This window comes from Centroberyx gerrardi, chromosome 4 (assembly GCF_048128805.1).
Source record: "Centroberyx gerrardi isolate f3 chromosome 4, fCenGer3.hap1.cur.20231027, whole genome shotgun sequence".
In the NCBI taxonomy this organism is placed as follows: Eukaryota; Metazoa; Chordata; class Actinopteri; order Beryciformes; family Berycidae; genus Centroberyx; species Centroberyx gerrardi.
The window spans coordinates 26,454,479-26,573,954 of NC_136000.1; the positions used below are offsets into that span (position 1 = coordinate 26,454,479).

The 119,476-nt window shown below is 42.5% G+C and overlaps 3 protein-coding genes across 4 annotated transcripts; 1 reads left to right on the forward strand and 2 right to left on the reverse strand.

The window, feature by feature from the left end:
• Positions 1 to 3,764: 3,764 nt before the first annotated feature.
• Positions 3,765 to 13,897, reverse strand: LOC139910544 (purine nucleoside phosphorylase). The gene is made up of 7 exons (XM_078283008.1): positions 13,843 to 13,897; positions 12,193 to 12,342; positions 9,645 to 9,845; positions 9,402 to 9,505; positions 6,750 to 6,925; positions 6,000 to 6,190; positions 3,765 to 4,438 (listed from the first exon to the last, which is right to left on the reverse strand). Exons 1-7 carry the CDS (start codon positions 13,895 to 13,897, stop codon positions 4,242 to 4,244), a joined length of 1,074 nt encoding a protein of 357 aa, XP_078139134.1. The 3' UTR covers positions 3,765 to 4,241.
• A 2,605-nt stretch (positions 13,898 to 16,502) lies between these two features.
• hydin (HYDIN axonemal central pair apparatus protein) lies at positions 16,503 to 102,584 on the forward strand. The gene is made up of 93 exons (XM_078283009.1): positions 16,503 to 16,604; positions 18,646 to 18,771; positions 21,373 to 21,492; positions 21,997 to 22,131; positions 23,178 to 23,377; positions 23,707 to 23,831; positions 33,194 to 33,395; positions 33,727 to 33,913; positions 35,489 to 35,588; positions 37,856 to 37,974; positions 38,654 to 38,877; positions 41,998 to 42,065; positions 43,629 to 43,870; positions 44,681 to 44,781; positions 45,642 to 45,777; positions 46,070 to 46,234; positions 46,434 to 46,586; positions 50,381 to 50,619; positions 50,862 to 51,000; positions 51,046 to 51,183; positions 51,982 to 52,125; positions 52,259 to 52,402; positions 54,021 to 54,113; positions 54,359 to 54,633; positions 58,048 to 58,213; positions 59,069 to 59,278; positions 62,985 to 63,083; positions 63,189 to 63,224; positions 63,343 to 63,517; positions 63,954 to 64,066; positions 65,018 to 65,145; positions 65,478 to 65,614; positions 65,933 to 66,060; positions 66,245 to 66,358; positions 67,231 to 67,311; positions 67,755 to 67,904; positions 68,671 to 68,910; positions 70,116 to 70,245; positions 70,386 to 70,529; positions 70,854 to 71,015; positions 71,203 to 71,408; positions 71,563 to 71,763; positions 72,490 to 72,600; positions 72,880 to 73,063; positions 73,443 to 73,581; positions 74,110 to 74,253; positions 74,390 to 74,499; positions 74,666 to 74,769; positions 74,923 to 75,243; positions 75,894 to 76,151; positions 76,631 to 76,843; positions 77,056 to 77,282; positions 77,456 to 77,638; positions 78,145 to 78,264; positions 78,353 to 78,512; positions 78,675 to 78,847; positions 79,229 to 79,427; positions 80,294 to 80,393; positions 80,591 to 80,690; positions 81,090 to 81,258; positions 81,476 to 81,558; positions 81,864 to 82,025; positions 82,668 to 82,779; positions 83,986 to 84,190; positions 85,016 to 85,248; positions 85,345 to 85,493; positions 85,705 to 85,900; positions 86,215 to 86,323; positions 87,046 to 87,285; positions 87,595 to 87,737; positions 87,905 to 88,132; positions 88,230 to 88,390; positions 88,911 to 89,005; positions 89,210 to 89,438; positions 89,680 to 89,880; positions 90,215 to 90,341; positions 90,591 to 90,756; positions 93,529 to 93,676; positions 93,982 to 94,189; positions 94,309 to 94,530; positions 94,832 to 95,001; positions 95,188 to 95,386; positions 95,766 to 95,918; positions 96,037 to 96,207; positions 96,526 to 96,635; positions 97,004 to 97,226; positions 97,497 to 97,706; positions 98,343 to 98,506; positions 99,631 to 99,781; positions 100,020 to 100,250; positions 100,348 to 100,572; positions 100,682 to 100,963; positions 101,828 to 102,584. The coding sequence occupies exons 1-93, from the start codon at positions 16,503 to 16,505 to the stop codon at positions 102,053 to 102,055; spliced, it is 15,246 nt and encodes a 5,081-aa protein (XP_078139135.1). The 3' UTR covers positions 102,056 to 102,584.
• Positions 102,585 to 108,479: 5,895 nt separating this feature from the next.
• Positions 108,480 to 118,683, reverse strand: LOC139910543 (purine nucleoside phosphorylase-like). Of its 2 annotated transcripts, none has more exons than XM_071897857.2 (6): positions 118,559 to 118,683; positions 117,203 to 117,372; positions 116,959 to 117,062; positions 115,117 to 115,292; positions 110,067 to 110,257; positions 108,480 to 109,103 (listed from the first exon to the last, which is right to left on the reverse strand). In XM_071897857.2, exons 1-6 carry the CDS (start codon positions 118,588 to 118,590, stop codon positions 108,907 to 108,909), a joined length of 870 nt encoding a protein of 289 aa, XP_071753958.2. In that variant the 5' UTR covers positions 118,591 to 118,683; the 3' UTR covers positions 108,480 to 108,906. The 2 variants fall into 2 exon arrangements, with proteins under 2 accessions (XP_071753958.2, XP_071753959.2); XM_071897858.2 differs by having other exon boundaries at positions 117,203 to 117,366; positions 118,559 to 118,590.
• Between the last annotated feature and the right edge of the window lie 793 nt (positions 118,684 to 119,476).

Consider the following 119,476-nt stretch of genomic DNA (forward strand, 5'->3'; position numbering starts at 1 on the left):
CTTGGCTGATAGAGGAAACAGGTTGAGTGCAGCCATATCACTGAGGATAATCCAGATTACCAAGAGAGGCATCATGTCCCATCATAGATGTTTTGTTGAATGAGACCTACCACACCTCCAGGAGGTGGAGCAGTACTTTTCCAGATCTTCCCTACATCCTGTTTCAGAGCTGACAGCCTGTTAGCAGTCGACTCCCTTTGGAGGCAGCGTGTGACTTTCCCTCACCGATAATATTTCTTACGCTGTTAAAGTCACATTCACTAACAGCGACTCCGCTGTCTCTGTGACAGAGTGAGAGAAGGTACATGAGAAGAGTGCATGAGAAGAGTTGGTGTGTGTGTGTGTGACAGCGTGTGACAGTGTTTAAGAGTGTAAACTCAGCAGAGCTGTCCCGGTCTATTTCCTCAGCCTCTCTTTTCACCCCATAATAATCAATAGCGGGCCCTGGGCTCGGTTTGGCACAGCAACAATAGATAGATCATCATTACATTACAGATGAGGGCTGTCGCCAGCCTGCAGGGACTGTGGAGTCACACACACACACACACACACACACACACACACACATGTACGCACTCTCTCATCCAAACACACACACACACACACACACACACACACACACACACACTTGTGATACCAGTCTTGACCTCAAAGAACTCATGAAAGCAGGGCAATGATTGCACAGCTTCCCTCCTTTTTCAAGTCTCTTTTTCTCCTTTGTCTTATATTCTATCTCCTCTATCTCTGTCGCTGTTTTATTCCTTTATCCCGCTTCTCTTACCTCCTCAATCCATCCCTCTACTCTCCATCACCCTATCTTCATTTCTCCCATCTCACTCTATTCACTCCTATCTTCTGTCTTTATCTGCCTGTCCCCCCCCCCCCCCCCCCCCCCCCCCATTCAAAGCAGATAGGCTGCTATTTGCATCCTACATGAATATCTTGCTTTTTGCAGTGAGGCTGAACTGCACTGCATCAGCGTGAATGTGTGTAGTAGCGCAGATAATACAATCCGGTAATAAATAGGCCTACAATCCGGTTTGCTGTTTCTGTTGTCAGGCTGCCTGGTTCAGTATTATTAATATTTCAACTCTGCTCCACCTCCACGTGCTGTATGAATTATGTAATGGACAGGAGCAGGGCACGAGAACAGCCACTTCCACTCAGCTTAATCTCACAGCATCTCCGTCTGTTTGAGGGGTTCTCACTGTTTACCGTGTGTGTATGTGTCTGATGGGGGAGTGAAATCGAAGAGAGAGAGAGAGAGAGTGTTGATGAGGTGTGTGTGTGTGTGTGTGTGGGTGAGAGAGAGAGGAGTGTGCCCTCTCCTTTATCTTCCTGCTTTTCACAGATTCTGCTCTGTTCATTGATCATCATTATTGATGGTAGTGAAAGTAACTCCTTTTCTCCTTGGAACAAACCTTAACATCCATATTGATTGATTCTGTGTAGGATGTAACCCCCCCACTCCCCACCCCACCACACACACACACACACACACACACACATACACACACACACACACACAAACACAGACTCATCCGTGACAGAAAATACTAGTGTACAATTGTCGTCTGTAGGTTTTATTTAAGAGTTGTAGTATCTTTTACGAAAATACATTCTGTGTTAAGACATAGGAGGGTTATAGTATCTTCTATATATATGCATTAGGTTCCAACCTGAGACCTTAAAGGGGAATAGCATCTAATTTAAGAATAAAAAGAGGCCATTAGTCTCTTGCAGTCCAATCAATGTGAACATAAGCAACTCTCCAAAAGTAAGACAACAGGAATAATACAGTGATGACTTCAAGATGTAAAATCTGCAGTTGCCCCGTACAGAATGAATTGGAAAAACATGGCAGAAAAACATGGCTTTTCTGGAGATGATGGTGCATTTTATGTTTCAGAACTGATAAAACCACTATAGAATAAAGCAATCATGGGTCTATGGAATTCCCCTTTAAGACTTGCATTAGCACCTTAATCTAAGGCCTGGCACAAAGTGCCTCAGAGGTGGACTGCTGATCTGGGATCACTCTGGCCTCTCCGCCTCTAATGAATGAGACGGTCAAAGGAACCTGGCAGGAGGTCCCAGATCAGCGCAGAGAAGATTGAAAACTGCAGACCCTGGTATTATAGCCCTGCTTGATATTACAGTTCCAGTCTTTTGGTGTGCAAATAACTTTGATCCAAATGCCATCCACCACAGCAAAACCTTCATACATCACTGCTACTGCTTGACCAGACTAGCACTTGACTTAAACTATTACTTTCAGATTATATTGTGCACATCATGTATTATAACTATTTTATAATTATTCATTAGATTTCTATTAAATCTAGTGATCCACCAGATTTCTAAGACAGAGAGCTCTCTATCATACTGAACAGGCTTTTCAGACACTGATTCAGCTAAAACCCTGGACTCCTTTTCCAGTGGAGTTCCCCCAAGGATTAAGATCGATCTGCATTCAATACACCAGGCCCAATGACTCATTTTGTCATTTTGTCACATACTCTCATCAATAAATATATTAGATTTGTTAAGTTAATTGATTGGTCTGCTTCAAAAAATAAACAACTCTGTCAATTTTTAAAATAGTGGAAAGTATTGAAAATGTAGCCACTTTGAATTACGGCTAAGAATAATTTGACATTATTAATAACAAGCAACAACAAAAAAAAAAACGTTAATTAGGTCCCAGTGGATCCTGTTGATCCTGACAACAGGATTTATGTTTGATCACAAGAATCATTCTATATTCTATTACTATCATGTGGACTCATTTCCCAGACATGGATTAACCCTACAGGAGTAATGGAGTGTAGTTTAACCAATGGAGTATCTCTAGTAGATGTTACTTCTAGCACTGGACTAATATGTCAAGACCAGGCCAAAAGTGCACACAGTCTTCTGAGTAGCTATAGACGATACACTATGGCTCTGCTACATTTATAGGTGGTAACAGTGTACACTGCTCTCACACAAGACATATGTGTTAAAATAACAGATGGTCGAGTTCACAGGTTGTCAGTAATATCTTGTAACCCTAGGTGTGCTTGACTGTAGAGACTAATGATAGCCGATCATCTAGAGAGTCAAATAAAACAGAAGTAGTAAAAAGACCGAGACAAATACCACAGTCCAGCTGAGTCTCCGTAAACAAAGACCAGGGATTTGGATGCTACCCTGTAATAAAAACAGCTTGTAATCATACATCTTCTAATCATCACACAATTGTCTCAGTGAATGCCCTGTAGAGCTTGCTACTCTATAACATGAGCCAGAAGATCAACCATAAGCATAAAGTAAGGACATTATTTAGATACTGTACATTAAAATATCCAGGTGCCGCCATCAAACAAGTCCCACTCTTTTACATGCTTGCTGTGCTGTCACTCCAGCTCTAACAGGAATGACTGAGAAAATCCCAACAACACAGTACTAAGGCAGGATAGATGCACAGTGATGGGAGTTCTACAATGGCAAGCACTGTATTCCTCTAACATCTCTTCATTGATACATGATCTTGGATATATGGATATATGGCCATTTTAAATAAGGGAATGGTATAAGTATAAGTCAAGATCTTAGCCAGCAGACCACACTACCCCAGACGAGGGCTGAGATTCAAGCAAATATGCAGCAAAAGTCAATTCGTCACCCATATATTTCTAAACACATTTTGGAGACACCCGTCATCTCATGTGTGGACTTTCAAATTGATTAAAGTCTTCTTTTCCCCACATTTTCTTGTTTGTGAAAGCCATCTTGTAATAGCACTGGAGAGTGGTGGTAAAAGAGTCGCTGATCAAATGCTATTATGAGTGTCTCCAAATATTGCTTTCATTTTGCAAAGATGCACATGTACGTTCATTGCGTATTGACATTACAATACATGCACGTTGCCTTTGCTCTGCTCTCTACTTACTACTCACTCTTACCTGGAAAGCATCTTAGTCTTACAGGTGGGTGATTTGAGGGGGGAGAAGGGGGGACATTATTGAATTCATCCCCTTGCTAACTATAGATTTTAGCCACAAAGTAAAGAGAAAATAAGCATTTACCCGTCCACCCCAGCTTGAACAACTCACCATCTGCCCTAATTTTTATCCTAGACTTTACCATGAAGCTGTAAATCGCCTTTCTTTGATTGACTTGATCACTGAATAAATAGCTTTGGTTGAATCCCATCCCATTTATTTCCCCAGCGGATCTTAGATGAAGACCGGAAGCTGCTAGATCTTGGCTATGAGGTGGCTGACGAGCTTCTGGAGGTCCTGGGTTCGGCGGCGGGTGGTCTCCAGCACCTCTTCGTGGTTTGCCTTCTCCACGCTGGCATAATCTGTCACCACCTTGTTGGTGATAAGGGACAGGCCCACAACACGCAGGCCACAGTGACGAGCCACGACCACCTCCGGGACTGTACTCATACCTAGACAGAGGGAAGAAAGACGCACAGACACACACACACATACAAAATGACTCAAAGTGGTAAGTCACTGTTAAAACCCTTTCATTTATCATCACTAAGAGATGGTTTTATTTATTTATCTATTTTTTTGGCATTTCTGCTTTATTGGACAGTCACAGTAGAGAGAGACAGGAAAGACGGGGCAGAGAAAGGGGATGACATGCAGCAAAGGGCACAGACCAGATTCAAGCCCATGCTGCTGCGATCAGGACTTAGCCTTAATGGTACGTGCTCTACTGGTCGAGCCACCAGCGCGCGCCCTGATACAGATGTTTTTAAACTAGGTCGACACATGTAAACGTCATAACTCATTTAAAGGGTAAGCTCACACTCTGATTATGGGAAACCTGGTTAAGATGCCTGATTACTCCCAGATTAACAAGACTAAGAGTCTAACAGCCCCGCGACAGTGAATTTTGTGGATGCAGGGAATCGAACTCAGGTCTCCCGATTGAGAGTCTGCAGTCTAACTGTAGTAACTAAGTGGTGAACAGAACGACCGACCGACCAACTGACAAAGCGATCCATAGAGCCCCTGCTGTCGCGGGGCTAAAAAGGTTACTGTGGCATGGAGACATCTTACTCTTTTCACTTCTGGTTTTCGCTTTCTGTGCAAACTCAGACTTGCGCAGCATTATTGGTACATTTTGATGTCAACAAAACATGGCGGTGAGCAGTATTTACTATTACTGTTACATCATGTCTTTCCCCCACCCTAGCGCGCAATGTGAGAACGCTGCTGCTGATGAACCTCACTGGACTCTACCAAGAGGGCTGAATTGGGAGGGAGGTTGGAATGGGTTTGCTTTATGTAGTTTCCTTTCTTTTGTGAGCAGTTGAGTTCTCTGCTGCCTGTGAATTAATTGTTGAATTTCAGTGAAGTAATCTTGATGTTAGGACAGTACATGTGAAATGACCATGTGGCTATTAATTGATACTCCCCAGCAGCTAAAGTTAATGGAACAGTCCAGAGAGGGGTAAGGGGAACCCTAACATCTTGATTTGTCAATCTTGTTCCTGTTTATTTTTCCTGGTTGTTTGATTTTTTTCTTTTTGCTGTATGGAACTGTTGCCTGTTCACCTGAAGACTACAGTAAATCAAAGCGCTTTGAAATCTGAACATTGCTTAATCCTGTTTATTTCTATACTCCACCACCTCTTAGAAAGCGGGTGTCATCCTAGATAGTGGGATTTACCCTCCATTCTTACACCCCTGTATCAGAATTGCTCATTAGAGGTAGGTTAGAGCTGGCAGCTGCATCTTTTTATACTCTTTTGCTGGCAGACTGGCATCTGTTCTGTCTGTTCTATCCACACCACAGGTGGACAGGAATATTTTACTATTTGATTTATTTATGGCAACAGGGATACTCAGTTGCAGGGTATCAAAGGTGCATGTAAACAGCTTCACCTGAATAAGACCTTAACTGTATGGCATGCAAACGTGGCCATTATGCTGTGCACTTGTGATTTGTCTATATAAAGTATGACTGCTGTATTGCTGAAGCTGCCCCATACTAACCCACAGCGTCAGCTCCCAGAAGCTGCAGCACTCTGCACTCTGCAATGGTCTCGAATGTTGGTCCAGCCAGCATGCAGTAAACCCCTTGCTGTAGGAAGTTGCTGCAGCCCTGCTCCTCTGCTGTGTGCTTGGCCAGAGCAATCAGATCACGGTCATATGCATCCGACATACAAGGGAAACGCACTCCAAACCTGAGGAGACATACAGTGAAGGAACGGTACATAATAGTCTATAAGATACAGGTGTGGCAACGGTTCAAGTCCCACTTTCCACATGCTTGCTGCATGGATACTGACATGGGGCTGGCATCACGTAAAGGTATTCCTGTTTTGTGTCCATGAGGTCCACTGATAAAGAGCAAAGCACTGGCACAATGCTATTTGATGAGGCTAAAATAATCTCTAATGACAAGCACTCAAAGTTGAGTGCTTGTACTTGGACAGCAACAGTGGTATTGGTGCAACTAAACTCTATGCACGAAAGGAATTATCTGGAAAATACTGTAGCACTGTTCCCAGAAAGGCAAAAGGTGAATGACTTGTACAATGGCTGTCACAGTTAAGAAATGCTATCGCAAACATACAATATGGTATGCTCGGATATAGAAAACACGGTAGTATCTTTGAAAAGGTTTATATGTAAAGATTCTGTTGATCTTGTTGGAATTCAGTTGATGCTCTTAAACTGTATTTTATATGACTACTGAAAGCAGTCTTATAAAAGATAATGCAAAATTCCTGTGTGCTCTACCTCTCATCATTGTGCCCACACAGCGGGTTCTGCCCGGCGAAGCCTGGCATGTTGATGTGGTCTTTAATGAGCATGATGTCGCCCACATTGAAGCTGCCATTGAGCCCTCCAGCTGCGTTCGTCACGATCAGAGTTTCCACACCCAGCAGGAAGAACACTCGCACCGGGTACGTCACCTGGAGAAAGAAACGCGTCACTCTTGAGAGACAGACACCATCATCTTTTTTTGAAGTTATTATACAGTTGAGAGTGACAAGATATGGGTCACCTGTGGTCACTGGAGGGAGGAATGCATCACACTTGGAGAGGAATCAACTTGTAATGCAAAGTTGGTATTGGTTTTTATTCTATGGCTCGTTACTCGTATATTCATAACTTCTGAAAATAAATTCTCAAACTTTATCATTAGTCCTTTATGAATCGACAGCGCAAAAACTGCCTGGCTAACTTCGCTCACTTCCTGTCATTGAAGTGTATTCTTTTTGTTGAATGCCATGTCTATTTTACCGATCCCCTAAACAAGCCTGGAAGGTTTAGACACGGGTCATTAAAATGATCTAACCATCAAGCCTTAGAGCTGCTACAGGTTCTCATTTTCTCACTTTTAGGATTATGCTAATCGCCAACGATTACTTAACATACTGCATGCTTGGTATGTGCACCTGACACAGAGATGATTTTAGTGCCAATCCTCTCATCACATACCGTGTAAGAGACAAAAGCGATAGAAACTATCAACTGAATTTTACTGAGGCCTTTCTGTTTCATTATACCAAGGAGAGCAAAAGTATGACATGAGACAAAGTTCATGAGCCAGGTTCAAACCCTCAGTGTCGCAAACACATAGCGTGCACTTTAACCCTCGGATCTACCACAACTCCCCAGAAAAGCTTAATTCATCATTTTGTAACACACATCACTTCGTCTGGCGAAAGTGTATCTCATTTGGCTTGAATGGAGTTGGGTCTTTATGAGTTGAATTGAGTTCAGTATACCTTAAATTAACCATAGCAATGATTTCATTTGATGTAGTTAACTGAGGATGATACAACCAAAGGCATTTAATATGTCACCTGGAGAGCTGGATTTTATTGATTCAGATGAGTTATATGGACTATTTTATGTGGTCACAGCTCATCACAGCTGGTAATAAAATAAAAACAGTATCTAGTATCTACAATGGGCCAAAGGCCAGACCTGTGCTGACAATGAGATACACAGTGTGGTTTTCTTATTAAAGACGATCCCTGTTACTCAGCTGATCACACATAGTAAAATTTTAGCCAAAGCTGTGAGTTATGCTACAGCCTGTGACGCACCAGGGGTCAAAAGCCGACTAAAGACAACTCATTGTCGTTACAACCTGATATGAACTTGTTATAAAATTGTGGAATCATGAGGATGGAGTAAAATCTAACCAAGGAAAAGTGTCCCTGAGAACAGTTTTCCTCAAAGGGGCCCTACTGTGTAAATTCCAAATTTCCTATATAGCCTATATAGTATGATATCAAGGATTAAGGAAGACAGTTAAATTTGAGCCTGTGCTACATTTTCAGAAAGAAAAACATCAATTTTTACAGGCAGTTTGACATTAGCTATTATTATGTAACTAGAGATAATGTATTATTGGACCTTTAAACTCAGGGCCGGGGCACAAAATGGATCATGTGTCTATGTGTAGCGACCCTCCATGATGAGAATAACAAATATGTTTTTGTACACCTGAGTCCATGTGTTAGAGATTACATTTCTCATTTGGATCTGAAGCTGAAAAACTACGGAGGAGTTGTGAAACTACAAAGAGACTGTGAATGCTTTCCCCAATGTGATTGACAAATCCAATCTCAAACTCCCAGTTTTTGTTCTATTATCCTGCCTAGTCTGTCTTTAACTCCAACAAGGTGTCAAAATACATCAGCACGGTGGTTTGTGACAGAAATCCACTTTAAAAAGCAGCTCACAACAAGGTGGCTTAGAGCACTAACTGAAACCTCTTAAGAGAAATAAATTATATATTCTGTATGTTACTATATGTGTGAAACTCAGTAATTCATTTGAAATCCAATTTACTATTTCAGGCATCTGTTCCCCCATTCTTTTCCAGAGTTACTTGCAATACATGGCACAACTGAAAAAGTCGAGATCTCTGCAGTACCCAATTTCCGCACAGGGATCATTAAAGTTTAATCTAATCTAATGTAATCCCAACATAGCAAGTAGCACGGTAAAGAAGAAGTCTAAGAGACAAATAATGCAATGGTAAGATCCAGCAAAGGATAGAGGATTGTTTTCACTTTTCTAAGTCATAATGTGCAACACTAGTTAATTCCTAACGATCTGTATCTCTTAATTCCAGCTATGCGTTGTGGCAGGTTGCTTCCCGCTCACCATTAGCCAGGATAAAGCAATCTGCCAGTGGCCAAGACCACAAAAAAGGTTAGACAGGGAGACCATGTTGTACATAAGGGGTTACTGGTTTGAATCCTAATAGCAACAGTATTGCCTGATACTGACCGTGTGCTGACAGTAATTTCCATGTACATACATGAACTAACCTCGTCTGAGGGTATGAGAATGATAAGTAAGATTAGTGGAGGTACTGTGATAATGTAAAATGTAACGTCATCACTCGTCAGGACTAAACTAGCTCACCGTGTGTATGTTGTAGCCTTCGTAGAAGTGGAAGCGTCCCTGCATGCAGACACACTGACGACCCTGCAGACTCCCGAATATCAGCTGACCCGCATGGCCCGGCACTGCCCAGCAGACATATGAGCAGCTGTTAGTACACACACATACTTATAATAAGTTTTATCTTACTAACTCTCACTCTTAACCCCTCTCTCTCACACTCACACACACACACACACACACACACACACAGAGACAGCCTACCGGTGCTGGTGGGGAAACGTGGGATGTCCTTATAAGGGAAGACAGTCTTGTTGTCCAGCAGGTCTGCCAGACCGCCCAGACCTGAACCGCAGATGATGGCCACTTTAGGACGCTGCTCTGTGTGGGACAGCAGCCAGTCTGCCGTCTCCCTGTAGTCGTCGTAACTGTAGCTGAAAACAACAGAAAATAATAGTGATTCATCTCAATTAATACCAAATCATGTCTCTGATATTGATAAATCAATGGCATTTCATGGCATAAAAAATCATTATCATCATCATTATCATTCAAAACATAATTATCATCATGGAGTCATCATGAATACTAATCAACATCATTTTCATATTTAGAATTAGGATTCAACAAACACAGATCCAGCCAGTCAGCAAACAATAGGGTACAGCAAAGAAAAATATTTAAAAAAAAACAGAAAATAAAACAGAAAAATATAATATAAACAAGATTTTTTGTTTTGTTTTGTTTTGTTTTGTTTAAATGTCTAGGTAATTAGTAGAAAACTAAACTTGAAAGAATTGAAAAGGCACTTTGGTTCAGTTAAGATTTCTACCATGTATAAGCACTGTTTCATGTACAAGGCCTTGAGACTAAGACAGCTTGAGTGTTTAATGCAACTTCTACTGGAATATTCAGGTATATGATGCCTTTGCCAGGTTGACAAATCAACTTTCTGAGGCTTATCTGATAACATTATCAGATATTCTACAGCAGCCATGTTAAATGTAAGTAAAAAAGGATTAGCTTTGATGGAGGTCAAGCAAATGAAAATGAACACAGTGTAAAAAATAATAATAAAAAATGATAAGTTGTGCACCAGAGCTATGAGTTCTATATTCATTTTTACTCCACCATTTTAAGTGTACCAGACAAATTACTATTGAGGAATGTTGATTTGGTTGGGAATGCCTAGAGGTACTATTATACAAAGTCTGTAAGAGTCAGTCTGTAATTCTGGTTATAAATGTGGTTGTAAAGCTATAACTCTGTGAATGCTCCTTCTATCCCTTGAGCTGTGTTATTAAAACACGATAACGCTTCAGTCTGCAGCAGGGGTGAGCCTGATGGTTTTGAGCCCATGTCAGAAATTACTATCAGAATAGCCTTATGTTCTCAGTCTTTCCACATTTCCCCCTTTTTCCTTATTCAACTCCAGCTCAAAAACAGACTGCTAACTCACTCTGCATGTGATTGTCTTGTGAAGTGGTTAGGTTTGTCCGCACCAGGACTAAAGTGAAAGCAAAACTTTCTGTAAAGACAACTGTGAACCCAGGCTTTGTATGGATGCCAGAACCAACCTGTCAATTACAGAAGTTGCCCTTCACATAACTTAGCCACACTTAATTATGCAGGTGTTAATGACAGCTTCACACACACACAAACCATGCACACACACTCATGCAGGTATGCAAGTGACTGCTCTAACTTGTTCTGTCTGTGAGTGAGCTTCAAGCGATTGGTACAAGCAGAAGGTGGGGAATGAATGGTTGCAGGTCAGGTGTAACCTGTTGGACTAACGATATTTTTTAATGAGTGATGTAGTCACGAGTACCAACAGGCTTTAGCCCAGTGGGTGAATCATTCAGATTTAACAAGGAAGATGGAGGGGGAACCAAATAATTGTTTTCGCTTACATTCCTATTACATTTCCATTTAACAAGCAGGCAATTTAACAGTTTGACAGAGTATAAAACTAACTTTTTAGTCAACAGACCACAGTGGCAAGTGGACTACGCATTTTCAAAGCCAATTCAGTTCTTTGCTGCCAATGTAGTTTTTCGAATAGAAAAGACTGAAGATAAATTGGAAGGCCAAACTGAGTGCAGCAAAACCGACGACCCACCATGTTCTCTGTGCTAGCCTCTCCATGACCATACACCGACCAGACTAATAACAATACTGCGTTTGTTGTTAAAGTCATGAATGTTGTTTTACATGCCTCCCACTGCTGTGCTGAATACAGTACCATTACTAGACTGGCCAGATAATTTAACTGTTGAGGGATGAATGAATGAATGAATGAATATGGCATCTTTGTCTTGTCCTCTGTCACGTTTTGTTGATATTTCTGAAAAACAAGTGCATGACCGTTAAAATCTACAGCACTTCTCTTAAACCAACTGGCTAACTCCTAACATCAGCTGGTCGCATACTGTGTTGTAAACATATAGCCTACCTTCCTGTGCTGTTTTAGAGTTTTTTTGTATTTGTAATGCGGAAAATTGCACACAAACTCTTTCACATATTCAAAACTGGTTAAATGCAAAACGCTAACCAGCTCTTTGGCTATCGTTTTGTCTTTTTGACGTCACAACTGTAACGCTACCTGTCCTGTTAGCATTTTGTTAAACTGAAACCACTATTTAATCACGTTAAACAACAGAAACAGAAAGAAATGTCAGTGGCAGGTATTGTAGGTTTCACTGAAAATCACAAGAAGTGACGGCAGACGGAGTAACAGAAGGTGGGCTTCTTAGCATACTGGAATAGCGAGAACCAACGAGGTTTATGTGAGAACCCCCCTTCCCCTCACTTCCGGGTTTGAGCTCAACTGCGCGCGGAGCTGTCCGTGGTGCTGCCGGCCGGCCTCGAGCTGGAATCAGCACTTTCCATTCAGCCGCCGGGCTCCCGCTCCCCGGACAGGCTCGGAACGGAACGGCACGGCCCGCAGCCTCACTGACCGCTTTTGGCAGACACAACACAGCACTTCTCTCAAATACAAATGAGTCTGCCCGCTGCCCCGGTCCAGCTATGACAGTTTCCTACGCTCCACCGCTCTCGTCAACCCGGGGAAACAGGACTGGCTCTTTAAGTGGTGCCACATTCTCGCAGGCTAGCACGATGAGTCACGAGAGGAATTCGAATTATTTATGTAAAAAAGCTGCATTTTGTCTACAAAAAAGCATTTATATATAACCTACGAACCTATAGATAAACACCTGTCACATACGAGATTACGTCAGTGTGAGCATGGTTTCATTTATTCTCTGGCCTGATCAGATTATGAGGTAAATAGAGGGAAGCCCCCTACTGAAAAGAAACCGTTCAACAACTGCAGCCTTGGCCTCTCCTAAAACGATTTTCAAATAGCCTAGTCTGTATCAAGACGTGTGTTATGCACCAATTCTACCTGCCTTATTTCAACATCATTGGATATCACTGGATGTAATTACTGCGTAGCCTTGACAACCATGAAGCAGCCAGGAGGGGCTCTTGTCCCTCCACGCAACATACAGCCTTATCTGTCTTACCTGCACTGATTAGAGGACGACGCCATATCTGATGATGAGCGGGGACGAATCTACTGATGAGACGGTGGTAATTTGCTGTTTGACGCTGTGGCTCCCGTGGTGAGTTTACGGTAGCTTAGTTGAGCGGCTGATGGAGTTTCCGAAGCGGCAGACGGCTGACTGTGACAGTCGGAGGAGGCCACGCTGCGTGGTGACGTCACGGGGGTGGAGGACGAAGGGGCGGGACCTGCGGACGCTGCCGGTCCCTTTGAAGAGGACTAAATCCAATTTTCTAGCAGACTGGGCAGCTCACTGATCCGTACTCTGAAAGAGACAGGGCTGGGAACAGTGGGAAGACAAGAATGAGAGAGAGGGAGAGAGAGAGAAAGAGAAAGAAAGGTGAGAAAAAGACACAAAATCCTGCTTAATGAAAAGAAAAAGTAGAGACCAACATGACCTAATGACCGGTGAGCTTGGTCAAACTCATTAAAACCAACAGCCAGGGGTCTAGTGCCTAAACTCAGTTTTACAAACACTTCACATGCTGCCAGATTACACACACGCACAATGAGAGAGAGAGAGAGAGAGAGAGAGAGAGAGAGAGAGGGGAGGGGGGGAGTGAGAGAGAAAAAAAACCCTGCTCAATGAAAAGAAAAACTGTAGGCTAGTCAGTGACATTTGTTAAACTCTTTAAAACTAATAGCCAGTGATAATAGTGCAGGGTGTCAAACTGAGTTTAATACATTTTCATTTGTGAAATAAAATGTACGTACCTTTTTAAAAAGCTGATACAAATCTTCATGACATTTATTCATAATATACATCTTACACTGTAGAAATGGTGTAAGTCACATGAGGCCTAGCTGAGAAATGATTATCCAGAAATAGCAATGATTCAAAGACTCACATGAGGTATGGTGCACTCTATAAGCACAACAGGTGGTTAACAGTACCAACAACTGATTCTCCTGGAGCCTCCACACTGTTGCTGTCCAGGTGCTCCAACATGCTCAAATGTCTCATGACCATATGCAATAAGGTACAAGTTCATATACTGAGGTTATCAGCAATCATAGATCATCTCTAGTCCAATCACAATGCACAGTCAGAGATAAATGTTGTTAGTAAGTTATATATACAACCAATAATGGTTATATGTATCCATTGATTTAGTATGGTCATCAGTAAACGTTCATGCTAACAGTGTAGAAGAAGCTCAAATGCTTCGTCAAATAGTATTGCTTCTATAAAGCACCATTCCTTTTAGAGTGCTATGACTGTATGAAACTCGAAACTCACTCACTCCAAGACTGTTCACGCAGACACACACAAACACACACACACACACACACACTCAAACACACAATAACTGACTCACTGAGTGTTAGACTATAGGTAGGTTAGAAAGAGAGTGTGAGAGAGAAAGAATGAAAGCGAGTGGTGAGAGAAAGAAAAAGAGAAACAAAAAAAATCCTGCATGATGAAAAGAAAACCTATAGGCCAAGTTGACCTAACGACCTGATGCTCAGTGATTCAGCTAAACTCTTTAAAACCATTAGTCAGGGATGCAGTATGTACCTAAACTCAGTTTTGCTAGGACTACCTTTTGATTTGTGAGACAAAATTTACACTCTTTATTTAAGCTTGATGTAAATCTTCATGAAATGAATTCCTAGTATAGGCTACATCATGGCTGCCTCACTTAGTAGCCACAGTGTATAAGATGTATATCATCTGATCAATGCATAAGATGGATCAGAGGTTTCAATCATCCTACCAACAATATAGACAACAAAAATCTTCTTAGATGGTGGTCCCTGAGGAGAAAATCCTTGTCTAATGTGGGTCAGAGGTCCAAAGTGTCTCTCGGCATGAAAAAGATTGGGAAAGCCTGTACTATATCACTCCAAATATCTATGTCATGAACACAATCGAGCAAGAGGCATGAAAGTAATTGGATTTGTAAAGTCACGGACTAGAGAGGAAATTCCTGACCTGTCATCACGCTCAGCATTTTTCAAATCCCTTTTGTAGCCCTACTTGCCCTTATAATAACCCCCTCAACACACACACGCATGCACACACACAGAATTTTTTTACAAAAACAAGGTTCTTTAAGGGGGGTTGATATTGTTCAAAACTGCTCACTATTCACAATAGTTTAATAGTTTAGTTTTAATAATTTAAAAATTGTGGTGTATGCATCGCAAATATTTTTTTCATATGTGGGAGAACATGCTGAATCCAGATTAATTCATCAACAAGTTGTTTGTTAGGAGGCACTGAGATCTCAGTATCTGCAGCTGATGCAATATATCCATAAAATGCTCCCACACTGCAAAAATACATCACACATATAATTCAGAATATGTTTAGACATGGGTCTCAAAATATACAAAAAAAATGTCCAAAGTGTATGATCACATCCATCAAAACATATTTTTGAAAAACATTTTCTTCCTATGCATTTTGATAACATATCCAATATCCAAAATCTATTTTGGCCACTCAACATATATTTCTATAGAATGTCATCTACATGTACAAATACAATTTATGTACATTTTGAAGTAGTCTATTCGTTGTATTCCCATGATGTCACGCATTTCCTACCAATATGGTGCTTTGCCATACAGTTTACTGTCTGTGGCTGTCATTTGATTATAATTACCTGTTAATTACAATCACCTGTTATTTTCCTACCGAGATGACCGTGTGGTGATGTAACAGAATATTATGAATATGCGAGATGGATGTTTTTCTGCACGGGCTTTCAACATTGTTGAAAGTTCTCTAATCCCTAGTAGTCAAACCCGCGAGCCAATCAGAAAACGGTTTATTAGGAAGCCGGTGCGTGCGTTGCCAAGGAAACGATACAACCACAACGAAGTTGACTTGAGTGTCTGTGAGTTTGGGAGAGCGCCATGTAAATTCACCGTTTATTTACTGAATGATTGGTAAGGCTTAATGATTTTCAATGCGACAAGAAACGAGGTTTAACTGTTAAGTTTCAGTTTAGTAGCGTGTTGGAAGCGTTAATATACGGGATAATGTACAGAAGGTAGTATTGCAAAATAAGCGAGGGTGATTCTAGACCCCGACGAATTTGCAATAATGATTTTATTGCAGTAACCAAGAAGTAATAATATTTTGGCACAAGGTATCGAGAACTAACTAATTTGAATTAGAAATTAGAAATGAACAAAATCGACCGGACTTCTTGACTGCGGAGTGATATGATTAGATGTGAAACCGCGCTCTGTTATTCAAAAATAACTGACCTAAGTCCTTCATTGGAAAACCAGAATTGGTTATTCAACAAAGTCGTGTGTAAACCTGGTGTAAACTAACCTGGCTACCGTTAGCTTATGCATAATTAGCATAACAGCAGAGAAAGCCAACGTCATTGGGAATAGCCTACATTTGGTATGAAAAGGACATTTGACTCTAAAACCATTAGCTACTAAATAACACTAGTTATGTAAATAACAGAAAAAGCAAACCTGAAAAGTAACGTTAAAGTAATGAGTGCGTAGTTGGTGTTGTTTTGTTCTATTCTATTCTACTCTATTCTGTTGTTTTGCAGGTGAATTTGCGACAAAACACATTCAAAATGACAGCTATCCAGGTTCCCTCAAGAGCAAAGTGGCTAAAGAGCAAAGCCTCTCTCCCCTGGAATCACAAACTTGTCCTGAGGGAGGACAGACCACGAAGGGTGAGGACAGTGTGTTGTTTATGTTGGCGGTTTTCAAACCTTTCCTCTGTGGACCCAATTTTACCACGGAAGTTTTCTTTTGGCCCAATTTGGCCATTGTGTAAGCCTTGAGTATTTTATTCAGCATACCTTACACTGTAGTGCTTTGTTAAAACTTTATGGCAACATAACATATGCCTGTTTAACCTGTAACCTCACAGCAAATTAGAATTGTCCAGTCAAAACTATTCAGATGTTGAAGCCTAATATTTCTCATGGATTAATTGGAGCCTAATTTCCCGTGACCCACCTTTGGGCAGCATCCCAGTCTTTGAAAACTGCTGCTTCAAATGACAGCTTGTCCTAATAATTACCTTGGCATCTTGGAGAGAACAGAAATCAATATGTGACTGCACTGTTTCGTTACAATGACCTCAGCTCAGCAATTTTAGGCCTCTGGTCTCTCCTTGGCTGTTTTCGGCTCTACCTTGTTCCCAGTCTGACAGAGGTGACAAGAATTGGAGGTACTCTTACCTCAATGAAACATTAGTCTGTTCAAAGGCAGGTAAAGCAAAAAGAGTAGGTCAACATGAAAGTACTAAACTAAAGTGCAGTTACTTTCAAATGAAAATTAATACGATCCCCACAAGACCTGATTACCCGCCTTTACAAATAATTTGATGATAGCAATTTCAGGTCAAATTTGGGGGATGGTTCCTTGTTAATCATATCCACAAAGCTAGTATCAGTTATGAAAGGAAAAGTTCAGAATGACATACACTTATTGTGCTCATTGTTTTTGTGCCTAACAACATTTAAGTGGAATGAGTATACTAATTATAAATAGCTAAAATATTGCTTTGCAACTACAGTAGTTGCACCTCTATTACTTGAGTGGGGTAAAAAGGAAAGAGTAAAAATATGACGAGAATATTATGTAATCGTTCTAAATATAGCATTAAAATCATAATACCCCACACAGCCTGACGTTCAGCTTGATATACCCCAGTTTCTCCACTGTTAACACAGAGTGATTACATTTTAGGAGATGTACTTTGTCTTCTAAAGAACTTATTTCATAACTTACTTTTCTAAAGAATAGTGCGTAGGTGAGCAAGTTTGTTGTCTCTGAATAATAGAAAGGAGTGTATGTTATGAATACACACCTAACTGGCAGGTATTAAATATTGCATATACAGTAACCCCTTCTGCTACATTATTCATTTCGATTTTAAGCTAAAAATCCTTTTCTAACCTGACCTTGAAATCGGCTAAGTGCAGTTAGATGTTTCTTTGCTGCTGGTGCACTGATAAAGACATGGCAGAGGATTGTGTGGAGGGGATATTAACCACAAGATGCTGCGGATGCTCCTCTCTGAGGGGAGAGAGTATTAACATTCTTGGAGTGCATGAAATCAGCTGAGGCAAATGTCTGTGTGTGTGTGTGTGTGTGTGTGTGTGTCTGTGTGTGTGTGTGTGTGTACTGTATGTATTCTGCCTATGTGTGTGTGCATAATGTGTGTCATAGCTGACAGCTTACAGCTGACAGCCTGCAGCTCTTGTGCTCATTATGCACTGTCTATAAGTTAGCATCTCTAGTAGACCCTGGTTGCACTTGTCTTTTCAATACATGTTTTGAGATCAGATCAAAAAGATCTGATGATGTGAGACTACATTTGTTTGGCGTCCACACTTGTATACAGTGTAGAATTCAGATCAGGGTGGGAGACTGGCTACCTTCAAATCAAGAATGGTGGCTATGATAGCAATGTGTATAAAACAGAGAGGCATGATTTTTTTTTTTACACTCATCACTTACTTACAGTAATACGTCTTGGTCCTGTTTTGGGCTCTGCTCTCTTTCTTTAATATATTACAATAAGTAGTTTCAGTATTTTGGGGGAAAACAGGGCTAACTTCTAATGTTCTTTTAATTTCCCATTTTCACTACCAGTGGTGGTAATTTTGTTGCTGTGGTGGCTCATCACTGCTGAATTAACAGAGAGGAAACAAAACTATCAATGTAGTCAGCATAATAAACTATGCCGCCGTGTGGTTGCAGGTGACTCCATCTGTTTACACCCAAGAGATGTTACAGTCTACGGAGGAGCGTCTGGCCAACACCAACGAGATGCACCCGCCCCGCATCCTGGAACTGCTCGACATGGGCGAGACCACGCATCACAAAGTAAATGCCAGCTACTGTTGTGCTAGCTTAATAGCTTAATAGCTTGTGCTTTGCCTTCACCCGCAATCAAATTAAACCAAATGCTTAGGGGGGCGCCACCAGACAAATGGTCGCAGATGCGAGATGTGACATTAAGTGAAAGGATATTGTAGGCACTGATAACTGGATAAATGATACCAGTTAAACATGTTGGGATGTTATATGAACTTGAAGCACACACTAGAGGCTGGTGTTAGTACAACGCCATCAGTGACAATACCGTGACAATGACAACAGCCTACAGCAAAAGATAAAAGTTGGACAGGAGTTTGCCATCACCGCTGCTGTCTACAGACTTGCTTGAGCTGCTGACTTTCATCTTATGAGAATGAAACCCCTGGGGAATCCGCCATAGGAGTTTGAGTCCCAGCAAATGCGTTGAGACCTACATTTGGTTTTGACAAGCTGTCTCCTCACTACAAAGGGCTTCAAGACCACAGGGACATATAATATACATAACTGCTTCTGTAAATTCTTTGTTCAAGTTACTCACAGTGTTGGGATATTTTTAGTAACACACACTGTAGGCCTAGCTACCACACTTTGTTTAAAGATTGGCCTAGTCCCCCACTTAGATCAAAATTAGCTGGTTCAACCAACATATTTAAAAATAATGGAGAATCTCTCATTTAATGACTGAATGTGATGGGCTTGACTGGAGGGGCAGAGGTGTCCAGAAAGAAAAAGAAAGCAACATGCTTTGTTGTTTTCTCAAACTTCTCATTATTTCATCATTAGTCCCCTGCATATAGAGCATCTGCTGTCTGCTAAGGTCATTTACGTTGTACTGTAGCGGCTTCTCCTTAGTCAGCAGGGACTAATTGATGGGCAGAGGGCAACCAATGTGACTGAATGCTATGTACTCTCACTGTCAGAAATTGACAGGGGCTCAGGGCAAAAATGCCCTCGAAAGTTCATAAAATGCCTATGAAATTTAAAATGAGGGGGCAGAATATGCCCCCGATAATTAGGAGTACCCTTTTTTGCATTTAGCCAATGACTGGGCAATTAAGTTGCAAAAGTGATACGATTCAGCCAGGAAAAGGAAATAGAAAAGCACATGACTAGAATATCGAAATAAGCAATAAAAAAGTTTCAACACGTTTAGTAGACTGTAAAAGTGGGAAGTATGGGAAAGAAATGGATCACTAACATTTATGTTCTTCTCTCAAGAAGAACAAACTATTATAGTGAATGAATATGAGCAATACAGAAACAATATAACAGCGAAAGTTAACACTGGGACCAAGGCTAGAATTGCAGGAGGAAAATTGAAGATAGTGTAAATGCGTAAATAAATAGACTTATAGGCACAGTGGGCATACTTTTCATTAATACAGTACTGTGTCATCACATTGAGGCTATGAAAAGATTTTGTTAACAAAGTCCGCTTCATGTTCGAGAATATGAGCGCAATGTGCGAGTATTCTCTTCTTTTTAGCAATCTGTTGGACCAATCATTCTCGGGATTCCTATGAACGAATTTCAGCACACTTATTATGCAACAGTAAATTTCATTTATTATTAATCACATTATTAATCAATGCAATATTTCTGTTCATATCTGGTTTTGTAGATGGAATTTTTGCAATAAAGTAATCAAGTCCATGGGTTCCTCTAGGAGTGGTGATGCCATTTTTCCAGAGAGCCTCATCCTCAGCCTCAGTTACCATGGTGATCAACCTTGCTATAAAGTGAACCATCTTCGTGACATTGAAAACTCCAGGTTAATCCTGGAGTTACCTCACTTACCCCATAATCTAGTTTCGTAGTAAAGAGCGGAAAAGATTGGCACTACTCAGCCAGGAGGAGTGGAAGAAAATTGCAACCACACAAACCACTGCATCACCAACTAAAACAGCCAATATAGTAAAAAAACAACAATGGAGGGGTGGAAGAAGGACTGGTAGGGAAAACAGCACCATCCTCTTCTGAAAGGCCTGTTCGCTTATATAGTAAAGTTTTGTGAACTTTGGGAGAATTTCGAAGGTATCTTACTCTCTGGATTCTGGATGTTGTCACAAGGATAGAAGGATTAAGAAAATCCTGTAGTTTTACTTTGGCTTAAGTTTATTTTCTCATACATTTGATAAAAACTAGGTAAGACAAAAAAAATCCCATGGGACTTATGAAAGTGTTTCACATCAAAAGAAAAAGAGACAATACAATCAAAATGACAAGCAGAGACACAGGTGAACTGGGCACAGAAACCAAATGACACCAAAACTCATCACACAGGGAAATGGTGAAAAAACAACAAAATGCATAAATAACATGCGAATAATTTAAAATAACCCTGATGCTAGGTAAGTGTGGAAGTGAGAGGGAGTGTGTGTAACGTGTGAGTGATTGTGTGTGTGACTTCAAAACGACAGTGAGAAGAAGAGAATGTGTAATGTGTGTGTGTAAAGAGACAAAGTCAGAGGGATGGGAAGGGAAAGTATGTGTTGTGTTATTTAGGAAAAAAAAACTTCAAGTAGTTTGATCATCTGATTGGGGACATTTCACTGGTTGTCATATTGAAACGTGTGTGTGTGTGTGTGTGTGTGTGTGTGTTGTCAGTTCTCCTTGGTGGATATGGACCAGGCGCTTTTCCAGCCCTACCCATCTGAGCTGGTTTTCCAGAACTTCACTCCTCCACAAACCTACAAGCTGCCCCTACTCCTCCTCAACAATGACAAGGTGTGTGAATGTGTGTGTGTCAATGTGTGAGCAATTACAACGACAAAATAGGCGCTAAGCTTATGTTTCTATCAATAGCGGCAGTATTTGTGACTCCTAAGCGAAAGATTGCAAGCGGTCTTGTAAGGAATAGCACAACAATATAATGCTTTAACTGCTTTGGCCACAAGCCGAGATAAAGGGTAGAGTGTGCGGGGTTGTACGTGTTTCTGTCTGTTTGTGTGTGTGTGTGTGTGTGTGTGTGTTGGGAGGGTGGGGGGTGTATATGGAATGCAGCATGATTGGAAAAGGTCATAGGGGATTGGAGGAGATTTATCGATGCGATTTGTACAAGACACCATCAAGTTGTAATAAATAAATCATCACCTGTGTGTGTGTACCTGGGTCTGTGTTTGTGGCAGTGTGGTGTTTGCAATTTTTTATAGTGTGTGTGTGTGTGCCTGTGTGTGCGTGTCCGTTTGCCTGCATGTGTGTCTCTGCTTGTGTTATTTTATTTTTGTGTAGGTTTCAAGGCAAGTGAAGGTGGTGCTGGAGGACTCGCAGTATTTCCATGTGGTCGGTCCGGAGGATGCATGTAGCAAGGTTGCACCAGGAATGGCCACCGCTTTCACTGTTTTCTTCACCCCGCAAGAGAACAAGGTACCAGAGGACAGGGAGAAGTTAGACTGGTCCATAGAATTAGTATAGATAGAAAGGGTAGCTGGAGTGATCCATAGAGCAGTCGGAAGTATCATGGTGATCTGCAGTGGTACACTTTAATCAGAGACTGAGTTGTTGCAGCAGCAGAAAATAGGATATAGCCAAGAAGAACAGAGACATAATACAAGTAAGCATGGCTACTATACCTACTGACTGAATACAGTAAAAATATATAGAGAAAGAGTTCAAGCTCTTTCTAATATGAGAGAACAAATCTACAGAAATGTGTCAACATGCATTGTAGCTATTCACTTGCAAAAATGAATATGAAAATGTGAATATTAAATATGAATAAATATTCACATGCAAATATGCATTGTAGCTATATACAGCATTATCAAAAGTTCACTGCCAGCCATCATATGTGTACCAGCCAGAAGACTCATTCAATAATGTCAGTTTAAGAATTTGGGACTACCCATTCTATCCATTTATATTTTGTGCTCAGATCTCTCTGAGGTGTATTGACAAGGGCAAGGGAAGGGTCAGAAGGTTAAAGGTCAAGGGTCAGGCATTAGGTTACACAAGCACATCCTTTTGTCTTCTCTCATCCTGATATTGTGGGTGACAGTGAAAACTGAGAAGCAAGGGTCAACATGAAATGTAGCAATATTATGTTAAACATAACATAATGCCTCATGGGTGTTTTTATACAGTGGTTACCACCATACACTGTTTTCGTTAAGGTTTTTGTGACTGTGATATTAGAAACTAACAAGAACAATGGTTTATTAGCTCTTTGGTTGCCACAAGGTATACTATTCCTATTTTTCATTAAGAGTGGCTTGGTGCACTGTACAGGCTCATAAATCAGTCAGAATGCCTATTTCACCAATCAGATTACTTGGCTGGAACTACTTTTTGTTTAGCTCTGCATAATTCATACATCCAGGAAATGGGCTATGAGTATGAGTGTTTGCCCCGCTGTGTGTTTGTGCTGATATCTGCATGTGTGTGTGTGTGTTTGTGCCTGTGTCTCCATCCAGGACTACCTCCACAGACTGGTTTGTGTGACAGAGAGGGAGAGGTTTGAGGTTCCAATCCGTGCCATCGGGCCGCGGGCCATCCTTGACTTTCGCGACCAGCTGCATTTGCCCGTCTGTCCAGTCAAAGCCTCCACACAGCGGACTCAGCTAGTCCGCAACATAGGAAACAGCCAGGCCAAGTTCCAGCTACGCACACAGAGGTGAGAACCAATAGGGGATCGACTTATGTTTACTCTATTTGAGTGATTTCAATACGTATTATGTTTTCTTATTGAACAGTTAGTTCCAGTCCTCAATTCTGATTGGCTGAGACATGTTGGAAGCCATTGTAAAGTACCCAATAAACACACACCTATGACCGCATAACAGTTAATTTAAATATTACCACTTATACTGCTACTTATGTGTCGCTTACTGTAGCTGTAACTGTTTAGCTACTGTTGAAGAACTATACTGCCTATTGATTAGAAATAAAAGTTTAATTTCTATTGTATTCTATTATATTGTATTGTATTCTATTCTATTGCAGCCCCTTCTCAGTGACGCCGTCTGTTGGGACTCTTGGTGTAGGCGAGAGCATGCAGGTGACTGTGGACTTTAACCCCAGAACTACAGGAGACCACAGGCAGGACCTGCTGCTGCACTACCATACTGGTGAGGAAAACACAGGGCTCTGTAGATAGCATGCACTATGGTGCATGCTAGGATGAAAGAAAATCACAGAAAAACTATAAATATACTCATGTCAGTTTATAAAGCAAGTACTTACGCTTCAGATTGGCCAAGAAGCTATTCTACAGTGGCATCATCTCATGATAACATGGAGCTGTCATGGATTATTTGTAGCTTTCCTAATATCAGTATATCCAGATTTGTGCTACTTTAGAAACATTTACTCCAATAGGCTTCTACAAACACAGCAAGAAATACTGACATCCAATTTCCTGTTAGCATCTCATTCTATCTCTGCAGTAACTTGTGTGATATATTTTGTGGTAGGCTTTCATTGTCAAATGCATGCCAAACACTCACTAGGCCCACTGTCTAGCAGTTGCATCTGGATCCCAGTGATAACAAAGAGAGTTTGTTAACCACAGCTTACCATAGGCTAGTTTCACTGTGTTTGAGAAGTGTGCATTTAGGCAAACCTTTCAAATGCCAGATGTTTGTTTTATAAAAGCAATAATGACCTTGTTGCAGTGCGTTAATATTGTCTCTTGGTGTTGCTGGCCGTCAGCTTAGTGTTGAGCCCAACAACACCCATGCCAATATTGCAGTGTAATCCACAGCCTCTTGCTCATTATTGCTGAACTATAATGCAACATCAACAACTCTCGTCAAGTATGTTGTTTTCAGAAGCTGGGGCATTTTTTTTCTGGCAATAAAATGCTCTGAGCTGATACACTCTAAATGCCAACGACATAGAGGAGAGGCGATGAGTTTTCAGATGTTCCCTATCTTTATCTGTCTGAATGTGTTTCTCTCTCTGTCTGTCTCTTCTTGTAAAGACGCTCCTCCATTTCCTTGTGTCACACAAATAGATTTCAAAGAAGAATTGTACTGGCAAACACGTTTGCTGGCTGATTTGAATGACACACTTTTTTTCCATTCGGCTTCATCAAAATCTGAAAATCTAATATATGAGTCTGTACTGATATGAAATTGAAACATGTCAGGTGATGATATCAATATGGCATCAATATATGTGAGGTTTTTTGCACACACATATGCACACACAATCATGCACCCACACAGGGTGAAACATTCAAACTACAAAATAAGTGTTTCCTCTCGACAGTATATCAGTGTCCCATTATATCTGTTTTGGCCTAGCACTTTCTCACACACACACACACACGCACACACACACAGGCACACACATGGTCAAACTACAAAAGAAGTTTTGCATAAAGATAATCAGCAGCATCAAATGGAGTGGAACTAAAAGGATGAATGTGTTTACTATAATCACTGAGGTAAACACCATAATAAGATTCTCTTTCTGCAGCAGTGGCTGACCCTGAAGCAGAACAGGACTGCTAAACACACACACAACACACACACACACACACACACACACACACACACACACACACACACTAAACAATAGTTAATTTCCCCAGCCCAGCTCAGGGTTTGATGATAATGGCTGGTGGACAGGCATTCACTCTCATTAGAAGAGAAGCGACGGTTTGTTTCATTCGGTACGTTCGGCATCATTGTATGTGCGTGTATGTGTGTGTTTGTGTGTGTCTCACATGCAATCCTTATCAGTGTTTTCCATCCATAGATCTATCTGCGGCAGCCCAGTACAAATAGATTCCCCAAGCTGATCCAATTAACTGCTTATTGTGTCCTTTCTCATTGTGCTCTTTTTGCTGTTTGATTTAAACCTAAAAAGTTGTCTGTGCAAGTAGGACTATGACTGGTTAATATTGAGGGATTCAGAATGATCCCTTAACCTTGGACTTAGCTGATGGGTAGATACTAACGAGGTACTTTGGAGTTTGTGTGTGTGTGTGTGTGTGTGTGTGTATGTGCATGCGTTCTGGGGGCTATGAAGTCAGAGGTGAGATAAGTCATGATAATGAGAGGAGAATCTATGGGGCCCCTAGGGACCGATGCTGTGAGGCTGGTAAGGATTCAGCCTGCTATGGTTGTGGTCTATAGTACTTACTGCTCGGCTGCAGCTTTCTCTAAGGGGCTGTTATCTGTCATCCTCTGCTCTCCTCTGCTCTCCTCTGCTCTGCTCTCCTCTGCTCCCCTCTCCTCTCCTCTCCTCTCCTCTCCTCTCCTCTCCTCTCCTCTCTTCCTCTCCTCTCCTCTGTATCTGCAGCTCTGATTACTTCTCAGATTACGTCTTAATGGGCTTAACATAGATAGTAACCCGCTGGTGTCTCTCTGTCTCTGGGGGTCTCTGCTTGGAATGGGAGTAATACACATGTAAAGTATCACTGGAAAAGTCAAGTGTGGGGTTCAGACAATTGTGCAAAGACTGGTTACACTGACCTTTGCAAATGGCTACTCAGAGCTTTGATTATTTGCATGCCAAAGCTCATAAAATCGGTGAGAAGCAGTATTGTATTGTGTGTTGTGGGAGTTATGTGAAAGTTAAGAGTTATGCACAGCTGAAGTATGCAGATTTCTAAAGTAAAATTTTCACAGTAATACACCTTTTGCTTTGTTTTTATTATGAATAACATTAATAACATGCGTTGTGGTTTATTCCATTAATAATATCATGAATAACACAACACAACTTCAGTGGTTTATATCATTGATACAATGTCGTTTGTTCTTTTTTAAGCTTGGCTCCAATGAATCAACTAATATATGATTCATCCCTATTAAAAGGTTATTCATTAATCATTTTATTTTATGTGATATGAATGTTTTAGTACAGACTGACTGAACTAAACATGGGTTATTAGCGACAATCTGTTAAACAGCATTTGTAGTGTTTGATGTGATTCTTGGTTTCCTATCCACTCTTATAGTTTTGCAGCCAATGGTCACAACTTTGAGTGGCCTTGGTTGCTCTCGCAATTAACCAGGCTCCTTAACATCAAAGGCAAAAAGACGAAGCTCTTGACTTTTGCTATACACACGCGAGGGGATCAATTAAAGGTAAAAGGAGGAAGTTGCTGAAAAACATCAGTGCATGGCTTTTATCCTGTTCATCTAAAATTGTGTGAGATGACTTAATTGGGGTGCAATCTGATCAAAATCTTGATGTTTTTGTAACCATAGTTTGCCCCATTTTGAACATCCTCCATACATTTAGAGAATGGGATGGTAAAATCATGTCATAATCCTTTTGTGGTTATAAAAACAAAACAACTCTGAATATTGTAAAACCCTACAATGTAAAACCTAAAATATCACTCATTTTGTGTGAATTACTTAGATGGATGGCAAAAATTGAATGTGAACTAAAACTAACAGATGTTTTCAGTGCAATTTAGTCAGAACCTCATCTTAGCTTGGCAAACTAGACCAACCTTGCAGTGTGGTTTATCATGGCAGGAAATGAGCTATCATTTTGCCCATTCATATCTATTCCAAGCTTAAATTTCATGACTAACTGGAAAGTAATTTGTATACAAACATTGGCTGTCCACTCATCTAGGGGAGTGACATAGCCAAATGAAAACAGTAAATATGACTGACTTGGCTGATTAACAAAAGCGAGGCTCCAATCAGGACAAAATCAGCCTTATTATGGTCCCAAGTTGGCCACATCAGAGTAGCCTCCAAAGATAATTTAAACTATGCAGCTCTCTAAAGATAGTCTAAGTAGGAAAATTCCATAAAACAGGTTTGTTTAACAATAAAACAGCTTTTCACCCTGTAGAAAAAAGTACTTGAGTTCAAACTTGTTAGCTATGCATCACTCAAAAAATTCAGTACCAATGCTGTCAATGCAATCAATCTGTTATCAGGAGTGGTCCTGGAATCTTATCATGGCAAAGTCACCTTGGGAAAATGATGATTGCCCGTTTATGATTGGATAATGGTGGATAAGAGTTGAAATGGCCCAAACTGTTTTAAATTTAGATTTATATTCATCCTGTTTGAGTTTATCATTTAATTATTGTGATGTCATCCCCCAGAGCCAAGAGCTGATAAAAGATTTATGTATGCCTCTTTAATGATGATTGTTTTGAGTCACAAAACTTTATCTTGAGATACTATAAAGCAATTTTATAGTGTGCGTCTATCTGTGTGTGTGTGTTGTTTTGTTTGTTTTTCTGTTTGTGTGTACTGTTAACGTGTTCATTATTCGTTGCCTGTGCGTGACCTAAGGGAGCAGAGGTGCTGTGTGGCTGCATAAACAGGCGGGTCCGCTGAAGGAGTGGCAGCAGCAGCGGCGCTCAGCAGCATTAAGCTTTTATAATGGGAGGGCCAGCCCAGGTCCAGAACACCACTTACGGCCCATCAAGAGAGTATCATTTTTAATTTAGCACCTTTCTCTGTCTCCCTCACGCTCATGTATGTTTCAGGTCAGCCTGCTGCACAAGGCTCTACTCTGCTCAGGAGCCATTGGAGACTCTGGCATAACCAGGCTGACATAGCCTGTGTGTGCATGTACTTTATGTGTGTGTGTGTGTTAGTGTATTTGTGTGTCTACTTGCACACAAACACATCATACTTACTTAAGGTGGGTGTGCATCTTTATTTCACATGGTGTCAGTCGAAAGCCATTATAGCTTTGAAAAATAATCGTTTGCTCAGCTCGCTTGTTTTCCATCATGGTGTGTTAGACAATCCTTTTTCTGTCATAAAAGTGAATGGGGACTTGGAGCTGCTCCAGTAACCCCAACCCTCCCCAACCCCCATCCCACACCCCACCTGTCCTCCGCTACTGCTGCTGATTTAAATGAAAGGACGGACAGCTCTTAGGGACCGCTGAGGCATCTGCTTTGACGGGGCTACAGCACTGAGGGGACTTCAGCACAGCAGCCTTTTAGAAAAGCACACATAAGGACTACACACACACACACACACACACACACACACTCCAAGGCAAGCACACGCACATAAACAAACACACACGCTCAAATGCAAGTACAAGCATGTGCACACACACATACGCACACACCCACTGCAGAGCTTCTGTTTGTGCCGTAATCAAAGCTAGCTGAGGGGGTTGAGAAGTTCTCTCGCTGTGTGTACTTAGAGAAATTATGGGAGGAGAAAAAGAGAGAGAGAGGGGGTGGGGGTGGGGGAGGATGGGGTGGGGGTGGGGGGGGGTTGTGGACGACATGATGAAAGCTTAGCAATAGGCTGCAGCTCTCCCTGCCTGTCAACTGCTGTCATAGCATCAGGATGCCGAGAGATAATTGCTTCCCTCTCAGCATTCCCCAGCTCTTCTTTCACTCTCCCTCATTTCCTTCCATCGCTCATCCTCTGTCCTCTCTCTCTGTTCTCTCCTCTCTCTTTTTTCTCCATCAGATGATATCTCATGGCGTCGTCGTCTTTCTAGCAGAGTGAAAACAAAGAGCTGGCCTTTCTGTGGAACCAAGCCAGTGTTTTCTGTATTCACTCCAGCTCGTTCCTCTCTCTCTCTCTCTCTTTCTGTCTTACTCCAGCTCCATAATGAAAATCTCAGTGAGAATCGGGCCGATGCAAGTAAACCTAGACACTCCCTGAATTGTAATATGTGTTCTTAACTTCTTACTGTAGGGCACGCGTAGTCATTGTGTAGATTTTACCAGCTTTCATTCTTCACAGTCTGGTTTGTTTTCTCTCTCAACCAGGACTGGGGTGAGTTTGTTTTCAATGCATCCAAATCAAAAGGTAAATAGGTCACATTGGGAAGGGTTTATTGGGCTCATTGGGCTTTCCAACTACTAAGGCATTCATATTACTGAGAAATGAGGAGTCAGAGGTCCCAATAGTCATCTCAGCTCAGACAGATGGGGACAAGAAAGCACTCACATCTGGATGTGAGTCAGGTCACATCTGCATAGAATATAGCAGGACTTGAAACTTAAGAGGATGGTTACTTTTAGAAAATGTAAAGCAGTTTGTTAGGACTGTGGACGATAAGTCTAGTGGAAACTGCCAATGCTTTGATTAAGTTGATTGGTTTAGGATTGTGCCACTGTTACTCCTCTTCTTCTTTGTCACTATGTCTGTTTGCCTCATTCCCTTCCTCTCACTTTTTCTTAGTTTGTCTGCTACGTCTTATGAAATGTGTGTATTGATTTTCCTGCCTGAAACAGAAATGTAGCGCTGGCCAAGTCTCCCATGGAAAACAGATTCTTGATCTCAGTGGGACTGTCCTTGTTAAATAAAGGTTAAATAAACAAAACAAAGCTCAAGTTCATTTGCTAATATTGAGGCATTCATTCTCAACTATTTGTTGATAGGTTCGATTTGGCAACCTTTTCCAGCCAAAATATTTCTGTGAACTGAACTTTGAAGAAGATACTCGTCATATCGAGATAGTTGAACTAAATTGAACTTGAACTGAACCCAAACTTGCTTTCAATAGTAGTTTTTCTTTATCTAGAGTGCGACAGGGAGGCATAGCTGTTAGGGAGACTCTTCTGTAAGCGGAGGGGGCCATGCTCAATCCCTGCAGCAGCCAATGTTGTGTGTCCTTTTGCAAACCACTGAACCCTACCTGCTCACTCATTTTGAGTCACTTTGGATAAGAGTGTCAGCTCAGTTGTAATTGTGCATGCACTGCACTCTGCTGCTGTTCACGTTCAGTTTAGCCCATATTTAAAGTTAATGGGCAAACAAAGCTAGAGACAACAACTGGTCCAGTTGGTTTTGCTCTCTTGTGTATTGTCTCTCTCTCATCATTCCAGTTGTGAGTTGAATATCTGCACCAAGTGTTGTTTGGTGTCACCGTGGGAACCAGTCCATAAGGAGTGCAATCCCGGACTAGGTGTGAGTGTGTGTGTTTGTGTGTGAGACAACTCTTATAGCATCAAAACAATAGTGTCCAACCTCGGATCAGCTATTGTCCTTACTGAATTGGTTTTTTAATTGAAACATTGGTCCACTGTTTTTTCCCTGTAAGACTGGACTCATCTTTCTAATCCTTGGCCTGCAGCAGGTTTTCACCTACCATTCTACAGCCAGATCGATGCCGTCTAGCCCGACCATCTGTCTCCATGACAGTACAGGCTAGAGACAAGCTTTGAAAAGCAGAATAATCACCATGATTTGATCTACAGTATAAAGTTTCCTATTGGATTCATTGAGCTACTGGACTGCCTAAAAATGAGGGAATCCTCCATTTCATTTTATTTTCAGTTTGCTGTGCTGGTCGTTTTATTGAGGCATCTGTCTTTTAATTTACAAAAAACACACATTATCTGCTACAAAGTATGAGCCACAGAAACACATTCAGAGTCCAGATAACCCAATATTCACCATATAAATTTGCATTCTGTGATATCCAAACAAGAATAAGACATCTCAGCCACAAAAAGACATAATAGTCCTTTGATTATCCCGGTAGGCTGCTATAATGAGCTATCAGTGTGTGTGTGTGTGTTGGGGTGCTTATTGTGCTGGAAAATTGTCCTTACTTTAAGAATTCAACATCTGCAGGTATGGCTTTGTAGCATAGTGGTGGGGAATCAAAAAAATCTCAGGGAAAGCCTGACAGGCTAAAGCTCCAGTCCTTCTGATTTGAATGTAAACAAACACTCACTAAATTTACATAGGGCCTTGCCCTGCTGGTGGCTTTATACAAAACCTGGCTTTGCATCTTATTTTTGTTGCTGGTTTATTGTTGCTCTTTCTTCCACTGTTGGAGGCAGGCGTGCTGGTGTCACCTTGTTGCTACCATAGAGACTCATTAGTTGTCCTTTTAGCCCCTTAGGACTTTCTCTCTCTCATGGCTAGTGGTTTCGAAACTTTTTCTCCAGAGACCCACATTTTCAAAATATATTTTGTGCTGTGCTGGCTAATATAAAATATCATATTTATTTCATACTTAACATTGCTCATAAAGGCTTTGGCAGCATAATGGAGTCAGTCGCTTTAGATGCCAAGTTCTCCAGGATATTTTGAGGGCCATTATAATCTCTCCACGACCCTCTTTTTGATCCTGATCCAGTCTTTCAAAACCAGCACTCTACAGAGTGTGTCCTTGACTCCATTGTGTGTTTCTCCTCTACTCCCTGACCACATTAGGCCAGAGACTCCCAGAGGAGTGGCAGGGGCTCAGTGGCCAGAATTCTGTTTGTGTTGTGGAGCTCCGGACTGGGTGTGTGTATCGCTGTGTGGCTGTCCCTCTCCCTGCAACTACTCCCTGAGGGTATTGCTGTAATTAAGAATTTCTTCAAAGTCAGCTTGCCTGGTTAAATACGGGATAAAAAGACAACTATGAACCTAGTCCTCTTGATGTATGTATTTTTTCAAACACGAGGCAAGGAGAAAGGAAAAACTCTCAAGAAATACTTCTGACAGAGCTTCTAACACTTTTATTATCATGCACAGTCACACCCCTACTATGCCAACGTGTATAATTTTTGGATAGTCTGGATTAGGGGACAATGAGAAGTGAGTCATCAAACATTTTGTGCAGTGAAAGAAGTAAATTGCACAAAAGTCAATAATGCCCCTCTTCCCACCTACCCACTCCCCATTCATTAATGTAATTAGAGGAGCTGAGAGGTGACAAACGAGGGGAGAGAAGAGTGATTATCTAAAATAAACTCTATCAAGGCCCATTGTCAACAGCAGTCACATTCATGGTCATATTTGCACTGTACAAGATTAGTGAAACCAATCATCATCATTGTTTGGATACTTATATAATTGTTTGGTAGGACATGGACACACATGGGCGTAGGTTTGGTTTGAGTGGTGTGTGTGTGTGTGTGTGTGTGTCTTTGATTTACAAAGATGTTATAATGTTGTAAATATATTTGTCACATCAATTAGTTTTACATTGATTAATTCATTACATTAATTCATTTTCTATTTTAATGTATTATGTCATAAGGGTATTTTTAAATTGGCTGTTGTCTATGGTTACAATGTGTGTCTTTGGCACTTGGCTACTACGTTGAGTCCTAATGTAATGTTCAGAGGATCAGATGTAAATGTTTATTTAGCATAAAAAAATATTCATCCCTGTTCTTAATGTTCAGGCTGTTTTGAAATGAAGCTCTTCAACCATCCCATCTTTCCTGTTTTCAACCTGTCTTCTTTTATCAGTCAGTTCCCTCTTTAGTCTCCCACTTTCCCTCTTTCCCTCTTTCTATACCTTCATCCTTCCATTCCTCCTGTGTGCATCAATTGTTTTGTGTGTTTTAAAATGAGACTTCAAAACATCATTATTCAGCTACCTACTGTATTTTTCTTGCATTTATCCATACAGTGTATATTATTTTTCTATCCCAAACATTGATAGAAAATGTCATCCCCTCTTGGGACCCACCAATAGGTCATGACCTATAGCTTGAAAACCACTGGCCTAGTGTCTGTCTGGGTGTCTGTGTTCCTGCATGCGTGTCCACAGTTTTTGCATGTGTTCTCCTCAGGTGAGGACGTGTACATCGACTTGTACGGGGCTTGTGAGGAACTGACCGTGTGTCTGGAGCCCAAGTCTGTCCTGCTGAAGAAGACTTACATTTCCCTGGCCAACACACACACTGTGTCCCTCGCCAACAGGAGTGAAATCCCTTTCCACTACTGTTGGAAAATCTGGCCCAGCCAGCAGGAGGAGGACCTGCATTCACTGAGGTACACATGCATGCACACAAAATGCTTAAACACAAACAATACAGGAATGTGATTTTGATTTGATTTTTCAGGAGCCCCTCTCTGTCTGTTCCAGACAGAGAGGGGCACTATAGGCTCAGCTACCAGGGCCGAGCAACTAGAGTTGCACTATTAGAATCCCTGCTCTGCTGTGTATCTTTGTACCGAAGCATTTGTTGCCAGAAATAGCTCAGGTGTCCGTCACTTTCTGTCTGTTGCCAACTCCTTGTTCCCGTCTCTGTCTCTTTGTCTCTCTGACCCTCTTCATTTCTCTTCTCACTTTGTTGTTCTCTTTCTCCCTCCCTCCCCCTAGAGAGAGCTTCGGGCTCCAGCAGGAGGAGGAGGAGGAAAAGGAGCGGTTGCTGTTTGAGTGTGAGTCCGACCCCACAGCGATCCATCGCCTCCCGCTGCTGTCCAGAACCTTACAGGAGCGCCGACGCCTGGCCGCAGAGGAACGCCTCCTCGCCCTCTCACACAGCTGCATCACTGTTGAGCCAGCGGTGTGTTTGTGTGTGTGTGTGTGTGTGTCTGTGTGTGTGTGTGTGTGTGTGTGTGTGTCTTTCTCTGTCTCTCTATTCTCTCTCCTACTCTCCTGGTATCTTTTGAGAGGGGGGGCAAATTCATCTTTTGCTTACTCACTCCTCCACAGGGAGTTTCGGTGTGCAGGGTCAGCTATAAAACAGCATCCTTGGAGCTGGTAGGGCTTCAGTGGCTTGTTCAAGGACACTTCAGCAGGGCGGATGATTGAAACCGGGTCCTCTGGTTGAGGGACAGGTCTCCCTACTGGCTATGCCACCTATGCTGCCTCGTGACTGTCTTAACAGGAAAAACATGAGATTCCATTGTGGTTTCTCCCGAAAAGATCAGATCTGAGATTAGATCTGTCACAAAGAGTGAAGATGTAGTTCTGTCGTGCCCATATAAACAAAGTTTGACTCCTCACAGACAGGCGGGTCATGGGCTGGTCCCCTCGCTGCCCAGGGGCCCTAAGGTAGCCTGACCTGTGCTGACACCACTGTCCGCCTTTTCTGCCAATGTCTGATCTGCTCATCTCAGCCACGTTCCCTGGACAGAGGGAGAGAGGAGACAGAGAGAAGAGAGGAAGGAAGAGAGGGCAAGAGAGAGAGAAAGAGAGAGCAAATAGTCTGTAGGCCAAACGGTCAAAACACAAACTTTGAGAGGACATTTGAGAGAAATGCTCAGCAGTCAGCACACAGCGTGCCTGCATGCACGCACACACACACACACACGCGCATGCACGCACATACACAGAGCTATAGAGAGAGTCTAGGACATTGGAGAGTCACTGGTCATTTCAACACTGTCTGTCCTGACTTGTGTGCTAATGAATGGCTCCTCCTTTCTATTTGTAGCACAACGTGGGGTATTAGAGAGAGCTAGCGGGGGGGTGAGAGAAAAGAAAAGGGAAAGTAATGTGAAGTGCTGTGTAGGTATGTGTGTGTGTGTGTGTGTGTGTGTGTGTAGAGACGTGGCCGTCTAAAGAACACAGGATTTTATCGTCAAGAAAATTATTGAATTTATCAACAAATATGTAAGGTTTATAACAACAAACTCCACATTATTTTCCACTCTCAAATGAATGCAGTCGTGCAGAAAAGAACATTTTATACCCTGCATTTATCGAATACAAATCCATTTTGTGTGATTGTTTTTTTGTGATGTCAGAGATGTACTTTGTAATTTGTCAGGAAACAACATAGATAACATGAAAAACATTCATTAAAAATAACTACTCGACTGAAACGATCTTGACCCTAATGATCAGTTAACTCCAATTAACTCATTCACACTTTTTTTTTAAGTTTGTCATTTGGATCTGCATCCAGAATACTTGCCCTGTCGTCCGTTCACACTAGTAGGCTACAAACAGTATACATACTACAACCTCAATGTAGAGAAAACAACAGGAAAACAGTATTCGTTGGTCCTAAATCCCCATCTAGTGTGTTTTTTGTGTGTGGATATATGCATGCGTGCACACACACTTGTGTGTTTGATATCCACTGTGTAGAAAGTAACCTTTCCCCCTTCCTTCCTGTCTTTCCATGGTCCAGGAGGGTGAAATATGGCCCAACACCACAGCACAGTTCAACATTGTCTTCAAGCCTGAGGAGGCCAAACTCTACCAGCAAACCGTATACTGTGATGTCACAGGTCAGTGCCAAGCTGGAAGACACAATGTTCAGTCAGATTTCACATATGTAAACAACTTCCCATCCCCATTCCCATTCCCTAACATGGGACAAGCACGCTGTACTTCTAGTTCAAATGGGGTGTTTGTGCTCTCTCTTTCTTCCACTGCTTTGATGTTGGAATCAAAACATCACATTAGATTAAGTAGGGGCGCCCGTTGGGATTTAAATCAGAGCACGGTCAGTTATGATTAAGGAAGTGTTGTGGTGTGTGGAGGGGTGCTAAGTTTTTAGATTCATTCAAAGCACACTTCCAAGGATCTTGTGTAGGTAAACTATGGAAACTCTGGGTCCCCTGTACCAGCACAAGTCAGAGCTGACAGCTGCACTGATGACTGGGTGCAAATATTCAGGAGGAAGGGTCTGAGAGAATTCATATATACATCAAAATTAGATTAAATTAAATGTTAGAGTGAGGATAAAGTTTGGGTTAATGTCAGTGTTAGGATATGATTTGGACAAAGGTTACGGTACAGTTTAAGTTTGAATTCAGGTTAGGTTAAGGGCCAAAGAAAGCAGTCTCATATCGACACTGAACAAAAAGACAAAGTACTTCTTGTTTCTTGAACCGACAAGCCGACTGAGTACCAGAGGACAACTTTTTCCTTTGGTTGTTCTTTAACCTCGCCTTGGAATTGATTCTTTTCACCACTCTAAGTAGACAGTCCAGATCTATACCTTGGGCTCTCTCATAAAACAGATTCTCCTGGGTTGTGCACCTGTGCAGACGAAGGTTAGATAAACATGTCTGAGTAGCAAACGGTGTCTGTCTGTTGTGTTATTGTCAGAGGAGAACTGCTGCTCTCAACTAGGACTCTGAAATCATTTCAGTTCCCTCAGTATATAATATATGCCATTTGGTGGATTTATCCAGAATCCCTTGCAGCACTACAGTGCATACATTTTTGACATTTTTGCATGTGTTGCCGCAGTGGGAATGGAACCCCTAACCTTGGCTGTGTTGATCCTATGCTCTACCCACTGAACTACTCAGGGCGGTAGTATATTGTTACCCGATCTCATTTTCATATTAAAGACAATGTAGTCATAGGGCACTGATATATCCATCTCATCCCCAGGTAGAAAAAGGTTGTTGGCAAATTTGCATGTGGCCTCCATGTGTGTCTTCTGAGCCGGAGGCCAGATTTACATTCATTTCCATGTTTTCTGAGGCAGGTGATGACCTGACCAACCCAGGTCAATGACAGCCGGAGCTACTTGTCTCAGGAGTTTCACCCTGATTCCTCACGTTGCAAAAAACCTTCACAAGCTTAGTAAGCAACATTGAAGGATAAACCTCATATCTCCTTCAATAATATCGCAGAGGGAATTTAGAAAGCATTTTGAATTTCAGACATCTAGTATTTAGACTTATCTAAAGTTAATTCTTGTATTGCACTGGCAGAAAATTTTATTTGTTTCAGAAGTTTTTAATTCATTCACTTTCGATTCAGGTCTTCTTTCAAGAGATAAAATGAAGGAAGAAAAATAATCTAGAGACAAGAAACATTTAAGACAAAACTAACCAGTAGTATGCCTTTATTTTTCCCAAATATGTCCTGAAAGTGGCTTGATCAATCTAAATTTTAGATAAAAATGTTTTCCAAGCATTAGTTTTTGAAATGCTACATCCTCTTTCCATGTCTCCCTTTGAGACCCCATTGAATGAGATGTGAGGCAAACCTTAAAAGCTGCACTAGGCAAGATGATTTGCCCAATTTACCCAAATGAAATTCAATGTCAGGTAGGTACACTGCTGTTTAGGAGACAGTTTGGGGTTTTGCTCCTAACATTTGATTCATCTGTTACTGTTTTAGATTTCCCACCATCGACCAAAGTGGACACCTGAAATAATTTTGGGCAAATAGGGCAAATCTACAGCTTTTCAGTTAGGTGGGACTGTACGCTCTCGTCTATGCAGTCCCATTTTGTGATTTCAACGGACAAAACAGTTGTTTTTTACATAAAATCTTGCCTAGTGCAGCTTTAAGTATACAGTATACCTTGGAAAATGTGGAAACTAAGTTGAAACATTTTATCTTTAGTCCTCATTAACACACATGAGAATTGTTTGCATATTGTGTGTTCATGCATACGTTTGATGTTACACCTCCTATTTTCTTACAGAAACTTTTCTCAGCCTCCATGTCTCACTGGATCTCTGTCTCTGACTGTGTCTGTTTCTGTGTCTTTCCCTACATCTTTCTCTGTCTCTGTGTCTGCATTTAGGCTGCGAGTCTCGTTTACCTCTGACAATCAAGGGGGAGGGCATGGGACCCAAACTCCAGTTCAACTATAACCTGATGGACATGCAAAACGTGTTCATCGGTGACAAAAATTGTTATGAGGTAAGAAAGAGAAAGCCAGATAGACAGCAGTGTCCCTTCAGAAAAAGTTAATATATTCTGTGTGTACTAATGCTGTGGGTATCAATCCAGCGTACAGCCTGTGTGTGTTGCATGCCATCCCTACTTTTTCAGTCTTTCCATTCACTTTGCTAAACACTACCAAAAAAAGCATAAATGCCATAAAAATACTTAAAAAATATAACAATTTGCAATCAATTTATAGAAAACTCAAGAGGCTAAGAGGCCAAACAATGTGACCCCTATAGCTCACTATAAAGACAGTGAGTTTCTCTACTTCCTTGTCAGTCTCTTACTTGCATCAGCCATAAGAAATAAAAAATGCTGTTTAACAACAAACATTTGATCGTTATTTACTGAATTTCTCAGAACAGGTATGCTAAGAACTGACCAGGTCCCCTTAACTGAAAGACCTAATATACAATTGTCGACAAATAAAAGGGCCAGAGAGGCACATCAATATTGTCGACTCTTTCTTGCTAAAATGTTTGTGTAATTCTAATAGCATCACTGTATATCCATCGATGTTGTCAGTGCTTATGTGTTTTGGGTTAAAATATGACCAAAGAAGTTTGTTGTTCATGTCAATTCAAGTGGACGATGTATATTATCATATGAAAGATGATTTTGCTGAATTACTTGGTCCTTATTACTGCACCAGGTGCTGGTGTCCAACAGAGGGCTGATTGATGCCCCCTTCAGGCTGTCCAGCCCCAACAGCACCTTTGGCCGCTGTTTCTCCTTCATTCCTGAGGAGGGTGTTGTTCCCCCTGGGGCCTGCCAGGTCCTGGAGGTCACCTTCCACAGCTGCATCCTGGGAACTTTCTCTGAGGACTTGCTGCTCAACGTCACAGGACAGCCTGAGCCACTCACCTTGACCTTCAGGTGAAGTTACTTATCATAATAACTGTCAGGTAACACTTTCAGGTTTCTTAGGGTGTGATCAAGGCAAGGCAAGTTTATTTATATAGCACATTTCAGCAACAAGGCAATTCAAAGTGCTTTACATAAAACATTAAAAGCATCGAGACAAAGTGAAAAAGATCAAATTCATATATTGCATTAAAAGAATCAAATCAAGTAAAATAGAAAGATAAAAGAACACAACAAACACAACAAATACTCCCACTTTTAGATGCACATTGTGAGTGAACCCATATGTTTTTCTTTAATTTACAGATCTCACTGCCTAAGGCAGACGAGAATCATAGATTCTCCTCTTGGTCAAAAACCTCACCATCCACAGATGGATGAGAATCATACAGGGTAAAGCTCTGTCCCCCCCACATATAGTGTTCACTCGTGCAAGTAAGCATTACCCGGACAAGACCAATGAAAATTCATACTTGCCCGTGACGGGCTATTTAAAAAAGTGCTTTACATACAAGAATAAAAGTTACAGTGCAGTGTAAGAAATGAATAATTATTTGATTTAATAAAAGGCAGCGGCAAACAGAAAAGTCTTCATCCTTGATTTAAAAGAACTGAGAGTTGCAGCAGACCTGCAGTTTTCTGGGAGTTTGTTCCAGATATGTGGTGCATAAAAACTGAACGCTGCTTCTCCATGTTTAGTTTTGACTCTGGGGACAGAAAGCAGACCTGTCCCAGACGACCTGAGAGGTTTGGATGGTTCATAACGTAGCACAAGATCAGAAATGTAATGTCTAAACCATTCAGTGCTTTATAAACCAACAGTAGTATTTTGAAATCAATTCTTTGACAGACAGGAAGCCAGTGTAAAGACCTCAGAACTGGAGTGATGTGATCCACTTTCTTGGTCTTAGTGAGGATTCGAGCAGCAGCGTTCTGAATCAGCTGCAGCTGTCTGATCGATTTTTTAGGGAGACCTGTAAAGACACCGTTACAGTAGTCGAGTCTACTGAAGATAAATGCATGGACAGGTTTTTCCAAATCCTGCTGAGACATAAGTCCTTTAATCCTTGATATATTCTTAAGGTGATAGTAGGCTGACTTAGTAATTGTCTTAATGTGGCATGACTACTCCAAGATTTCTGGCTTGGTTTGTGGTTTTTAACATTACCGATTGAAGCTGAGCACTGACTTTTAATCGTTCTTCCTTGGCTCCAAAAACAATTACTTCAGTTTTATCTTTGTTTAATTGAAGAAAATTCTGGCACATCCAATCATTGATTTGTTCAATGCACTTACTCAGCGCTTGTATGGGATTATAGTCCCCTGGTAATATGGTTATGTAAATTTGTGTGTCGTCTGCATAATTATGGTAACATATTTTGTTGTTTTCCATAATCTGAGCCAGTGGAAGCATGTAGATGTTGAATAGAAGAGGCCCCAGAATGGAGCCTTGGGGAACTCTGCATGTCATCTTTGTCCACTCAGATGTGTAGTTACTTATAGACACAAAGTAGTCCCTGTCCTTTAAGTAGGATTCAAACCAACTTAGTACTGTGCCAGAAAGTCCCACCCAGTTTTCCAGTCGGTCTAGTAATATGTTGTGGTCGACCGTGTCGAATGCAGCACTGAGATCCAGTAATACTAAGACTGAAATTCTGCCACTGTCTGTGTTTAAGTGGATGTCATTGAAGACCTTAACAAGAGCAGTCTCAGTGCTGTGGTGTGGTCGAAATCCTGACTGGAAGACATCCAAACAATTGTTTAGTGACAAGAAGTTGTTCAGCTGTTGAAAAACAGCTTTTTCAATGATTTTACTTAAAAACGAGAGGTTTGATATGGGCCTATAATTGTTCATTAGTGACGTGTCTAGATTGTTCTTTTTTAAGAGTGGCTTGATGACTGCAGTTTTCAGGGCCTGTGGAAAGACACCTGAGAGAAGAGACCCTGATCACACCTACAGTTTGTTTTCTTTGGACTGAACCATAGTGGAAAAGCTTACTTTTTTGCATTTTTGTATTCGGTTTGTTTAGGTTCACACTGCCCAATTACAAGTGAACCAGGGCCTGTAAACAAAAGTCAGATGGACTCACAAGTAGCTTGTTCATTGGACAGAGTTTTGTTAACCTGCCATCCCGTGATGGCAGGTTAACAAGAGATTGAGAGATTTTGGTGGCGAGGGGGAGGAGTCCGAACAAATCTGATTCCAGTTCCTGTAACTTTAGCTAAGCATGATAAACTCTTTGCCGCAATTTACCTTCTCTGGTGTTTATAACAGTGAAGAAAATATGAAGAAATAGTTGAATATGTGCATCAGTCCAACATGTGGTTTGCCCTCAGTTCATTTTGATATTCTAGGCTTTCCAAGCATGAGGAATTGCTGGCGATCAGATGTCAACATCCGTCTCTATATACCCATAAAACCTCATGTTTTGGAGTCGTTTCCCGTAGTCGGTTTGGATTACTTTCTGACCTGCACAAAAGAACCAAACTAAAGGAGTAAACACCCCAGAGTTTGAATAAATTGCTCCAAACATGCTTGGTGTGAATCTGCCTTTAGTCACCATAGCGCCTCCCCTTGACTGCTAAGTAAACTTAGTTCCTAGGGTAGTGGTTCTTAAACTATGAGCTCGGACTCAAAATTGGTGTTGCAGACTTGTTTCTTGTGGGTGACAAGACTATGTTTAAATTATCCTGGGTCATTAAACAGCTGAATTTCTCATTCGGGGTTGCAGGTAGAACAAAGTTTGAGAAAGTTAGTTATAGTGATCAATCATCTGGCAATCCCTTCAGGTTATATGAGTTACTATAGCAACCCCTCACCATCATAGTTTTTACCACGGAAAGAACAATTGCAATTATAATTTAGACATTTTGCTGATGCTCTCATCTGGAGCAACTTCCAATAAGTGCAACAGTAGAATACGTTTGTGAAATCCCCTATTACATTTAGCCAAATAAAGAAAAAAACTCACCATTATAACTGTCAGACTGTGCTACTAATCAAAACCCCAAGTAGTGTATCGCTTTCCACTACGCTCAGTTATTATATAAACCTATTGTTTGATAACTCTCATAACATGTCAGTGTTTTGCAAGCATTCTGATGGCTCATGTTTTTGTCTTCTGTTTTCAGGGGTTGTGTCATTGGCCCCACTTTCAACTTCAATGTTTCAGAGCTCAATTTTGGAGATGTGGCCTTTGGTGAGTTTTTCCTGGCCAAGAAAACTATAAAGTATTAAACAACACTGATGCTCAAACCAAGAACTTTGCTTAATGTACTGTATGGATATTTGAATACTCTTGGTAAATGAGGCTGATAAATGAGAAAATTAGTCTAAAAGTTGTGAACTTTCACTCAAAATGAATTCATAATGCTGCTCAGACTAGCTTTAAGAAGCCTTTTATAGTGGCCCCTGTTTGCCCTGACAATAAGGCCTGATAACATGAAAGACAAAATAGACAACGTTGTTTTCCACATTGATTGACACACTGATTTCCAGAAATGCATAAGCCACGACTAAGGCTGGAGTTTTCACATTGAAACTCTGGATATGTTTGCATAATGGTTTTGAGAAAAATAATTGTATTGATGTATTATTTTAATGGAAAATGAAATGTTCCAACTCAGAATCTCACTGTGCACAAGGGAGGGGTTGGGATAGAGGGGCTGGGGACAGGAACAGAGAATGTGTGCAAACATAATAATACTGCTTTATGACTGGATTACTTCTGAAAGTTCTCTAAGTATTTGGACAACGAAACTTGGTGGAAGTGCAGACTCAGATTAAGTTTTATTCTCAAGTTCTAAAAGTGTTTGGGCAGATTTATAATGTTCCTACACAGGTCTGGAAAGTCTGGATAAGAAGGAAAATTGATTATTTGTAATTGTTGAGAAGTTTAGAAAAGAAAAAAACTCTTGCTCTGTCCCGATATACATGACTACACATTTTATGTAGTTATAGACCCACCTTCATTTCACATGTTGTGATATTGTTATAAAGAATAGAGAGAGAGAATAGAGTGATATTATCTAGTTACCAGATACTGCCCAGCCAATATTTCTCTCTGAACCAGTCTTTTCTCTACATTCATTCACAGAAAAATTGTAGGAACACTGGATTTAAGATTTCATTCTATACTCATTTTCAGGCTTTTTTCTGAGGCAGGGTGGAGTGCATGGTTTGAATATATGCACTCCACACTTCTGATTTAGCAGACCAACTTTGAATCATCATGCTCAAGCTCGAGCTTCAAGATCAAGTTTTTATTTCTGTACTGATTTTCCTATTAAACTTTGTGGGAAAAGTGTAACTCACATCCAAAGTAATAGGAGCATGGAGCCAAATCATCAAACAATGTTTTGTTGTTCCAAAACTTGCAGCTTACTTGGGTCTGTCGTTTCGTGTTATGGATGGCAAAAATGCCCTGTCACCAGAACTAATATGCTGTATTAAGCTTTCAATGAGTGGTTCTTTGCTCAGTTTGTCTGGTGGCTGAGGTGGCCAAGGCACATGCCCTATAAAGGAATTTCAGCTACGCAGCCACTAAAACATCTTAATCACAACATTGCACCGTTTATGTTAATGTAGTTTACTAGTTTGAATTTTAAATACATACATCCCACTTAATGATTGGGCTGGATTTGGACAATTTGCAGCGATGATGTCTTCCGTTCTCACTCTCTCCAGTTTCTTGTTCCTCTTCCTGTTCTTCTCCTTTCCTCCATCTTCCTCTCTTTTTCTCACCCTCTCTCTCTCTCTCCAGGCTTCCCCCAAACATTGACCTGCACCCTCTTTAACACTTCCCTGGTGCCTATGACATTTGCCTTGCGCGTCCTGGGAGACGGGTTGGGGTCTCCCAGTGTGACCAGTGCTAAACAGGTGTCTGAGCTGTCCAGGAGCCAGTGGCAAGGCAGCGCTGCTAGAGACCCTCAGACACGGCCTGTGGAGTTCACCCTCAGCCCCGCCTCGGGCACGGTGCGCGCCATGTCAGACGCCACCATTGAGGTAAAACCACGAATACAGTGGAGGGTAAACTCACCTAAACTCAGTTTACCCTCCTACCACCACACTACCAATCTTTATAAAAATGTATGTCGACTGAACATGACAGAAATTCATAGTCATCATCATAGTGGACTCGTGGCTGAACCTCCTCACTGATGATGGATGAAGCTCTTCACCACCTCGACCCCCACCAGCCACTAAGAGGAAGAAGAAATTTCGGTCCGAGGAGTGTGCAGTTTTCTGATGCCTTGTTACATGATTTCTGGGTATTGAAGTCCTCAGAATTCAAACGCTTGCCTCTAATGTTGCTGTAGGATGTGTTCCTCCCTTGGTGACTTTTACCCACTGCCTGACAAATTCTCCTATCTCTAACTAACCAGAGCCTATGCTTCACCATAGTCAGCTTCACCACAGTCGATTGAATAAAGGGTAAATCCTTGGTGGTAAAATGTTGGTTGCGATGCTCACCTTACTTCTCCTTTCAGTTTTGGCGCTCTACCAGCCCTTGAACTAATTGCCTCAAGAGGACTGATAAAATTGTTCTGTATTGCATTCATTAGACAATAGTTGTTTGGCACCATCCCTCTGGAGGGATTTCAAAGGTCTCATGTCGATTTTGAAGCGAAGGAATCACATTTCAACAGTCACTGCACCAGTGTTCACTTCCATGACAACACTATCAAATATTTTAAGGCAACCATCTAAAATCTACCAGCCAAAATACTGTTGACAAGAGCTAATTTGAATGATAATGCCCTCTCTATTTAATCTTTTGTGGTCTCATACTGTGTATGTGTATTGTATGTCCAGGTGACGCTGTGCTCCAACACAGTGAGGAGATACAGGCTGGCGTTGGTGGTGGATGTGGACGGTGTTGGGGAGGAGGTCATGACTCTGCCTATCAATGCCAGGTCAGACACGTGTATATACATGTACATGCACACACTCTTGCACGCACAAACATACACACACACAATAACATCAATACTACAACTTAAGCACGAGACATCAGTCACTTTTAAGGTATCCAGCATGCCACAGTGAAAGTCATAGTAAAGTTCCTGATGAAATAATCATAGTAAAGTAAGAAAAGGGGTGACATTCACTGTGTCTCTGTGTGCTAACAGCTTGACTTATGTAAACAAACCTCTTATGCACCAAAGTTTGACTTTAGGTTTTATTTTTTTTGTGCCACCTGTTTAATCATTTGCATTTTAGAAATAAAATACCTTTGCTGTTGCCTTTGTCAGATGGAATATTACCAGTATTTCTGAAAAGAATGTTAAATATGAATTTTTTTTTAGATTCAAATGTGTTAAAAATTGTGTTACAAGACACCATAAGGCAGCAAGAGGAAGCAGAGTTTCATCACTTCTCTTAAAATACAGAATTTTGCAGGCAATAACTTTGGCTGTCATTGCCGCTTTGACGTGTCGTGAAAGGAGTCCATTGAACTTGCATACAGACGTCGACAAATCAGTAGAGTATGTGCTAAATATTCAGCACCTGATTAGCATAATACTATCTCCGAATGTCACCTGCACCATCGCTCAGAATAGGGCAACGGTAATCTGACTTCATCACGGCAATCACTGTCTTGGTAAATTTATGAATCAGTTCTAATTAATGGACTTCAGATTTGCATGACGCAATGCAATTACCATTGTGATTTATGAATAAGCCTATTATTAATAAATTCCTCTCTCTCTCTCTCTCTCTCTCTCTCTCTCTCTCTCCCTTTCCCTCCCTCTCTCTCTCTCTTTATCAATAGGTGTGTGGTACCTGAGGTTGTGGTGGAGACTCCATTGTTGCACTTTCAAAGGTGTTTTCTTGGTCACCCGTACGAACAGCAGGCGAGACTGGCCAACACCGGCATCCTGCCTGCCTGCTACGGCGTGCTGGACCAGGTTAACCCCACACTATTACATCTGCTGGTTGGATTTGTGTGTGTGTGTGTGTGACCAGGAGAGAGAAAAATAAATGAATTCCGATCTGAAGGATAGCCCCCTGCCTTTTACTGGCATTCATTCTATGTATAGATGCTGGATCTGTATGCCTGTATTAAAAAACCTTGCAACTCAGCGGGCATCATTAGGCGGAGCAGCTTTTTTCTCATTTCCTGAAAAATTGCTTTTAGGTTTTCATCCGACAGCAGAGTAATGTCTCGCCGGTTTCCTATCTGTGTATCCTTGTGTTCAGGAGTATGAGGAGAGTCCGTCGCTGCTTTTTGGCAGTTCCCTTCCCAGAGGAGTGATCCCTCCCCACAGTTCAGTGGAGGTTCCCCTGTTCCTGCTGGCTAAGGTCGTCGGCAGGCTGCAGCACACTGCACGCATTGCTGTGTTCGGCAGAGCCCAGCCACCTCTGGTCAGTGGCAATGTGTGTGCGCTTCTGAGTATGCGTGTGTGTGATTCTGAGGCAATGCTGTGCGTGTGTGGTTGTAATGATTGTGAGTGTGCTGTCTGAATGTAGGTTGGTATTTTGGGTATTAGTATTGGTTGTGGGTGAATGAATCCTCTCCTCTCCTCTCCTCTCCTCTCCTCTCCTCTCCTCTCCTCTCTTCCAGGAGGTGGTCTTGTCATGTATTGGACAGGGTCCGACGGTTCAGGTTCAGAACCCCCAGTTGGACTTTGGTAGAATCCCGGTTCTGACGGACGTTACTAGAACTCTGCAACTGTTCAACCAGTCGCCTATCCCAGCCTGCTTTACTGCTCGCATGGTACTTCACACACACACACACACTCACACACGCACACAGACAAACCTCTCAACACACATATTAGCACTCACACACGCACGCATGCAAGCACATACACACACTCATCCTCCCATCCATCATCTGGATTCCTTTCACAAACACTCACTCTGTCTTCCCCTGTTTCTCTGACTAATTAATTTTCAGTCTAATTGAGTATGTAATTAATGAGTTAATTGGTTCAATGCTTTGTTAGCTCTGGAGATAATGGGTTGGCAGTTCAATTTCAACCCTCCCCCTAGTGAATAAGTGATTTTGCTTTGCTTGGACCTCTTTGTGTTCTCATTATGGATGGTCTGATAACAAATTAACATTACACTATACCAGGGCTGTACGGTGACATTTTATCCAAGGGACACATGTGATTTTTCAATTTAGGATCACAGGAAAGAAATATGTGAGCATGATCTGGGAAACTGTTCAAATGTTCAAATGTCATAGTGCGCTACATATACTGTATACTATATGTACATTGGTATTTGCATGGGTAGTTGGTATGTAGAAATATATGCATTTTTGTTAATGGTATATCAATAATTTTAATTACCAATTATTTACTGTGAACACAAGCTACTAAGTTTGATTTTTTTAATGAAATGCATCAAAGGTTTTACATGATATAGTGCAGTTTCAAATGGTTGGCCGGACCAGCCATTTGGTTGTAATTCAAACATGCAAATTGGCAATGGCTTCAGTAAAAGAGCATTTTTAGCATTATATATGTTATATTTAAATAATAAAACAGTATTACAACCATGCTCAAAAAGTACTAGTTCAGTTAAAAATACAGTGGGTATTGAATTGCTCTTGCTCGAGTGAATCTACCCTTTCCACTCATTCAACATACTAAGTAGTATGTAATAAGTATGAAGCGTATTCAAGACAGAAATAATCGTATGCATGTCTGAAATAATCCGCACCATTCAAAATTGAAAGAGAGATTATTAGCTTCAAGCATGAAAAAGTTCAATGATAAAGTTTGGACAGAGGAAGAATAAATAGTATAAATAGTAAAGTATAAAGAAGAATTTAGTGTAGTAATCAATCAGTAATTAAATTGAACCATTCGTGATTCATTCTTAATTGAATGATAATTCTTTAAGAAAGATTGAACAATAGGATTCAACTTATCTTCATTTATTGTGTTCCTGGCACATTCAATGTGAACAAAGCTCTAAACTCCACTGCAACCTGAGATCTACACTTCATCATGTTTAGTGTTTCACTTTCCTCCTGAAAGACCTTCTCTCGCTATATATGGCAGCATCGCCCTATCAGCTCTGCCTGATATCCCTGGGGAACAAACTAGTGACTGGAACCATGCCTCAATACTGCCTAAGCTGACACAGACAATACCGTGGACACACACGCACACACACGCACACACACACACACACGCCCACACACACAGTCCTAGTGTTAAGTGCAGTTGTGTGACCCTGTCCTCTCCTCTAAGGCTGCTGCTACTGCCAGTAGCAGCAGTAGCAACGTTGAGGGGAGGAGAGGAGTTTCTCCCCCTGCACTCTGAAACGTCAATCGATGGCAATTCTCCTAGAATTACATTACATCCCGCTCAATAGGGTGGCAGGGAGCCACACAAATAGACCTGATGCCTGAAGATCGTGAGGATATTGCAGGAGAAACCCACACTTGCTTGTCATCTGAGTTTGATAGACCATCTCCAGCCCTAATCCAACCTAGTATTAAGCTTTTATGTGCTTTGATAAATTATTTTCTGTCAAACACATATCAGACAATCAGAGTGTGTAATGTGAAGACTGTACTGTGCAAGCAATGCAGCACAGACAGGAACATCGTTATGATTCTCTGGCTATACCTCCACCTTACCTACTGCAACAGATATTAAACTCAACCTTTTCTATTCTCTGTGAATATGCCATATAGATACAGATATAGATGTAGATTGATACTGTATAGATATGTATATACTGTAGATACAGATACAGATTGATACTGTATTTCTATAGATACAGATATAGATAGCCCCACTATTTTGCTGCACTACTGCTGCAATGTTGCCTCACTGTTGACAGGAATTGTTTGGAAAATTTAGTTCACTTTTAGTGCTGGCAACCAGAAACAAGGCAACACATGAGATTTATGTTACAATATATCGATTTTGTTGTACTGTATAAAGAGAATTTTCTGCAGTAGTCACTGCAGCACTAATGCAGGATTGATGCAGGTTGAGGCACTTCTACATTGGCGTTGGTTGTACAGCACACAGCACGGATTTGGATTCCAAACCCCTCTGACTTGCTGCATTCAAAAGCAATCAATGCTAATAAAGCTGTAGGATGCGGCAGGTTTGATGTGATTATTGAGATTCCAGTCGTCTTGCTCCTCTCTCTGGGGAGTCAACCCCCTGCTCTTCCTCCTCCTCTGACCCCACCCACCCCTTCACCATGATCACCCCAGTATCGACCCACCCCGAGTCCGTTTTCACCAGCCTCTTCACCCGATCGCACAAACGCTGAGAAAGTGATCTATGACTCTTAAAGTCACTCACTGGTCAAATGATGCCTGCTTGTGTGAGGGATTTTTCTGCACATCCCAGTTTTGTCTACAGGATCTTCTGTAATGAGCTGACTTTGAACAGAGAAGTGAAACTAATTTTGTTTTATGCATTAGTATAACTGTTATCATTCCACTGAGTACATAATTTATAATCAGTTATTCTAGCATCTTATTCCTGCGCCTAGTCCAGTCCGTAGCATTATTGTCAGATGCAGGTTCCAGTATTTGAGTGAAGAGATGATTCCCCATTGATCAGAATCTACATTGCTGTTGTATAGGCAGTGAAAGCTCCCAGGCCGTCACTGCAGCTGCAGGGAGCTCATTCTCAAAATCCCAATTAAAAGTTTATGTTCAAGTCATCCATCAACAGCGACGCTGTATAGAACATTGATTGTGATCCCAACCACTGCTTGGTCAGATATATATACAGTACAATGAGCACAGCAGAGGGGGGACCAGGCCAGGCTATCTGCTGAGTTGAACAGGACTGGAGATGAATGTAAAGATTTACATCTGTTTTCTCATTAGATTAGGCCTTATTCAAATAAATAAAATCAATAAACAATCCACAGAGCTGGGAAATAAAATAATTATTGAGTTTGTCTTGCACCAGCCCTTTACTATGGATGCAATTTACTCAGACATCAAATATGTTCTCAGAGATTGTAAATGTGAGAAAAATGACAAATGTCATGATCCTTTTGTCTAAGTCTTCAAGTTTTAAACCAAGGGTTTTGAGTGTTTAAAGATATCTTTGAATTTGAACTCACCCAAGTTACCCACGTCTTAACTTTATCTGTACCAGTCTGCAACTACTGGTTGTTTATCCTACCCAGTTTATCCTCCCCAGCAGAGGGAGATATTTGGTCTTACTGGATGTCAAGCAGCTACTGTACTACTTATAACATCATATGGTACACATAAATGCTGATATGATTATGCAGTTATATGATATTCACATCTATCTTTCTAGGTCTATATGACCGGTCTCTATAGCATGGAGAGCACAGTTAGGGGAAGGTTCCCCCACAAGGCTATTTTCACGCATCAGGTTTCAGGGATGGAGCTAGTTAACTGTAACTGTGCCCCTGTCTTCACTCTGCAGGTCCACAGGCAGTCATCCTTTTGTGGTTTGTGGAAACCAGTGAAGGCCTCCAGACACTTCAGCTTATCGGGTTTCAGGCAGGAAGCTAACTGTGCTCCTGTCTCTATTTCCTCAGGTCCGTGGGAGGTCCCTGTGGCGTGTTGAGCCCAGTGAGGGAGAAGTGCCGCCAGAAGGCCAGCTGGAGCTCAGGCTGGTGGCGCACCTGAAGGACTCACTCCAGTTCCAGGACAGGCTTGACGTGGCCATCCGGGACAGTCAGACACACACTGTTCCTCTGTCCGCCACCGGCACCGGCACCACAATTGTCAGTAACCGGCCCTTTGGCCCCAGCCTCGACCTGGGCACACACTTCAGGTAGAATGAAAGGAGTGAAATGCATGCACCAGTGTTCTCCCACCACTCATTTTGACTGATTTTTAACGAAATGGTACTAAAACTGAAAACAGTAAAAGCAGTATAGTAATGCCCTTACTGGAGTGGCCTCACAGGGGATTGAACCCTGGCCCTTCGTGTGGGGGACGACCTTGCTAACCACTAGGTCATCCTGCTGCCTGCCTGTCTCACCTCAATCTGTCTTATCCTCTGTATGTCCTAAGCCATGGGCCATGCCAGTACCACTTCAGGCTGACCAACCATGGTCAACGGTTGCATCGAATGTTCTGGTCGACCGACGACTCCCCGCTGTTTCCTCGCAAAGGCTCCTTGCCCTCCACAAAAACCCCCAAGGGCAAAAACGTGTCTGGCCGGACCTTCCTGCCCTCCATCTCTGCCCCTAGAAAGGGGGAGGTTCTGGGCCGTGGATCCCTGATCTCTTCCACCAGAGAGAGGCCAGTATTCAGCCTCAGCCCCTCTCGTGTGGAGCTCTTTCCAGGCTGCTCTGTTGACATGGTGCTAACGGGATCTTCAGACTCCCCCAAGGTGACACAGCCGCGCACACAAGCACACACACACCCATCTTCTCACCCACATATGCACATCTGTTAGTGGGCCAAAGGTGAATAAACTGAATGTCCGAATTGAATAGATGCAACCATGCAGTGTGTGTCCAGCAGTTAAAGGATAAGGCTGGTGTTTTTTAATGCATTGCTTACCGTCAACAAATCCTATGAAAATAACTAAATCAACAATGCGTTTGCTCTACTCCCGTTACTTTCTGACTTCCCACGTACCGTTTTTAGCAGTCACCCCGGAGGTCATTGGCTCCAATTGTAAGCTAAAAACCTTGAAATACAGCTCACAGAGACATAGTTTCAATTTTAAAAATCGCTAACTGTCTACCATGAAAATTCAGGCTGTTGTAGTTATTACCAAATCAAATTCAAATGGGAACAAATTCTTCATTACGCCAGGGACTATTTTCGGTGCTATGGAACTACTTTCCTGAGATCGAAAGTGTTTACAGCCGGCTTATTAAGTTGTTTGAGGAAAAAGTCGGCTGGCCCGGTGCATCGCGATGATGAAATATGCTGCCCAGAACGGCATGGCTCTTTGACGTGTTTTTAATTGTTTTTTTAATACAATGGAGTTCTATGGCTGCTGGGACATGGCTTCATTGGGTACCGGCTACATGGACGAGACTTGTTGGCAAAACAAAATCATTGCTGATTTTGTTATTTTCATAGGATTTGTTGACGGTAAGCAATGCATTAAAAAACACCAGCCTTATCCTTTAAGTAGATGCATGTTGTAGATGTGTACGTGTTCTTGTCTGCCCAGGTGGTACGAGAGCGTCTGGTGTGCTGTGGCATTGTGGGTCTCCAGGGCTGCTATGAGCGCATCATGACTGTAGACGTTACCTGTCGCTTTGTGGCTCCTGTACTCAGCATTTCCAGCAAGCAGCTCAACTTCTACATAGAGAAGGTTGGTCAAACGATCGTTGACCGTGCTTCCTCCAGGATATTTCTATAACACTATATAGTTAGTTACTGTACCTTAGACTTGTCTTTATGTTGTTCAATTAATTGCATTGGCAACATGTGTATATGTCTTACAGGTCCCAGGAACGAGTCTAGTGCCCCTGTATGAGAAGCTGGTCTTAAAGAATATATCATCTCTGTGTCTGTCCATGGATCTGTCTCTGGTAGAGCCCTTCTCCCTGTGCGACGCCAAGGGAGACCCCACTTCAGCTACCACCAAGGTACACGTCTCTACTTCTCCCTTTTATTTTTATTTATTCATTTATTTTTATTTTAGTGTCTTTACTCAGTAATGAAAACATAAGTGACAGAAGTGATAAAAGTGATAAAAACAAAACGACATGATAGAAAATGGCACAACAACAACAACATCCACCAAATAACAAGGGAAGTAAAAAAAATATCCCTGATGCAGCAAATGACACTATATGGGACAATGAGTTATGGCAATGAGTTGGAAGGTGTATTTGTGTGAAAAATGTGGTCATATTCCCAACTATCAGTCAGACGAGGACTTTCCCTTACACACATCGTAAATCGAAGAAACTTAAGAGTGCAGCGAGCAGTGCAACAAACACAACAGGTCAAAACACTAACCAGAAAGATAACCGCAACAGCAGATAGCAACACCTGTGGCTGTGAATAAATCTAACCTTTCTGTGGTTGCAAGTTCACAGTTATGAGTGCATATAGATAATTATCCATCAGGATTCAGCAGAAGATTTTTAATTCTTTCAATATCAATTGGTTGAGCTCTTAGACTGACTGACTGACTGACTGACTAACTAACTAAATAACTAACTATCCTTCCTATATTTCAGCTTTCATTTCTGTGCCTGCCTGTTTTTATTTACTTTCCCTTTATCAGTCGCATCTCCTTCCCTTCCTTCTCTCTATGTTCATTTTCCAACTCATTTAATTTTAAATGCTGTCACACCTTGTCAGATCCAAAGTACTCACCTTGCATCATCAATAAAGAAATAATTATAATTTCAGCTCTTGCTTCGCCTTTCACTATTAATGTTGTTCTTCGTTCACTGTAACCTGATTTGCATTGAGTGACTATCAGTGCTTTTCCATGCTGCATTGTGTCAGTCCAGGATTAACCTTAGCCCTGTGCTGACAGCAGTGTGAAAAGTGCATATTGAATGTACTGAATGATATCTACAAGTAAGCACATATCATTGTAATATTGGCAATTGGCATAAATGTTCGTAGTGATTATTCTGTTTTGTCTTTTTCAAGTCATCTTATTCTTGTATCCTATCATATGTCCCCTGAGGCTGAAATATGGTTCTTTATCATGTATAGATTGATAGAATTCTGTATTATTCTTTAAAAGACCAAATGCAGTGAAAAAACAACATTTTAATTGTATCTGAGGCCATGATCACACTTAATTCATTGAATCTGGTACTCCCCAATGGAAGGTCATTCCTTTCAAATAAGAGTTCAGAGGTTCTTCAAACCTGCTAAAGTTTTGTGCTGAAAATAGGCCAAAATAATTTAGCTTTACTCTTTTTGAAGTAAAGGTTTTGATGACTTAACCTGCACTCAGGGGCATAACTTTATAATAGACATACATCTTTTAGCGAGCTTGATGTTTAGCACCAGAAGCTGTCAGGATATGAGCTGTCACTTTGTCTTACCAGAGATAAGCACGCTAGCAGTTAAATTCACAAATACTTTGTTTTGTATCAGAGCTCTAATTTCCATTCCATGAACTGCCTAAACCGTGGGTTGGGGTCTATCTACCAAGTCTATGGTTCTAGATGTTGCAGAGGCGGTAGTGAGTTCTCAGATACCTTTCTAGCTCTGTATTTGTGTGTGTCTCTCCAGGCCATGGTCTTAGGTGACGGGATGCAGGCTGAGTTGTGGGTACGCTTCACCCCGGCTTACTGCCAGGATCAGGTGTCACGAGTGGTTAATGAGGTAACAATCATGCATTTTATTTGTAAAGTTTCTATTCACTTTGCTTTCCTTTGAAGTAACAGTTCCCATCTAGGGCCATTTTGCGTCCCTCCAAGTATGCCACGACTTCACACATTTGGCGACTCAAAATGGTGTTGAGTGTAAACAATCCATGCATGTTAAATGTCTACTTACATACACCTACTTCTGCTTACTTACTTGTTTACATATAATGTCAACTATTTTGAGATTTTTTGCTTTTCCAGTTCCTCCAGGTGCGCTACCAGGGACACCCGCAGCAGGACATGGTGGGGCTGCACGGTGAGGTCCACTTCCCCAACCTCCACTTCTCTTCCACCAGCCTGGACTTTGGCTGTGTACTCAACCGCACAGAGACCCAGAGAGAGCTCACTATCACCAACTGCTCCCCGCTGCCTGTGTCCTATCGCTGGACTTTCCTGGTGGATCAGAAACAGTGGACTGTCAGGTACATTTTACCCAGATGGCTTCCCTTTACACCTGTACCAATACTACTGCCACAGTGCCAAAGTTAACTAGCTGGTATACAGCTGCATATAATATATGATAATATAACCAACTATTCTCTGCTTACCAATAATAATAAGAATTCCATAGGATGCCATAGCCTTCCCAAACCCCGGCAGTTTAAGTTACGCTCTTACCCTATCTTTCAATCCAACAAGGCTTCATAAACTGTTTGGTCCAAATTAAATCAATTTAGTTCAGGCTTGGTATACAGGCTCATCAAAACATACAAGTTATCATATCTTGTGTGGACGAACATGACAGGCTTTCGATGCATTTTTGGCCTGAACCATAGTGTAAGTATCACTTTTCTACAACACAGCAGTCTAGATCATCATGACCAACTGTAGACCAGAGTCTCTACATTACCAGGTTATCAACTAACCTGGTAATGGCTGGATAGTCACTGACCCCCCCCCCCCCCCCCCCCAGGATTAGCTAGGTGAAATTTTCAATTTTTTCTAGGTCCCAGACTAAAAGAAGCTAAAGAACCTTTCCTCTGGCAGGTTTCTTCTCGCTGCCTGTGTCATGCCTCCTACTTTTTTGTTGTTGTTGTAGATTAGGAACGGTAGGATACTGAGTATACAGCATTCATGGACAAGAACAGAATGGATCTCAGCCATATATTAAAACTGTCCAGTGGGATAAGTTAGTACAGTAGCTGTAGCTTTAACCCTCTGAATTGAAAGCCAAATCCATTATAAATTCCCAGGGGAAGACAGATCTACTGATTTTGTGCTTTGCACACATTACAGCCTGCCTCATTCACAAGCCTTTGGTTTGGCTGCCTTCCTTAGAAACGGACTGTGAATACTTCAGCAGTCTGTCTGTCCATGGCCTTGGACCAACTAACTGCTACAGCTCGACAAGATTTATCACCCCTCTTCCTTATTTTTTATCTTTCCCCTCTTTCATCTACTGGTATTCTTTCTTTTTTTTATCCTCCCCTCCTTTCTTTCCTCTCCTCTTCATCCTAGGCCTATTTATCTTCTATTTTTTTGTTCTTTTCCTCCCTTCCTCTCCTCCTTCTCTCCTGTCCCTCCTTCTCCCTGTGTTTCTGCTCTCCACCTTATCCTTATCCTCTGTCTCTTCTTCTCTCTTTTCTTTCTTCACCCTTGGCTTCTTAGATTGTGACCTCTCTTTCCAATCTGTCTCATAGGCCCTCCTGCTAATTAAATGAAGATCCCACTCTGCATGCTCACAGTCTCTCTCAATCTCTCTTTCTAGCTCACAAAAAAGCACACAATCTGGCCATGTTCAGCTAATTACATCCCTATCAGTAATTACACCACAGCCCTTGGAGAGGGAGATTTTAATACAGCCCTCTATCCTTTCTATCCATCTATCCCACTGAGAGTTAGAGGCAGTACAATACATTTAAATCACTTCTCCTTCCTCCTCATACATTATCCCAACAATAACTAAGAAGTAAACTAGAAAGTTGATCCTTATTCCACCTGAAATGGACAATTGCACCGCACAGCTACTTGTCTGCCTGATGGATTAGATCATTGAGAGACTGAATGACTGACTGATCACTCACAACTGATGACTGTATGTGCTTTAGTGAATACTGAGCTTGTTAAGGACTAAATCTATGGCTAGAACAATCTTTGTATTGAGATTCTTGAACCACAGAGGTTCTGGACTCATGGACATGGGTTCAGCGTATTAAACCTTGACTGGCACTCCCCTCTTTCTCCATTAAAACCAATGTTTATGTGCTATTAAAATCAAAAGTGGACGTTTCGGCCACAGACTGATGTAGATTTCTACTTCATATTTTAATATATCTTCTACATGATATTACTGTGAAGAAAACACATTTAAAAGGAGGAGAAATAATGAAGCCAAGCATGAACTGTTGTGTTTTCAGCTGTTCAACAAACAGACATATATCAGACATATATAAGTTTTGTCAGCTGTAAGAATTGGGGAATAATGTCCACCATCTCTAGCTTCTGTTGCTCTCTCTCTCTCTCTCTCTCTCTCTCTCTCTCTCTCTCTGTCTCTCTGTCTGTCACACACACACACACAGATGCTGGAATCCCATTAGCCACTTTTCTTTACCAATCAAATATTACAGTGGTGATCTCTTTCTCTCTCTGTCTCTCTCGCTCTCTGCTCGCTCGCTCTGTGTCACTCCCTCTCTCCGCTGACAGACTGCTGAAAGTGAGCTGTTCTTTGTTCCTCAGCCTTTGATGTGTAGATTTCTTAGCGAGATCGAACATTGGAAAACACACAGACAAACCCCCACTTTGCGTGAAGGGAGAGAATGGATGGAACAGAGAGAGAGACAGAGATGAGAATGTCAGAGTAGGCTATTTCTGTTTTGAGGTGAGCTCTTGCAGAGTCATCATCTGCTGTCTCACCATCTGTTCCTCTGTCCGCACCAGTGGGTTTTAAACTCTTACTCGGAGGACCCACATTTTAAAAAGCTTTCTTTTTTTTTCCACAGGACCCAAATGGTTTCTGTTGGCTGTTGCGGAATCTTATCCAACAAAATGCACCCTATTTTTGAAGAAATTGACCTGCAGTATTTTTTTAGCCTTACATCTCACATTGCTGGGACTTTGATATTTTGTGATCTTCCCAAGGCCAAACCTCAGGTGAACCAGTGTCTGAAAAACACTGGTCTGCACCACTGACTGACCATACAACAGTGCCCCCTGCTGGGTACATTGCTACCATGCGCTCATTATAAACAGACACTTCTACTGTAGCACACACACTCTTGGGCTCTCTTGCAAGTGTGCATGGACTTGCATTCTCCCATGTGTGTGTGCATACTCTAGAGTCCACACACACACACACTGTGTCCACAACATACCCAGCATTTGATGATTTAGTAGTGTGTTTGTCCAGCACAGCTTTGAGCTGGCTTCACTCACTAAATCTCTTTCATTCTCTTCCATGTTTATCCAGCACTTCACTGCAATCTATCCTGACCTGTTTCCTGCTGCTTGCCTATTAAAATTCCTCTTAATTATAGAACACTCTGTTTAATTAACTTGATGGATGCACCCAGTATGATCCCACAGGGAAGGAGAGAGTGGGAGAACAGAGAGAGAATAAGAGTGAGAGTTTTTTTGGGGGGTGGGGTGCTAAAGATATTCTTCCCTGCTATGGTATTGTGATGTGTGTTTATGTTATATTGTAATGAACTGTGGGTTCACTTCATTGTCTGTATGTGGATGTTACTCTGGTACCCCACATTTCCATAGATTTCCATAGCCCTGCTTTTTGGACACAGTGGCTTCATTCATTTCTGATGACACTGTTAAAGGATTTTCCTCCGTGTTCCATCTATTGCACATCTGTTTAACTGATTATGTAGAAGCCTTTACTTTCATCACAAGAAAAAAAAGTTTACTTCAAAGATGTTTTTATTATCCTCATTGTCTTGCAGAGAGACGGAGGCTCCTAAACTGTCCCTGGAAGAGAAGGAGGAGGAGGAGAGACACCCAGAAAATGAGACCGAAGAAGGGAGGGGTTCCCCTAGAGAGTCTTCTCCTACCTGCAGCCTCCTGCCAGAGGCCGAGACGGCCATACGATGCCCTGTTCGTGTGGAAGAGGTAGGCACATGCCAACATGTAAACAGACCTGGGTTTCCCCGAGAATGTTTTTTTCAGCCCGGGGACGAGCAGCCAGGAACCAGCGGGCAAGTCATCCCCCGCCTCTATGCTGCAAAGCTGTGCCTGTGGAAAGAGACACACACATGCACACACACACACACACACACACACACAAAAACACACACACACACATACAATCTTGCACAATGCAAGATTCTTATGTAAAAATCACAAAGTGGGCCTGCAACAGAGAAGACCCATCCCCACTAATTGAGACCCCATAGATTCGCCCTATTTGCCCAAATTATTCTGGTATGTACACTTCTCCACTCACGGGAAGAAGTGAATCAAAACTTCAGAGTGAAATCCAAAGTGTCTCCTAACCAGCAGTGAGCAGCGCTCCGTCCAGAGAAAGCTGGACTCGCCAACGTTAGATCTTTTCCTCTCTCATCTCTTTGGTGTCTTTAGTATAAAGCATCAGAGACATGAGAGGTAAACATGAGCGTGCTGTGTACAGTTTACTGACATCACCTTACAAGACTTCTGGGTATTGAAGTGAGAATGCCATTTTCTCTGCTCCCCTTCACTAAAATGATCAGAGAATATACTGTAGTCGCATATGTGATGCATAACTCAATAGTACAAACCACTAGTGCACACATTTCCTAATTAAGTGATGAATTCCAAGCCGTAACAAGACCTTTGACATTACGATCAGTTACTCCACAATAAATGCTACTCCTTCACTACAGAGAAGATTTGAGAGAAAACACCTGTTGTCTCCCCTCCGTCTCAACACTATTTTTTTGTTAAACATGAACAAAGTGAAGTCACTGGCTCTTTGTGTGTCTCTAGGTGTTTGACGTCTTGCCGATCTATGGTCGGATGCAGCCCGGGGACCAGCAGACGGTCACCTTTACCTTCTATGGCCACGCCTACGTCAGCAGGGAGGTGGTGGCGCAGTGCCATGTGGAGGAGGGGCCTACGTATGACATCACACTCAGAGGAGAAGCCTCAGAAATCACCTACAGTCTTGACTCGACCCACATCAACCTCGGCCAGCAGGTCTAACCTTACTCCATAGGTGTTTTATATGCTTATATATACAGTATACAGTTGTGGCCAAAAATATAGGCACCCTTGCAATTACTTCAAATATCTCACAATTTTATCTGAAAAATCTTGAAACTGATAAAAAAAAATGGTTCAAGCATTATTTTAATTTCATGGTCAATATTACAAATCTCTTGTTTTTGAATTAGAACTTAATACATCCTTGTAAATCCAAAAATGAATAAAAATGGCACTGACAAAATTACTGACACCCTAGACTTAATATTTGGTAGCACAGCCTTTGTTCAAAATAACTTCGGTCAAGCGCTTCCTATAACCATGTATTAGCTTCTGGCAACTCTTTACTGGCAATTTGGCCCACTCTTCTTGTGCAAACTGCTCCAGTTCTCGCACATTGGAAGGGTTCCTTCTCCCAACAGCTACTTTCAGATCTCTCCACAGGTTTTCAATGGGATTTAGATCTGGACTCATTGCTGGCCACTCCAGGACAGTCCAGTGTTTTTTCTTAATCCAGTCCTTGGTGCTTTTTGAAGTGTGTTTTGGGTCACTGTCATGCTGGAAAACCCATGACCTTCGATGAAGACTCAACTTTCTGACACTTCTTTCAACATTGCGCTGCAAAATGCCCTGATAATCTCCTGATTTCATGATGCCAGGCACACATGCAAGGCACCCAGTACCAGAAGCAGCAAAGCAACCCCAAAACATCAGTGAACCACCTCCATGTTTGACTGTGGGGAAGGTGTTCTTTTCTTTGAACGCTTCACCTGGTTTTCTGTAAACATAGAGGTGACGCGCTCTACCAAAAAGTTCTACTTTGGTCTCATCTGTCCACAGAACATTCTCCCAGAAGGACTTTGGCTTGTCCAGGTGTGTTCTGGCAAAATCCAGTCTAGCTTTCTTGTGTCTCTCTTTCAGAAATGGGGTCCTTCTGGGCCTCCTACCATATAGCCCTCTTTCATTGAGTTGGCGACAGATGGTGCGGGTTGAAACCACTGTACCCTGTGCCTGAAGGTCAGCTTGAATGTTTGGCAGTTAATCGAGGTTCTTTCTCCACCATTCTAGAAATCCTCCTCTGTGATCTTCGATCAAGTTTTCTTTTGCGGCCACGTCCTGGGAGGTTGGCTACAGTTCCATGGGCCTTAAACTTTCTGATTACATTGCACACTGTGGATACAGGAACTCCCAAGTCTCTGGAGATGGACTTGTAGCCTTGAGATTGTTTGTGCTTGGTTATAATTTTGTGTCTGACCTGCTCAGACAATTCTCTGGTCTTCTTTCTTTTATCCACGCTCATTGTTGTACAAAGAGTGACACAACACAGCAGTATGAGCTCTTTTCTATATTCAAGTGGTTAAATTAGTGCTTTTTATATTGTAGGCATCTGCAAGTCACCACAGGTGAGGTCAATTCCACATTAAATGAGAATCACCTGACTGAAATCAGATGATTTCTAACACTTTCTAAAAGGCGCCGGTAATATTGTCCAGGCCATTTTAGGATTTCTGAGGAAAAACCTAAGATTTAATTTTTTTTTCCCAGTTTTTCTGTTTTGCTCCAATACAAAGCAAAGAAATAAACATGTAGACACCAAAATATTTGGTCTTTCAACTTATTTCTAAAAGAACAGGAGAGTTATTTGAAATAATTGCAAGGGTGCCTATATTTTTGGCCACAACTGTATATGTACATATATATATAAACAGTATACTGTATATGTGTGTATCTACTATTTGGTTCCGCGTTAGGTTTAGAATTGATTTTTACATTTTACAGATCACTGTTAAAGCACGGTTAGGTCTGGTCCCATCTAGACTATATCTGAGACCTTTTGACCACCTATAAGCCAATGCTTTGCCTCAGATCCTCAGGCAGGATTTATCCTATTATTTTTACTTTTACAATATATTGTTTTTACTCTCCATTGTTACATTTCTCTCCTTTTTGTCTTCTTGTTGTCCTGTTATCTTGTTCTTCTTCTTTGGTCACTGGCTGTCCGTTAATCCATGTGTCACGCACGATATCTCAGACACCACTGATTGGATTTTGACAAAACTTGGGGGAATGATGCCTCTTGCCACTCCGTTCTGGCATTTCCAAAATTACACTGACTGGCCCAAGGGGTGTGTGTGATATATTTGTAACTGATTGCACCAGAAAATCATTGGTGGGGGATGACATGTTTACTGTTGCCTTGTCTTGTTTCTTGTTTGTATTTTGTTTGTTTTTATTTGATTGTTCAAGTGTTTTGCAGCATTTTAAAGTATTTTGAAATAGTGCTATACAAATCACGTTTTATTCTTATTTTTATTCTAATTATTATTCTAATTATTATCATTAGAATCTAATGCTGAGTGCCGAATTGTAGGGGAAATGTTTGTATGTCATTAGGATACACACTGTATTTCAGCTTGTGTTTCACGGTATCTACTGTGGAGAGGGGCATCAATAGATTTTAGCCTGTGTATTTACACACTAAACAGGCTGGGGACAGCAAGGCACATCGACTTTGAAATGTCACCGTGTAGTTTTTCACAGTTTGGTCTTCTGCTCTCCCGCTCCCTCTTTTAGTATGCAAGCCATCCAAACCAGTTATCATTAATATTCAAAACAAGGACATATTGATTTTTGATTTAGTTGAAATGAGCGATTCAGCAGAACATTTCTCTGACCTTCCTGTCTGTTCAGCACTATTCTCTCTCTCTCTCTTCTCTCTTCTCTCTATCTCTCTCTCGCTCTCTCTCTCTTTCTCTCTCTCCCTCTGTCTCTCTCTCTCTCTCCTCTGACTCTCTCTCTGGCTTACTCCTCATCCGATCTTCTCTGGTAGTCAAGGATGAGATTTTTCCACATTAATCAGAAATTCCTGAATCATTCTTCCCCTCTATGCATACACTAAGTGACTAACTCTGACCTCTTCCAGATTTCCAGAGTATTGGATTTTATCTCTTTTCTGCCTCTCTTTTTGTCTTTCTTCTTGTTTGTGTCTGCCTATCTCTCTGTCTGTCTCTTTCATTCTTTCTCACCCTCTCTATCTCTGCATCTCTGTCTGAATTTCCCTTTTCTTTTGAAAGCTGTTATGGTATTATCACTGGAATAAATATTTGAGGGAGTTAGAGACTCCTGGCTTACACAGTAGATGTGTTAGGGCGTGTTCACACTTTTATGTTGAGAAAGTGCTGCCTGAAATGCATTTTGTGCTGATACAAAAATGGGTCACACAACACACATGACCCGTTGCAGTAGCTTCTACTATCAGCGAACAGTACTTATGGCCAACTCTAAGATACCAGAATCTCCCAAAACATAGCCAATGTGCTCCCATCAGAGAAATAACTACTACCACCTTCTCTGCTGGTACTTTCTATTACATTTTCACCCTGGTTGTCGTCGTAAACTGTCAGTTGCCTACATACTTGAAACCCTGCCTCTCCTTCATTGTAATTGGTTAGGTCACAATAAAGGTGCCGTGTCTAAAACGTTGAACTTTTCTCAACTTTAGAAAGCACCTAAAAAGATACGAGGCGAATTAGTCTTTTTCCAAGGCGATGACTTTCTATCCACCTTGCAGCTTGCTCGCCATTGTCTCTAATATAAAAAAGCTGCTGACAGTTTGAAAAGCGCAACAGCGTGGACACGGCCTTAAACTTATAATTCCCTCTCTCCTCTCCCTCTCTCTCCCTGCCTCTTCTGGTTCCAGCTGTTTGACCGTGTGGGGGAGGCCGAGGTGATGCTGAGGAACAGCGGCAAGGTGGGCTTCAGGTTCAGCATCGTGCTGCCGCAGGAAGAAGAGGAGGAGGCAGGGGGACAGCGGAAGGCCCTGGAGGAGGAGCAGCAGCCAGATGCAAGGCAAGAAAAGGAGGATGAAGGAAAGGAGGAGGGACAGGAGGTGTTTCCTGTGGAGCCCAGACCTGGTCAGCCCATGGTCATCCCCGCTGCAGTGAGTATAGCTTGGCTCTAGCCGACTAGGTGGCCATTTGACAGGAGATGTAGGAGGGTGACTTGGTGTGTGTGTGTGTGTGTGTGTGTTTTTGTGTGTGTGTGTGTGTGTGTGTCAGGGCTACGTCGAGGCCGGTGCGGAGCAGTGCCTGCGTGTGCTCTACCTCCCGGGCGTCCCTGAGGTGTTTCAGAAGTGGCTCCAGCTGCAGGTGGCTTTCCTACCACCGCAGGACATCACTCTGACCGGGGAGGGAGTATTCCCCAGGATCTGCCTGGACCTGCCACGACACCTACGTACGGATACACACACACACACACACATACACACGTATATTTAAGCAATAAGCCATGAGAGGCTGATTTAAATTGATTTTTATGCAAGATTTCTATCTAAAAATACACCTGTCTTATCAGCCTAAATCACAAAGTGCAGCTGCAACAGAGAAGAGCGTCCCATCCCCCCTAAATGAGATGGCATAGATTCTCCCTGTTTGCCCAAATGAAATTCTGCTGTTGGGTATGGTCACTGGTTGGAAATCTTCTCCATGCATAGACAAAATGACAAATCAAAACTTTAAAACTTTGGTACCAACACAGGGACCCAAATGCTCCCTCACAGGTCTCCCTACTACTCTCCCTGCTCCCTACTACGCCACCCTGCAGCCAAATATTGAAATACAAACACAACTCTTAATTTATGCACTGATTTGACGCTGTGATTCCCTTGCAGCAGAGGAGCGCTACAGTGAGGTGGTGCAGCAGGCCAGAGCAGCTGTGGAGGCAGACAGAGTCACAGAGGAACGTCTGAGCAGAACCACACTGGAGGACAACTGCATCCCCACCGTCAGTAACCAGAATAAAGAATACTGTTCGGTGAAAACCTTGTATCTCCCAAAACTAACTAAGAAAAATAGCCTTACTTTCAGATTACATTTGGATTTAATATCACACACTTTTGAAATATTTACAATGGGTTTTGAATTGGTTTGGTGGATCCTAGAATCATGAAGGTTACTCAGCATATACAGTATAGTAAAGAACCATGTGATGTTTCTTTCTAGTAAAACAAAAAATGAGTAACACTAACACATAGGGCTTATGAGGTTCACTCACTTTCCCTTTTTTTTCTGACCTCTAACATGAACTGTGAAAAATGTATTACAAAATGTGTATCCTTTTCTTAGATAAGGCACTGTTGCTACATCTCTAGTGTCAGTAACCAGCCTATTCTGCAGGGTTTTCCCTGCCTGTTATCTGGATATAGATTTTTCAGGGAGTCGAATTCTCCCAGACAAGTTCCACTGAATTATAATGGAAATTGCTATTTTTCTGCTTATCCCCTCAATATTTCCTCGTTTTTTATGTGTGTTGTCCAGTAGCATCCTTGAAACTCTTACGTGGCTGTTTTCCCTGACCACTGAAATGAAAATGTGAAAATTTCTTTAACACCAATGTAGATAAGGATAAAGTTTTTAGAAAGAGCTCTTAGAAAGAGTCTTCACAATCTTTGTGCAAAACCTGCCACACTAGCAACATTACCACCTTAGCCAGAGAAAACCCTGACCTCAGTGCCTTTCTATCTGTTGTTGTTATGGTGTAAAAATAAAGTAAGAGCTCCATGTTGCTCTGCTCAGTCAGCTCTGTAGGAGATAGTACTGACTGTTTATTACTTTCTCTAAGTCTTTGCATGTTTTCTCAGTAACCTTGAGTGTTTATCTCTCTCTCTCTCTCTCTCTCCCTCTCTTTCCTTCTCCCTCTCCCTTTTCCTTTCACTCTTTCACCCGCTGTCTCCAGTATGAGGAGCTGCTTCACATGGAGATTGAGAGACGGCTGGTCAAAGAGAATGCTGTCGCTGTGACCAGCAGTCTGCTGGAGCTCAGAGACTCGCCAGGTTCCTCTAGAAAGTGGCACAAACTCAGCAGGTATGCACACACACGCTGATACAACAGATGGTCCATTGACTGGACTAGACTGAGGACTGTGTGATTCTGAGTCTGGATTACTGACTAATATCTTGCTGGGTCAGTTTTTTGTCTGTGGACTTGTATTTGGAATGATGGATGTCATTGTGTGCATTGGTTGCTTTCACTCACGCCCCCTAGGTCAGTTAAACCGAATCCTTACTACAAGTGGCAGAAAACAAAATGGTCACCGGGTCACTGCAGATGGGAAGTGTGACATGAAAGCACAGGATTCAGTATGTTGGATGTCATTGTGTGTTAGTGATGCCTCATTTGCTCTTTATCCACCCCAGGTTCCTGCTCCCAGAGTATGTTTTGGATTTTGGCTATGTCATTCATGGCAAAGTCCCCAGCCACACTGTCAAGGTCACCAACACTGGGCCAGTGTCCGTGTCCTTCCATGCCAACCGCAAACCTCTAGCTGGCACAGGTAACGCATGTAAAGGTAGCAAAGGTAGCTCCTCCAATCAGGTTTTAAGATCAGAAATTAAGACTTTTAAATCACACACAATGGAAAAGGAAGAACAATTTTAAATGTTGTTGATTGGCTCAATGAGGGTGCTGCATCATTGGTAGGGGGCAGCATGTTTACTGTAAGCGTGTTTCTTCATTTTTACTGCCCCTTTACTTATTGATATCGCCCCATGTGTTCTCATTATGCAGCTTCTTTTCTCTTTCCTCTTCATGCATAACACTTTGAAACCATATAATGAAAATAAATCATGATAGTGTTATCGTTCCTTCCAAGGCTTCAGTACAGAGTTTGAAAAAGTGAAGAACTTACCCTGCGGCGAGACACAGACTTTCACGGTCAAATTTGACCCCCGAGGAGCCAACCTGCAGATGGGGGACATCAGCGTTGTCTTGCCAATACAGGTATTGTACATGTGCACATACACAAACATGCACACACATTGTCATTCTCTCTGCACCATCTGTGCACCCATGAAAGGATCACGTCTTCTTCTTTTTTAGATAGATGGAAAATTCCAATCTCCCTCAGTGACAAGCAATAATGTGAACTTGTTCTTCAGATTGGTGGTTTTGTTTTGATTGACAGGTGACTGGAGGCCCTATGGTGCAGGTCCGGCTGTGTGCGGTGGTAACCATGCCGGCCATAACTGTTTCCACAGATACACTGCAGTTTGACAGTGTGCAGTGTGGCATGTGTCAGGTATGTACATATGATTAAATGGGATGACAAGATACTATGCTGTCCTCCAAAGGCAAGTAGACATTACTGCTTTTTGCATGTTTTCAAGGTCAAAGGTGGCGTTGAATATTACGATTGCATGATGAATGCTATTTAATTATATATAGTCCATTTCTGTATCAGTAATACTTATGCTGGGGTATTTTTCTCACATTCACTACCCAGTTGCTGCTCTTTAGCTTTGTAGGGCAGTACGGTTCACTCATGAAAATCTCATGAGGTCAGCACATTAAAATATATAGTGCAAAAACTGCACATTATCACCATCATCATCAAAGTGCATACATGTTACATATATTCACATAAAAGTGAATGGGATCATGCTTATTGTCCCACATGCAATATGTTAATCAGAGATTCCTAGATTGGGATTATAGACTAATGTTGTTTATTGTTCATTATCTTGCTCTTAACATAGAAGATAGAATCATACTCAGTTGTAGCCACAAACAGCATTAAGAATGATTTTTTTTTTTTTTACCAGCAAGCACTGTGTGTATCCAAAACAAGATTATTTTGGGAATGTGAAATATAGGACCTTTGCTTTTATCAAGCTTGTACATTTGAAGATTGGCTATTTTGAAGGCATGTGTAAAACCCTCATTCAAGCCATAAATTTAGACTTTAGTTGAAATGGAATGCTTAAAATTTGCCTACTTCTCTAAAGTAGTCAGAACATTAACTTCAAACTGGGAGGGATTTAATGCTGGAGCAACATCAAGGCCATGTGTTTATTGAAAATTAATCCATACTGCTCTAGCCAAACAGACTCGGGTCATGGTAAAACTTAACGTATTCTATTCTGTATGCTATATAACCTTCACCACCATCAGGTGATGACGATACAACTGTTCAATCACGAGTCTGTGCCCTGCTGCTGGAGCATAGCCGAGGAGGTGAAGCCCTGCAAGAAGGTAACAACCAACTACACTAGTGATTTTAAGAGTTATGGTCTGCAGCTAAACGTGGGTTCATGGAAAGTTTGAAAAAATGTCCTCAAATAATTCTGGAAATATCGGTATCCAATGTTACAAACTATCTCATGTTGCCAAATCATTCCCAGGTCCCTGTGATGTAAGTTAAACTGAGTAAATTACAAGAAGTTAGTATTTTGTAGCCCAGATGTCAGTTTTGCTTACACCAAGGTTTGCAAAATCATTTTTTGGTGACAAAAATTATTTTCAAGGTCCCCAAAGAAAATATTTGAAACTACGAAATGACACCACATAAACTGAACCATTCCTGCAGCGATTTTAATTTAGAAAACTAAGGGTTTGGGATGCTTTCGAATAAAGATCGATGTCACAGCAGCAGCGTGAGATCGCCCTCCACACCCTCTGCCCTTGCTTTCACTCAGATAAACAAGTTCCTGCCTCTCCATCAGCGTAAGAAGGCCTTGCAGGAGCAGCGTCCCCCTCCGGTGGTGTTTGAGATGGTGCCCTCCTCCGGCCTGCTCTACCCCAGAGACCGGGTCAACGTCCAGATCAAGTTCAGCCCTGCGGAGGGCGTAAGGAGCTTTGTTATGATTTTAGAACATCTAAGAGGTGTTGATAGGCACGATGCAAAGCAGAGGAGCACGGCGTTACGTGGCTTATTGCGTTTAAAAAATGGTAGTAACACAGCATTGTAACAAAAAGAACACATCCAATAAATCTTTTATTTTTAAGGAATAATAATTAAATAATTATAATCAAAACATAATAATAAAGTATTCTTCTGCCAAACAATACAGTTCTAATACCATTATTAGTGATGATTTTTGGTCAGCACATTCATATGTAAATTAAGTGTAAAGCAGTCAACTGTGTATGTTTATCGAGTATTTCACAATGGCTTCAAATGTGACCGAGCCAATCAGAAATGAGTACTGGAGCTATGATTTTTATAATATAGTGGTAATTGGGGCGTTTTGACTGTGGTGTGGCTAGAAACCAAATTACGAAAATATAAGATATGACAAGATAAGATATTATTGATACCTGACGGGAAAACTGGGTCATTGCAGCAGCAAAGAATACGATATAGAAGAAAATACAACAAATAAAAAATATTGAAGATCAAAGATACACCGTCATTATGCTAATACAGAATTCCTAGTGGCTAGAAATAATTATCGCTGTGTTAGCTATTGACAGATTTACAGATGTGTATGTCATGCATATGACATGTGCACTGTCTAAAAGGTTTTCATTAAAGTAGCATGCATAAAGAAGAATGACAATTGTTAGAAAGTAGTGAGAAAGATGCAAACCCTACTGTGTGCGTCTCCACAGCGTGCCTACAGCAAGCAGCTGGTGGTGTGTGTGACCGACAGCACCCAGCGGGTGCTGATCGTGGCCCAGGGGCAGGGTGAGGAGCCGCAGCTAGAGTTCTGTCCCTCGGAGCTGGAGCTGGGGCCTTGCCTGCCTCTCAGCGCCGGGGAAGAAGCTGAGGTCACCGTCAAAAACCCCTGCCCTTTCCCCATCGAGTTCTACTGCCTGGAGTTTGACACACAGCACCTTGAGGATGAAAAGGTAGCTCTCTTTTTTCAAATTTATTTTAAAAAATGTTGTGTCTAATTTATTTCGTAGTACACAGTGGTGAGCAAGATTGGAACCATAACACCATGCATATTTTTTTAGGGTTATTCTGATGACATTTCTGATTTCACTGATAGTATAGGATTGGGAAGAGATAGGAAAGATGTGACGGGATGCAAGCAAGGTCATGAGCCAATGTTGTTGCAAGTACATATTCAACATAACCTACTAAGACACCAGGACGGCCTGGGAAGGTGATTGTCTCCTCTAGGCCTGCTTACATAACTTAAATAGTACACACACATCAACTGGGTTCCTTGAGCCCTGTCTAAAGTTATAAACCACTTATCCACAAGGGGGGAGCAAAGCCATTAGTTTGGAGTGAGTGACCCTGAGTGAAGTATTTAAAAATGCCTACTGTAGAGGAATGTCTACTTTTATTCTCCACATTCTCAAACACAGCCAAAAGAAAAAGTTGAAAAGAAGCTGGTATGTGCGTCCTTTAAATAATCCAAGAATGCAAGATGGGGAATATTACTCTCTCATTTTGCCCATGCTTCGATCAAGAGAGGTATTTCCAATATTTTTGAATGTCAGCATCAAAATTTAACAATTTCTTCTCAGACTTAAGCCATTTTCTTATGTTTACATCAGATACATACAACTACTTCCTTTATTTAGCAGTATTTGCATTTAGCGACTCTACTTGGAAAACATGACATTGCATTGGCGTCACGTTACGAAATTTGTACCACACATTTTGCTACGTACTGTAGTAAGAAATGCCCCTTGCATTGCCCTTTGCATTGTTGTGTCTGTTGCTTGCGTAGACCATGTCAACAGGCCTTCTCTCCGTTCATCGTTTCACCATAGGCCAGTGCCAACACCACTCCAACTGGACGTAGCATGATAGTGTGTGTTTGTTTCTGCTGTGAGATTCATGCGCCCGAGAGTCAGAGAGTTTAGTGTTAGCTAATCTTTCCGTCAGCCTTTCCTTTTTCCCTCCTCTTTCCCTCCCACGGAATAAAGATGAGATGCATTCAAAAAATGAACACCTTTGTTCACCGGTCTTCCCACTCCTTTCTTCTTTCTTCACTTGGCTCCTCATCTGATTATCCTCATCCAATTCTCCTGTCTCTTCCTCTCCCTGTCTTTTCCCTCCCTAATTTCTCTCTTTCCCATTGCCTCCTCCCCTGCAGATCCTGCGTCTGATGCAGGGTTATGATGAGCACAACATTCTGCTGCTGCCTCCCAGGGCACCTGGGGACACTCTTCCCCCAGAGCTGCTGGACCACTACAAGGAGCACTGCACCCAGCTGACAGACGACGGTAACGCCAGACCACACACACCTACGTTCAAATGCAAGCATGCAAGTCATGCGCCTGTAGGTGTGCCCATATGAATGCATGCACATACATGTTTGCAGATTTGTGATTCTGTTTTTATCTGATCTGCCTCTGTGCACCAGAGCTAAAGGCTGGCCTCTCTAAAGAAGAGGCATGCTCTGAGAAGAGAGACATGCAGGAGGAAGAGGACAGGCTGAGACAAAACATTGACCACCCACTGGACAGTAAAGAGGCGTCTCCAACTTCTAAGGAAGGAACCCCCTGCAGTAAGACCCTGGAACAAACTAAACTAAGTGAATACAACCATTTCAGAAGCAGAACTTGGCATTTGTTTATGAAAGTAGCCTTGAATGTGCTACTTTAGGAGAGTACTAAAGTTTTTTATTGTACTGGATGTAAAATTGGCACCAGACTGAATTAACACACAACACACACACACACTCTCCCCAAATTAATCAACATCCTCTGACATGTTCTCATCCGTCCCATTAATGCACAGTTGACTGACACACACACACTCTCTCTCTCTCTCTCTCTCTCTCTCTCTCTTTCCCTCTCTAACACTTGTTTTGTGCTTTTTGTCCATCCAGAGGTGACCAGAGAAGGGAGCAGTGGGAGTCTGGGGCAGCTAGAGATGACTCCTGTCTCCAGAGCTATTGCCCGCCACATGGGTGTTGACCTGTCGCCCGAAGGTCTGGCTGCACGCAACCGCCGAGGCATCGCTCTCATTGTCTATGGAGCCCCACTGACAGGTGAAACAGTTGACAACAGTCAAATCTGCATGGGAAACAATTGATTTTAAGAGAACAACATTTTAAGACTCATGTAACTGTGATTTAATCTGAATGACAGGCAGTGGCGCTGACCCCAACTACTGTGAGGCAGTAGTGAGTGTGAAATTTTAAGCGTGTGTGTGTGTCCTTGCCCTCCCGTCTCCAGGTAAGAGCAGCACAGCGGCGGCCCTGGTGCATCACTACGGAGGGGCGTGTCTGAGTGTTGACGCTGTGGTTACAGAGGTGCTGACCAGTGGCACTTCGCCTGTCAGCCTGACCGCAAGACAACTCTACGACCGTGCTGCTGCCGAGCGCGCTCAGAAGAAGGCCGAGGAGGCCGGTGAGCAAAAAATAGAGATAGAGAGGAGGACAGTGACAGGATTAGAAAGACAGAGAAATGCAGACATTTGTCATGCTGTATATTTATGCATGCACTAAACATTTTTATCGATTTTCACTCAACAAGCAATGAATAAAGGTTCAAATGAAATAAATAAATAAAAATATCCATGTGCTTACAGCTCAGGCCTTTCAAGATACCATGGGACCAGCACCTGTTCCCAGTACAGCATCTCTTGCAGCCCCAGCTCCAGCATCAGCTCCAGACTTAGTTACCACCGCTGTTCTTAGTGTGGAAGTCGTCGCCAAACCCACAGAGGACGGCTGCCACAGTAATGAATTCAAGGCTCCACAGAAGACTGAAGGAGCACAGGACACCGTTTCCCCGGTACATTTTCTCTTCAAGCCCTCTGGTTGTTGCCCTCTGGATGTTCTGTAGCTTCATGCAGGGCTGATGTAACCAGTTGTAGAAGTCCCACTATTCTGCTACACTGTAGCACTTCCCCTGAGAGCAGGTTTGGGAAATTCAAATTTGGTTCTCTCTTTAGCTGTCATGTACAGTATATAGCAGTTTTCAAAGCATTACAAAGTGCTTTTGATTTTGAAATCCAGTGCAATGATTTTTATACAGTCAGGAAAAGCTTGCTATGGATTTCCAATGGAAAAGGTGTCATTTTTTTCAGTTTTTGATGGTTCATTTACGTTGTTGTAACTGCTTTGTACTCCTTTGTCTATGCTCAGTCAATTCTCAGTAGGTTTAGGGGGGAGGCACCTACGGGGTACCTCATTAACTATGCATATACTTTCGACAAATCAGAGCATTTGTTAAAATCTTGGATTGCTTGACATCTTTTTGTCTGGGAAGTGGGTGTCTTTTAAAGGGCATGTATTTTTAATTTCCAACACACAGACAGTAACAGTAATATTTTGGGTAACCACGTTAACAGTACCTTTACAGTAGTTTAGGAAATTAGATTCTCATTGCATTGGACATTTAATAAAACAAAAATAGGTTACATTCTGACAAAAACAGGAAATATAAAGTGGAAAAATGTCAATATGATATAATAAAGAAATATAGTAAAGGAATTGTTTTTAATGTGCTGTTGTGCAGGAGGGTCGGAAGCAGCTGGATGTGATTTTGAATCAGGTAGGAGATGTGGCCACACTCAGCCGTCTCTTGCCTGAACAACTACTGGTTGATATCCTGGCTGAGAGATTGCAGGTAAGATGACACACTGTCTGTCCCACTGAGAGGTGGGGGCAGTAGTATATTTGTGTCACTCTCACTTCCAAAATTGCCAACACATTCTGTGTGAATCTGATCACAGAGATCTATCTATGAATACACAGAGATGATATAAAACAAATTATTTTAGTTAACTTTAATCAGTTATTTTTCTTCATCATTGTCACAGTTTAGGGAAGTTAAAGTCTTCTCATGTTTGCTCTCCTTGTCTTGTCTTTGTCACTGTTGTGGTCGCTGCTGTCGTCGTGGTGACAGCTAAGTGATTGTCACCGTGGAGTTGTGATCGACGGTCTGGAGTCTGTATACACTCAATCAGTGGCCAGCACGCTGCAAGTGGTCCTCAAGGCCTTTAACAACCGCAAACACATCTACGTAGTGAACCTGTCTGACTCGTACGCAGCTCTGAAGGCACGGGAGACAGCACAGAGAGAGGCCGAGGGTAAAACATGCACACATGCACTCACACACACATTGTTGATTGAAAATTGAAAAGCTTTGTTCCAAAATGGGATGTCTACCATTTGAAAAAGGCAGAGCTACTCTTATAAAATGATTGAAACAAATTATAGCAGTTCTCGGAGGACAAGGTGATAACAATTTTACAGATACAGATCCTTAATACTTAAGAGATATTAAACGATGAACTTCATGTAGTGATTTGAATGTACAGTATGTTGGGATAGATCTGGTGTGCTTATAAATTTGTGTCCTCTTTATAATTTTGTTATTCAGTAAGGTTGATGGCATTGGCCTGTGTGTGTGTGTGTGTGTGTGTGTGTGTCTGTGTGGGTACATGCATGCTGGTATGTGTCCCCCAGAGGCCCTGCAGAGGGAGGTGGCTGACAGGGAGGAGCAGTGGCTGCAGGAGCTGGACGAGGAGGAGTACGATGCTCTGCCAGAGGAGGAGAAGGAGTGGATCGCCCAGAGACACCTGGAGCAGCTCCAACACAAACACAGGTACTGACAGGAGGATGGGACAAAACACTCTCCTAGATGAAGCAACGGTGTAGTAGAATTAAGTAAATAAGAAAAATTGGAAGAAATCACCTTCTTTCTCTCTGTACTGTGATTATGTATACTACTGTGATGCAGCAGGTGCAAGGTGCAGTGTTGCCTGTAATTACAGCAAAGAACCTCCTGAAGGGTATTACTACTTTTATACAAAGGTCACCAATGCATGTATACTGACTGAAAAGTTTTCGTCAAAGAAATACACATATGTAGGAAAAAGCAAAGACAGATTCTGTACAGTCCCATGGTGCATTTGTTGCCATGATTCTGGTTTTGGAGGACAGTTGTTCCCAAATATTGATTAGATTGTCCTACTCAAAAGGAATAGTGTGTATCAATTTATAAATTGAGTGGTTATCATCTTTCAAACCAAGCTTCACTAAAATAGCTGAAATATTTTAAACCATTGAAATACACAGTATTTTTCCCTGTGTTTTGTGTGTATCTGCATCTGTGTGTGTGCCTGTGCGTAAGGGAGCTGGAGCGACTCATGAGGGAGCAGGAGGAAAAGAAGCAACAGGAGGAGATGGAGAGGCTGAGAGAAGAAGAGGAGTTGAAGAAGAAGAGTAAGAAGGGCGGAAAGAGAGACAGTAAAGAGGATGTGTCAGGGAAGAAGAGCCTGCTGGGAGGAAAGCAGGTCTGAGATGCACACAAGACATCCCATTCAATCCCTCTTCCTCCATCTATCAACCAAAATACACACACATATACTGTATATACACACAGTCTGCCAATCAGTGATCTTGGAATGTGTTTCCTCTCCTCTCCAGTCGGCAGTGGCATTGGATGGTCGGAAGATGTCTTTCTGTAACAACTCCAAAGAATCACCAACAGAGGCCAGAGAGCGACATAATTCCTATGAAGGTGCCAACAGCTACTATGAATCCCAATATTCTTTTATGCCTGGTATCTTAAATTATAGTATAAGATCTCAACATCCTTAATAAATAATGGTACAGCTACTGTAGATAGTTGTCTGACAAAAAGTCAATTTTAAAAAGACTGTTATGGGTCCTCTTTGCTAATACAGTGCTTCAAAACAAAGAGGACGATGAGGCACAAAAGAAGACAAAAGAGACCAAGGGACCACAGGCAGAGTCTCCTCAACCTACAAACGAGCTGGAGAAAGAAGTGGTGAGTTTACTGGTATGGTTTGAGTTGGCAGTTTTACTGATCTGCTGATTGGCTATCACATTGCAAAATAATTATTTAATTTCACTAAGGCGCTGCAGTGACAGTTTGGAGAAATAGATCTCAATTCTAATTTGAATGATGGTTACTCGCCAGCTCTATGGCAACTATGCTGCCGTGTGCAGGAAATTGCGAGAACTGAGAGAGATGGCCAGCCAGAAGAATAGATCACAACCTTTAACTGATATCATAGCTGTCAACATTTCTTCTTCTTGGTCCTCCTCTCATCCGCCCAACTCGCCCCAGCCCCAGTCCAGTGAGGACAAGCTGCTGTCTCGGTTCCATGCCTACGAGCAGGACCAGGTCCCGGTGGGCCACATCCTCCAGTACTGGGACCGGGCCCAGGGCCTATTGCTGGTCCCACTCTTCACGGATGAAGCCCCACCGGCACCGGAGGACGTCCCCCCAGAGAAACAGGTGATTTCGCTGACTCCAAAAATACTACTCTCTTCATCAAGAGGGTTGGTGCTCAGGTAAATTGTTGCTGTCAATGGCATTTTCTCTAAAATCTACATGATTTGAATGGTTGAAGAATGTAATGGTAAGGAAAAGAGGGCCATTCCTCTTCATTCACCCTAAAAACTGCTGCCTACCACTGTGCATACCATTAACACATTAATGGCACAATCCTTCTTCCAAACAGAAACAAAATGGTTGTTCCCTACCATAGAAGGCTAGCGAATTGTATTGGAGATTTCTTTTTCACTCTCAGGTTGATTGCAGGGACACTGACCTTAATACAGCTGAAATTAATCAAGTTTACACCACAAACCATGCATGTTCTCATAAATTTGAGAGTGCACCCAGGTCTAGACAAAAAGATATAGGTATTTTGGTAGTACAGCATGTTTCTATACCCAGAGCGAAATCTAAACAGGCATGAAGTAGATTCCATCCTCCTTGTTGGCACAATTTTTTACATACACCTTACTTGTTAACTATAGCTATCTGCTTAGTCCCCCTTATTGCATTTGAATTAATGGCCCACAGACTGAAGAAGTCTTAGTATGACTACAGCTACAGTTTTGAACCCAGCGATCTTCTCCATCATCACCCTCCATACACAGACTCCAGTCGGCAAGAGGACCAAGAAAGAACGAGAGAAGGAGAAGCTGGAGAAGGAGAAGCAGAAGGCAGACATGGCCGAAGCCAAGATGGTGTCTCCGATGCCCAGCCAGATGCCCCTGGCAGGCGAGGGAGCCGTGGCAGGAGAGAAGGAGTCTCCCCCGGACATCGTCCCTCACATTGTACTGAACACAACAGGGAAACACTATCCCAGTGCCACCGAGCTGCTGAAAGGCAGCACCCTGCCACCACTGGAGGAGGTATGGCTAACACTCATTAGATTGTATTCTTCTGTTTTTGTAGTTAGTATGATCTTAAATTGTTTGATTTGAATGAGGAAGTCAAACCATGTCAACTTGCATTTTTTTGTTTTTTTCGTATATAACTTTCCCCTCATATTCTCGTCTTCTTTTATGTATTTGTTTACACTTTACACTTTTATTTCCCTTCATTGCCTACCCTCCCTCTGGAGATTACCTTCCTCCACTGGAGGAGGTAGACTTACCAACTAACTGTGGGATTCTGTCCTTTGCAGCTGAAAACTGATGAGTTAATTATCACTTCCAGTCACAACTGCTACCAATGTACCATTTCTTTTTCTTCTTTCAAATCTGATAAACTCCTCTCCTCACACTGAATAGTCTGGGACTTATGTATCCACCCAACATGTACTGCTTGGTTTCTCATCAGTCTATCTTCTCTTCCTTATCCATCTCCTCCCCTCCTTTCGTGTCCTCAGGTGTTGGATGGTTTGGGCTTGGGTCCTAGCGGCCCACCCATTCCTCCTCCCATCACCTTCTCCGTGGTTCCTTTCCCCAAGAAGAGGGCAGAGCCTCAACTGACCTGCGACTGTTTCACCTTCCTAGTTCCTTTGGGCCCAGATGAACATGTCGATGAGACGAAAGACGCAGAGGCTGAGGCTGAGGCCGAAGCACAGGCCGCACTTGCAAAGGTAATCAATACCCAAATTCACAAACCATAATACACAGATGTACACTTAAACACGCATGCACACACACACACAAACACACACACACACAGAACACAGAATTAGTATAAAGGATAAGTTTAACATCAATAACTCATTACCACGTTAATTTGCACACACTCAGTGTTTGTGTCTGTGTTTGTGTGTATGTGTGGGTTTGCTTGTGCACACTACAGGAGGAGGTGGTCGCAAGTCCTTCTAAAGGTCGCAGCAAGAAGGAGGGTGCAGTGACAAAGGACAAGGACAAGAAGGACAGAGAGAGTCAGAGGAGCAAGAGACGAACTTCGGCCAAGAGAGGGGGGAAGGGCTCGGACCTTTCCCACTCTCCTCCTTTCCCCTATGCCACCCGTCTCTCTGACTGCAGTGAACAAGGCCAACTCTCACAGCATGAACGCAGACAGAGGTAAGGGAATACGCATGCACACACACACTCACACTAACAGACAAATGCATTGTCTTGTATTATATTCTTTGCTGTGTGTTGCTGTGTTATTTCACATATGGCGTTGCTGTTATTACTGGTTGTATGTGTGCGTGCGTCCATGTGTGTATGTTTGTGTGTGTGTGTGTGTGCAGGCTTACAACGTTCCGCTGGGTGGTACCAGCCAACAGCGAGGTGGTTCTGAAGATCTGGTTCCACTCAGGCTCCCCGGGGAAGTTTGTCCAGACGCTCAACTTTGAGCTGCTGGGCACCAAGATACGCTACCAGCTCATCTGTAAAGGAATCTGCACCTACCCCTCCATCTGCAAAGACTACACGTCAGTCAACATCACATATGTTTACAATGAAGACAGAGAGGAAGGGAGGGAAAGAAAGGGGGGGTGTTACAAATATAAAATGGGTCTGTCTACACCAAAGTTAACCAAAATGTACATTTGAAGTAGTTACTCTACATTCCTTTAGCTGCCTTGGTCTCCCACAGCTATAAAAATGTAAATACAATAATTGCACTATTTTCCATATATCAGGATATGAATATCCAAATAAGAACCATTGTTAAACTGCAGCACCTACTAGAACTGACTGTGGAATGGGCCTAGGAGCAAACCTGGGTCTCAGAACCAATATCACCCTGACCCACATATCTACAAACTAGTCTACAGGAACACTGATTTCAAGAGTTCATTTTCAAAAAGCTACATATCCATTTTGGGGGAAAAAACATAACCCTTCAATAGCTCTAAAATATCCAGTCTGTAAAAGTATGAATTGTTATTATTAATTATTAAAAGTATCAATCAAGTTACCTGATGTGGTTTCCCAGGACTCTTTTTGCCCTGAATAAGACGGTGCCTCAAGTGAAAGAAGGGCTCCAGAAGACTTACGTGGTCAAACCCGGCTACTTCGAGTTTGGACCACTACTCTGTGGCAAGACCAGAGACAGGTGAGAGAGACGAGGAGGGCAATGAATGGTTCCAGTGTGTGCGTGTATGTATCTATGGGCTCACGTGTGTGCGTGTGTGTGTGTGTAGGTACAAGGAGAGGAAGTACCTAGAGAACACAGAGACGCTGGTGATCCACAACAACTCTGCTCTGGAGGCAGAGGTCCAGTTCCGTTTCCAGCATGACACCAAAGCCACCACATATCTACTGGACCCTCCAGCCATGACAATCAAACCTGACCAGAAACAGGTAGAGTAGGAGGCTAATCTGCTTGTTTTGCCTCTCTGTCTCTCTCCTAAATATTGTAGTGGCCAGTTTCTGTCAATGCCTTATGTTTAGTAGACAGTGTGGACCTAGCTCTTGAGGATCGTACTAACAGCAGCATGTGTTCATGTTCTTCTGTCCCTCTAGGAGCTGACAGTGTGGGCCTACCCCACCAGCCTGGGGCAAATAGAGGACAGTGTAGTGTGCTGCATCAAAGACAATCCAGAGCTGGTCATCATCCGCCTCTCCTGCTGGGGAGTTCGACCAGAGGTGGAGCTGGACTGCAAACACTTGCATTTTGACAGGATTTTGCTGCACAGGTACCAGAATACAGAAATCTAAGGCAGAGACCATCTATAATCCTGCAATAATCCTAAATGATTTTCACAAAGCACCAAGAATTTTGGATTTATGATACCCAAAAAAGTATAGTATAGGATGTTGACCCTTATCTCCTTCTCTGGGATGACCTAATTAAGGTTAAATCAGATTACATTTCTGTAACATTCCACTTAATTTAGGCATTTAGATTGTGTAAAATATGTTCTTTGGGCTTCCTCCAACTTGCCCCCACCCCTCTCTCTCACCTCACTCTCTTCTTGCCCTACTCTCTCCCCCCCTCTATCCCTGCCTCCCTCCCCCTTCTCCTTCTCTCTCTCCTTTCCTCCCCCCACCATACCTTCTTTGAACCTCTTCTCCAGGCAGCACAGCCGTAGTGTGACGCTGCATAACAAGACAGCTCTGCCGGTATCCTGGAGAATAAGGGGCGTGGCGGAGCTGGGTGATGAGTTCAGTGTGTCCCAGGATGAAGGCATCATCCTGCCAAACTCCTCTTTCCCCCTGCACTTCCACTTCAGGGCCATGAAGCCCCTCAACATCAAGAAGACCATACGTCTGGAGGTAAGATATAGGTCTGGCTGTTGTAAAGCTACGGGTCTATAGACGTAATAAGGATTTTGTCCCAGTTCATTGTACAACATACTACGTACTGCCGGAGCATACACAATACTTTTCAGTATCACACGTCTAAATTGATAATAACAAGACAACATTTTATTTTAAAACTCTGAAAAAATGAGGTATGAAACATTTTAGGAATATTATTTGAAAATGTCAGTTTTCTTTGACATCAGACCTAACATTACCATTCGGTTCAAAGGGATGAACATTAATTTGATCATTTAACATGTGATTTTGCATACGTGAGCCCTATCTTGATATATTTTGATACAGGAAACCATCCTCATGATTATCATGATATTGATTTCAACCATATCACCCAGCCCTAATTAGTATGTAGTGTGGCACTACGAAAGTTTAGGGTTTACAGCAGTACTCATCTAAGTACTCCTCCCCATCTTCATCTAACCCTAACCCTAACAGTACGGCAAAGTCTGACAAAGTATACTTGGTGACAAAGGTGGCCAAGGATGTCCTAAAACAGCCACCGTACAGGAGACCATTAACCTCAAGAAGAAGACTTCATATCAACTTATGTTTGATAGTTTACAGAAGCCCATTAACCTTGGAGGGCCATACGTTTTGAGGTAATAGTGTCGGGGGATTAGAAATATACACAAGGAGAAGTACACTTAAGTTTGAGAGTTTATAGAAGCTCCTCGATCTCAACAGAACTACTTTTACATAGAGGTAAAAGGACATGAGGCAGAGTTAGTTCCATTGACAAAATCAAGGCAAAAATAGATAGAAGTAGGTATTTCAATATCTATTTATGTGTGTGTATGTGCTTGTGTATTGTGTCTCAGGTAGCCGATGTGGAGAACATCCTTGGCATCGTGCACACTGAGAACATACAGATCACTACTGAAGCCTACGATGTAAATCTGGACATCACCTTTCCTAAAGGTAGTTATGGTAACAGCTCACAAACAAACACATTGTTCAAAATGGAGGTTGACAATTATGGTTAAACCTGATGGATTTGGGTCTGCCCTTACTTGAGTTTGTGTTTGATTCAGGTAGACAAATATTACACACACATGGAGACAATGCTTGTTCATTTTATATGAAGTTTATATAGTTTGTATTACATCCTGTTCCAGGGGCAGATAGCTGTCTGGACTTTGGGACCATCAAAGTCTTTGAAGATGTCAAGCTGTCGCTCAGCTTGAAGAACCACGGAAAATATGAAATATCCTACAAGTGAGTTAGAACTGCCAGGCCAATTCCTGAGTTACAGTATAGCAAAACATTCATGTATGCATAATTTGAGTGTTTGGCCTTGTATTCCATTGTACTTCAACATCCAAATGTTTCACTATTCTGATCCACATCTATTTGTAAAATGTTTGAATTAGCTAGCTGTATATTATACTTTGAATATCAGTTAACTGATGCTCTACTGTAGCCCATGATGAATACATTTCCATCCCTTTGTGCTGGTACTACTGTACTTTGTACTGGTACTATTGTTAATGGGGGACCCACTGTACGTACACTTGCTCACCATTGTTTTCCTGGCCCATTGTTATAAGAAATACTGATATGAATCATTCTATTATTGTTTCTACTACTACTTGTCATTCTTTCTCTTTCCACAAGGTTTACACTGGAGCGGACAGACCCATCCCAGCCAAACCTAGCCTCCATTTTCACTGTTTCCCCGCAGCGTGGCACTCTGCTGCCCACAGACAGGCCCGCCACAGTGCAGCTTCTCTCCAGACACAAGAAGGAAGTCTCTCTTAGAGAGCAGCCTGTCCTGCGCTGCCAGGTCTGAGCCATACGCTATTAAAGATCTAGGTGCAGGACATTCAGTTCCATGTTAAAGACAGAGTTGTTTTTTTTAATCTAAGAGATTAAAAAAGTGTAGAACTGTATGAAAGCTGCATTATTTACTGCACGCTGCATTGCATACTACCTATGTTTCAAATGGAAACATTTTAGTCTGGTGCCACTATGAGATGCTGACTGAACTTTGTCTGCTGCAGGTGATTGAGCCTAGCATTGGGGATGGAGGAGAAACCATAGCCATCATTCCCATCAAGGTTTCTATCCGGTCCGTCTTCTCCAGGTTAGGACTTGATTCATACTGGATCTCTTGGATCTGATATTTACCAATATTCAGAAGCAATATTACAGATCTATTTTTCTGCTGACGTAGATTTCATTGCATCCCTCACTCAACTTAAGCTTTTAAAGAACAGTGACAACAAGATTTAGATGTAGAGATTTTTAAATTCCATTTAAATAACCAGTTTATCATCACTTATCACTTATTATCAACACAGTAAGCTTAATTAATATATAGATATGAGCCAATAATGAGATTTGGCCCATACACAAATTACAATAAATTTCTGTCTGGCCCTCCTCCAGGTACAAGATCACACCCGCAAGCGACATCAACTTCGGTCCGTTGGTCTATGGCTGCAAGAAGACTCAGAGCTTTACCATTGAGAACAATGGAGTTTTTGAGACCCGCTTCACCATCTGCCGCATGATTAAGGACCTGCTGCCTGTCCCACCTGGGAGGCCAGGGTAGGAGATAGAGTCACACATACATGCAACCTGTACACACACACATACTAGGGCTAATACTTGTCCTAAAACCTGAGTTGGAACTCAACCGTAATTTTTCAAAATGTATTTTAAACACCAGAAATACAACATATAAACAAACCAACTCAGGTGTCATTGGCTTGATTCACTATTGCTGATTGGATACAAGTAGAGCAATGTCTGCTGCCGTAGGAGACAAATCACACATCAAAATGTAATACACTCTACAAATCACATTTCATTGAAGCATCATTGTGTTGCCAATCCCTGCAGGTAATTTTGATGATATGTACCACCTTGACTTGAGGGAACATGCTGTTTTCATGATGTGATTTGATTTTCATCAAGTGCTGTGATATGAAAACAAACTAATGAAAAACTAAACAAAAAAATATACTATAATAGGATATTTGGATCACTTAATTGTATATAAAAAATCACATCAGCATTCAGATGATGTAGGTGGTTTGAGGGCTGTGAGGAAAAGGAATTGCAATATCCAATCTTCAGACAGCCATAGTGCACATACATCTACACAAAACACACACACACACACCATCCCTCACCACCTCCTCTCCTCCTGGCCTTCTCTCTCCTCTGTCCCCTGTGTCCTGGTCTCAGGGGTTTAGGTCCAGGTAAGAGGATGTCTCGAGAAAGCCATTCAGGGAAGCCAGTTGCTATCGGTAGCAAAGTGAGACGCGAGTCCATCCAGAAAGACATTGGCATTACACAGGTGAGACACTACTAGTGGAGACAAATGTACATCGACAACAATGACAGTTTCTGTTGTTTTATGCAGTTTCAAAGGAGTGTGGGCATGTTTGTCTTTGAGAAATGGGGGGACATAGGAGAGAAGGTTCTGGTGGGATTCAAACTTAGGCCAGATTGGATATGTATGACCTTAGAAGTAGGGGCTTTTAACCACAGCACCATACTGTATATGGGTACACCACTAAATAAGCCTACCATGTTGTTCTGTGCCGTGTTGTTCTTTATTGAGGTAGGTAAATACAGTACAATGCACAGCAAGGTAGATTGTGCCACTGATCAGCAGGTGGCTTAACTGGTTTGACTGATTTCTATTATGATGTTTCTTGAAGCAGTTGGGGGCATGATGCCACAGAAGGCATAATACCTTGAGCAATTTACATGGCTGCCCAAATAATTTTAACACATTTTAACAGGGTGCAGGGTGTCTGCAGGTCCTACAAAAACCTTAAAATGGCATACATTATATTATCTAAACTCAAGGCCTTAAATTGTCATGAATACAGTAAAATATAGCATTTTAAGCCATGAATTAAGTTGTAGAGGTCTTCAAAATGTTCCTGGTGTGCTGCTTTTTTCTGGTGAGAAATCAGCCCAGTCATGCATGCCTAACCAATACTCTGTTAGGTATGTGTATATGTAGTTTTTATTTTCACATTTATTCCAATTGGTCTTATATTTTATTCTAACTGACATTAAAACATCCTAAGATGTCTTATGTTTAACTTGATGAAACTTGCAGACATGTTTGACAAGCTCACAAACAGAAACACACATATGTGCACTTGGGAGCTAGGTGTTTTAATTTTCTAGTATCGCTGCTATCAGACACTCTTTATGCATGTTAGCATTATTAGTTCTTATTTTACAGTCTGTTGACAGCAGAGACAGGCAAATGTGTAAAAATCGACATAGCTGACATAATGTTAAGCAAACTAAAATACAAAATTCACTGATGTTATGATTTGGTTCATTGAAAATTTCAAAAATACGTGGCTTGGATGGGACTCAATGTCTATCTGTATCATATCTTACTTTATGGCTAGCTGAAAGTAAACACTTGAGGTCATAATGAATCTATGATAAACATGCACACACACACACACACGTCTCCTTCCACCTCTCTCATTTTCTGCCTCCCATCCTCATCTCCACTTCTTCTTCCCTCCAGAATCGTCTCACCATGGGGGTTTTCACGGTGGCTCCCTGCACAGGGACTCTGCTGCCGGGGTCTCAGCAGGTGGTGACGGTGGACTGTGGAGCCGAACAGCTGGGCAACTGGAACGAGTGTTTGGTCATTGACATCAATGACCGCGACCCCTCAGACCAGCCTGGGGGCATACCTTACAGACTGGTGGCTGAAGTCTGCGTGCCAGGTGGGAGTTATATGACTTGTATGTCACTTGATTGGTAAATTTGACCTGAGCTGTGGCTTGTTTCCATATGGCTTGCTTCACATGGAAGCCTGGATCTACTAGGAAAGGCACAAACTCTTGCCATGCACAAAAATAGTGCTCACTGCTATCTCCAATTGTGTGCCCAATTTACTAATACTTGTCATACAAATGAGGATGGCTTAATATTGCAGCTGTCTGGGGCTTGGATTGAGATTGAAACATGGCAATCATATAATAAAATGAGAAATATGTAATAGCACACCTAATGTGACGAGGGACCAAATGCTGTCACATTAAGCAAGCATGTCTCTCAGTTCTATTTGTTCATATACTTTCAGATCTTTTGTCAGCTATAAAGATGTTTTGTTTGATTCTGTTCATTGATTCATGAAAAACTTGAAACTTGAAAACTAACAACTAGGCTATTACATTACTGGTATAATGATATGTGTTAAAATAACAGCAAAGATAATAAATGGAGAAAAGTGCATGATTCTCTCCATCTTTCCAGTGACATAGCTCAAAATACATTTTATTTAGGTTAAGAGTCTGCAAAGTTTTCTCTGTATTCCACATGTGCAAAATACTAATACTAATGCAGCTGGCATTAGTAAGTAGATCAGAATCTTTCATTTTGATGAGTACAAAAGCAATCACTTAGTTGATCTGTGTCAAGGACATTTTAAGGTGAAGGGTGTAACTGGACCACTCTCCTTCCAGTCTTCTATTTGATTCTCTTCTATTTAGTTCTATTCCTTTAGCTGGCTCTGACTCTCTTCTTCTCTCTTGCTCTTTCCCTCTCAGGGATTGGGTTAGACTTAAGTTCCATCTTTGAGGAGCACTATCTGTGTCGCAACAGCAGCTTGCTCTCCTCTGAACAGTTTTGCGACGCTGAGGGCATTTACATCCTGGATGAGAACAAGTTTATCTTCAACAACGTCCTGGTGGGGCGCACCGCCCAGGCACGCTTAAAACTCACCAACAATGGCAAGGTGCCCTGCTTTCTCAGCCTGGCCATCAAATCTGTTGGCACTAAGGTAAGGCTAGTGGAGCTCTGTGGATAGATGCAGGTACACCATTGTTTGCTGTAGATGACATTTAGCACGTTTAAAATATCCTGATCTTCTCTGCAGGTTTCCCGCAATGTGGAGGTGTTTGATTTGCCTTCTACAAGACTGTGCATTCCCAGCCAGTCACACTCCTTTGCTGTGGTCACCTTCACACCCCAGACAATGCATCTCTACCATGCTGTGTTTGAGGCCACGCTGGAGGGGGCCACCAGGTACCCATCGGTGTCTGTGTGTGTGAGTGCATGTCTGTATATGTTATTTTGGTATTCCCTTTCCTGTTAGTTTATTTCTGTAGTTTTTATGCTAGTGTTTGGGTGTGTGTGTTAGTATGCATGCATGTACATGCGTATCTGTGGACATTTTCTGTCTTTCTTTCTCTCTCACTGACCCCCACCCCCCTCCTCCTTCCTCTGTTTGCTCCAGTATGACACCCACTTTCAAGAACAAAGTGCTGGGGTTTGACCTGATCGGAGAGGGCAACCTGCCCAGCGTGTGCGTGGTGCGTCCAGCCCTGCGGAACAGCGCAGGAAACCCCATGCTGCAGTTCAGACGGCTGCTGGTAGGGCGCAGGCACACCCTGCCCCTTGTGCTGAGAAATGATGGAAATGTACCGGCTCAGGTGAGCGGAGACAGATTCCTCCTTTTCTCTCTTTTTTTTATCCTTCATTTTGGCCAACTCCTGTTAAAACCTTTCATTTTCTAAATTTTGTTTACCTATGTATGGTAAACGATTACCTATTAACGACTAACTAATGATTACGGTACCTATTTCATAGATAAGACAGCTGAGATCACTTCTCTATACAAAATCTGTCTGCTCAGGTGAATATAGGCTGGTAGATACTGTACAGCTAGATCAGTTACTGTAAATGGAAAAAGGCTCTCTGGGAATTCTGTGAGTGAAGGTCCTTAGTGGTTGTCGGTGTTGTGCAGGTCCAGATTGACATGCTGGATAAACAAGGAGTGTTCACCCTGAAAGCTGCTGCTAGCAACACCTGCAGCTCCATCCACTCCACACAGCTAGAGGGCTTCGCTGGTTCAGGTACAGCCTCACTTCACTACACAGTGTCCACTATACACCTTACTACCTACTATCCACTATCATCTGTTCACTTAAGTGAGTACTTAGCAACATGCACATTGGAATTTAGGCTGATTAACCTAGACTGTACTTCAATATCAGCTATGTACCATATGTAAAACTCTACTGCTACCACTTTTGTCTGGTCTAGGAGGATCAGAGTAGTCAGGGAGACAAAGTTTGGGGCAGGATGACCAAATGATCACAATGACCGCTTTGTTGGACAAAGACAGGAAAATTCTCATTGCTCATGGGTCGCTTTCCTAAATGACTCACTGATTCACCAATAGCTTCCCCAGCTCAACAAATTACATCGCCACAACTTTGCAGCAATGTAATCAGACAATCAAACATCTGTCATAGCGACGTAACCACTGACATTGTCACAACCAGAAAAGTGATATTCCAGGATCTGTCGCTACAACTTAACCTGGTAATGTTGCCACTTTATAGTCCACACATTGTGGCAACATAATAGGGGAGGAGTTTGTCTAAAGATACATTGAAATATTGTATTTATTATTCAGTCATTCATATTTCATTAATTACAGTACCATAAATGACAATATTGTGAAGTCCTATCATTTTATTATCTCAATAAAAGACCCTGGCAGGTTCGCTGCAATGCCAATTACTGTGTTCCTTATGTGTTCTCTTTGGTGACGCATTTCTTTCTTCCTCAGAGCATCAGCTGGCCCACAAGGCCTTCCTCAGGCTGAAAGTTGGCCAGCAGGTGGAGTTTGAGGTCAGCTTCTGCTCTGACCAGCCCCAGAGTGTCAAGGCCAAGATGACACTGCAGGTGGAGGACAACCAGTACAACAATACCATCATACGACTGGGCGGAGAGGCTTACCAGGACATCATCTCTCTTGACAACATCAGCGGGTCATCGCAGGAGAGGGATCAGGAGGAGGATGAGGAAGGTAGGAGAGAAGAGGACAAGGAAGAGGGTAGGAGAGGAGGAGGAGAAGGAGGAGATAGGAATAGAGAGGAGGCAGGGAGGTTGATGGCTCAATGACATTAGCTTTGCCATGTCATTTATAATGCTCACAAGTGGCAATCACTCCCCAAAGTCCCCAATTTGAAACCATGCACTCTAGCTGATGAAATTCTTACCCTATTAGAGCATATCTTGTATAATGCATTGACTTATAATGTATTCAAAGTGGGCTGCTAACATGGAACCTAGTTTCTTATCCTGAATTCACACAAGCCCTGTGTCTCCCCCGCAGGTGATTATGAGGTGCTGAATTTTGGTGACTGCCATGTAGATTGTCCCCACCAGGAGTGTTTCACCATGACCAACCACAGCAGCAGCCAGGTGCTGAGGTTTGAGTGGCCCCCTACAGGACCCCATGTGTCCTTTTCTCCACAGGTAAAGCATGGGAGGAATGGATGGAAGCAAGACTGTAGTACTCAAGTCTGGTCTTTGTCTTGAGACCAGATTTTGAAACTGCTCTTGTCTTGGACTGTTTTTATTGCACAAGGTATTAGAGCAAGACTCTAATAAGACTGAATAATGAATCCTCTCTTCTCCTACAGGTGGGACACCTCCATGCTGGCTGCTCTAAGGAAGTGACCGTCACTTTCTCCTCCAATCAACCGGCGACGCTGACCAGCCAGCCAATGAGGTGTAAGCTTTGCCAGGTGGAGTTCCAGCAGCCGCTGGAGCAGGTGGCTGACTGGGATGACCGACAGCGGACGGTGCACTGGCTGACCGCCTCCAAGCAGGCTGCAGGAGCACAACCACAGCAACCTATGAAGAATAAGGTAAACACGTTGACTGTGATGTTGAAACGACATGTTGAAGCACAGTGTTAAGAATTCACAAATATAGTGATGTAAATTTGAATACATGTGCACGCAGGTAATAAAGACGGATCCTGAGCCGGGCTGCTCTGTGGTTGAAGGCTCTCAGAGGGAGCTGGAATTGCATATTAGCGCAGTTTGTGACTACGCCAAGTTCAGCTGCGACACCGACTCCATCCGTTTCAAAGACACCATGCTTTACCAGACCAGGCTCTACCAGTGAGTCTCTGTCTTGTTATGTTCCATTAAACCAAATGAAACCAAATGAAACAAAACATTACCTCATCAACCACCTGCAGAAATATTATGGTCATTTTCATGTGGCAGTAAATATTTTACTTATTAGGTGCTCAGGATGGAGCACCTGAACACAAGCTGGACTCTGTGTGTTTGTCAGTGCTGGCAGAGTGTGTCTATGAGGATGTACACACAGGAGTAGCCCCATTGAGATGCTAGATGGCGTTGAGATTAGATGTATGCGCATGTAAATTTACTGTTGCTCTGTGTCACTCCAATAGTACATACCCCCTGAGCACCTAAAAAGCGCTAGTGCACTTGTCCCTTTGTAGACCTTTTTTTTGGTATTACAATATCTCTAATGTCTGTAACCCTATCTGCATTCCCTGTCCCAACAGAGCGTTGACTAACCCAGACACATTACACATTCAGTTCAGTTGAAAACATTGAATAGTAGTTGTAGAAACAAGAATGTGTGTCAATCTACTGTGTTTGTGTGCAGACTGCAGATAGTGAATCAGGGCAGTGTGAAGCTGGAGTACTCCTGGCAAGTCCTCATGGATCCAAACAGCAACAGCATCAACCATGACCAAGGAGGTACTACGGCAGTATAACATCATTAGGGCTTCTCAGCGATATAATCATTTACCCAGAATATCAACATTAATTCTTCAAAGTATCTGAGTATATAATTGCTTGCTGTACCATTATGTACCAAAATTCTTAATATATTTTACCAATTTATATTTTAATGTTTTAAAATGGAGGTAAAAACAGTGTGTGTGTGTTTGTCCCTTCCAGATGTGACCCCCAGCTCTCGGCCTGGCAGCAGGTCAGCAGGGGTGGTGACCGCTGCCCGTCCTGCCAGCGCTCTGGCCAGTGTGATGTCTCTACTGATGGGGAACCCTGAGCTGCCTCCCTTCACCGTGGAGCCCAACGTAGGAGCCATGGAGCCTGGTGCCATGCAGACCTTCAACATTCGCTTTTCGCCTCTGGAGGTGGCCAGGTTCCAGGGCAGGCTGGTCTGCAGGTAAATGCAGTAGTCGTTAGTAATAAACACATTGTCGCCCACAAATGAGGCAGTCACCCTTTGGGCCAATCAGTTATACAAATACAAGTTATACAAATGTGAAAAAGATAGAACTATGAAAAGATTTGAGCGACTGTTAGGGAGTGAATATAATGAATGTGAATGGGTTGTCTCCACAAGTATAGTCATACAAATGCGTGCTTGTATTTCCTATGTGTTTGTGTTTATCCATTTCTTCCAGTATCCCCAACTTGCAGGAGGGGGATCAGGCTCCCTGTATGTCAGTGTGTGGCCGCAGCCTGCTGCCTCACTGCCACTTCGATCTGGAGGACTCGGACTACATCAATGGCAACCGCCGCAACCCCGAGCTCAGGGGCTCCTTGGACCCTAACACAAGGGTCATAGAGTTTAACTCTGTTGGCTTCACTGCACCGACAACCAGGTATCACATCTGAGAGGATTTACATTAGATTTTGGCTCTGAGATCCAGGCTTTAACACGTCAGCATTCAATGTCCATGATATGGATGCATATCGGTAGATCATGTTTAGGCTTGGTTAGTGTGTAATAATAAGGGCAAAGGACTTTGAAGGGAATAAAGAAAAATGATGGGTTATAGCCTTTAACCACTTGTTGATCTCAGGATCAGATGTATCTGAGCATTTGAAGAGAGTTGGGGTTCTAAGCATGTAAGCCCAAACACCATGTTGAACAGTTTTGAAGTGTGTGTGTCTGTGTGTGTGTGTGTGTTTGCATGTTCTCTGTCCATTCCTCAGACGTTTCAGCGTGGTGAACCCCACCTGTAAGCCCTACTCTTTCCAGTGGAGGTGTGAAGACTCAGGCCCCAGCCCGTTCCACTGCCTCACCCCATGTGGTACCATCATGCCAGGGAAGAAAGTGGAGGTAAGACTGGAAGCACACAGCTGTAATGAGGTTGAAAATAAATCTAGAATCCCACTGAGCTGCAGCAATGAAATAGCCTTAACATCCAGGGGAGGGCAGGGGCGGCCCTCTCTTCCTCTCCCTCTCTGTTCTTTCCCTCCCCCATTTTCTCTGTCATCCTCATCATATATCCCATATAGTCTCTCTTTCTTTCAGGATGTTAGCCTGCACTGTTCATCCTCCTGTCTGTCTGTCTGTGTTTGTGTGTAGATGTGTTTGGAGTATGTAGCGGAGGAACTGGGTATGGTGGAGTCGTTCTGGAGCTTCGTGATTGAGACGCTGTCATTGTCTGTTCCCTTCCTATGGGTGGGGACCTCTAGAGAACCGCTGGTCTACCTGAACAGAGCCCACCTCGACCTGGGAGACCTGCTTGTTGGTGTGGACACACACACACGCACACAAACACACACACACACACAAAGGCTCTGGTTATTATTTGGTCTATTTGTTTTTTGGTTTTATCTAACATTTGTTAATGGTATCTTGTCAGAGAGTAAGGGAACTTATGAATTAAGCATTATTAAACAATGCAGAATAAAAGCTGTTTCACACCGGTGTGAAACGAAAATGTGGGACGGATTTGCGGAATATTCGTGCTGGAATTTTCCGCATGTGAAGCTTACACACCGAGTCCGGTGCGACATTTTCGCATTCAGGTGTTCCAATTTCGTGCCAACAGAAAAAAAAATTCGCGTTTATTATCTGAGAGAAATCCATAGAAAGTAGCAGTCACAACAAGGTTATCTTCATTCTTTTAAACAGTAAAAAGAGGATAAAGTGTTGGGTCCATCCTATTTTGGAAAGGCAGACGGAACACAGAGAGTTTATAGGCTCATCCAGGAGCATGCCGGTAACTATCATACTGAAATATGTGGCTGTAACACAAAAGTCAATCAATAGTCAAACTTGCTCCACGATTCAGCAACAACAGTGCTCACACATAAAGCCTATAAGTGATTATTTATTTTACTTATGGAATCGGTATGTATTTTTTATAGTTATGGCTCTCGTAGCCTACATAAAAGTTAAAATGGTATAATATCATTGGGGTGTTTAGGACTACTCATTAGTCCATGATGAATATTTATAATTGAAACCAAACGAATATAGAAAACAAAGAAGTTGACCATGGAGAGATGGATCACTCAGCTTTTGTCTGGACTACAGGCTTCTGCAGCCAAACAAAGACCAACAGAACACATCAGTAACCTAATGTAGCCTATAGGGAAAAACACCACAGCCTACCTCAAAACTTCATCTTTGGAAAAAAAACATTGCAACAAAATCAGCATCTGTGTATTAATTTCTAAAATACAATATATACGGGGAAACGGAGGCGTAGCCATTACTTCATTATATTAAATATTACAGGCACATCGCCAAACGTGCTTGAGCAACAAAACGGCACAAAGAACTGAGCAATTAAATTATAAAACAATAACGAACTATAAGGTATTTAAAAAAATATGACAGGCTCCTTCAATCATCGTGAATTTACTGCATGGAATCCTTGGAATGCACTATTACGCAGCACAGCTCACGTTTCCAAAGCCTACCTTACAGTGTTATATAGTATTAAACAATAGGAAATAACCAGTATGGATAACATTTGCTAAATGTGAAATATTTGTAGATATATAATGAGCTCTGTCCATTAAATCCTTTTGAGGACATGCTTTACGCATGGATGTCCCTTGGAAATACAGAAGCGCAATATTGCACAATTAATCTTTCAGTTTATCCACAGACAGAATATCTCACGTTTCATGTCCAGGAGCTCTGTGTCTCATCACACTGTTGTTCTAAAGGTATGTGAGTAATCATATGTGTGAAATTGCTTTACATGGAGTTTTGATGGCGCTGAGTTGGTCAGTGGAAGAAAGGAGGAGAAGGAGAGGGAGAGACTTCACATCTGTCTACCAACGCCCTGTAGCCCGTTGTACTGGTGCAATTTGCAATTTGTATGTTGCAGGGAGAAAATTGAAAAAAAAATGTATTTAGGTACAATACTTGTTTTTTAGAATTCTGAAAAGGCCTTTAAAGCCCAAATATTTGGAAAAAGTCATGGAAGGATGAGACCATAGTATTTCCAGTGTTTCAGAAATTGAAATTTAAAATCTCAACACCAGCCCATGGCCTTTCTAGTGTTAATAGAAAAAAATACACCAAAATACTGATATTACAATGGTTAAAAAGCCTATGCAGTGGATTTTACATGACGCGGTGCCAATCGACCCTGAGCAACGACTTGCAGTGTGTTTGAGGTGAGACCAGCTGCTGTTCTGGCTACAGCTGTGGAGAAAATAGACCATAGTTTACATATGTTGTCTGTGAAGCACTACCATACTCTCAGTTTGGCTGCCGACAATTTAATTTGTGCCTATATATCTATATTAGCCTTCCTAGTCCACTGTATGAGTGAACGTGGATCAGAGTGTGTGCCTCTGCCTCACCTGTGCGTACAGGCGCACGGCGGTGTGGTCACAGGCTGGATGGGCGTTTACCATCATCCCCGTACCCAAGCCTTTTAGCCATCGAAAGCCACACATATTTATTTCAGCCTGGGACAATGTTTGAAAATGTGACATCATAGAAAGCATAAGATTTCATTGGTCAAGTGTATATTTTCGCAGACGGAATGCCGCAGAAGACAAAGTGGTTCCGAATTTTTTTCTTGCCGCACGAAAGTTCCGCCCTGGTGTGCAAACTTCCATTATAACCCACAAAATCATTTTTTATAGATCTCCGTGCGAATAATCCACACCAAAATTCGCACTTGGTGTGAAAGGTCTTTATTTTGGTTTATTTAGTATTTATTTATACATGTGTTACCATTTTTCAGGGATCTGTTCACAAAAAAATTGCAAAGGTACATTTACATTGTGACACAGGGAGTTAATTACAGTGATATGCAGTACAGTACAGTGACAGAGGGAATCAGTTCCAGCTACTTACACAGTAGAGTTTAGTTTAGTACAGTAGTAGTGTAGCAGCACTGAATATTGTTGAACAGATCTATAGTAGTAGTAGTAGTAGTAGTTCAGTTGTTTAGCCACTGACAACTGACAACTTCTCTGTGTGCATGCATCCATGCTTGTGTGTGTGTGTGTGTGTGTGTGTGTGTGTGTGTGTGTGTGTGTTCCCACAGGTCGTAGAGTGGAGCAGACAGTCTATCTGGTGAATGGAGAGGAGGAGCCCTTCCACTTCTCTGTCCTGCAGTCGTCTCTCCACTCTGAAGACCAACAGCACAGCCTGGCAGTGCAGCCCATGACTGGCACGGTGGCACCCGAAGACAGGTAGATGACACTAATATACACACACACACACACACACACACACACACACACACACACAGTGTAACTAAACATGAAGGCTTTTGTGGTAAAAAAAAAACATATTTTTTACATATTATTTATACATTTAGCCCGGATGGTTAAAATAGCAAATGTAAAAACTTTCATGAACCAGGTATCAGTTGAACTGCTATGTAGATGTACATGTGTGATGGCACCACATTCTCCCATTGTAGCAGACAGCTCTGTCAACAGGTTGACACGGAGAGTGATGTATCTTGTCGTTTGCTGTGAAATCTTTGATGCAGGTTGCCATTGTCGGTGTCCTTAACACCTTGCCAGGAGGGCAGTGTGAGCTTCAAGTTGGTGCTGAGGGTGAAGGGGAAGTCGGAGCCGCTCGCTTTCACTGTTAAGGCCGATGGTTACAGCATGAGCACCTGTGTTCAGGTGGAGAAGGTGGACGGAGGCCTCAGAGAGATCAGCCCCAGCCACCTAGACACACTGGACTTTGGAAAGGTTAACATATATCCACAAACACACACACACACACACACACACACACAGGTAGCCTCTGTGCCTTTCTGTGTGAAGTCTAAACATGACATCTTATGTGTCTGTGTATACACTACATCTAGGTGGGGCTTTCAGAGCAGTCCACCTTTACATTCCTGGTGTCCAACCTGGGGAGGTTCAGCCTGGAAGTAAACTTTGACCTGACAGGTCCCCACGAGCTGCTGCACCACCTAGAGGCAAAGCCACAGATGGCCACTGTTGAGGTTGGCAAGCAGCTGCGTTGGTCGTTCTTCTTCTGCCCCCGGAACACTTGCAACCTCCGAGATGTCAGACTGAGTATCAAGGTGAGATGTTGAGAACCTAGATTGAGTTTTATGAGGTTTATAATATTTCGCCTAACCCCCACAGCATCAATGTTTGGTTCATCAGAGGGAATTGCCATTGTAGTTTATGTAATTGTTATATTGGATAGGTAGGTGGTAAAGAAGGGGGGCTGGGTTACACTGTATATAGACTGTTAATAGAAAACAAATTCAGTCAGCCAAATACCTGCTATAATATTTTTCCCCTGTATTTCTCTGTGGATCTGTCCTCTATTCCTCTCTCTACTTTTCTCTATCTCTCTCTCTCTCCCCTCCCCGTCAGGTAAAGCACGGGCCAACATTTAACTTTGCCATTAAAGGCCGGGCTGTGGCACCTGGCCTTGAATTCTCCTTCACCAAGCACAACTTTGGCAAGTGCTTCCTATACTGCCCTGGCATGGTGCCTGCCTCTCAAACACTGCTGCTCAGCAACAAAGGCGACCGGGGCATCAGGTGTGTGTGTCTGTATTTGTCTGTGTGTATCAATTTGAGGTGAAGGTGTCAAATAAAAAATAATTTACTCTATTGTATAGGGAAATGTGTTTTTATTCTACTAAGAAATGTAACCAAAAAGTATTTTCGTATGCCTGGTATCAAATGTTGAGAATTCAAAACCAGCCCCTACTTCCTCTTCTCCAGTGTCCAGTGCCAGTTCAGGAACACCTCCTACTTGGAGTTAGGCTTCCAGCCGGATACTCTGTCCCCTGGTGGTGTGATGGAGGTACCAGTCACCTTCTATCCCCGGGAGGCGTGCCGCTACCGCGACAAGCTCACCTTCATCTTAAACGGCTGCGCTGAGCAAGTGGTGGACATACTGGGACATGGCATCGAGATGAAGGTGAGGAAGAGGAAGAGCGTGAGGGCCTGTCGACCCCCAAAACGTTGTGCACTGACTCTTAATACCAACGCTAGCTATGTTGTGTAGACCTATATAATCCAGAAATATCACTATTGAATGATTATGATATTAATATATATAATGATTATTAATATGTACTGTACATGGCTCATGTACAGTACATACCCTTTCTTTCTTTCTTTCTTCCCGGGGAGACCATCCCAGCGTTTCTGAAGAAATGGCCTTTAAGAGATTTCCCCCCCTGCCCCAATAGGAGTCCATTGACCCTATCTATAAATATGATATTAAAATTGAATCTATCTAATCTAATCAAATCTAATCTAATCATCTGTCTATGTTCCCTCCATCCCTCCACCAGCTGGAAGTGGAGGATCCCAGTCAGAGGAAGGTGAAACTGGGGTCTCTGCTGTTGGGTCAGAAGGTGAAGAAGCAGGTGGTTCTGGTCAACAACAGCCCTTCAGACCTCACCTTCACCCTGCTGCTTAACACACACACACAACTGGACCCCGGGGTAGGGAACACACACACACGCGCACACACACACACAGTGACAAACACATTGATATACACACAAGCTCATACATAAACCCTTTTTTTCTATCCCCCTCTCCTCTCCTCTGCTCCTCCAGGATCTGTCATTCAGTCCAGCAGCTGAGTTGACTCTGAAAGCCAGCGGTGGCCGCTGTGTTGTTGAGATCGAGTTCTCTCCCCATCAGCACATATCTCCCTTCACGGCTGAGCTGCAGGCGGAGTGTGTGGGCCTGTTGCGCCCCCTGCTGACCATGCAAGGCTGCTGCCAGGTAGGTGGTGGGGTGCATTTCCTGTCATTTCACAAGGCAAAGAATTTCAGTACTATCATCTTTACTTAAAAATGGGAGCATGTCCATAAAAAAGGTACTCAAAAAAGTGAACTGCCCTCCTTAAAAGTAATTTTTGATGTGAGGGTGTTCTCTTTTTGCATGTCACTCATTTTGGGGCACAAAATGAGTAATTTGCAAATTTTTTATATGGGTCGATGGCCTGTAGAAATGTGGGGATTTGTTGTAGCAACTCTGTATGTTGGATAAATTCAGGTTAACCAAACAGTTACTAGTTGTGGTTCCTATCCTCACTGCCAGGGTGTGGAGATTCAGCTGGACCAGGACTACCTGGCCTTTGGGGCTGTGGTCCAGCGCTGCCAGGCCAGGAAGAGGATTGTCATGATAAACACTGGTGACATTGGAGCCAAGTAAGGTTACAGAGTGATCCATCTCTGTCTGTCTGTCTCTTTCTCTCTGGAGTGGAGCACATACAGACTCTCATGGAAACACATGCACATTGCGGTGGAGACAAATATACACATGCATCCACACACACACACACACACACACTATTGCAAAAGAGATATCAACTGAGAACATCAACAGGGGACTTACACTATACGTACACAAACTTCACCTCAATACATTTTTCTAACACTAAAATGATTACTATTGAAACTAGAATTAGTAGTCTAGTTTCCACATTATTTTGTGTCTTCTCTTGTGACTATAGTAAACAATTTTGCCTCAGAGATCATTATAATTTCACCTAATCTATCTAATCTAATCTAACCAGGTTCCATTGGGAAGTAGAGGGTTTTCCTCCAGAGGTGTCCATCACGCCAGCCAAGGGCTACATCTGTCCAGGAATGGAGGTTCCTTTTGACGTGACCTTTGCCCCTGTGGAGCTGAGTAATGACACAAGATACGAGAACCTGTCTTGCTTTATCGAGGGCTGCTCCACACCTGTTACCCTCACCCTGACGGGCTCCTGTATCGTGCCCTCTGCTACTAAAGAGGTTCGATTAATGCACTTTTATTGTACATGTGTTCAGTAGGGAAGAAAGAAAGTTCTATAAATTCAATCAAGTTATGTTTTTGTCCCCCCCAATAAAATAACGGAGGGGGAGGATGGACCGGTCCTTCTCTGTGTCTGCCTGAGATTTAATCCTTCAAGTATCTTAGGTGGTAAAAAGGTGGTGGTATTTACCCTTTCAGTAAAAAGTATTACAGATAATATAACTACCCATTGCATAATTCTTCCCGCCTGCTGTCCTCTTTGTCTCCAGGTGGTGACTTTTGTTTGCCCGGTGCGTGGCTCTCACATCCAGACCCTGACTGTGTCAAACCCCACAAACCAGCGCTGGAGCCTCAAACCTGTCATTGAGGGCGAGCAGTGGAGCGCTGCACCCTCCTTGATCCTCAAACCCCTCCAAACCAAAACCTATGAGATCACCTACCGACCACTGACCATGGCTGCTGAGGGCAAAAAACACCTGGTAGAGGAAGACTAACCATTAAAAACACCCCTAGCAGAGCATCACTTGGCCTTTGTAAAGAATGTTTAGTTGTATAATAAACACCTTGTATAAAATGGCCAGTCTTCTATAGAAAGCCTAGAATTACAAAAAAAGGCCTTGTATTGAACCCTAGCCTTTAAAAGATACAGTATATTGTAGATAAAGATTGAAACACTTTGTGTAAAAAGACCAACCTGTAAAAATACCCTTTACTGAACTAACCTTTGGAATGATCTTGTAGAGAAACACTTGAAAAAGCTTTTAAAAACATCTTGTATGGAAAGACTAACCTTTTATTGACTATTGAACTTTGTTTACCCCAACCTCTTTCTGCCATCCTGTAATCCTTAACCCTAATCCCTCTCCTCTCCTCTCCTTTCCTCTCCTTTCCTCTCCTCTCTTTCCTTCATTTCCTCTCTCCTCCCCCCTGTCTTCTCATCTTCTCATCTTTGCTTCTTTTCTCTCCTCTCCTCTCCGTTGCTGCTCTCTCCTCTCTTCTCCTCTTCAGTGATCTCCTCCTTCCTTGTCCCTGTTTTCTCTTTCTCCTCTCCATAAACCTATTCCCTGACCTCAACCTCAGATCCTAACTTATGTCTCTCCTCTTCCTCTCCTCAGGGATCAGTGTTTCTCTCCTTCCCTGATGGTACAGGCATGCTGTACTCCCTGCAGGGAACTGCTGAGCCTCCCAAGGTGGAGGCCACCATTATCTACGAGCTTCCTGCCAAGACTCAGCACACAGAGCTGCTCCCTGTACACAACTGGCTCAGCAAGCTGCAGAGGTACAACACACACACACACACACCTGCATCCACGCATGCATGCTCACCATGTATGTGCGCATATGTAATGTGGACAGGCTGGTTTTGTGCACAAGACAATAATCTTTAAAGGAACAGGTCACCCAAAATGCCAGTTCATTATCTGATGCCATGTTCTTTATCTGTTCAAACACATTATTTGTTCACCTCATGTCAGTCAAACCACCAAATACACAGTGAGTTAGCACCCATAGTTCCACCAAACAATTGAAATGAACAGGATCTAGTTGTTTATAGTTCCAAAAAAGGCATAAAATGAGCATCATTTTTTTCTAATAATCCATAATCTAAGTGTTGTGTAGCTGAATGGAATGACACAGATAACTAGACTAGACTAGACTAGACAGCTTTATTAATCCCCAGTGGGGAAACTCATTTGCCACCAAATCAACTCATACAGACAACAAACAATATAGACATTGCATTCAAAGTACACAACAAATAAATAACACCGTAAAAAGCCATTTGAGACACAATTAACAGCTGAAAGGTGCTATGGATCTAGACCACATGTAAAAGTGCTCATTAAAAAATCTGACCGCTGCTGGAACAAAAGACCTTCTGAGTCGTTCAGTAGAACACTGAGACATCACTAGTCGCTCACTGAATGAGCTTCTGAGTCCGTTAAAAACACTGTGTAATGGATGGCCTTCAAAATACAGAACTGTTTTTAGTTTGGCCCTTGTTCTCTTTTCTACAGTGACCTCAAGTGAGTCTGGGGTAAGGCCAATCACTGAGCCAGCCTTTCTGATCATCTTATTGATCCTGTTTTTATCATCCGCAGTGATGCTGCCCCCCCAGCAGAGCACAGCATAAAAGAGGACACTAGCTAAGATTCCCTGATAAAAAACATGAAGAAACTTCTTGCTAATATCAAAGGATCTAAGCTTCCTCAAGAAGAATAGTCTTGACTGAGCCTTCTTGAATAACACACATAGAAACGCACAGACACAGAAATGCAAAGGTGTCAGCAGTGTTGTAAACACACAACACTTGTGCTTCCTTTCCATTGAAAATGAGGGAAAAGAAGCAAGCCCTGTCAAGACAGATGTACAGTAAATTCAGGAGTATTTCTATGTGTCCAGGTTCCGGGTGGTGATAGAGATTGTGAAGCCTGAGAGGCCAGATGCTACGGTGTCCCTGAAGGGTCTAGAATATATCGATGTTCCTGCTCTGGCCAAGAGAGACTACAAGATGTCCTTCTTCACATACAGGGAGGCGGTGTTCAATGCCAAGGTCTGGTCACACACACACACACGCACACACGCACGCACACACACACAACCTACCAACCTCTCCAGCCTGTACAGTATTACATGGTTGAGACACAATTTGCAGAAGAAAACAAGGCATGGGTCTAAAATCAGTTCTAGTCAGTGCGTATGTTGTCCAGAACACTTTACTGTCATCATTGTCCAGACTTGATTTTATTCTCGACCCTGTCCTCACCACACCCTTTGACCCCCTTCCTCAGGTGACGTTCCGTAACGAGGTGTCTGGTGAGTACGTGTTCTACCACGTCGTCTTCAAGGCCACATCTCCAGGAGTGCTGTCCACCATGGAGCTGGTGACGGCTGTCCGTCAGACGGTCTCGGCCAGCGTGCGGGTGGAGAACCCCCTGACCGCATCCACCTCCCTCACCTCCGAGTGTAAATGCCCCGACATCAGTGTCCCGCCCCAGCACACTGTGCCAGGACAGTCCAAGGTGGACACTAAGTGTATTTCCAGCCTTATTGGAAGAACAGTTGTGTGCCCACCCGCTCGTATTCACTGACTGACTGTGTGTGTGTCCTCTCTGTCAGGGCGTTCTGAGCTTTGAGTACCAGCCCCTGCGTGCAGGAGAGTCTACGGCCCGGCTGAGTCTCCACAACAATGAGCTGGGCTACTTCCACTACGAGCTGCTGCTCAGAGCGCTGCCCCCACCGCCAGAGAAGCCCATCCACTTCCACACTCCTCTGGGCAGCAGCCACTCTGCCCTCGCCAAGTTTATCAACTATTCCCGCGTCAAGGCCGAGTACTCTTGCAGGGTAAGAGAACAGCATGAATTGGACACACCATTTTCACCTAAAGGTTGGCTAATGGTTAGGTTTAGGCAAGTAAAACGGGTTAGTGAAAAGGTCATGGTCTCTCCTCCAGACTGATTGCCCAGACTTCATTGTGGACAAGAACATCAGCGCTTCTCCAGGCTTCCAGGCGGGGTCAGAGGCCAGCGTGGAGGTTTGCTTCGAACCCCACCAGCTGGGGGAGGTGAGGGGCCAGCTCACCCTGTCCTCAAGCGTTGGCGGTGAGTACATCTTCCCCCTCCATGGGACCTGCCTCCCTCCCAAAGCCCAGGGCCCCTTCAGCATCAGGGCCGGCTCCAACGTCTCCATCCCCTTCAAGAATGTCTTCCTGCAGACCGCTGCCTTCTCCTTCCAGGTGAGGAGCCGGTGGGACACACACTCCTTTGTAATGACCTGAGGCCCGGGGTAATAACCAGATCAAGGAATGAAAACAAAACCAAAAAGAGTGATATATTTTTCAAGGAGCATAAATGTAAGTGGGAATGAAAGTGATTTCTAACATGGTTTCTAAGGCTCTTTTACTTTCCAACATTTATGATAGGCATTCTGTCAGCCAATGTTAAGCCAGCTGGCTTAAATTGAGCTTTGGAAAGTTAAAGAGAGCGGTGCAGTCTTGCTTCCTTCAGTTGAGAAAATTTGTCTCTGACCTTGTCCTTCCATTAGTGACTCTTCCTTCTCTCCCGCCTGCCCCTCTCCCTGAGTTAACAAGCCTGTTATTTACAGATTGTCTACACTTACATACTTACATACTTTCTTTCTCTTTCAAATTCTCTTTCAAATTGTCTTCCTCACTCTTTGTACTGTAGTGGAAACACACACATACTGTTGCAATGGGAATATCATCTAACAATAGCAGGGGACTTGCTGTACAATGCACCCACACATATCCCCCACATCAATAACTTTCTCTAAGCCTGAAATTATTGCTATTGAACTTCCTCTCTCTCCCTCTGCTTCTCTCCCTCTCTCTTGCTTGATTCAAAAAGCCTACTCCATCCTTCATTCTGTACCTTTTTAATCTTTATCTAGGGAGGTTTGTGAAGCATGCTTGTTTTCCACAGTGCTGTGCTTCAGATTCATGCAGTTACCCACATTTAGCATTTAGGAGCAGCCGGGGGCTGAGCACCTTGCTCAAGGCTGCCTCACAGGTATTTATTCTGCTGCTCTACTTGATGTTTAATCTATAATCGACCTAATCTAAGCCTCAACCCCCTCCTAGGTGGACAACCCATGCTTCAGCGTGAAAGGGGTGGACAACATCCGCTCCAAAAAGACCCACAACATCCTGGTGACATTTGAGGCCCCTCCGGCAGGCTCTCGGGGGCCCTGCTTTGGCAAGCTGACCGTCTCTACCCAACGCTCCGAGGGCCTCGGCAAAACCTGCTGCTGGGTCTACTACCTGAAGGGCTACTGCCCCGAGACAGGCCAGAGGGAGAGTGTGTCGTAGAGACACACACACACACACACATACACACACACACACACACACAAGAACATACACGCACAGACGCCAAAGTACAAACACACATAGCCAACCCTTTAGACTCAAGATACAAAATAAACTTTTATATAAAGTTTTACAGATTTATAGTGTGGAGTTATTCATGATGCCTCAGTTATGTGTTATCTAATCTATCCAACGCCTTAATTGCTATGTTAAAGCCAAAAATACAACCCAGAGTAGCTCTTTGTGTATTTATGTTTTGTATTGCTAGTGTTCATAAATGTGCCTTCTTAAATGTTTTAATGATTAAACTGAATAAATTCTGCAGAGAAAACCTGCCTTGGCTTGTCATTACATACTCATGTCCACAGGGGGTCAATCTAAATTGGGGGATGGGCCACCTAAGTGGCATAACACGTAAATAAATAAATTCATTCATTCAAAAAATTCATTCATACATTGAAGAAAGCAAAAAGACAATCAATTGTTAAACTGAAGATCCAGATTCAGTCGAGGCTGTCAGACGTGACAACCTCTTCCCCCATTCACAGCGACCTCCTGGGTGTGTGTTAACGCCCGCGCATCCAAGCTGCTTATAAGGATTGCGCAATTGGGAAAGACAATCAGAAAAGAGGTGAGTGTGTGACGGCCGCGGAAAAAGGAGACTTACAGGGAATTCTTCACACAAATATTGCAATTATTTCCTATCAGACATTGTTGGACAAAATGGACTACTTGGACAGCTTAACTCTATTCATATACATGTATTATTTTTTATTTATTTTCTGAGCTCAGCCACACAATTTCTCTAATTTCTCTGAGTTGTTCGCCGCTTTCATCCCGGTGCAGCTGGACTGGCTGGAGGCTTGGCGGGTGTTTATGCTTCAAGGCTGTTAGACAACATTTAGGCCTATATCACACACATACACACACACACACTTATTTTACATACATTCGTCTTGAAAAGTTTGACTTGTAAATGCATTATGCAGGCATAAAAGGCATAAAAGGCCTCGCATAAAAGGCCTCGCTTGAGGTCATGACCTTCACACCACACTCCCCTGAGTGCTGGTAAAGCTAATGCTTGGACCGCGGCAAGAGGCTCTCTTTGGGAACCTTTTTACACAGTCCTCATTTCAGACCATGTAGCTATTGGTCGCTTGATGGGCGTGCTTGCAAACTTTCTCTTTAGTTTTTATTTTTTCTTCTAGTTAATTTTGATAGTTTGGACCAGGTGGCGTGGCGGCTAGCAAACGCAGTTCAGTGAAGAGCTGGTGGTTGGTACGAACAGACGCAGTTCGCCTGCTGCTGAAGCTAGCCTGCCAGCCAGAAGCCTACAAAAGGTGGTCTGGCGGTCGCGATTGAGGTGCGGTTCGCGTCCCACCAACCTGGCACAAAGAGACGCAAACCCGCCACCCAGTCCAAACTATCAAAATTAACTAGAAAAAAAAAAAAAAACCTGAAACCTACCTGAAAAGTAGCTTCCCAATTAAGCCTTTTATTAATCCCCCTTAATCCCAATGGGATTCATTATAATCCAAAGGGGATTAATAAGGTGCTATTTTATCTTATGTTATTTTATCTTATCGGGTTGTAGGCCCTTGTCAAAGTCCACAGTAAGAGCTTTACCAGGGGCTGCACCAGGGGTAGGGAACGTGCTGGGTGCTGCTGCTGCAGCAGAACTTTTAAGACGGGTGGTAGTTAGTCAGTAGTGGCAAGCAACAACACTGCTGCTGCTGCTGCTACTACTACAGCTGCTGTAGCAGTACAGGCCTAGAAGTGATAGTTCCAGTAGTTCTCATTTCAGATATCTGAAATATTTTAAAGTAGCATTTGGCTAGTCATGATGTAATGAGAGATATTGTAAATTAGCATTTATGATATCTCTCATATGACCAACCGAAATGCTAATTTAAGATATCTTTTATTACATTATGACTAGTCAAAATGCAAATTTAAGATATCTTTTTTTACATTATGACTAGTCAAAATGTGAATTTTAGATATCTCTCATTACATTATGACTAGTCAAAATGTGAATTTTAGATATCTCTCATTACATTATGACTAGTCAAAATGCTAGAGGTGTCAGACAAGGCAGAATCCATTTGGGATGAGGTTGGGATATGATTGGCATGCTTGGTGATTGATGACATATGTGGTTGCGATAGTAAATGTCCCGTATCACAAACAAACTGAATGAATGATAAAGAATACAAGAGTACGGAGAATATCACCGGTAGATCCTGGACCTTCGTTTCCATTATGCCTATGGTCTGTGTGCACGCGAGTGTATGAGGTGTGAAAAGGTTCAACATACAAGAGCTCCAGTCACTGAAACGCCTACCTGGAACGTCAGCGCTACACCTGACAACTCATCAGGATAGCTACGCTATACATAAACACGGCCTAAATTATTATTTTTGCACCAACGTGGATATGAAATTTACCAAGAATAAAAGGAGCAATCAGCAATCTAACAGCAGCCATAGGAACTAGAACAAGGGTATCAGGGTATCCCCCAGAAAAGTTGTTAGCAGAAGGGGGGGGAAGTGCCTCGGAGGTGTGATGCTCGCTCTGTTAGTGCTAGGTATAAAAGGTTTCTCAGATGCTCCCCGCTTTACTCTCTGCTTGTGTGTCCTGCACAGCCATTGAACAGTGGAGTGACTGGCATTGATCAACAACACTTGCGAACCCCTGCTATATTATGGTTATTTTGTGCCACGAGCCAGTAAACTATTACTGATTGTTCCTTTAAGACTTTGTTATATTTAAACAAAATAGAGGGCAAGAGAACTCATTCAGAAAATCCACCTACTGTTAAATGTGCTCAGCTGGATAATAACATAATGCCATTACTATCATGTGGACTATGCATTAAAAAAAGTTATGTAGGCTTGGCGCAGGCGTTGGTGAGAGCTTTTCTTAATCTTAGCTTCCTTCTCCTTACTTTTGGCACTTTCCACCCTCCATGTGCTACTGGTGCAAGAGATACACTTTCCTTTTCAAGTAGACCTAATTCTTGCGCACTACATATAGTTCCCTTATTTAAATTATTTTGTTCTAGGATTTCAAAAGTCGTGCACAAATCAACATTATCACAATGAAATATGAAATATGTGCACACATTTTCTTTGACAGCATAAGCACAGAGGACACATATGCAATGGTTGTCAGGCTTATCAAGTCTGGATGGCCCTATAATCCCTATAAAGTAAAACCTGATTAAATAACCTCTATGCACTATAACTAGTCAATATCCTCATTGGTTTTCACAAAAAATCTACCGTTAATAGTCTGGCACCAATATCTTCCCAATTTTGTTCTTAATGGTTCAATGTAAGACTACTGGACCCCCCCCCTCCCCCACACACACACACACACACACCTCCCTCTCCACCCACTCACCCACACAAACACATATACTTGTCCGTGACAGAAAATACTAGTGTACAATTGTCGTCTGTAGGTTTTATTTAAGAGTTGTACTATCTTTTATGAAAATACATTCTGTGTTAAGACATGAGACCTAATTTAAGAATATATAATAATAATAATAATGATAATAACCTTCATTTGTATAGCACCTTTCATACACAACATGCAGCTCAAAGTGCTTTACATCAGTAGAAAGCAAACAAATTAAATAATAACAATATATATAAAATATATATAATATATATATATAAAAGAACAAACAAAAACTGCATTGAAAGAATAAAATCAAGTAAAAATAAAATGATAAGAATATGCAAATAAAAGAAGATAGACAACGTGAATTGCATTAAAAGAACACAATCAAATCAAACAGTTAAAATGAAGGCTGATTAAAAGCTAAGCTGGAAAGACAAGTTTTTAGCAGTCACTTGAAAATGCTTACAGAGCCCATCTCTTTAATATTCTTTACTGGGGTTTTGTACTTCTAACAAACCAGTAGAAAACCTGAGGGCTCCTGAAGGAATATACAGCAGTAGGGATTCTGTGATGTAGGCCGGCCCTAAGACATTAATAGTTTTGTATACAAGTAAAAGGACTTTAAAATTGATTCTAAAAGGTACTGGGAGCCAATGTAATGTAGCCTAGCTAAAACTGGAGTGATATGCTCTCGCTTCCTTGTTTTTGTTAAAAGTCTAGCTGCAGAGTTCTGGATAAGTTGAAGCCTCTCAATAGACTTTTTAGAAGGCCGGTAAAAAGGGCGTTGCAGTAGTCCAGTCTACTTGTAACAATCGCGGGAGTTAGTTTTTCAGCATCTTTCTGGGTTAGGAAGGGCCATACTTCTTTGGCAATATTTCTAAGATGAAAGAATGCTGTTCTGGTCACCTTGTTTATATAAGAATTAAAACTTAAATTGGAATCTAAAATAACACCCAGGCTTGTTACTTCTGTTTTGATCCAAGGATTCAGGTTCCCAAGTGGAGAGTTCCTCCCTTTTGGCTTTGGGGCCAACCAAAAGGATTTCTGTCTTATCTTCATTTAGTTTTAAGAAATTTGTACTCATACAATCATTGATAGCAAATAGACAAGTAGTGAGGGAGCTTAAGGCATCTGTATGATTTGGCTCTACAGAAATGTATAGCTGTGTCTCATCAGCATAGCTATGGAAATTGACAATGATGATATCACCCAATGGAAGCATGTATAGTTAAAAAAGCAGGGACCAAGACAGCTTCCTTGTGCAACACCAAAAGTTATATCAAGTTCAGAACCAGTTTAGGACACATTCAGAAAGAGCAACCCAGTTCTCGAGATAATCTATGAGAATATTGTGGTCGATGGAGACCACAATACGCTCAAGTCCAAAAGAACCAGAATTGAAACCTTAAAAATCCATTGAAATCTGGTTTTTGCCCCAAACAGAATGAATTGGAACAATATGGTAGGTAACAGTGACACTATCCATTAGGCTTTTCTGGAGATGACGGTGCATTCTATGCTTCAGAACTGATAAACTACTATAGAATAAAGCAATCATGGGCCTACAAATTAATGCTTTGGGTCTACAAAATCAGTCTCCTATTCATTGTATATGGAGCAGCCCCAGATTTTACATTTGGATGACATGTTAGGCTTGAGTGTTCATTCTGAGCAGAATTCCCCTTTAAGACCTGCTTGATATTACCGTGCAGTCTTTTGGTGTGCAAATAACTTTGATCCAAATGCCATCCACCACAGCAAAACCTTCATACATCACTGCTACTGCTTGACCAGACTAGTACTTGACTTTGGCTATTACTTTCAGATTATATTGTGCACATCATGTATTGTATTTGTATTGTATATTTTTATTAAATCTAGTAATCCACCAGATTTCTAAGACAGAGAGCTCTCCATCATACTGAACAGGCTTTTCAGACACTGATTCAGCTAAAACCCTGCACTCCTTTTCCCAAGGCTTAAGATTGATCTGCACCAGGCCCAATGACTCTGTCATTTTGTCACATACTCTCATCAATAACTAGATTAGTTAAGATAAGTGATTGGTCCGCTTCAAAAATAAACAACTCTGAATGTTTTGCATTTACAATACTTTCCACAGAAAAAATCAAAGTTGACCCCTCCTCCCTAGCTCAACAAGAAGCGCACTCCTCCTGAACGCGGTTTCCAGAATGGTAAACAAGCACAGATCCTGTACAGACCCGTTTGTTCAATTCTATGCACTGAAGCACTGCAACGCGGTTCAATTACCTAATTCCATAACGTAACTTACATACCACAAGGTAATAACCGTTAAAATTTGTAGGGCATCATAAGACATGTTACACAGGAGAGTTTGGAGCAAATTGTGGAATGCTAAGTTTCACTTTTGTTTTCACATCGGCAGACTCTGTGGATTGAATACAATGCTGCTGGTCTGCTGTCTGTGCATCTCCATATGACAAACGTGACGTGATGCACACATCAGGTGCATCAGAGATCGATTTTGATCAATTTCTATACACTGTAACCTCAAGACCAACCATAAGCAGAAAGTAAGGACATTATTTAAATACTGTACACGAGAATATTCAGGTGTCGCCATCAAATTAGTCCCATTTAGAAGTCCCTTTACATGCTTGCTGTGCTGTCACTCCAGCTCTAACAGGAATGACTGAGAAAATCCCAACAACACTGCAGTACTAAGGCAGGATAGACGCACAGTTCTAAAATGGCAAGCACTGTATTCCTCTAACATCTCTTCATTGATACATGATCTTGGATATATGGATATATGGCCATTTTAAATAAGGGAATGGTATCTTAGCCAGCAGACCACACTGCCCCAGACGAGGGCTGAGATTCAAGCAAATACGCAGCAAAAGTCAATCCGTCACCCATATATTTCTAAACACATTTTGGAGACACCCGTCATCTCATGTGTGGACTTTCAAATTGATTAAAGTTTTTTTTTCCCCACATTTTCTTGTTTGTGAAAGCCATCTTGTAATAGCACTAGAAAGTGGTGTTAAAAGAGTTGCTGATCAAATGCTCGAGGATGTCTACAGCTATGACGAGTGTATCCAAATATTGCTTTCATTTTGCAAAGTTGCACATGCAATACAATGCATGCAGTTTGCCTTTGCTCTGCTCTCTACTTACTACTTCCTCTTTGAGGGGAGGGAGAAAATTGAATTCATCCCCCTTGCTAACTATAGATTTTAGCCAAATTGTAAAGAGAAAATAAGTATTTACTTGTCCACCCCAGCTTGGATAACTCACCATTTGCCCAGCATCTTATTTTCAAAGGTGACTTTGCCAGTGACTTTATCATGAAGCTGTAAATTGCCTTTCTTTGACTTGACCACTGAATTAATAGCTTTGGTTGAATCCCATCCCATTTTTTTCCCCAGTGGATCTTAGATGAAGACTGGAAGCTGCTAGATCTTGGCTATGAGGTGGCTCACGAGCCTCTGGAGGTCCTGGGTTCGGCGGCGGGTGGTCTCCAGCACCTTGTCATGGTTTGCCTTCTCCTCACTGGCATAATCTGACACCACCTTGTTGGTGATAAGGGACAGGCCCAAGACACGCAGGCCGCAGTGACGAGCCATGACCACCTCCGGGACTGTACTCATACCTAGACAGAGGAAAGAGAGACAAAGGGAGAGAGGGAGGGTCAGAATGTTAAGAAACTCCAATTTAGTGTGTTATAGGTGTGCTTACATGACTTTTAGACACAAAGGGACGTTTTGGATGTGTCCTGAAGCCTGAGCAACTTTTAGGTCACAATTTTCCTCCACCTTCACACAATTGTTTATTATATATAGAGAAATTAATCACCAAACGTATGCTTTTTTCCATTTGGCTATGCCATCATGATTATTTATTCAAAGCAGCATCTGTTTCTATGCCGTTAACAGCAATACTCACAATGTTGAGGTTGAGGTTGAAATTTTACAATTGCTACTGTTACTTAGTGCTACTGTTAAAAACCTTTCATTCGTTATCACAAACACTGATACAGATGCTCTTAAGATGTTCTTTGGGTTGACACATGCAAATGTCATAACTCATTTATAGCTCTTACTCTGATTATGAGAAACCTAGTTAAGATACCTGATTACTCCCAGATTAAAAAAGGTTACTGTGGCATGGAAACATCTTACTGTTTTCACTGTCTGTGCAAACTCAGACTTGCATCGCATTATTGGTTTTGATGTCAACAAAACATGGCAGTGAGCAGCATTACTATTACTGTTGGGATCATCATTTCTTTCCCCTGCATCAGAAGTAACCTACTATTGCTCAGTCAAAGAGGTAGGGGGTAGCTGGCAGCTGCACCTTTTTATACTCTTGCTGGCAGACTGTTTTATCTGTTCTGTCTATTTCATTCACAAAATATTCCACTAATATACTGCAGGGTATCAAAAGTGCATGTAAACAGCTTCACCTGAATAAGACCTTAACTGCATGAATGCAAGTGTGGCCAGTATGCTGTGCACTTGCGATTGTCTACATACAGTATGACTGCTGTATTGTTGAGAAGCTGCCCCTCCTGTGACAATCTCCCTTTATGTGGGCATGAGGGATCCATACTAACCCACAGCGTCAGCTCCCAGAAGCTGCAGCACTCCGCACTCTGCAACGGTCTCGAATGTTGGTCCAGCCACCATGCAGTAAACCCCTTGCTGTAGGAAGGTGCTGCAGCCCTGCTCCTCTGCTGTCTGCTTGGCCAGAGCAATCAGATCACGGTCATATGCATCTGACGTGCAAAGGAAACGCACTCCAAACCTGAGGAGTGAAGGAATGGTACAGAATAGTCAATAAGATTGTAACAAAGGCGCACGTCGTTACTAATCCTTTGCACTATTTGCACATTTGTATTGTACACTTGATTTATTGAATGGCTTGCACAGCATAGTTTGTACAGTAACATTTGCACAGCATTAATAATTGCAAACCGAGTCATGATTTAAAGTATTTTACTGAATATATATTTTACTAAACATTTTAAGTTTGTTTGTGTGAGTTATTTTATCTTGTCCTGCTGGAGCAGTTACTCAGCATGGGCAAGGATTGAAGCTCCACCTGAAGGAAACAAACAAATGTTCAGTACTTAACCTGACATGGAATGGGTTTTCACTGTTTGGTTGATGTCATGATTTGGTATGGGCAAGTGCAATATTTCTAAGTGCAATACCTTAAGTGCAATATATATATTTCTAAGTGCAATACTACAGTGGTGCAATGTAAGGGTTTTAATTGTTGGTTCATGCAATCACTTACCTGTGCTGTCTTGTCTGTGTTCCAGCTACTATAGCAGAGGGGGGGTGTTGTGTGTGTGTGTGTTTGAACTAAAATGTATATTGTTTATATGTTGCAGTATTTATTGTTTGAGAGCAATATCTATTTTCACTGTATGTATTCGATAGATATGTAGAATGGTAGGTTAAAGGGACAGTATATTGTATTGTTGAATGCTATTGTTTAAGTGACCCCTATAGTTGGTAGCATCCAGGTTAATTACCTGAGGCAGAGTATAAAAGGCTGCCAGTGTTCATCTGACTCTGCTGTTGGTAGGACCCTGGAGAGCTGCTCACAGCCATGCCTCTCATTTTTGCAAACTAGTTTTGTTTTGTCTTGTTATGTCATTTTTGTGGGTGAATAAACACCTTTGGTTGCACCGTACCACCGCCTCTTTTGCTGTGAATCCAGCCGCTAATCGGGTCAAGCCTAACAAAGATACAGGTGTGGCCACTGTACAAGTCCCACTTTTCACATGCTTGCTGCATGGATACTGACATGGGGCTGGCGTCAAGTAAAAGTATTCCTGCTTTGTGTCCATGAGGTCCACTGATATCAAGATGAAAGTGCTGGCTTAATGCTATTTGATGGTGTTAAAATGATCTCCTGTAACATTCAGTGTTCAAAATTGAGTATGTGTGCTTGTACTTGGACAGGAACAGTAGTACTGGTGCAACTAAATGTTGGGTTTGTGCTACAACCCTGGTTTTACAAATGAGAACGAGATTTGTACTATTGTCTGCTGTCTCCAGGCAGCACCACTGAATAAAGCAATAAGCCATTTTCACCCAACCAAGTCTTACCTTGGCCTTGACAGGCTGTGATAGGACCACCCAGGGGGTTCGTCACTCAGCCCGCCCAGGCGCTATACTGTCACTGACTGTCTTCCTCTGGCACATCATTCAGCTCCTGTGAGTGTCAGTGAGGCCTTGTAGGACAACCCCGGCGTTTTACTTCATTTCAAACTCGAGTTCGTACTATTGCCATAATGTATACGCCCAACCCTCGCTGATCACGATGGTCAGCACTGCTGGAAACTACTGCAGGCCCGAAAGCAGGAACAGGCCAGCCAAAATAACACCCATAATTGACTGGATGGTCATGGCAAACAAGCCTCAATTTGACAAACAATAACAATCTACCCTCATAGCATACAGGCATTACCTCACAGGTTGAAGACTACCTGACCATATGAATAACATGCAAGTGGCAAAGCATACCACTCAGAAGCTCACCGCTCTACTAGTAAATATCGAGTAGTCTAATAGAGTTAGTTAGAACATCTGGTAATTTGTTACCTGCAACTGATGTAAGCAGAAAACAGGGCTAACTTATTACAGTAGACAGCTAACATTTGGCAGCATTCAGAACAGCTAGGGGGCGTGTTCCAGCTCCTGTTCCAGAGCTCCATGACCAGCGGCATAGTCCCCCAGCTGTGGAAACGGTATTATTCCCATACCGAAGAAGGGTACTATCAAGGTCCTGAATGACCTCAGGCCTGTGGCTCTCACCTCTCTTGTGATGAAGGCTATGGAGAGGGTCATCAAAAACCACATCATCAAGGCAACAGACTCACAGATGGACCCACTCCAGTTTGCATACCGCACAGGCAGAGGGGTTGACGATGCAAAGGCATTCATTATAGACACCATCCATAAGCATCTGGAATCCCCCAACACTACAGCCAGACTCCTGTTTGCAGACTTCTCCTCGGCATTCAACACCCTGCAGCCACACATTCTTGCTGAGAAACTCACCACTTGCTTCCACCTAGATGACTGACTAATCCTGTGGATAATGGACTTTCTCTCCAACAGGTCATTACATTACATTACATTACGTCATTTAGCAGGTCACAGAGAGTGTTGGTCAACAACACTTTTTCTGACCTCCTACACACTTCAACTGGTTCCCCGCAAGGCTGTGTCCTCTCACCCCTGCTCTTCATCCTTTACACTGATGACTGCAGGTCCACCCAGCCAAACTGTCACCTGGTCAAGTTCGCTGACGACACAGTCCTCCTATCTCTGCTTTCAGGCCCCTCACAGCACCACAGCTCAGCCCTTCATGAGTTTGTGGAGCGGTGTGACAACTCCTGCCTGGAACTCAATGTGAACAAGACCAAGGAGATGGTAGTGACCTTCTCCAACAAGCAGAGGGAACTGGCTGCGGCAGTCATCACCACTATCCATGGGAAGCCCGTAGAGATTGAGGAGTACAAGTACCTGGGCACAATCTTCGATAACCTGTTGAAATTTGCCTCCAACACAGAGGAGATCCTCAGGAAATGCCAGCAGCGGCAGTATCTCCTGAGGAAGCTCAACTCCTTTGGGGTCAGCAAGGACATCCTCACATCGTTCTACTACTCCTTCATTGAGAGTGTCATGACATTCTCCTTCACCTGCTGGTTTCACTCTATCAGCCTTCAAAGCAGAAACCGCCTGCAGAGCACAGTCAAAGTCTGCTCCAAAATGATTGGACTCCCTGTCAGAGCCCTCTCCACCCTATGCAAGCAGCAGATGCTAAGGTCAGCTGGCAGGATCCTAAAGGATCCCTCACACGTCCTGTTCCCTGCGTTTGAGTGGCTCCCTTCAGGACGCCGGCTTCGCTGCCCAGGCTGCAGGACACAGAGGAGAAGGGCAACCTTTGTCCCCAAGGCTGTTCAGCTCCTCAATTCCCAACCATCCCTGACTCTCTGCTCACCCTGTTAACCGCGACCCCCCACTCACTCAGACATGGTTCATGCATTAAACCACCTCTCTCTCTCTCTCTCCCACACACATACACACACACCCACACAGTGACTTGCACATGGTCTCGGCCTTGGACTGCTACCTCATCCATCCGCTTCGTAGCAGACTGCCACCGTGCCTCAACTATGTTACATCTAACTATGCACTTATATATTATATAATTACCCATCATGTATACTGTGTATATTGCACTGTACTATTATTGCACTACTATTAGTATTATATTAGTATCATAATGGGTATAGCTTATTTTTGCACTGTATGCCATACAATGCATACCTCTAAATCAGCACTGTTGTACTGTATGTTATGTGCGTTTTTATTTTAATTGTTTGTTTCTTGTTAATTGATAATTGTTTCTTGTAAATTGTACTACTCTATGTGCCTCTGCAATTGCCCCTCGGGGACAAATAAAGTGAATTGAATTGAATTGTATAGAATGTGCCAATGAAGAGGCCATCATATCAAGGATGTAAAATTCAATAAAGGTGTGTAGGGCAGCCCAAGAGGCAGCAGCACACACATCCTCCAATGAAATGCCTTGTAACAATGCCCAAGAAGCAGCCACAACCCTGATAGAATCTGCCCTGAGGCCCTCTAGGGGCACCTGCCCTGCAGTGGTTAGCTGATTAGAACAACCGAGAGTGCATGCACAGGACACAGGATGTGTAACTGCTCCCCCTCATCCAACTGAAAAGGAGGAGAATGAAAGGCGGAGAGGTCAATGACCGCAGATCTAAATCCAGCCTTTATAACCTTAGGCTGAAAAGCAGGATTAGGCCCCAAGTTACTCTCCGATTATTGGGAGAAAAAATGAGGCAAGACTGATGCACAGACAGTGCCACAGCCACGATAAAATACGCTCCAGCCAATGGTTCGTGGTCTGAGCAAGGAATCCCTAATTTTTTTGACAACCTGCTCCAGAAGTCGTATAATCTTTAGCCGAAACCTGTTGGGCTGCCATGTATGGTTCCTCACTCAGCTCTTCTCCGTCGCCCTCCTCTTCAGAGCCCCACTGGGCGGTGTGGTAGTCCCGCAGGTAGCTTAGTGGTATCTCTTCCTGCTCTCCCTGGCGCGAATGCTGAGAGAGAGGCGGGGAAAGGTGTGCAGCGACACCCGAAGGTAATAAATCAATGTCTTCCTCTTCGTCAGCCTCATCCAGAGCACCTGTAGGCCATTCGGCATTATGCTGGTCAGAAAACTAAATAGTTCCTCATGATGGCGGATAACTCCAACTGGAAGGCTGGTGCAGTCGTTACCAAAAAAATGGGTCAGAGAGAGCGTATCCTTGGCCGAGACACCGAACACACAAGGGGCGAGAGTCCCTCTTGGTCATATGCAACCTGCATTACGAACAACGTTTGAAGTCCGACATGTATCAATGTTGCTAGCGAAAACATTTGAAGCTATATCTGCTAGCTACTATCTTTGAAAAGGTTCATATGTAAAGATCCTATTGATTGTTGATCTTGTTGAATTGATGCTCTTAAACTGTGCTTTATATGACTAGTGGGAGAGAGTGTATGTAATTGTATGCCATGCAAAATAATTAGTATGTCTATTCCTATGTGTGTGTGTGTGTGTGTGCTCTACCTCTCATCATTGTGCCCACACAGCGGGTTCTGCCCGGCAAAGCCTGGCATGTTGATGTGGTCTTTAATGAGCATGATGTTGCCCACGTTGAAGCTGCCATTGACCCCTCCAGCTGCGTTCGTCACAATCAGAGTTTCCACACCCAGCAGGAAGAACACACGCACCGGGTACGTCACCTGGAGAAAGAAACATGTCATGCTTGAGAGATAGACGCCATTGCCTTTTTTAAAGATTGCTATGATGGATTTACGATTTTTTAGCCAGCAGGGGCTCTATGTATCGCATTGTCGGTCTGTGGGTCACGTGGGTGAAAGTGTACCGCAGGGAGTTAGATTGCAGACTCTCAATCAGGAGACCCGAGTTCAATTCCTGGCAAGGACGCTTCCACAAAATTCAGTTCTTAGTCTTAGTCTTGCTTGAAGTTATTATACAGTTCTCTCCAATGACCTTGCTGGCTATCCTAACCAGCCTGTTTAGTTTGGCTTTGTTAGACACATTTAGGTTACCAAACCAGGCTAAAAACGAAAAGATAAGTACTGATTCAATAGTGACATGATTGTCTTGCTCACATTAAAAGAGTTAATCTTCCTCAGAAAGAGTCGGTGCTGTCCCTTTTTACAGATTAGATCTGTATTCTCCTCAAATTCAAGCTTGTTGTCCACCACTGTTCCAAGGTACTTGTAGCTGCTGACCCCTGATCTGTATTTCCTCATTTTTAATCACAGTGTGGGAGGGGGTCCCAGGTGGTCTCCTGTAGTTTATGGCCATGTCTTTTGTTTTGGGCACGTTCAAGTGGAGGAAATTGGTGTCCCACCATTCCACAAAGTCGTCCACTACCGGCCTGTGTCCAGATTCGCCTTTCTGTAACAGATTTATGATCACACAGTCCTCCACAAACAATATGTCTGTCCTTGTGCAAACTCCTACAGTCATTTTTATAAAAAGGATGTACAGGAGAGGAGAGAGGACGCAGCCCTGAGGAGAACCAGTGGATGAGCCGAGCTTTTGACAACACCCTTTTAACCCTAACTTGCTGGGACTGGTTAGTCAAAAAGTCTGTTATCCATTCCACAAGGTTCCTGTCCAGAGAGATTACACAGCAGTTTATCAGCCAGCATGTGCAGCTGAATAGTATTAAAGTCAATACAGAGGAGTATAGGCCCCCTTGATGGACCCATAACAGGGGTCCAGGATTTTGTTGTGACGAGTTATTATTATATTGATATTAATTAGTAAGTGATTTTTTCAAATTACAGTTATTAAAATCACCTAAAATTATGTTGGGGCATCAGGAGAGTTTCAATTTCTGAATGACATTAAAAATGTTGTCAGTGGCAATCTTTGTGTTGGCTTTAGGGTGAATGTTATTTGTAGAAACTCCCTTAGTGAATAATAAGGTCTGACTGACACTGATAGTAATTCAGTATCAGATAGACAGAGCTGCTCCCACACTGTCACATTGCTGCACCATTTGCGATTGATGTACAGTCTAACCCCATCCCCTTTTGATTTGCCTGTTACAGTTTTTCACAACTGTTTACACACTAAAACTGGAACATGAAACACAATCACTAAAACCTGAAAGTCATGTATCAAATCCCTAAATCAAGTCTGCAAAAATACAAGCACATCTTCTGCTTCACTCAGTTTGCAATGCTAAATCACACTTTTTGCAAAACACTACACACACCTCATCTGAGGGTACCAGTAATAATAAGCAACATTAGCGGAAGTAATGTGATACAATGCAACATAAAATGTTATGTAAAAATTAAACCTTTACATATACACAGTGTGGATTCTGTTTGGCAGTCATCACTCGTCAGGACTAAACTAGCTCACCGTGTGTATGTTGTAGCCTTCGTAGAAGTGGAAGCGTCCCTGCATGCAGACACACTGACGACCCTGCAGACTCCCGAATACCAGCTGACCCTCATGGCCTGGCGCTGCCCAGCGGACATATGAGCAGCTGTTAGGATGCTTATGTATGGTACACACACACACACACTTACAATAAGTTTTCTCTCACTCTTAACCCCTCTCAAACACACAAACACACACACACACACACACAGAGACAGCCTACCGGTGCTGGTGGGGAAACGTGGGATGTCCTTATAAGGGAAGACAGTCTTGTTGTCCAGCAGGTCTGCCAGACCGCCCAGACCTGAACCGCAGATGATGGCCACTTTAGGACGCTGCTCTGTGTGGGACAGCAGCCAGTCTGCCGTCTCCCTGTAGTCGTCGTAACTGTAGCTGAAAACAACAGAAAATAATAGTGATTCATCTCAATTAATACCAAATCATGTCTCTGATATTGATAAATCAATGGCATTTCATGGCATAAAAAATCATTATCATCATTATCACCATCATCATTATCATTCAAAACATAATTATCATCATGGAGTCATCATGAATACTAATCAACATCATTTTCATATTTAGAATTAGGATTCAACAAACACAGCCAGTCAGACTGACTGATAGATGTTAAGATGAAACTTTGTCTTTGACTACATCAGAAAAATAGAATATAAACAAGAATATACCAAATGTGGGTAATAAAAACATACACAACTGACAATTCCATTACTAAGATCTTAGCAGCAGACCTTCCTGAGACAAAGAAAAGAATGAATGCAGGATATGTACCATATCTCTGATCATAATCATGACCTTAACATGCAGTAAAACTGGTTCATACAGTTAGCATTGTTTCATGTATAGATAAGGGCATGAGGCTGACAGATTGAGTGTTTGACACAGAGACTTGAGTTGAGAACATGTGAACAATTCTCCTGCCAACAGGCTGACTTTTACAAGAGGGACATTGAGCAGATTTTCTGTATAGAATCTGAAAAAATGATCAAGGAGCGTGAAAATACTTCAGAATGAGGGGGATCCATACCACATTATCACCCCACAAATAACCCCTTCATTGCACTGTAAAGGCACCTGTGAACCCAGGCTTTGTATGGATGTCAGAACCAGCCTGTCAGTTACATAAGTTGCCCTTCACATAACTTAGCCACACTTAAACCAACTGGCTAACTTCAACAACAGCTGCGTGACAGTATTGGAGCTGTCCGTGGTGCTGCCGGCGCTGACTCACGAGGGGAATTCGAATTATTTATGTAAAAAAAGCTGCATGTTGTTTACAAAAAAGCCTTTATAGATAACCTACACACCTAGATAAACACCTGTTAAATAGGAGGTTCCGTCAGCATGCGAGCATGGTTTCATTTATTCTCTGGCCTGAAGGGAAGCCCCCATTGATCCTGAAAATAAACCGTTCAAATAGCCTAGTCTGTATCAAGATTTGTGCTTTGAACATCATTGGATATCACTGAATGTTACTGCGTCGCCTTAATTGACAACCATGAAGCAGCCAGGAGGGGCTCTTGTCCCTCCACGCAACATACAGCCTTATCTGTCTTACCTGCACTGATTAGAGGACGACGCTGCTTCCATATCTGATGATGAGCGGGGACGAATCTACTGATGAGACGGTGTTAAGTTGCTTGTTGACGCCGTGGCTCCCGTGGTGAGTTTACGGTAGCTTAGTTGTGCGGCTGATGGTTAATATAGAACCTCCTTGGGCTGATGGAGTTTCAGCGGCGGCGGACGGCTGACGGCGACAGTCGGAGGAGGTCACGCTGTGTGGTGACGTCACGGGGGTGGAGGACGAAGGGGCGGGACCTGCGGAGGCTGCCGGTCCCTCTGAAGAAGACAGCTGACTTATCCATACTCTGATAGAGACAGGGCTGGGAACAGTTGGAGCAAGAATGAGAGAGAGGTAGAGAGAGAAAGAAAGGTGAGAAAAAGACAAAAAAAAAATCCTTCTTAATGAAAAGAAAAAGTAGAGACCAACATGACCTAATGCTCAGTGAGCTTGGTCAGACTCGTTAAAACCAACAGCCAGGGGTCTAGAGTCCAGTGCATGTGCCTAAACTCAGTTTTACAAACACTTCACATGCTGCCAGATTACACACACACACACACACACACACACACACAGCAGAGTTGTTGGATGTAGGCTGGATCACCAGCCTCTCATTGTTCTCTGGGTACTTCATCTCCTTGTACCTACACACACACATACACACAAGCCCATAGATAAATTCACACACACAGACTGATACAAACACACTGACAATGGAACCAATCATTGCTCCAGAGGTCCAGTTCCATTTCCAGCATGACACCAAAGCCACCACATATCTACTGGACCCTCCAGCCATGACAATCAAACCTGACCAGAAACAGGTAGAGTAGGAGGCTAATCTGCTTGTTTTGCCTCTCTGTCTCTCTCCTAAATATTGTAGTGGCCAGTTTCTGTCAATGCCTTATGTTTAGT

Bases quoted from the DNA above. Each gene is read 5' to 3' on its own strand.
- LOC139910543 (XM_071897857.2), bottom strand. From the start codon at position 118,590: ATGGAAGCAGCGTCGTCCTCTAATCAGTGCAG. The intron at 117,063-117,202 runs GTAGGCTGTCTC...TCCGCTGGGCAG, and splicing joins ACGTTTCCCCACCAGCACCG to CGCCAGGCCATGAGGGTCAG. The intron at 115,293-116,958 runs GTGAGCTAGTTT...TTCTTTCTCCAG, and splicing joins AAGGCTACAACATACACACG to GTGACGTACCCGGTGCGTGT.
- LOC139910544 (XM_078283008.1), bottom strand. From the start codon at position 13,897: ATGTTGGAGCACCTGGACAGCAACAGTGTGGAGGCTCCAGGAGAATCA. The intron at 9,846-12,192 runs GTGAGGGGAAGG...GTATTAATTGAG, and splicing joins AGTTGAGCTCAAACCCGGAA to ATGAATCACTATTATTTTCT. The intron at 9,506-9,644 runs GTAGGCTGTCTC...TCTGCTGGGCAG, and splicing joins ACGTTTCCCCACCAGCACCG to TGCCGGGCCATGCGGGTCAG.
- hydin (XM_078283009.1), top strand. From the start codon at position 16,503: ATGACAGCTATCCAGGTTCCCTCAAGAGCAAAGTGGCTAAAGAGCAAA. The intron at 71,016-71,202 runs GTGAAACAGTTG...TCCCGTCTCCAG, and splicing joins CTATGGAGCCCCACTGACAG to GTAAGAGCAGCACAGCGGCG. The intron at 87,738-87,904 runs GTAAAGCATGGG...CTTCTCCTACAG, and splicing joins ATGTGTCCTTTTCTCCACAG to GTGGGACACCTCCATGCTGG.